The 144179-nt window shown below is 29.3% G+C and overlaps 13 protein-coding genes and 1 long non-coding RNA gene across 21 annotated transcripts; 4 read left to right on the forward strand and 10 right to left on the reverse strand.

Moving 5' to 3' along the window:
* The first annotated feature begins 949 nt into the window (after positions 1–949).
* On the forward strand, positions 950–3804 carry LOC145185262 (uncharacterized). 2 transcript variants are annotated; one of them, XM_090098184.1, is made up of 2 exons: positions 950–1062; positions 1308–3804. In XM_090098184.1, the coding sequence occupies exon 2, from the start codon at positions 1444–1446 to the stop codon at positions 2941–2943; it is 1500 nt and encodes a 499-aa protein (XP_089954310.1). In that variant the 5' UTR covers positions 950–1062; positions 1308–1443; the 3' UTR covers positions 2944–3804. The 2 variants fall into 2 exon arrangements, with proteins under 2 accessions (XP_089954310.1, XP_079917249.2); XM_080061123.2 differs by having other exon boundaries at positions 1029–1202.
* Positions 3805–16426: 12622 nt separating this feature from the next.
* Positions 16427–17633, reverse strand: LOC145186284 (zinc finger BED domain-containing protein 4-like). The gene has a single exon (XM_090098862.1). The coding sequence runs from the start codon at positions 17612–17614 to the stop codon at positions 16436–16438; it is 1179 nt and encodes a 392-aa protein (XP_089954988.1). The 5' UTR covers positions 17615–17633; the 3' UTR covers positions 16427–16435.
* An 8542-nt stretch (positions 17634–26175) lies between these two features.
* Positions 26176–32197, forward strand: LOC145186094 (uncharacterized). 2 transcript variants are annotated; one of them, XM_090098960.1, is made up of 7 exons: positions 26176–26264; positions 29156–29311; positions 29442–29549; positions 30929–31087; positions 31325–31364; positions 31532–31659; positions 31846–32197. In XM_090098960.1, the coding sequence occupies exons 2-6, from the start codon at positions 29179–29181 to the stop codon at positions 31635–31637; spliced, it is 546 nt and encodes a 181-aa protein (XP_089955086.1). In that variant the 5' UTR covers positions 26176–26264; positions 29156–29178; the 3' UTR covers positions 31638–31659; positions 31846–32197. The 2 variants fall into 2 exon arrangements, with proteins under 2 accessions (XP_089955086.1, XP_089955085.1); XM_090098959.1 differs by lacking the exon at positions 26176–26264 and adding an exon at positions 28057–28192.
* A 5490-nt stretch (positions 32198–37687) lies between these two features.
* Positions 37688–41268, reverse strand: LOC145185506 (DNA replication factor CDC6-like). The gene is made up of 10 exons (XM_090098086.1): positions 40977–41268; positions 40660–40875; positions 39555–39754; positions 39270–39436; positions 39065–39171; positions 38900–38962; positions 38605–38779; positions 38284–38509; positions 38044–38190; positions 37688–37925 (listed from the first exon to the last, which is right to left on the reverse strand). Exons 1-10 carry the CDS (start codon positions 41143–41145, stop codon positions 37833–37835), a joined length of 1563 nt encoding a protein of 520 aa, XP_089954212.1. The 5' UTR covers positions 41146–41268; the 3' UTR covers positions 37688–37832.
* Positions 41269–47844: 6576 nt separating this feature from the next.
* LOC149884245 (uncharacterized) lies at positions 47845–51019 on the reverse strand. 3 transcript variants are annotated; one of them, XR_016455860.1, is made up of 3 exons: positions 50692–51019; positions 49187–49279; positions 47845–48072 (listed from the first exon to the last, which is right to left on the reverse strand). It is a non-coding gene; the product is annotated as an uncharacterized LOC149884245 (long non-coding RNA). The 3 variants fall into 3 exon arrangements; XR_016455859.1 differs by having other exon boundaries at positions 50659–51019; XR_016455861.1 differs by lacking the exon at positions 47845–48072 and adding an exon at positions 48087–49082 and having other exon boundaries at positions 50659–51019.
* Positions 51020–51248: 229 nt separating this feature from the next.
* On the forward strand, positions 51249–73817 carry LOC145185330 (uncharacterized). 2 transcript variants are annotated; one of them, XM_090097596.1, is made up of 15 exons: positions 51249–51451; positions 56494–56615; positions 57020–57194; positions 60064–60354; positions 60849–61121; positions 61911–62198; positions 62359–62741; positions 62818–63094; positions 63496–64167; positions 64413–64742; positions 72371–72673; positions 72844–72869; positions 72977–73089; positions 73189–73225; positions 73355–73817. In XM_090097596.1, exons 1-15 carry the CDS (start codon positions 51373–51375, stop codon positions 73415–73417), a joined length of 3432 nt encoding a protein of 1143 aa, XP_089953722.1. In that variant the 5' UTR covers positions 51249–51372; the 3' UTR covers positions 73418–73817. The 2 variants fall into 2 exon arrangements, with proteins under 2 accessions (XP_089953722.1, XP_089953723.1); XM_090097597.1 differs by having other exon boundaries at positions 73189–73213; positions 73355–73590.
* On the reverse strand, positions 54324–56441 carry LOC149884246 (uncharacterized). Its single transcript, XM_090097457.1, has 2 exons — positions 56418–56441; positions 54324–55082 (listed from the first exon to the last, which is right to left on the reverse strand). The coding sequence occupies exons 1-2, from the start codon at positions 56439–56441 to the stop codon at positions 54324–54326; spliced, it is 783 nt and encodes a 260-aa protein (XP_089953583.1).
* Positions 73818–77250: 3433 nt separating the features above from the next.
* On the forward strand, positions 77251–78808 carry LOC149884247 (Golgi-associated plant pathogenesis-related protein 1-like). The gene is made up of 4 exons (XM_090099266.1): positions 77251–77394; positions 77952–77993; positions 78096–78315; positions 78548–78808. Exons 1-4 carry the CDS (start codon positions 77349–77351, stop codon positions 78753–78755), a joined length of 516 nt encoding a protein of 171 aa, XP_089955392.1. The 5' UTR covers positions 77251–77348; the 3' UTR covers positions 78756–78808.
* Positions 78809–84697: 5889 nt separating this feature from the next.
* Positions 84698–88277, reverse strand: LOC149884248 (leucine-rich repeat-containing protein 57-like). The gene is made up of 5 exons (XM_090097153.1): positions 87878–88277; positions 87621–87756; positions 86989–87446; positions 86844–86912; positions 84698–85695 (listed from the first exon to the last, which is right to left on the reverse strand). The coding sequence occupies exons 1-4, from the start codon at positions 87956–87958 to the stop codon at positions 86874–86876; spliced, it is 714 nt and encodes a 237-aa protein (XP_089953279.1). The 5' UTR covers positions 87959–88277; the 3' UTR covers positions 84698–85695; positions 86844–86873.
* A 1573-nt stretch (positions 88278–89850) lies between these two features.
* Positions 89851–92753, reverse strand: LOC145186183 (acidic skeletal organic matrix protein-like). Its single transcript, XM_090097152.1, has 3 exons — positions 92231–92753; positions 90335–90671; positions 89851–90251 (listed from the first exon to the last, which is right to left on the reverse strand). The coding sequence occupies exons 1-3, from the start codon at positions 92539–92541 to the stop codon at positions 90006–90008; spliced, it is 894 nt and encodes a 297-aa protein (XP_089953278.1). The 5' UTR covers positions 92542–92753; the 3' UTR covers positions 89851–90005.
* A 1143-nt stretch (positions 92754–93896) lies between these two features.
* On the reverse strand, positions 93897–107985 carry LOC145185681 (endosome/lysosome-associated apoptosis and autophagy regulator 1-like). The gene is made up of 12 exons (XM_090097151.1): positions 107533–107985; positions 103798–104069; positions 99522–99790; positions 99219–99305; positions 98405–98708; positions 97983–98272; positions 97478–97806; positions 96327–96564; positions 95897–96199; positions 95054–95306; positions 94732–94928; positions 93897–94383 (listed from the first exon to the last, which is right to left on the reverse strand). The coding sequence occupies exons 1-12, from the start codon at positions 107709–107711 to the stop codon at positions 94168–94170; spliced, it is 2937 nt and encodes a 978-aa protein (XP_089953277.1). The 5' UTR covers positions 107712–107985; the 3' UTR covers positions 93897–94167.
* A 5365-nt stretch (positions 107986–113350) lies between these two features.
* LOC145185680 (uncharacterized) lies at positions 113351–124946 on the reverse strand. 2 transcript variants are annotated; one of them, XM_090097445.1, is made up of 16 exons: positions 124772–124946; positions 123537–123589; positions 122949–123350; positions 122269–122472; positions 121585–121919; positions 118310–121484; positions 118044–118161; positions 117723–117874; positions 116669–116743; positions 116342–116544; positions 116042–116165; positions 115779–115885; positions 115600–115658; positions 115312–115475; positions 114168–114818; positions 113351–113992 (listed from the first exon to the last, which is right to left on the reverse strand). In XM_090097445.1, the coding sequence occupies exons 1-16, from the start codon at positions 124795–124797 to the stop codon at positions 113415–113417; spliced, it is 6426 nt and encodes a 2141-aa protein (XP_089953571.1). In that variant the 5' UTR covers positions 124798–124946; the 3' UTR covers positions 113351–113414. The 2 variants fall into 2 exon arrangements, with proteins under 2 accessions (XP_089953571.1, XP_089953573.1); XM_090097447.1 differs by lacking the exon at positions 124772–124946 and adding an exon at positions 123726–123893.
* Positions 124947–127553: 2607 nt separating this feature from the next.
* Positions 127554–134918, reverse strand: LOC145185766 (mannose-1-phosphate guanylyltransferase regulatory subunit alpha-like). 2 transcript variants are annotated; one of them, XM_080061775.2, is made up of 11 exons: positions 134801–134918; positions 134491–134588; positions 132352–132455; positions 131988–132195; positions 131668–131727; positions 131240–131367; positions 128868–129008; positions 128642–128748; positions 128340–128479; positions 128060–128231; positions 127554–127882 (listed from the first exon to the last, which is right to left on the reverse strand). In XM_080061775.2, the coding sequence occupies exons 1-11, from the start codon at positions 134856–134858 to the stop codon at positions 127782–127784; spliced, it is 1317 nt and encodes a 438-aa protein (XP_079917901.2). In that variant the 5' UTR covers positions 134859–134918; the 3' UTR covers positions 127554–127781. The 2 variants fall into 2 exon arrangements, with proteins under 2 accessions (XP_079917901.2, XP_089955311.1); XM_090099185.1 differs by lacking the exons at positions 127554–127882; positions 128060–128231; positions 128340–128479; positions 128642–128748; positions 128868–129008 and adding an exon at positions 130593–131117.
* LOC145185821 (N-glycosylase/DNA lyase-like) lies at positions 134891–139680 on the reverse strand. Its single transcript, XM_090099186.1, has 5 exons — positions 138927–139680; positions 138567–138743; positions 137214–137263; positions 136493–136546; positions 134891–135772 (listed from the first exon to the last, which is right to left on the reverse strand). Exons 1-5 carry the CDS (start codon positions 139597–139599, stop codon positions 135704–135706), a joined length of 1023 nt encoding a protein of 340 aa, XP_089955312.1. The 5' UTR covers positions 139600–139680; the 3' UTR covers positions 134891–135703.
* Between the last annotated feature and the right edge of the window lie 4499 nt (positions 139681–144179).

The raw sequence follows: 144179 nt of genomic DNA on the forward strand, positions 1-144179 counted from the left end.
TAAGTTATTTAAACAGAAGAACTTTAAAAAACGGTTAAGGAAAACGGCTTTGTCTAGAATTCTCAAATTTAATTAAATACAACTAAATACCTGTAATATTTAAAAAGAATAAGTTAGTGTGTAATTAATTTTACATAATGTAGCAAGTTATAGATATATTTTAATTTAAAAAGTCAACTGTATACTTGCATATTAAAAAGTAAAACACTGATCATTTGTTTACTTTTTTTAAGTATTACAACATCCTCAATAAAAAATCTTTAAAAGGAAAAGCTAAACTATTGTTTATTCTAATTATAACACTACACAACAATAACATTCTTTAACGTTAGTTGTGCTTTGTTTATTTATGAAATTCTCTCTCTAAAAACTGGCTACTTATTAAAGTTCATTTAAAATTGATATGAAAAAGTTACAAGTTGAAATAAAGAAGTTTTAAGTTTGTAAGTTGGGTTATAATCGGAGTGAATCTTACAGAAACTCAAAAAAACCTTATCGCTAAGACCATTATCTAAGAAATCTAAGAAAGACGTGTAAACGCCTTTTACGATTCGCTGTAAATATGCTTTTGAAAAAGTAAATCAAACTGACTTTTGCCGTAGCGTCAAATTTAAGTCGAGCTATATGTCAGGCCTTATATGTTTGCTGTAAATGGTGACCTAGTTCAATACAACTATTAGCTGTTCTATATTTAATTAACATATATATATATATATATATATATATATATATATATATATATATATATATATATATATATATATATATATATATAATATACACACACACATACATACATGTATAAATGCAATGAACGATGACTAGCTGGTACGATATATATCGTACCAGCCAGCCATCGTTCTTTAATCACATTTAAAATATTTGCATGCCGTCTAACTTAAATCAAATAAAAAAGTTACAAGAAAAAAATGTATTGGTTATTTTGTTTGTTTAACCTCGTTTAATTAGAAACGAATGTTGAAAGAATAAGAAAAACATCAGATGATTGCGATTGGTTCCTTTATAACAAAGCCTACAGGTTTGCCTCGGACAACCTTAAAGGTAGAAAGAAAATAGTTTCATGATTTACTTTTATTATTGTACGGGCTGTGTGGAATTCTTTTTTTCAAACTGCTATTTAAAAATATAGTCGAATTTTCGTGAACTCTGCAATGCATTATCACAATAAAAACAGCAACTAGGTAAAGCCAACTGCTATTCTTGTAATTTTAGTTAACAAACTTAACGATCGTCTCCGCAGATATATTCAACTTAAATAGCTCATTTTTTTCTTTCTTTTTAATCAGGAGGAGATCATTTGTGTAAACCGTTTGTTTTAAATCTTAATCTGCTGTCGAGATTAACAGTGAGAAGATTAATATATCAAGTTTTAGCTGCGATCTTAAAAACATACGCAAAGATTGTCTGAGGTTGAATACAAACATGGGCAACGAGTTAAGTGCAGATAAAAACAAACCAACTCTAACGAGAAGTTTGTCACTGAAAGCTAAACGTACAGATCAAACTGCGAATTTTAATACGAAGTCGCCGGAATTAGATCGTCCGTTACGTCGCTCTTACACTTTTTCTGCATACGATGGTAATGCTTGTATCGATGGTTTTCCGGAAAAAACAAAAATGAATAACGAATTAAAATGTATAGAGCATCCAAAAGAAGCATCGCCCTCTATCGATAATAAAATTCCGATAGAAAATCGCGAGCTTATTAATAACAACATGGTAAGCCAACCAGGGAAAATTCGAGAGTTGGAAAATATTGAAGAAGATAAAATAAAGCATTTAGTAAATGATAAAACGATTTCCAAAAAAATATTATCAGACGAAAGTTTGAAAAAAAGGAACTCTTTAAAACAAGCAAAGATGAAAGAAAAGGAACTCTTTAAAACCAGCAAAGATGAAAGTTCAAATTGTGCAGTCCTGGAATCAAAATCAAAAGAAACATCACTAACTGATGGTTTTACAGAGGTCATCGATGAAAATTCCAGAGGGAAAAAATCTGATTCACATTCCTCGCGTAGAAAAGGATTAAAATCGTCATCCAAAAAAGTAGCTCGATCACACTCTTTTCAATGTTATGTTGTTGAAGATCCTTTCGACAAGAATGACAACGTAAATGAGAATTCTTCTGCGAACCACAAGGGAACCAAAGCCACCCATGAAAGAAGAAACTCAGACACATTTTTACTAAAGATGCAACACGTGCAAAGGTCAGAACATTTCACGAAAATGTTACAAAAATATAAAGAAAAAGAAAACGTGAAAAGCCGAAAACTATCAGTATACAGCGGAAAAACCCAGAAAGATTTATCTAAGCATAATCATCGGTTAAAGCCTAAATTAGACAGAAGCGATACATATTTAGAGAACTGGATAAATAATCAAAAAGAGCGAATTAGCGCTCTTTCAAAAGCTGTTCAAGGAGACTACGAATACTATCATGCTCTTCACAACAGCGAAAAAAGGGAGTCAGAGATATTTTCGCTTCCGAAACGCCCAAATACAGAAAAAATACGAAGAAAGGTGTTGTCGAGAGAAAAAACAAACGTAAACGATTACAGTTCAGATGAAGATACGAATGAAAAGACGATGTCAGGTAAAAGAGTCCTATCAGAACTGGTAATAAATCAAGACGACGCTATAAAAAGTAAACCCAGTGAAAGAGTTGTGACGACAATACAGAAAAGCGTTCAATTCAAACCTATACGAAGCGTAAGCATAACGTTTCCGAAACCGATATACAAAAGAAGCGAACATTCACTTGACACTAAAGACTTAAATCAGAATGAAATCCGACAACCTGACCTGAATAAAACGGCGAAGACTTCCACGCAGATAGCTTTTGGAATTCACTCGGACAAGAAATTTACAAAAAAATTTTTTATAAGCGCCCAGGGATCTTATAATCAAATAGCGGATTTATAACAAAATTGTTCGCTTAATATGTAACGGCAATGGTGGCTGCGTGTAACGCTTTTTTTTTAATGCGAAAATTGTTCAGATTTATTTATTGTATATAGTGAGCTTTAAGACAAAAATTCAAATTATTTCACTTTCTAATGAGCAAATATGAAAAGCTCTTTTAAAAATCGAAAGTATTAAGATATTTAAGCTATGAAAAAAATAAACCGGCGTTTTTAGACAGTGCAGTATCCATAGTTATATAAGTGTACTTGCGTCTATAAATAAGACGTTTATTTAAAAATCCTAAATCTTAGCAGCGGTGGCTCTTAATTGACGAAATCTTTCAAAATTAGTCATTGTTATTGATATTTTTTTGCCTGAATTTAATTCTAAGTGGATTTATCAGAGCACATTCTCCATAATATTCCGAAAATATAATCCGAAAAATATTCCGTAAAATGTATTCCGAAAAATATTTGTTCCTTAAAGTAGGGAGAACTTATTATTTTGTTGTAATGTGCATGTGTTAAAATTCAGAATACCGTCCTAAAAACATGAAAATTAAAAAATTCAAGCCACCATCTCAAGCATGTTATTATACTCACATTGTTTACACTTTTTAGACGTAGGTAAATAAAAAGATAAGCCAGAATGAAGAACAAGCGGTTGATTTTATGAACGTTGTGCTTCTTTTTAAATTGGTAGTTGAAAAATATTTTGTAAAAGAGCTTTATCTTTTAATGAACATTATCGCTTAAGTAGTAAAAGAGATACATTTATAATATATTTATAATATTAATCAAAATCCCGTTTAAAATAATATAGTAAAGCACTAATATTTATTGGTGATAAGAAAAAGGTTGACACACAAAAAAGAAGAAATAATTTTATGAAGTTAACAAATATTTATCTGTAATAAAATTTTAAAAATCTCAAACCAATTTTTAAAAATGTGTTACTTTGGAAACAAATTACTTTTGAGCGATGCAACCACGATAAATCACGATACACGATGAATCACGATACACGGATGAATCACAAATTGTAGCTCCTAATCTTATTGAGAGTGACGCGATCTCCAAAAATAAACACTTAATATTGTCATAGTATAGGTTCAGAAAAACTAAACTTTGAAAGAATTTTTTTTTAAATTAATTATAGCACGTAATTACTTAGAAATATTTAAAAAATAGTATACATTCAAAATTTTCAAACCATTTGAATTTGTTTATTTTTAAAATAGTTTAAAGTATTTTTTAATATTTTCGGCGATCAAAACGAAAATAGTTTTACGTGATTTTTAGAATTTTTTCCTTGAAATTCTTTGCAACAACCCAACCCTAAGAAACAACGTCAAAGAGTGCTCTACAAACATTTGTAACCAGTTCAAATGTATTTATAAATAAATACAAAAATATATTTAACATACAACAATATACAAAACTCGTGATTAGCAACAATATTTAATTCAGAAAGAAAAGAGAGAAAATCAATAACGATGTTCAGAAACAGGGCAAAAGCTTAGCAACTCACGGTAAATTTTCACAATGCGATAAAAATTTTAAAAATTTCAAATAAAATAAGTAAAGGAAAAGAGTTTAAATTTTTTTTTAAATTTAAGGATAATACAATCATGTTAACATGTATCCGCGCTATTTTTAAGTGTTATTTTTTATAAATAGAATTGGGACCATTTTTTTTTTTTTTTTTTCATAGCATCATTAAAAACAACAACAAATAACTCAATAGAAAGCTTAGATTGATCTGAACATAATTAAACCAGATGCATGGTTTCCTTCATTAATCTATTTATAATTGTTATTAAAATTTTGGTGTTATTTTTAGTTTACGAAACAAATATAGCTGTAAAATTAATGATTATAAATAGATTAATGAACGAAAATATCTATTTTAATTTATTTGCATATCTTATGCTGTTAAGGAAGCGTTTTTGTAAAGAATGATCAATAAAAGATTAAAGACTGTTTAAGCCAACATAAAATCACAGAGTGCAATGTGTATGATCTAATGCCTCATTGTAGTCTTTAATTAATAATCTACTGCATCATTGTAGTCTTCGTCACCATTCCAATTTGCTAAAACATAAATTTGGCTGTTTTTTTCTTCTTTGTTTTTTCAAATTGTTTCCTCTGTCGTACTAAATATGTTATAGATAGTTAATATATACTATATAGTTAATATAATAGTTCATATATATTACAAATTGGTCATATATATTACAACCTTTTTTTGTTTGAAGCTTACTTAATGTAACATAAAGTAAAAAGTAATCTTATTTTTATTTTCAATAAGAATTGTTGTTTAATAAATCTTGCATAAGAGTGTCATAATAAAGCAGTTACAACAGTCATAGTAAACGGTTTTAAAAGGTTATCGAATACAATAAACTTGCTATTGTGCACAATAAGCTTGCTATCGAACACAATAAACTTGCTATCGAACACAATAAACTTGCTATTGTGCACAATAAACTTGCTATCGAACACAATAAGCTTGTAAATAAAAAAATTGTGAAAATAGAAAAACTACTAAGATATGTGTACTTCATCAAATTTTATTTAAAACTAAATAGTAATTCTAATGTATCCACATATGAAGACAAAATATTTCAAATCATTTATTCCTGCAGACATTTAATAAATATTTTCGCGCATTAATAAATATTTAAATATTATAAACACATAAATATTTTTGCTTGCACGTAGGATAACAACCATAACTAGTCGATGATTTTTTTTTTATGAAGCTTTCAAAATTTGATGTTTCTGCAAAGTGTTTTTTTTTTTTCTTTATTTTTTTCATTTTTCGTTTAATGATTATCCAATGTTCTTCAACAACTTTCAAGTATCAATAGTTTAGGAGTTTAACTGTTTTTGGCACGTTCACATCATTTTGTTTATATCATCAGGAGCGGATTGGAGCACAAAGTGGCTCGGGATCAGTTTTCTGATTTTTTTTTCTCTGACTTTTTCGATAATATAGTGAATTTTACAATCATGAGATTTTAAACACTCATGTTTTATTCATTCATTTTCAATCACAAATTTTAATAAATTCTACAAGAAAAGAATGTTCAACAATAAAACAACTATTGCATCAAACAACAATTATATATAGTTCACATTGTAAAAACTTTTTAACTATATGACAACCAATCAGTGAAATTCTCCATTTTATTTATGCAATAGATGCATCATGTAAAACTAAATATATTTTTTTAATTTTTATTGATATATTGGTATATTATTATTCTTACATTTTAGCTTTAGGATATCTAAATTTGATATCTATAGTTTTAAGACATTTTTGAGTATATTTGTGGCCTACTTTGAAATAGTAACATCTTTTACCTCTTAGGAGATATACAATTGAATTACATGTAATTGAATATATGTAATCAAATCACTGTGTCACTTATCTTAACGTTTCACTATTCAGCAATATTTTTGTATAGGTTAGCCCAAGAAAAATGTTGGAACATCGGTCCACCGGGACAAGTCCCGGTGTCCCTATAGGCCAAAACCCCCCTGTATATCATTCCATAGCCAGTTCACCATATTAGTTTTAAGCCAAACCAGGCCGGAACACAGATCCGAAATCATTTGGTTTAATGAGATAAAAGGCATTTTGCAAGCACTCGTCAACATATATTTGAGAATCAGCACCTTATATCAGTACGGGTTCACAAATATAATGTACTAATTTTTTACTCAACTGCAAATAGTTTGACAAATCAAAGCTCTTTCAGGAAATTTATCATGTTTTGTAAAAAAATAATAGACAACGCCAGGAACTTTTTCATGATCGAAATGTTGTAGTGCAACTTTCTGCAGCGGGTTTTTACACATTTTACATGATATTTAGAACGGTTGGGCATCTTGAACAACCGTTAACAAGTTTTCAAACTTTTTTATCTTGAAAACACTCCTTTCTTCCACCAGCAGATTTTTGTTTGATCGATTTTTTGTTTGAGATAAGCGTGGTGTAGGGATTTTTATTTGCAACTGTTTGCCATTGAGTATTAACTTCTATTAGGATTTTCCGAAAATAGTTGCGGATAATTTTTTCCCCAACGTCTTCTTCTTTTGCCATTTTTAAAACTTTAACGGGACTTATAACTTTGGGAAGGGCAAATTATTCGGTAGTGGCTGCATGGCTGGAAACAGTATTTCCAGCCATGCAGCCACTACCGAATAATTTGCCCTTCCCAATGTTGTAAGTCCAGATCTATTTTTAGGGAAAAAAAATTGTCAAGAGGGAGCAGATGGCAATAAAGCTCATTGATTGTTTTGTCTAACTACGAGCATAACTTCATAACAGCCAGATCTAAAATATGACAGCCCGATCTAAAATATAACAGCCCTATCTAAAATATGACAGCCCGATCTAAAATATAACAGCCCTATCTAAAATATGACAGCCCGATCTAAAATATAGTTTGTTAAATTTTCAAATATACTGCTACGACTACTACTACGACTAAAGACGCACAGCTATATGCTAAAACGTGCATACCCAATTGGGTATGAAAAAAAGTTAAAAAGGAAAAAAAGAAGTCAAGATTAAGTTACAAGCAGTAAGCATATTAGTGAGAGAAGCATGGACTATTCCAGTGATTGACGCATGCACAAAGTGAATACATTCATGACTACAGATAAGGTTTAATTTTTGGGGGAGGGTCCCATACACATTTTTTTCTTTTTTTTAAGGCGCCAAAGCCTGATGATAGTTTCATTTATCTTATCAACAATCGTTACTTTTGCTAACAATCGTTGATAAGTTACGTTAAAGCATCATGCTTAAATTAACGATTTTTGTTTTTTGGAAGAAGGTCAAGATATAAGAATAACAGCATAATCTGTTTAAATACCTGCATTTGAAGAGCTTTAAGTAGGTTCCACACATTTGCTCTACAGTCCTTTTGTTTATTGTTCCTGCAGATAATCCTTTTTTTTTGTTGTCTGGTACCTCACATTTTTAAACCATTTTGTTAAACGTTTTTAGATATAATTACAATGATTAGAACGCTGTGAAATAAATTCCTTTGAACGCATTTATATCTGATCATTAAATAATTTGTTTTGAATGGTTTTCAACGTTCCTTTATGATATTTTTAGACGCTGATTAGGTTTGATCACTGCATTTTAAAATCAAAATCTCTAAAAAAAGTTTACTCAGAAACTCCGTAAGTGTTGGACAAAAAACAGCACCTGTTTATGGGGACGCCTTTTTTTCTTTTCGGTGTTTACGAAGCAAAAGATGACGAAAATTTTTCCTTTTTACTCGTTCATTTTGAACTTGTGAGCTGAATTTTATTTTTATCATTTTGAACTTGTAAGCACAGAGAAAGAAAACAAGTTTTTAAGTAAAACTTTTGTAACGAGTTTAGTGTTTGTTTATATTCATCATAAGAAATAATTTTGATTTCAAAATCACAAATAACGGATAACAACCTTGAATAAAAAAAGTTACTAAAAAAAGTCATCTTGATAACAACTTTGAAATTGAAGATGATTTAAATTGAATTGTTAAAGCTTAAACAAATCCTTTAAGAGGAGTGGAGGGGGAGGTTTTGGCGGGTTGAAGATCTTTAGGCAGGATTTTGACCTGAGCTTCTTCCCTGGGTTTATAAGTATGTCGTTGATTACAATGCGCTTTTTGTAAATGGATAAATTTGTAAATATGTATCTTTTTTCAATAGGAAAAAGCATTAAAATGTATAATGGTTACATATTTGACGCTTTTTTCTTTTCTTTTTTTTTTTTATCTCTTTCACTTAAAGCACACTAAAAAGTCCTCCATACAAACAAAATTATCAGAAAGATTTCATGCTATTTTATTCTTAAGATTGGATTTTAGATTACTTTTTTATTTTTTAATTGTGTTTTTTTTTTGTTTTTTTTTCTTATTGAGTTTTTTGAAACCATATTTCTTTATCACTAATTTTAGTTAGGATTGTTTCCACAGTAACCGTGAATCGATACTTATCTTAGGTTTTCAAAATTTAAAAGGAAATTTTGCGACAAGTTGTTATTTGTTTTTTATAGTTATATTTTATGTATAAACAACATGGCCATACACTTCCATTTGAATACAATCAAACTAAAGTACATTCTTACTTTTATGAATACAACAGATTTATTACGTCCCACAGTGTGTCATTTTAACAATCTAGAGGGAAAAAATTCACTTTTATAACTTATTTCAAAGTTTTTGCTTGTTTTATATTTCGATAGCAGATAGTCCATAATATTTAAAAACCAAACGAGATTTTTTTTGTAATTTGATGTAGCTGCTAATTATTTCTTCTGACTAAGCGCGAATTTTTTTAGAACGTAGCTATGACAACAATAATTCAATACTTTTAGTCAATGTAAACGTTTCGCTTCTGAAACTTCATTTTAAATCATTTTATTTCGAAATAAGGATAGTTGTTATCGTCTCTTATCGTTAATGTTTTCAGCTTTTAATGAAAATTTTTCTTGACTTGCAGAATTCTTTTAAAAAGTGAGTAATTTTTTCTCAAATCATACAGATATTTTACAATTTCTGCGTTTCTTTTAACATGTAATATAACCGAATATAATTGCATGATTATATAAAAATTTAACCTCATACCTTTGAGTTGTTAAACCAAAAAAAACATTCTGCGAATATTAGCGAACTAATTTTATTTATTCTATTTCATAGAATAGCTCCTTCGATATACCGGATAGCTCTTTTTAACATATGGGTAAGAACCCCGAAAATTTCCAAGTTTGATGCATTGAAGGGAAAAGTTTGATGCATTGAAGGGATATTTTCTTGAAGAAATAGGAGATGTTGGAAAGTCTGAAGCTGCTTTAAAGTGTATAAAAAATGAAATTAGAAGTTTTTATCAAACATTTGAGATGAAATGGACAAAAATAGGAAGACATTGGATAAATAAAAATATTGTATTTACTGATCCTATATTTCAAAAGGTACCACGTACTTCCCAGCAGAATGCCATAGCAAAATCTTTTAATGCTTGTGGTTCTAAAGCTCAAAAGTACGAATTGAAACATCTCCTGGAGTTAGTAGCCAAGAACTAAGTATAGCCACGAAAATAAAGCTAAGGAAACAAAAAAAAAAAAGATTCAGCTTCCGTTGTTAAAGAACGTTTGGTTGTATTTCCGAATCAAGGTACAACTTTAAAAAAGACTTGGGAATCATCTTTAAAGCAACCAGTATCATTGTCGGCTGAATAAGTGCTCGTACTAATAGCGCATGCTAATCTCTCCACTCAACAGTACCAACGAATTCGTGAGCTAGGTGGAAGCTTAAATTGCAATCTATATTCCTTTTACCACAAAGTTAATGAAGCCAAAAGAAAACAAATAAACAAAGAATATCTTTCCTTTGGATTATAACCTCTTTATGCCTGGAAAATTTTTCAGAAATGCTGCGAAGTCGACTGAGATAATAGGAGTGCGCTTAGAATTAATAAAGCGCTTAGGAATTATTCTAGAATGCATAAACTCGGATCGTAAAATCAATTTGGATAAATTCAAAACATACGCAAGAGGGACCACATTGAACAATATGGATGTTATCCTATGCCTGTTACCTCTCATAACGTTTTATTTCATCCCAGCTAACACAAAACGTTCAAGAAACGTTCGTAGAACGCTAGAAACGGTCGGGGACGTTCTAAGAACGTTCAAAGAACGTTGCCAACGTTCTCCGAACGTACTTGAACGTTTTGTGTTAGCTAGGATGGCCATTATGGAAACGTGCATTCTTCCAATCGGACAATATTCTGAAGAAGCCCAAGAGGGTAGAAACAAACACAACAAGCAGTTTAAGGAACATTTTACGAGGAAAACATCACGAATGGACAGAAATTCTGATTTATTAAACAGACTGCTAATTACTTAAGATCCGATTATCACAAGTTTGAGAGCTCAAAAACTAAGCATTAAAATGAATCTCGAATTGTTAAATTTATTAGAAAGTGAGCAAAGTGAGAGAGCTTTAGAAAGTGAAAATTCTGTGGACTCATCTGAGGATTCACTAGATGAACATGTCATTGCCAGTGATACCAATAAACTGAGTAATCTATTTTTGTCTCTTTCAAAATGTGTTTTTGTTATTTAATTGTAAAATGTAAATTTTAATGTCTCTTTCATCAAAGTTCTTTAATTCTAAAATTAAAATCTAAAATCCTTAAATTTTTCAAATTTGCTCTATTTAATAAAGTTCGCAAAATTTTATATATGCCAATTTTATTTTTATTATTTTGCATTTTTATGATTACTATACCTATAATTGTACTTTATAGAAGCAAAGTTAAAGTCTATATTTGTGTTTGGAATTTTTTCCTTCTAGATTGATTCAATGACACACTGTTTGTCCGCACTTAATTTTTTTTTTTTAAGTAGCAGCAATTAGAGGGTTCTCAAGCAGGCTTAGCAAATTTAAAAGGATTACCGTATATACTCATGTATTAACCGCCGGTAAAAATTAACATTTTAACATAATTTAAATGGATATTATATAAAAAGTTTAAAATATTTTTACGGTAAATTTAATATTTTATGAGGATTTTAATTTTCTAGTTCGTGCATTAGCCACAACCATAGCCACCGAGAGAAATTTCGGGCCCTGAGGAAGTTTTCTTAAGGTGCCCTCATTATGATCAGTTAAATACCCAGGACCAATAGAAGCGTGCTCTAGTCATTGAAAATTAAAAAGGAAAGTAAATTAAATATTTTAAAAATTGCTTTCAAAATTATTTATACACATACGAGGCCCCAGTAATATTTCCCTTCCACCCCCCACCCCCTCTCGGCACCCATGACCACAACCATAACTTTTACCACATCTTTTAGGTAAAAAAGTGCGGTTTAAACATGAGTATATACGGTACGTAAAAATTTATTTCCAAATTGAACTTAATTAGAAAAATAAAATATGAATAATTTTTAATGTTAATAAAACTGCTCATCATCAGTATAAATGTAGCATTTTTGTTTGTACGGTTTGTTTGTAATATATAAATAAAAAAGTTGCACTTTTATTGTTATTACGGTTTGTTTTGTTTGTAACTATATGTGATTTTACACTTACTACATGTCCAAATGAATGATCCATTTTACGCCTTCCTACCGAAAAAATAAAGATGAATATTGTATCTACAATGGCACGACAAAAAAATAACATGAAAACAGGTAGCTGAAAACAACGACTTCAGTTTACAGATGGTCAATTACACGATGCTATTGCTATTGATGCTATTTAAAAAAGTATGATTGTGTACCAAGCTTCGGCGTCCCGGTTCAAAAAAATACGTTACGTGACGTTACGTGAAAGCAGCTTTTGTCCCGATTGAACCAAGACGTTACCGCACTTTTAAAAAAGTTGTCCCGATTGAAACGTTACGTTCCGGGAATAAAGTAACGTCCTGATTGAATAACCGCACTCGAAAATTTGGTGCGGTTATGAACCAAGACGAACCAAGAATAACGTGACAAACCGTGACGTTTCGAGACTTAACGTGATTCTTGGTTTTTAACTTACCAAGAATAACGTGACAAACCGTTACGTTCCGGGACAAACCGTTACTTCTTGGTTTTTTACATTTTTAAGCGCCTTTTATGACTTAAAGTCACTATTCAGAGCTTTTATAGGTTAATGGGGCTCGTCTAAAGCGACAAGCCCGGTCAAAAACTAAGAATACTCAGTTAAAATCTTATGGGCTAATGATAAACGTGATGCACCAACCTAAAGAAGGAAAAAAATTTAGGTTAGCACCTCAGTCCATTCTTAGGACCATGTAAAGGGGTGCGTTATCTACATTCGCTTTAGAGCATAATTTGCTAAATAACAATTGCCTTTAACGCGCATTTTGTGTTAAAAAATTTTTATTTTAAAAACTTACATTTTTGGAAAAGTGTGGTAACGTAACGGAACGTCACGTTGTGTCACTGTATTAAACAAAAAAAAAACTGGTGCGGTTTGATCTTGTTTGGTGCGATTTCCCAATCGGGAAATGAACCGGGACGTGCGGTTTCAACCGTTACCGCACCAACATCGTCCCGATTGAACCAAGACGTTACCGCACTTTAAAAATTTTTGTCCCAATTCATTTTTACCGTTACATTCCTACCGGAATAACGTGATTCCCGGTTCATTTCGGGAATAACGTTCCGGGACGCCGAAGCATATTGTGTACGCAGCAGTTGGACGTTTGGAAAATTTTTCATCGAACTTAGAGAGCTTTGCTCTAAAAATGAAATAATTCTTGTTGATTTGTTCCCAAATGCATGTCTTGCAGTCACTCGATGTAGCTGTTTTTGAGCCAATAAAAGCAAAATGGAAATCCTTTTGCCGACAATTTCGCATCGACCGTAAAGAACAGGAAAAATGTGCGAGTAGCTTTAAATTCATTTATAATCGATCTTTCTATGGCAAATAATATCAAAAGTGATTTTAAAAAGACCGGAACTTTTCCATTTGATTTTAACAGCGTTGACTACACAAAAATTGTTCAAAGATTAGCTGTACCAAATGTAATTAAAGCTCCGACTATTTATTTAGAGCAGAACCTTTCAAATGTGGTTTTATCAGTTTCTTCTCATATAATCTTTATTGAATCGTACGACCCTACTACAAAGTGGTGAAATCAATTTTAACGTAAGCGCAGTTTCTGCCCTCCACTTCCCCAACTCTTATTTTCTTTTTACTTTATTGCAGATTATGAAAGATCATTGTTTCAAATGAAGAAAATATCATAGGATTATATTTCAAAATTGAACGAAAAGAAGAAGTTACCGCAACGTTAATGTTCGCCATTTTCTTATTGACTTTTTGTTACTTCAAACAATATTATGCAAAACTGGGACGGTTTTTACTAGCGCAGCGTTTAAGTTTGAAATAGATTATCGAACTGGACTCTAATAAACACTTAATAACATTTTCGTGAATGCAAGAAACACTTAAATGTAAAATTAATAAAATAATTTGTAACTCAATATTTTACTTAAGAACTATAAGGCTTGGAAATTTATTAAAAGGTGTCTTTTTAGGTACAAAAAATAATTTTAGGGTTTTATTTTTGCAATAAGGTTCTTCAAATTCTAAAGTTCTTCGAATTCGAACAATTATTAAGTTTGAATTTATTTCTTTGACTGAAATTGGAGCAAATTTTAAAAAATAAAATTTATTTACAAAATAGTTGTCTTGCATATGACAAACTATACATTAAGGTCATCGCTTTGAAACCTTTTTTTTTTTTTAAAAAAAAAAAAAAAAATATGCCGTATGATTAAATGAACTTTTATAATTTTTCTAAGGAAATTTAAATAATTTTGGGAGATATTGAAATAAAACTCTCCTCCATCCCTCTTCGCCCTATTGAAAAATATTCATTTTTAATAGATAAAAACAAAAAATTCGTTCATAGGAGTTATATGAAGGTAAAACTTCCTCTTCCTGGCCACTCAATTTTAAAATATGTAGCATAATCCTGTAAATGGCCTACAATCCACATTATACGTTGGTTGGGGCTGAGAAAATTAAGGTTAAACCATGTTAATAATTAATCTTGAATAGCAACTCGCCGATTCCGCACAGTGTGCCAGTTATAGACAAAAACTCTATTATTAACTTTCTAGTATTAACTCTGGTATTAAACATGCAATATATCTGTATTAGTTAAAGATAAAGAAAAAACTGTCATATTTGCTCTAATGACATAACCTAACAATTTTTTACAGAAGTTTTGTTTACTGTATTTTTGTTTTTACTATTTAATAAAATACAATAAATAAAACTTTCGTAAAAAAATTTTAATTCTATCAATCAATTTTCTCTGCTGATTCCAAAACTGTAAGTATTTTTCTGTATCTTCAACCGTTTTAATACTATTTACATTTATCGTATACTTGTTTTTTTTTTATCATACCATTATCATACTCTTTTGATTATTATGACGAGTCATCGTATGTGGAATTGTTATATGTTAAGTTACTGCTAATTTTCTGCTACAGCTAACACCATTACATCTAATTACGCTGCATCTAATTTTCTCATTCAGATCAATTACTGAGTTTTGTTATTTACATGACGGCTACTAGAGGGTGTAAATTCTCCAGGTGCATTTTGTTACGTGTGTGTTTATTGTAATGGAAAAAAGTAGTTTTAAGTAAGGTTGTAAAAGCTAACAAAATGTGGATAGCCGATAGAATATAGAGGATGTTCGAAAAATAACGTAAAAGAAAAAATAATCAAGCTATAGTAAATTTTATTTCAAAAACACAATTAAATTAGGAATGTTTTTTTGTAAATGTTCTTTCAACTTGGCAACGTATCGTTCACTGTCGATGGAGTCGTTAAAAAAAAATGGACGGACATTAAACGTCTTGGAAACACCCTAATGATGGGCGACCTGATTTCTGCTGGTCGAGAAGACTACCTGCTTCTTCGAATTTATTAACTAACCTTTTGATGCTGTGTGTGGTGAATGGGTCTTTTATTAAACCACGTGCTTTTTTGAACTTTCGTAGTACTGCTGTTGCACTTTTACCCCTACTTCCATAATAGCATTTGATGATGAAAATTCTGTCTTCCATAGAAGTATTTTTTATGACTGTATTCTCAAAAATAACAATCTATAACATAAAATTCCTTCCTTATATATGTTTAAAAAAAGAACATTCTAGAAATATTCTCATTGACTAATAAGAAATAGAGCATGACAGTTAACTGTTAAACGGTTAATTTTTAGGTTAATCATGTTAAAGGTTAAGGTTAACCTTTAAAAATTATAAGGTTAATTTTAAGGGTTAAGGTTAACCTTTAAAAATTTAAGGTTAATTTTAAGGGTTAAGGTTAACCTTTAAAAATTTAAGGTTAATTTTAAGGGTTAAGGTTAACCTTTAAAAAGTTAAGGTTAATTTTAAAGGTTAAGGTTAACCTTTAAAATTTTAAGATTAATTTTAAAGGTTAAGGTTAACCTTTAAAATTTTAAGGTTAATTTTAAAGATTAAGGTTAACCTTTAAAATTTTAAGGTTAATTTTAAAGGTTAAGGTTAACCTTTTAAATTTTAAGGTTAATTTTTACAGTTAACCTTAACCTTTAAAATTTTAAGGTTAATTTTTACAGTTAACCTTAACCCTTAAATTTTAAGGTTAATTTTAAAGGTTAACCTTAACCTTAAAAGTTTAAGATTAATTTTAACAGTTAACCTTAACCCTTAAATTTGTTTATATTGTCACGGATTAATGCCCTTTTCTCAAAATATCTTCTTAGTTCCTAAGAATTTTAGGTTTAAAATTATATTGATATTGGTTACATAGTAATTAGAGCATAATCTTATGGATAGTGCTCTAACTGCTAGGCATAAGCCCCATCGCCAAGCTTTTGTAAAGCTATTCGTCAAGGCTACCCTTTGTGATGGAGGTTTTTTTTTTTTTGTTTTTTTTTTTTTTTGTTTTTATAACATGTTTTATTTTATTGGATATCTTATCTTATTCATTCTCATTCTCTTCAAATCCAGGCCATGTGATATTTTTCATTTCTTTCATGTTCTCTTTCATGAAAACAAGCATTTCAATGTTGTCAATGCTAAGGCAAGTTCTTCGTTCTGTCAATATATTTCCAGCTGTTGAAAACACTCTTTCTGATGTAGAAGATGATGCTGGGATGCACAACATCTTCTTGGCTAGTCTGGTTAGATATGGAAATTTATTTTGCTGGTTATTCCAATATTGAAGGATATTTGAATCTTTGTGTACACAGCCTTCTTCAACATATAACGTTACTTCATTTTGTGCCTCCTTAAAAGAGTCATCTTTAGAATTTTGTCTTTTTTGCTGTTTCCCATAAAGTTTTTTATTTGCCTGTTCCCAAACATCTTCCTGCTCATCTTCTTCAGACTCCAGTAGTGTTGGTGAAGAGATTTCATTACTAGTAGGACTTTCTGAACCATCTCGCTTTTTCATATCAATTATGGCTTGGACAGCAGTTACCTTAATCAATTCATACTTCTCAGGATCTGCAAAATTGATAACAGAGCCCTTATAACGAGGATCAAGAAAATGACACATTACATATTCTGGTGTTTCAATACCAGAATTTGGAAATCGGGCATCTAATCCTTCAACAAGCTTCTCTGAATTCTCACTGACACAAGTAAGAGTACTGTGGTTACCAAAGAATACTAACTTTCTCCTAACATTGACTAGTTGCATAAACACCAACTTCATAGTTGGTTCTTTGTCAGAACTAAGAGCTCTAGACATTTTTTCAAGAGGTTCAAGACAGTTCAAAACACCCTTCATGATAAGAATTTCATCCAGGCTTGGCAAGAAACCTTCAATGACTGTAGATGTTTCAGCCATTTTAGCAATGCAACCTTCAAGATCAATAATTGACTGCAACATCTTCAGATCTGAATTCCATCTTGTTGAAACATTCTGTACCAGTTTAGTTCGTGACTGCTTAAAATCAAGAGCTATTTTCCTCAAGATACTGGAATTTTTGGGAGAATGATTGAAGTGGCCAACCAATTTAGATAGTTTAGAAGAAAGTTCTTTCCAGGCAGGAACAGCTTTTAAAGCATCAGTGACAATCAAATGAATCTGATGATCAGCACACCACAAGTTGTCATTTATCGATGGTAATTGGCTAGCTTTGCTGAGGCGCATAGCTTTCAAAACATTAGTACCTCCATTGTTGTTGCCCATGTGTGGGTTTTCTGCTCCAATTTCAATCCTTTGATCAATGAGTCAAGTTTTTCCTAGATTATTTCACCCGTGTGTTTTTCTCCGAAATAATCAAGTTTGACAAGAAGACGTTTAAGCTCAAACCGGTTATTGATAAAATGAAGAGTTAAAGATTGGAATGAAAGATTATTATACTGAGTAGTCCAGATGTCTGTTGTAAAAGCAGCACCATCAAGATAGGGCCTTTCATCATTCACAATTTTTGAGATGTGGTCCTGAACAAGTTGATATAATTTTGGAATTCTTAAACGGGACAAGGAAGTTGATGAGATAGGGTTATATTTTCCCTTTGTTGTCAGTGACAATATTGTACGAAATCCTTCACTATCAACTATCTTAAATGACAACTGTTCCCTTATGATCCACTTAGTTATTTCTGTAACTATTTGCACATTTTCAGGATGGTCTTTGGGCCATTGACTTACAACACGAGCTGTTCTTGGTGTTTTTGGAGTTTTCTGAGTATTTGTTGATCGATGAGGTAATATTGATGATCCAGGAGTCATTACTAAACGAGCACGTTTACGACAATTAATGAAGTCTTCATCATTATCACTTTCACTATCATTGTGTCTCTTTGCTCCATTGGAATTTAACACTGCTTGAGAATCAGTTCTTTGCTCGAATTCAATTAAACTTTGAGGATGTCTCTTAAGATGATTCCCTATACCTGATGTTGAGCCATTCTTTGAAACAAGGATCGCGCCACACTCATTACACTTAGCATGAGAATCATCAGTTTTTGTAAAAAAGTCCCAAATCATTGATTTTTTTGGCATGATGATTGATGATGATGAAACTGAAAGTAATAAAAGAAATTAATAACTAGAAAGCAATTAAATAATATTTGCAAGTAAAAAAGATTATCTGTTTGACGGGAGGGGGGAGGAGTGGGGGGGGGGGGCGGACTAGGTTGTAAATTCCCTATTTGTAGTTTCTTGAAACTGTTGACACAGTTTAAAAATTTTATATTCTGTATAAAAATATTTCAGCGCTATATTTTTAAAAATTCATAAAACTGTTACATGTTAACAAATAGCTATTGCAAATAATCAAGAATATTATAAGTAACCAAAATACTTTTGGATCTCTGAAATATATGGTATATTTTCTAAATCAATCATTTCGGTTCTTTAGTTGCTGTTTTAAAAAAACATATTTATTAGTTAATGAAAAATTGTTATCGAAATGGTTCTCTTCTATATTTATTTGATGATTCTTAATTAGTAATTTTTTGCTAGGGTCACATAAAAAAATGAAAATACAAAATTTCCAAAATACCAAAAAGAAAGATTTTCGTACTCGCAAATAATATTTTAATTTATTGATAAAAAACATAGCGATCATTTGGAAAGAAATTCAGTGCTTAGTTGAAAAAGATGTTTTAGAAATTACTGTTTTAAGGTGACGCACTTAAATATGCCCTCAAACATAATGTGATTATAAATAAAAAATTAAATAAATTTCTTACTTGATCAATTTGAATTTGAAGTTTGTTGAAGTTGAATATATATATATATGTAGAACTTATCAACACAATTAGTAAACAAGCACTGATTGTAAAAGTGAAAAGAGAAAAACTCTCTCTTACAGATAATTAAATTAAATTAAATTCATTTAACTTCTCTCTTCTAGATAGATGCCAAATTAAAAAAAAAAGGGGGGGGGGGGGTTAAACACCACCTCTGCATGAGACTTTGTCGTCTTTAAACTGCAACACTGTTTCTAGTTTATACACTTTAAAAAAAATTCATATTCGGTTAACCGTACAAAAAGTTATTTTGTATGGTTAACCGAATACTTCGGTTAATTTTCTAAGGTTAATTTTAAAGGTTAAGGTTAACCTCTAAAACTTTAAGGTTAATTTTAAGGGTTAAGGTTAACCTTTAAAAATTCAAGGTTAATTTTAAGGGTTAAGGTTAACCTTTTAAATTTTAAGGTTAATTTTAAGGGTTAAGGTTAACCTTTTAAATTTTAAGGTTAATTTTAAAGTTTAAGGTTAACCAATTAACCGTTTAACGGTTAACCTTCATGCTCTAATAAGAAACAGACAAATGAAATTGTGCGTTACTTATCGAACACTCTGTATATTGGAAAAACCCTGGATGATCAGCACAAGCCATTGGTTCGTTATCTGATATGCGGATGCTGTCAATCTATTCTAGAAGTATGGTTAAGAGGTACTGGAAAAGAAATGCCTTTCGCCACTCCAAGAGTAGAACCATCACGATGAATCTAGCTTTTGTATAATTGATGTAACAAAGTACAGAAAATTGAAGTGTCCAGACATACCATCATCTAGAGCACCTGTCCCACATGATTACAGTTTACCAGCACCACCGCAACCTCCACAACCAACGCAAAACGTAAACTTTCACCATTCTCTCCAAAAGCATTACTTTTAACTGAATTTTATTAAACTTGAACATAAAGTTTGCACTGTACACTGGATATACAAAAGATGTTTTGAATAATAATGTAATGTCTTTGTTGAAGTTGTGATATGTAGTTACCTCTTTCTCTTCAGATGTAAGTAACAATCATGACATCTAAAGAGTTAGCAAGTAACAGCAGCCAAGAATTGGAGGGAGCTTTCTTTCATACCAACGACGACTTCGCAATCTCACTGTCTGAATCAGAGTGATTCTTTGATAGATGCTTTAATGATGGATATAAGTCTAACTAAGTCAAGAGCTGAGTTTTCATATAAAGACTGGTGGAATGGAATCTACCAAGGGAAGAGTACAGGATATGTGTGTAACGGAAACGACATGAAGAATTTGAAACTTACTATGATATTAGTAATAATCTGTGTTACTCTAAAGATGTGATTGATTTTTTCACTGCACTTGAACTCAAGTATGATCCTCCTTAGTAGCGACTATTTAAATATAGCTCAACACGAAGTCTCAAAACAGTGTTTCTCCACAATCGAAATAAATATCCATCTTTACCTCTAGGACACCCCGTAAAGAAGGAAGAAAACTATGATAACGTCAAAAAACCTCTTGACAATAAACTATCCTGAATTTAAGTGGGATATTTTTGGTGATTTCAAGATGATTGCCTATTTTCGGTTTGCTTGTAAGGGGTATGCATATAGTCTTTTTTTTAATGCATATAGTGTTTTCTTTACTAATGGAACAGCAGAGCTGATGATAATCATTACAAAAATATTGATTAGCCCCCGAGAGTGGAACTGCAGCAAGGAATGACATATGTTTTTAGACAGTATCTGCTAAATTCTAACAAAGTTTTGTCACCGCTTCTGCATATTAAACTAGGATTGGTAAAACAGTTTGTGAAGGCCTTAGAATTTATATGAGAAATTTTTCATTAAATTTGTCTGATGTTTCTAAAGCTTTTTAGGCAAAGATCAAAGATGGTATATTTTTAGGACCCCAAGTAAACGCAATCTTAAAAGTAGAGAAACTTGAAAGAGCAATGTAAAAAGTTGAAAAAGAAACCTGGTTCTCATTTCTTGATCTAGTTTTTGAATTCCTAGGTAATCATAAGGACACTAATTAAAAACAACTGGTCACAAAGCTTATTGAGAACTTCAAGGAACAAGCATTCTCACCTAGATTTCTTCCCTAAAATCTTGGGTGATGTCAGTAAGGATCATATCATAGATTTCATCAGGGTATCACAACAATCGAAAGAAGATATGAAGAAACATGCGATACTGCTATGATGAAAATATACAAATGGTCTCAAGTCAGAAAAGATGAAAAAACGAACTCTAAAAAATCTCGATTGTCAAACCATTTTTAATCTTACGAAAAGTGTTTTTAAAGCATTTTCAGTGCAGGATTATGTTGCTTCTACATGTTCTAACTAATATTATCTTTCCTACATATCTTTCAATATATGAAGAAGTGCTAAATAGTGTGTAACTATCCTCAATATTAGAATAGATTGAATCAACAGTCGTAGAAAGAAATTTGCGTCTTGTTAGAAAATATGAAAGCATAAAGAAATTAAAAACTATCGATGTTACTCAAAACGAATGTAATTTTGAATTAAATTCGTTTTGAGTAACATCGATAGTTGAGAAAAAGTACGTATATGAACATTAAAATATACAAATAAACAAAACTCGTCCCAGCAAACGACACTCTGGTCCCGCGCCGTATTTGTCTGGGCTAGTGTGGGTTGCCCAGCTTGGGTTCAGTAAGGTTTTTGAGTCGGTTTCAATGTGGGTCCCGTGTTGATATTGCAAACGATAATGTATTATGACGCAAATAAACAACAAATTCATTTCATTTTTCTTAAACAATGATTATAAAAGATTAAAATGTTGTGAATTTAATTTTTGTACTTGTATATAGATTTATTTATAGGAAATTTTTTGTATTTCATATATTTTCTACTTTTGTATAACTTATTTACTCACTATAATGATAATTGTATACGAATTAAATTATTTTTAGAATCTGTCAGATAATCTGATAAAACAAGTTTACAATTTGTATGAAACCCAAATGTGCGATGATAATCTTGATGTTACCGTTTACATTTACATTTTTCAGAATTTGATTATGATATCATTTCTAATAAAGAAAAATATAATCATAGTAGTTAAGACATGTCATAAATTTCTCAAGTACTGTAATTTGTCACACATTTGGAATATGTTGACACTATTGAAAGCCATTATAAAAAAAAATTCTTTAGAAGTGTTAGCTTCTGTATTTTTATATTTTAAATAGAGACTTTCATTATTTTATAGGTTTGGTTGTTTTTATTGTTTTTCAAAAGAAACTTATTTTCTTGTCTATATTTAGATATTAATTCCAATTTTTTATCTAATAAACATTCTTGGTTTTGCATGTGTCAGTATTTCAAATTTTTCTTTCAGGCATAATATAGATCTTTTTGAAATATCATTGCATGCAGGCAACAAATATGCAGTATATTTTAAGGATGGACCAGTTCAATATAAAATTGTCAATTTTTTAATCTTTCAATTCCCAAAAAATGAAATCACCTAAATATTTTGACAGCATAGTGACTTTTGAATACTTTAATTTTTAAAAAAATTGTGGGGTGTTCTTTGTTTTTTATTTATATCATATTTTTTTAAACAACAGTTGTAGTTGGAAAATATTAAGTAAAGTTAAACATTATAATGGTAACATCTAATAATGATTTCAAGTTGTGTTCAGGTAGAACAAAACGAAGAAAAAGTAATTCAAAGGTTTCATATATATATATATATATATATATATATATATATATATATATATATATATATATATATATATATATATATATATATATATATATGTATATATATATATATATATATGTATGTATGTAAATTTTCTTTTGTGCGTTTAGGTGCAGTTAGGACTTATTGTTAGTTTAGGAGCAGGGGGTCCATAATTAATGTTATAAAGTTCTTTTCTTTAAAAAATATCTTTAACTTTTACCTCTTAAAGAGCGGGTCCGGAGCAACAGTCCCAAAAAACTTTGTTTTACACAAAATTTGAAAGTAATAGTAATAATAGTAAAAAAATAATTTGCAGAGAAACGTAGCTTTAACACTTAACGCTATATTTTTATCCGCTTGACCGCAAACTTATGCTTAAATAAATGGTTTGCTGACTCATAAATCACAATACGTTTAAAAAAATACAACATCAGGGTACAATTTTTTATTTTTTCTAAATACAAAATTGGGAGATTTGAAAAACGGAATAGAATAATTTTAAACTCCATCTTTGACACTTTTACACTTCATATTTAAAGTTTTTATACTTCTTGATGTTTGCTATGCCACTTAGCAGTCTTTTCAAATGTCGCTTTGCTTCTACTGAATTCTAGAATTGAATAATTTTTAAAGCTTATTTAAAACTTATCATTTACATACTTAAATTCCAACTTATCTTGAAAAATATTATGTATTTCCCGGATTTATCAATAACAAAGATAATAATAATGTTTATTGTGACGCCTTTTGTAGGTTTTATTCTGTTTCCTTTATTTAATTTCGAAATTATAGCAAATTTTCATAAGTACCATGTTTTGCTGTAATTAAACCTCACTTCTAAAACAAAAGTGTGTATTGTTTTTAAATTGTTTTAACAACAGAAAAGATGATTGTCGTTTGAGCAACACATCTGTTCGAGATGCAGGGTTCTACACGAAATTTAAGTCGTGATGAAATGTTGCAATTGTTAGTTTGTCCAATGAAGGATTAACAAATCGCAAACTTGGTAGAAGATTTGGAGTGTCTTATACAACAATCGGTAGGGTTCTACTAAGATTTGTAGAAACCAATGATCACGCTAGACGACTTTGCCAAGGCAGACCAAGAGCTACCAATGCCATGGAGGACCGATTTTTAATGCTTCGAACACTGAGAGAACGGTTTACTACTGCACGAAGTCTCCAAATACAACTTGCTGAGGTTCATGGAACTGCTAGTAGTCAAGATACCATAAGAAGAAGACTCCGTGCTTTATATTTACGATCTCGGGTAGCAGCTACTGGTCCCAGATTGTCTGTAGACCACTGAAAAAACAGACTGGGTTTTGCAAGGACGCATATAAATTGGGAAATACATGATTAGGGACAGGTCATATTTACAGATGAGTCAAGGTTTTGTCTTGTAAGTTCTGATCGCCACCCATGAAGGTACAGAAGACCAAATGAAAGATATTTCGCTTGTAACGTTCGAGAAACCACTTTATAATGAGGCAGCTCATTGATGGTATGGGGCGGAATATCTTTAACAGCTCGCACAGAGCTTTTTATCGTTGGCGGTGGGCGTCTGACTTCTCAACGATACATTGCAGACATTTTAGAGTCTTATGTGGTACCTTTTGCACCGTACATTGGAGATGGATTCCTTCTTATGCAGGATAATAGTAGACCACATTCGGCACATATTGTTACTGAATACTTAAATAATGTTAATATTCAAGTTTTGGAGTGGCCAGCTTGCAGTCAATTATGAACCCAATAGAACATCTTTGGGACATAATGGGACGCTGTGTTAGAAGCATAGCAGCCGACAGAAATTTCGGGCCCTGGGGAAGTTTCCTTAAGGGGCCCTCATTATGATCAATTATATACCCAGGACCAAAAGAAGTGTGCTCTGGTCAGTGAAAATTAAATTAACTATATAATAAGTTAATTAAATCTTTTAAAAATCAAAACTATTTAAATCTTTTAAAAGTTATTTTAAAAAATTATTTGTACCTACACGGGACCCCGGAAATCTTCCCCGTCCACCCCCCCTTCCTCTCGGCGGCCATGGTTAGAAGCCCACATTCACCACCTAACAGCCTAGACAAGCTAGACTTAACAGCCTAGACAGCCTAGACTAGATCTTTAGTTAAAAGTATGTTGTCTGTAATAACATCAAGAGGTGGTAACACTTGGTTATTGATTAGTCAAAAATGTTTCAATTTAAGCTGTGTTAATGTGCATAAAAATAAGAATCATATTTTTTTTTTTTTTTTTTTGTTAAACAGACCATATTTTTGGTTTTAGCTTTTTTTTTCACGATCCTTAAAAGCCAATTTTATTATTATCATCGAAATAATTGTGTTCGTGTGTTCTATTCTTAACCCATTCCTGACGCGTGACCCGCATCACGGTGCATAAAATCTGTTTCTAAATGACGTGAACCCCCTGGCGGTTCATCAATAATTTTAAATTTTCCTGAACATCTATATGGGCTTGAGAAAACATTATATATATATCTGAAATAGGAATAATTTCTTAAGTTGATACTTCAAACCGTTTGTCATTTGCATTTATAGATCGATCAAAAATTAATTTTGAAAAATGGCTAAAAAGCGAACAAGTTTTACGCGCAGTCATATAGGTGTTTTTAACTCAGTCACGAAAGGGTTAGTATGTTTGTCAAAATATATGATAACTTGAAGACAATTTTAAAAATGTATGAATGGTGCGTAATGTATGAATGGTGCGTAATGTATGAATGGTGCGTAATGTATGAATGGTGCGTTAATTTTGCAGATAAGTGTACTACATTTATCAATAATTAGATATCATTTTATTCAAAAATTATGCTAAAAATTGAAAAATGATAACTGCAGTAAATGTTTTTAATGATATAAATTTCTTTGCACAATTCTAAATAAATATGAAGGGTAAGACGGTGTAAAGATTATGAAAAATCTGTCTAAAATACTGCGAGACAAAGGCAATAGAAAAGAGGACGCATTGAATCTGGCTTGACACTCGTGACCAAGAAGTTTTTATTTCTTGAGGTAATTCTTGAACAATATAAACGCACTGCAAGTATTATTGGGAAACAAAGACGCCAATTGCTTTTCAGGAGCCCTCCTTTTTTTTAGGAGTGTTAATTGAGTTCCACCTGTCTAAATCTTTATTCTATACTTGAGAACTAACATTATTTATCGTTTTTGAAACTGAATTTGAAGTAATTCTTTTTTCCTTAATTTACTTTTCGTATCAAATTGGGCGCAACATATTTTTTAAGCTCGGCTATTCAAGTACTTATAAGCCGAAGTCCGAAGCTATTGCACTGCATTGTCTTATATAACTAACGACTGCCGCTCGAAGAAAGTAGGTAAGTCGTCTTAATAAAAACTAGAACTTATCAAGAGTTTCCTTAGAGAAAATTTTAACGCTTAAATGATAAACCAATTCGATCTTCTACAATTTCTTTTGGATGATTTTATGATTTTCAAATACGTTTTATAACTTTGCTAGAACTTTCAAATAATCAACTGGCAACCTAAAAATTACAATTTATGTTGTTTGGCAAATCAATAAAATGGCTGTTTAAATGCCGAAATATGAAATAAAAAGTATTTACAAATGAATATATCGTGGGTATACTGACAAAAAAACGTTAACTCAAAAATCCCTGTTTAGAGAAATCAATCATTTAAGTTTTCTTAAAAATACGCGTTTCATAACTTAACGTTAAATGTATTTTTAAAATCAGATAAAAGATAATGTTTCATTCGACTTGTGTATTTTGCCAGTTTGTAGAGCGTTGTAAACTTTACAATACTGCATCATTAAGTCAAAACTGCCAATTTTCGACTTAACGTCTTTTGCCAGTATACCCACGATATCATGCACGCCTTATAATTTTTCAAGATTTATTCAAGTTCCTTAAGTTTTTATTCATTGACAAAAGTAACCTCGGAAAGTGATTTAATATTTTTGTGATAAAGTGAAATTTGAATATTTTACACCGAATATTTTAGTGGTTGAAAATGCTGAAAGAAATTTCGAAAATATATTTTCAATTCCTTATTGTTTCTCGAACTATATATAGTATCAAAAAATGTTTTAAACTAAATTCAAAGCCTTATTCTAAAAGATCAGACAAAACATTTGATGGCTCTCCTTTGTGGAAGTTGCCATTTTCTACACTGTTATGACAACTTAAAAATCAAAACCATCCGCGAGTGTGAAACTGATCTTCTCACGTTTTATCATCAAAGACACTTTATTACAACGGCGCCATTCTTAAGCTGTCGATTGATCTTTTTATCTACATTTCTTCTCATCTTGCTTTTTCTAAAAGTGGCTACTTAATTACTAATATTCACTTTAATATAATAATTTATGCATATTAAATTATAAATGCCAAATATTTGAATGCTATACTATTTGTGTTGAATACCTAATACGCCTATTAATTTTATGATAAGGCGTTCTGTTATTTACGTAGCGAATTATACCTTATAAATTTCTAAGTACATACAAATTTATAACGTATAAATTTCATTGTACTTACTTTGATTTGCTTTCTGCGTTTTTTAGTTTAAAAAAAGGCATAAGACTAGCTAATGAGCTTGAGAAGTACTGTAAGTATAGCTATTGACCTTTAATAATATTCTTTCTTTAATCCACTAAATTTTGAGACAAAGACTAAATTAGTAAATAAAAGTTGAACATGTGTTTATATCACAAAGTTCGTTAATCAATTGTTTAGGATAAATTCATATCACTAATCCCATCATGTGATCCTTACTATACTGGGTATTTGTTATTGCTATTTTTTCTGTCTGATAAGTAAATTCCAGCTTAATTATAATCCTCCAAAGTTAGTGTCACTTTGCATTAAAACAAACCTGTGACTAATTTTTTAGAAAAAATCAAAGTACCATTTTAGCAGAGTTTATCAGTGTAAAAGCTTTCGTATCAGAGAGAAAAACTTTCATGAATAGGAAATATCTTAAAAGTATTTATAACAAAATAATATATTTGTTTTATAATTAATATAAAAAAACAAGCAGCTCAATCTAAAATTAATATGGATTTTAATTTTTCTTCAAGGAACATTTTATTTGCTCTAAATTCTTTTTTACTATTTAAATGATTTTTTTTTAAAAAAATTAGTTTTGTATTTATGGACATCCCATAGATAAGATAAAAATAAAAAAGCACATGTAATGGATTTAAAACCATACAGAGGTCCACCTCCTCGTAAAGATCTTATTCTTTCACCAAGAAAAGAAGAAGAATGGAAAGGAAATGGTGAGTTTCAAATTTGATGCCAACCGCCATGCTGAAAATATTTATCACTCAAAAATGTGTCCAACTTCTCTTCAATGCTCATCAAATTTCCTCATTTTTGTAAATTCTCATTCTGTTCAACAACATTTGTAAAAAATATTTTCCCCTAATGTTTCTGTATTGGACCCTTATATATTGAATTAGGTCAAAAGAAAATGTGAATCAAACTACCTTTAAAAACTAACTAAAGATTTTGAGCTGAGTTTTTTAGGATTTGCTCACTATATATACACCAATTATTTATCAAAGTCTGAGATGGTGCATGATAGAACAGAAATTTTAGTATGTTTGAAATGGAATGGCGTTCTTTTTGTATTGAATAAAACTCCTTTTGATCTGCTATGAATATTCAGATCTTCATTACTAAAATATATCACTTGCAAAATGGAGTTTTGTACCATATATAATAAGTCTACCTGATCTAGAAGTTAACCTCCTTTAACTGAAGTCAAGGTGCATTTTCAACAGATAAACATTTTTGTCCTTTTAGGTTCTTAAAAAATTTATTCGACACACTCTAAATGACTTAAAGTCTTCACTTATATGCTGCTAAAAAATCTTTAAATTAGATTTGTGAAAGCATGAAAAAGTTATTTACAAAAGTTCATTGATTTCCATCATGTTCATGTGCTAAGTGTGTCTGTAAAAGATTGAAGATTCTATTATTTATTGCATTAAGTATGTTTATCACAAATGAATTTTGATAAATATACTTAATGTAAAGAAATGTCATTTAATTTGGTTTTATTTGGCTTAACAAATATAACGAAAATGATTAACTTTTAAACACAGACATATATTACTTTTATCGTCAGCAGAATTTTTTAATTTGTTATGTTTTTATCATTTACTATTTTTAAAGCCATCAGAATAATAAAGTAAATCATACAAAATAATAAATAAGAGTTGTGTGGTTTTATATAGGTTTGTTTAAAACATCAACTGACATGAACTCCAATTCAAATCGGGAAGAGAGACAAACAGTGGGATTTAGTGATGAAGGAGGTGTTCCTCCTCAAAAATTGCAGCGTGACTATGGAAATGACTACTCTAAACTTGCATTGAGTGGTGGTCGAAAAGGTATTTCCTTTTTTACAGTTTAATAAATATTATTTAGCAAGAGAATATTGTTAACAAAAAAAGTTTCTGGTATTGGCTTTTTTTTTTTTAATTGAATTTTACAGGTTTATTTTACAGGTTTATTTTACAGGTTTATTAAGAATGGATAATGATGAAGAGCTTTATGAAGAAAGGCGCCAAAAAGGTTGCGGAGAGCTTTCTGAGTACACTAAATTAGCTAGGCAAGGTGGTCATAAAGGTGTGTTTTATTCTTTTTAAGTTTGCTTTACCACTAAGTTGATTTTCAAAGATATTTTATTGATATCATGTAGTTGATTGTTTATATAATTTTTTCATTTATCAGCGTTTTGTAAATTCAATTATTTAAATCTACATACAGGGATAAGATAAAGTAATAGGAACAGCAGAAAATTTTCAATAAAATAATTTTTATAGGGAATTGGTCTGCTATTGGTAGCAATTACAATTTTAATTCTTCTCAGTAAGCTTTCATACAAAGTTTGAATTGTTTCCGAGGGAATATTTGTCCATTCTTCCAGTAAAACAGCTCCTACTTCATTTAGTGATGATGGTGATAAAATTTGATGTCTTACTTGTTTTTCTAAAATATGCCATAAATGTTTGATTTTATTAAGGTTAAGGGACTGGTGATAAGATGTTTAAGCAAAAAATAAGTTAAAGGTAATTCATCACTCCAATGACCAATTTTGAAGCTTTTTGCACCACAACAGACATTTTACTGAAAATTTTGCTGAAATGTTCCATTCCCATTTTGATATACTTTCAGCATCTGAAATTAATTGTTTGTAGAATCTTTATTATGTATTAGAATTCATCATGTCATTTACTGGATAGGTCCAGCATCTGAAAATTGTCTCCAAAACAACTTCTTCTCATGTCTTGTCAGTTCTTAACTTCAGTTAGTGTCAGTCATTAAAATAATAGTCTAAATTTTCATATATGATAGCTCCATAAGTAAGAACCATATATTGTATTTCACCTTTCTCCATTCTTTTGTCAAGCTTTTGTGTTTGTCCACAAAAGATGTTTCTTCATAACATGTGTTAGTAATTGTTTCTTAAAAGGTTTATGGGCAGGTCTTCCAGCAGCTAACAACCTCTACTTTGTATTCAAGCATAAATGTATATAATGTGTAGCTAAATCATTCATCAGTTAGTCACCCGTCTTTTATGGTTTTTTTGATGCTCTACTGTATCAGATATCAATCATCCCACTCTGTGATCTCTTTTTTTACCAAATTTTCTTTTTCTTAATTGCGATAAATTACCAGTTGCAATGTACTACTTTCTCATCTGGCTTACTATAGATAGATTTACTTTACATAGTGTGTCTATTTCTCATTCAGTTTGATCAGAAAATTTAAGTAAAGCTAGTCTTTTAGATTTTTTTTTTGTCCATTCTTGTTTTATTTAGTTTTTAGAATATATTTCTGTAATCATAGAATAGCTAAAAACAGAATAAAACAAAAATAGAAAAGAAATAGTTTGTGATTAATTTGTACAAGTCTGTACTAAGTGTGTGTGTGTGTGTGTGTGTGTGTGTGTCTGTGTGTGTGTGTGTGTGTGTGTTTATTATTTGATTTTTTTTTTACTGCAGATTTACTTGTCATTGAAGAGAACAAACGCACAGAAAGAGTGGAACATCATCCAACATCTGGAAGTTGGTTTGAATATAACAATAACACATCAGCCTCTCCCCTTGGGCATAAAAAGACTCATAATGAACACATGGATGTAAAAATTACAGCTCCTGTGGGTAATTTTGTTTGTGTTTTGATTGACAAAATAAAATATATAAACCATATTATTTAAACGTTTTTTAACTCGTTTCATCATTTGAGATTGTTTCTTATAGCATGATTCAAGCTTCTATTGCCCTTCCCCTTCCACTTCCCCCTCCCCCAAGATATAGTTAAAGCAAACATGGTGCAAGTTTTATCAGACATCGCAATATATTTTTTACTCAGTTATACTTTTTTATTGATGTGTTTAGAGATATTACAACAGCCTATTGTTAGACCAAAACAGATAAGGTAGATGCTTGGATTTTCATTACTTGTTCATTTTGCTAATTTTTTCTGTTAAATTGAATTTAAATTGCAAGGCAACGTATTTTTCATTTTGAAGCCTGTCTAATAGTTTTTTTTATTTGTGAACAAATAAAATTACAAGTTAATGATCTTAAGGAAATGTGTTTCAGGGTGAACGGCTGCTTACCTGACGGAGAAGAGCATATCAGAAAATCTGGAAAGAAAAGATTTGATAACTCTGCAAGAGCTGAAGCACCTTTTGCTACGGACTTCTAATCCAGCACTTTTCAGTTATTAGGTCAGAGATTTAATTTATTAGATATTTTTAACGATATTTACATCCAATTGAGACATGTAATAATATTACATTAGAAATTTAATTTATTAGATATTTAACGATATTACATCCAATTGAGTCATGTAATGATATTTCATTAAATTGAGTCAATATGAATTTTTCAGAATTTTCTTTTCTTACTTTTAGATTTTCCTTTGAGGTTCTTAAAGTTGTTGATATTGATTTCATTACTTTATATGTAGAAAAATTAATCTACAGAGAAATGCGCGGTTTTTTGCGCTTTGTCCTTGTTTTGTCTGATAAGTACAACCGTTTTGTTTTCACAAATTTATTGTTAGTTGTGGATTTTTTTTTTCATACCATTATTTATTGTTTTTGCTGTTATTGGCCTTTTTGTTTCGTTTATATTTCTATATTTTGTAAACGCGACCTATAGAAGTTAAACGCGGGTTCCCGCTCTTTTTAAATCAGATTTTAGTGTATATTTATCAAATATATTTATTCCATTTCTAAATATATTGATATTATAACTTTTAAACTCGGTCTTTGAAATTCTCTCGTTTTTTTTGACATGAAAATTCGTAGAAGTTTAAACTTAAAGATCACCGGGACCAATGATATATTAAAAATAACTAGATCTCTAATTTCCGCGTATTTTTTGAAGCAAAAATCGGCCATTATGGGGGGCAAATTTAACAAATCAAAAGCTTCGTACTTGTTTTGTTTTGATAAATAGCCTAAAGATTTTGCCCCCCCCCCCCCCCCCATAATGGCCGATTTTTGCTTCACTTTTTCTTATGCCGATTTACGGCAGTTAGACATCTAGTTATTCTTAATATATTATTGACCGGGACTCTGTTTTGTAAACAAAATTAAGTACGTAATTGACTCGTCTGCAAAGTTCGGTAGCTCGGACAGATAACTCGTGTCAACGATCGTACTATCTTATAAACAATCAAAATACTCGTAGCACGAACATTTATCCATGCAACATAAATGTGCTATAAAACATTCGTTAACACGGACATTTCTTTGTAAATTGCTGTAATGAACAAATCAAGGTTATCACTTTCCTGCTTAACTATTCGAAATACGGAAAAATAGCTTTGAAAGTCAACTTTTAACAAGTAAGGAGTGCAAATTTGTTTTTAAGGTATAAGACCCCTCAAAAATTTCTTAACTAAAAAATTCTTTTAACAAAAAACCAACTATATTCTGAGAAAGAACTAGGAACAACATCTTATATAAAAAATAAAAAATAATTTTATTAGTTGTCATGGTTACCAATTAAAATAGTCAACATTTAAAAATGTTTGTGCCACCCCGGCCATACATCTCAGAAACTAAAAGCATTTAGGGTATGAAATTTTAGGCAAATGGTTAATAACATGTTGATCAACAAATTGAACTAAAAATATAAAAAATATATAGGGGAAAGGTACCTATGATGGCATACTTAACTTTAACGTTTCTCTGAGTCATTACCTGAAAACTTAAAAAATAATTTTTGACATGGGTGTATTCCCTCTAGCATGCAGAATAATAATAAACCTTAGAATTTTTACCATTTTATTTTTTTATAAGTTTATACCATTAAAAAAAACAACACAAGTATGCCATCATAGGCAACTAACTACTCCAATGATGGCACACTTTAAAGAAATCAGACAAACAAGAATTTTTTTTGTTTTTTATTAATGGAAACACAACTTATCAAAAAAACAAAATTAATAATAAATGTTTGGTCTATAAGCATAGTTCACATATAAAAATTTTTCTACTTCTCTTAATGTCTGCACATAAACAATGACACCAAGATCTGCATTTTTGACAACAAATCCATGGTTCTTTAGAGCAAGACAGCGAATAAAGTTCATAACAATACAAAACTGCTGTATCAGATTCGAAATTCTTTTTATTATTACTTCTTTTAATCTCCTCACTGCAGTATTTTTCTTCAACAGTCGTCTTTCTTTTTGTTTTTCTAACAAACTTTTCCTTTTCTTTGTTATCTTTTTCATTTGCCTTATCTTTTAATTCTTGAATGTCCGGTCTGATATTCAGAGGTCCAGTTTTTCCACGTTTTCGTGCCCTTTTCAATTCGATTTTAGGGGTTGCTAAAGGCACCGGACACAACTTTTATATACTAGATCTTATCCTTTCGTTGAAACAGAAGATCCAATGCATATGGAAGCTTCTGATGGGGGAGATCTCATTTCCAAATTTGTTGGTTTCTCAAACTCTCGTATTTCATCTTTGTTCTTAGCCTGATCACCTTTTTAAGAGCATAAAAATTTATTTCAGGGATTTTTTTCAATTCATTTTGCAGGCTTTCCTATGATGGCAACTCCTCGGTATGCCATCATAGGAAAGAGTCACCATATTTATTAAAACAAGCTGTGTCTACCTTATTCTACACATAGCATCAAAATAAGTATTCTAATAAATGTACAAAGCCTGCAGATGAAATGCATGAAAATTTCACTTCTGTATGATGTATAATAAAATCGTAATCCTAAATATATGAGAGCATTAAAACTACAACTTTACATGCGAAAATTTGTGTTTGTTGATTACAAATGCATTATTTATGACAGAGGGACGAATTTTTATCAAAAGTAATGAATTGCTAATATACACATGTTGGTCTAATCACTTACGCACCAAAACTAATATTTTTGGAAATATGACCAGTATGCCATCATAGGCGCTATGCCATCATAGGCACCTTTCCCCTATATATTTGAGTTACACTGAAATTTTTTAAATGGTACATTAAAAAAACAAAATTTTTTAAGATCAAGCTAGTGTAAATAAAAAAGTTTTTGCAATATTGCAAAACTTTTAGTTCCAATTGTAAAACTTGATGCAATAAACATTTGCTGAAAGTTTCATGCAAATTGAACATACCATTAATGAAATAGGATGGTCGGGAGGTCAAAAATTTACATTAAGAAAAACGCCTTTAAATATAACATTCATAATTGTACAAAAAATTTTCAATGAAAATGTCAGTTTAAAAACAGTTACTTATAAGAACATGAACCAGGATCATATATACTACTTTCTTGGTCATTATCTGCATCTTCTTTTTTTTTTTTTTTTTTACATCCACAAATTACTTTTTGTTGCTTTTTTGATGTCAGATTTTGAGACTCAGCAAAAATTAGACGCTTTTTGTTCATGATTGAACAACCTTGAAGAGTTTATATTCCTGGAATCATATTCAACTTTTCAAATAAAAGAACACTAGCTTTTCTTCCAATATTAAAATTTCAAACAGCGTCGTAAACTCCAAACTCCAACTGTGTTAAAGAAACATACTTTGTTTTGGGTATGCGCTGCCATATCATCCCATTAAAACTTTCATTTTGGTTTTTGGTCTTTTTACCATGAAGGCATTTTTTTAAAAAGTTCTTCTTGAGATAGATCGATATAAATAGGTTTTAAATGGCTGACAACTGAGAGTGGAAGGTAGTACTTGTTAATTTTCCTTCTCTTCCAAGTCCTTTAATAGTTTTTTCAACTTTCTCAATCTCCTACACATTTTTGTACATGTCCAACACACTCCAACTTACACACTGTAATACCAGTATAAGTATCTTTAACGTAAGAATAGTTTTTACAATCACCATCCCCATAATAGTCTACATATTTTAGTCTATTTTGTGAGATCGAACGACTAAACATTCTTTGTGCACCAATCACTTCCATACAAAGAGCAGAGCCACGATACTGATACAGATAAATTTAACAAAGTGCTAGAAGAAAGACTGTCTTTTTCAGTACTAATAAAAGAAGCTGGCAAAGTTGAATCATTTAGCAAATTTCTGGTATATCTATTCCCATGAAATCTTCTTGATTTTTTACTTTTAGTACTTTGTTTTACTCTTCATGACTTACCCATTGTTTAGAAAGTTTATTAGATAAAAAAAATATAATGAAAAAGCTCGTAATTCTCATTAAAAACTCGTTGTTATGGATGTTGCTAAGCAGACCAAATTTAGCCAGTCAAACGAAACATTGGATATCTCAAAAACTAAATCAAATCTTTAAAAATGGTTTTCAAATTCGTCTTCAGTGATAAATTTCGTGCCAAAATTGCATATAAAAAAAAAAAAAAAATTTTTTTAACATTTTTTAGGGGTCTTATAACTTAAATTATATATTTAAAGTGTTAGTAGCAAATTGCAAGTCAAAAAAATACTTTAATTATCTAAAATTAGTTAACTTGAATTCAAGCGTAAATTTATAACTTTCGAATTCGTAAACTACGAACATTTTAAGTAATTTTGTTTATAAATACAGAAGCGAAAACTGGCGGAAGTTCAAAAACCTGGGGTGAGAACATGGGGAACACGCCAGTGGTCACCGATTTTGATTTTTTGGGGCTATAGCTCCTTTGTTTATTATCGGAGGTCATTCGTTTCTAAGGGCATCGTAAAGAGTAATTTTTTTTCTATATGCTCAAACTTCGAGATCGATGGTCTATTAAAAAACGAGTGAGAAAATAATTTTTATATGAGATTAGGTCGAAAAAATCGGCGAACACTGGTGTTTTACCCTAATCATAGTGATTATTTTCAAACATATTTTTAAGGAAAATTTGCATCTCTAACTCATCGTTTAAAAAATAATATGCACTTGGTTAACTGTTAAATTTATCAAACGCTTTTTTTATTTATTCTATTTTGGTTTTTCTTTGATTGATTAGCTCATGTTTTTTATTTTGAGTGATGTTGAATGTAAAATAGCGTCTCAGTTTAAAGTTATCGCTATAAGCCACATTTTTGTACATACTTTATTAGCATAATTTGCCTTCATTACGCTCGTCAGATGTTAACTCACTTTTTAAAACTTCTTTTCAAATGCTGAATCCATTTAGTTAGTTTATATTTTGACGAGAGCATTCTTTAAAGTAAAGAGAATTTCTCGACTGGAGAGAAATCGCTTTTTTCATGCATTTTTTTTTTTTGTACAGCGGCTGTCAATGTTATAAGACTTACGCTTTTTAACAACGAAATTTATGAGAAAATTATTTAATTTTAAGAAGGATTTGATAGTTTAAGTTGGAGAATGTATGCGTAAATACGTGCGCAATGTGGTACAGCATCAACCCCAGGGCTGATGTTTTTTTTTTAAAAAAAAATACATATTCTTATAGCCGTTTTTTGACTTGAATGTATTTAAAATTTATAAAAACAAAAGAATGATATTAAAAATAAAAAAAGTATGCATTTGTATGCTTTACAACTAAAAAATTTGTTTTGATCAATAATTCTATTTATAAGGTAATCCTGAATTTTAATAAACGCCATGAAAAAGAAAAAAAAAATTAGATTACAAACATGTTTTTTTGAGTGATTATCCATAAGCTTTTCTAAAATTTGTCATTAACACATTAAGGAATTTTTAGGACAGTTTTTTTTCTTTCTAAAAAACTTTAAAAGTTACGATAGTAAAGTTTTTATCAGTTATAAAGAGAACGATTTCTGAACTTTCCAGCAATTAATTCTTGCTCTAGATGTTTTTTAGTGACCAAGCGGTGAAGTCGCAGGTCCCATAGCGAACACTGGGTGTTTTACCCTATTTTCGCATTAAACAAAGAATATTAAAGGACCCTCGTATTACACAGGGATATTCTCGTTTTTCCTTTACAATATTGAATATAATATTACAGAAAAATACCTCATGACATTCACAACCAGTGGAAAGGAATTTAAAAATGGACTGTATCGACCATTTGAAACGCTGAATTTTGTTAAGAAGCATTATATAGGTAACATCGCAACGTTTTTTATTGGAAAATTTATCGTATAGTTTGATGTTTATCTTTGCGGTGTTTTTGGCTGTATTAAGAATGCCATAGTTTGAGGGAAAAAAAAAAAAAAAGTGATAATGAAAAAGCTTGAAATGTTAGGATTCTTATTAAATTAAGCCAGCGATAAATGAGAAACTTCTTTTTATTTAAATATAAATATAAATATCAATAACATTAAAATATCAAAAACTTTCATAATACTACTTAAATTGTAAATTGAGTTATATATAGATAAAATTTGATAAAATACAAGGATATTATTGTTTGGTTTTTTAGTAAAAAATGATAATAATAAAAAAAACAACTTAAAAAACTTTTAAAATCTAAAACGCAAAAAAAAAAAAAAAAAAAACTACTTTGGAATACCACCGTCCAAAATTGATGACAGCAATGTTTTATCTTGTAATGCATGTTCTAGTTCATTTTCTTGAAGACGTAAACAAACCTTTCATAAATAAATTTTAAAAGTTAATAAAATAGGAAAACTGAATAAATAGAACAACAGCAATCAGTAGAAAAGTAATTTTTAGTATGCTGAAAAATGTGGGAAAGTAAAAAAACACCTTGAGTGAACGAAAGTCTTTGCTTTTAGAAACTGAGAGTGATAGTATTCCTTGTGCTTCCAGCAAAGAACAGGCGCCATTGTATTCTTCTTCACTCAAGCAATTAATCTGTCTCAATTTACAAATTTTGCAATAGGATTCATACAGCTAAAAAAATTTGTTTTACTTTTAACTAGATATCTTGCAAAAAGAAAACAAAAAAAAAACAAAAAACTTTTTCTTCAAATTTCAAAAACCTACTTTAGTAATAGAAATTTCCTTCATTGCGCTATCTTTTAATGATGCCATAAGTGTGCATACAATTAATTTTTGTTGTAGTGGCAAGCCACCATTAAATGTACTGCTGGTTGCCAATTGTGAGCTGAACATTTGGCTGCAAACAGCAGAGACATGGGATATGGTTACTTTTTTACCAGGTAAATCTGGAAACTGCCGCTGTTCCAACTCTACAATTTCTATAGCTCGCCTGTAAATACAAACATTTAAAAAGGTTAAACTAAATTGTTGCTCAAGATTTTTATATTAATAATTTATTTACTACAACAAAAAATTTTAAAATACCTTAAAATGTCAAGAGCTTTCCTGATATCACCACTCATTGAAGAAACTTTTCGTGCACAGAATTGCACTGCCATTGTGTCAATAATATTGTTACCAACCTTATCCAGTCTTTCTTGAATTATTGATGCAATTTGTGACATAGAATATGGAGTAAACTGTAGCAAAGCAGGTAAACCTGTAATAGAAAAATTCAAACATTAAAAATAATTTCTGTAAAAAAAATTGAAGGATTTTGCATTAATTATTTAACTAACTGCCAGAGGGAAAAACTCAAAGTTGATGTAAAGGTTCCTACATGACCCCTTTGACTGTAATCTTGGGAGGAGTCGATCTGTTAGATCTAAAGCGTTTGCAATACCTAAAAACATTTTAGTCATGAGTTGAAAGAACTGTAATTCATAAAAATTTCATTTTTAAATTTATAGCTACAACAAAAAGCACAAAGAAAAACAAAGCTTACCTATTAATGTTAATCTCGAGTATGGTAAAAATGGTAGCTCAAAGAGCTTGTATAAAACATCTTGGTTATTACTTTCAAGTTGATCAATTTCATCAAGAATGAGTAATCTAAAAATTTATATTACCAATGTTTTTACTAAGAGTATTCAAATAAATCTAAGATCAGCAATCTTTATATAAAGGAAATTAGGAGAAAAAATGCTCACATTTTTGGGCCAGCAGCAACAAAAGACTTTTCAAGGTACTTAAATGCATTTTTTGAGTTATATTTGCTTGTTGTGGAAAGTTCATTAGCAAGACGTACAAATATACTTTGAGACAATTTGATAGACATGCAATTTAAAAATACAACTTGACACAAGCTGTCTGTTACCTAAAAAAAAGTTAATAGGTAAATCACACTGATTTTTTTTTATCCAACCAATTCCCAAGATATTTAATAAAATATCATAACAAAAAAGTTGTTAAAAATATATAAAAATTTTCCTCACTTTTAACTTTTCTAATACCAAAGTTAATGAAGCAGTTTTCCCAGTACCTGGGGCTCCAGACATGTATAAACTTCCAGGTTTTGTTCCCAGAACTGTGCATCTAATAAATTTTTCAATCGTAGATAACTCTTTTTCGCGACATATTAATCGGTCAGGAGTCGAAGTATGAAGCAGAAGTCGAATATTACTATAAGGACTTTCTAAATTAAAATTGTGCTAAATGTTTAGGATAGCTTTAACTGATAGCATTATTAGTTAGAATTACAATTTTTGTAAGCTTGTTTTTGGTGTATAAAAATTTCATTATAAATTATACATAGCTAAGAGAGATAAAATACTGAAATGTAAAAAATTCTAATTTATCATTTAAATTTGTGTAAATGGATACTACAGTATTTTCTGACATTTAAAGGATAATAGTGCGTTACAAATATAAGTATTTCAAAATTTTGCAACTTTATTTTGCATGAAATTTAGGCATACTAAATATACTTATGGTCAATGACACAACTCAATTTTGGTTTAATCTGAGTAATATAAAGAGTGACAACCAAAAATTTGCAATAAACTAAATGTTTTGAAAAATGCATTTTTATTGGGATTTTACTGCTATCACTTATCAAACATGAATAATTTTAAAAAAAATTGGTTTAATAGTTTTAGTTTATAATTAGTTTAGTTTAATAACAGCAATTCTAACAAAGACTTTACTGCAACAGAGTTTAAGTAGGCATAGCTCTGCAGACCTTCAGACTTTTTATGCATAAATGAACTTATTTGAATAGAATTAATATAACTTCCTTTCCTTAAGTAAATATGGTATATTATTAGCATCAAAGAGATGAAATGTTTTCTACCATAGTGTGATAATTGTTTGATGGTCTTTCATGCAACTTTCATGTGAAAAAAGAAGTGTAATTTTTGAAATTTAAATATCAACAGTTTTTGTACTGTAACATTTACAATATTTAAAATATTCAAAATTAAGTTCATTTGAATAAATGTAATATATTGCTATATTTAAAACTGAATGGTTTGATGATAAGCTAATCGTTAATTACTTTAAAAACTCAGCAAATATATACTATAACCAAATTACACATACCAGTTTGGTTAAAACTGTTGTTAGTGCTGGTGATCAAACACAACTTTCGTTTCACAGATGATGGATCCACATCATTTTTTTTATTAGTTGTGTCCAATAGAGGTGATTTGACATTAGAAAATATTGAGCTTTCTTTATTTACATTTGAGGGTTCTGATGAGCATGCATTAGAATGTTCGACAGTTGATTTTTTTGGAGTCAGAACATTTTCATCATCTTAAACGTAAAACAAAATCAGATGCTAGTTAAGAAATCCTTATAAACAAACAGAATACTTTAAGTGATTAATTTAGAAAAAATATATATCATTTTCTCACTTGTAGAAATTTTTCTTTTTATAGAAGCTAAGGTTTGCTTTTTGTTAGAAACAATAACTCCAGCCTTCGTTATTCGACTAGTTTCTCTTTTCTTTTGAGGAAAAGTAATTTTTTTCTGTTTAATATCAGCTGCCACTGTAATTTTACGAGAGCTTCTTGAATACACCATCTTATTATGACAACAGCTTATGCAACTTAAAAACTTTCAAATGTAACTTTTAAATTTTTTAAATGTGGTATGAGATCCTATATCCAAAAAATTTAATGACAAAGCTAATAGTTCCCGCGTTAACTTGGCGAACTTTTATTTCAACAAACGAGCTAACCAATGAAATTACTTTCAAAAAATTCTGTCAAATGAAAATTAAGACGAATAAAGATGCACTTTAACATCGGTTACCGGCGTAATTAGTTGGTGGAAAGAATAATCCAATAAACATATTTTTTAGCAGGATGAAAACTAGTATTTATAGCTTAAACCATACGAAAAAGTGGTTACAAACAAAGAAAGTGAATATTTTACAATGACCTCTAAATCCATAAGTTTTCAAACTACTCAATATGTTTTCAATAGGATTTTAACCCGGACTAAAATCCTATTGAAAACATATGGAGTAGTTTGGTTCATTTGGTTAAAGCAAATTAATTTGAAAGCAATTTAATTATGCTAATAAATTAAAAAGAAAAATAAAAGAATGCTGCAATCAAATAACGTTGGATGGGTAAAAAAACCTTATTCGCTTTCTCATAAAACTTTATTCGCTTTCTTATTATTCGCTTTCTTATTATCCCTATTTCATAAGAGTAAGAAACATTCTTTTCCCATGAATTGCCGCTTTTGATACAGTTTGAGATTTATCGAGTAACGTAGAAATGTACAAATGAGGTTGCACTTTGGTTTCCTTCAGAATGCAGTTTTATGCAAGCAGCTAGACAGTTCTTCTTTACTTCTTGATTCTAGCTCCTTATTTTATCTTCTGCGTCTTTGTGGATAAGTTACAAAAATTCGTTTTTCGACGTCCTACTGCTCTTGTTGATACAGACGTATAAGGAGCAGAACCAGAGTTTGTTGTGTGCTTAAACCAGAGTTTATTTTGGTTTTGAAATCTAATGACAAAATGACGTATCTCCTTTGTAATATTGAATAAATCTGTATTCTGGATTAAAGCACCATTACCTAAAACAACTTTTTTTTTGTAAGTCACTAATTTAAGTTAAAAATGAAGTTAGTAAGTTAAAATTTTTATTTCTGAATTTTTCACTTATATATTTTATTGACTAAGTAATATTTAAGTAAAAATATTTTTAAAAGAAGCAAAAATTTTCTTGTTTTAAATCACATTTACATATCTTTTAAAAAAAAAGTGTTTTAGATATTATTTTAAATTGTTAAGAGTATTTAATAGCAATTAATGTAAAAGTGTTTATGGACCTTAAAATGTTCACCCAACAAAATTTGTGTCTCCGATAATGCCGTTTGATTGATTTTTTTCAAACCTGCTCAACTTACCCCGACTAGAGTAGGTGACACAAAAGATAGATTATAAAAAAGAGCTAAAATACTTAGGGAAAAATGGCTAAATATAATCGAAAGTCAAGTAAATGGGTAAAATAGTAACACTTAAGTGACGCCAGATAAATGTTTTTTTAAGAATCTGAGAAAAAAGTAGCATAAATTTTTTTTTTTACTTTCTTGGTCCAAAATTGAAAAAGTGCCCGTGCCTCCCACTTGACCGCGGTCCAACAACCATTTGATGCGCATTGCATTACCATTTTATATACCTACCTTTCATCCATTAAATGTTTTATCATTCATTGAGTAGTTTTTGAGATATTTTAGTTGCCCAAATTGCCCCAATGCTAAATTAACCCCACCCTACCCTACAGTGATATCAAATTTATAATCTATCTATTTATACCTTTAAAGTAAGAAAGCACAAAGTTTAAAAAAAGTTGAAATCAATGCATTAATATATTTACTTTCAATATAAAGAAATCTATAAAATCATTTTTTTTGAATGAACATAAAATGCAGACCTTCTTTAACAAGCACCACGCTTTTTTAAAATAAAATCTTTACACAAATAATATTAGTTAACGTTGAACGTATATTTTATCTAATGCATGGTATCGCTTCAGTCGCGTCCTTCAACAGCTATAATGAGGGCGGTCTTTTTTATATTTTGGTCAATTTCATCATTTATTTCCTCGTAAAGTTCTGGAGTTAGTCTGGGGTTGAGGTTGAGAGTCTTAGGACTATTTCGCTAGGAAAGAACGAGGGTTAAAAAGTGTTAAGGTTGTGTTGTCCATCCTTACTAAATTCTATTATACAATATTTCTCAATATAAAGTTCTATTAATGTATAATGGTGGTTAGCACTCATTTATTAAATCAAATAATAAAATTACAAATATTTAATAAAATTAAAAATATTTTCTTGCTCTCCTTGTAGTATTTAATACCAGTTTTGTTTGTTTTGCAGTTGTATAACTATTCATCATTTATTTACATGACAGGTTAAATAAGTCTCCTTGCATGTAAGTCTTTTCCTAACCGCCGGCTTTTTTTTAATTTTCCCTTATCACGCTTTATCTTCTTATCATTTATTTACATGACAAGTTGAATAAGTCTCTTTGTGTATGGTTCTAATCGTTGTTTTTAACTTAATTCTTTCTCCTCACACTGTTAAGAAATATATATTCTGATTTACTAATTTTTTAAAATTTAATTGAATGAAAGATTTTTCAAATACTTAAATTGTTTATTTTTTAATTGTTTTTTTTTTTGGTATTAAGTAAACAACTTAACTTTAAGTTAAAATTTTAAAAACTTAAAGTTTATAACAATTTAAAATTTATTATCAAATTAAAGTTTATAACAAGTTAAAATTTTAAGAACAATTGACACATTGAATAAAATTAATTTTCGGAATCCTAAACTCTAAAAATTGATCAGTGTGCACCGATGCTTACTTATACCATCAAATTATTTAGATTAACATATTTTAACATAAAATTAACATATTTTAACATATTTTAACACATAAACTTGAGAGCTTTTTGTTAGAACCGAAGCAATATCAGCGTGCATATTTTGACATAAATTTCTGAACAAGTGATTTAGAACCAGCCATTGCCTTAAATAAGATAATGAAATAGATAATAGATAACTCTAATTTTAGTTAATGCGTGTTGAAAGTAAACTCGCTACAAAGGTTATTCTATTTTTTTTTTTTTTTACATTTAACGAAAATTGCTAGCTAAAATAATGCCACGTCATGCATAAAAGTTTTGTAAAAAAACCATTAAAAAAGAGCTCCGAAGAACTACTATTCTCGCAATAGTAGCTCCTACCACCCACGAAAAAATTAACTCTAGGAATTTATCCCCCTGGAAAAGCTAACCTCCTATTCTAAGTAGATCTTCCGATGATGATTGATGACAGTTTGACAATACAATCGAAATTAGAAGTTGCATTGACTGTCATTAAGATTAATTAAAGTGAAACCCCCTCTCCCACAAACAAACTCACAAAATGCCTAACGAACATATTTCTTAAAAAAAACTCAGGTCGCAAATTTTTGATTATATCTTATCTATCAAGCTTTTTGGCCTGGTGGATGAATTACCATGGCGTTTTTATCGTAGGAGTGTATTTACTCGGGGGTTGATATCCTATGTATATGATCCGATAGTGATTAAATAAAAAATACCGGTTTTGTATTATTTAAATATTTCTAAGATTTAAGGAAGAGATTAAAGGAGGAGGCGTAGTTAACTGAGGGATTAGTTCCTGATATGTTTTTATACTGATGTTTTTGAATGTTCGATTACTTTGTGGTAAATAAAGAATAATACGCTGTTTTACTCAGTGTCAACAACTGCAAGTGTCAACAACTGCAAGTGTCAATTTCGGGATTCATTGTTGAAAAGTTTGATTTTTATGAATTTTGTATTCTAAATGAATGAAAGACATTTGTAGACTGTTTTAATACTAGAAAGTGATTGTTTATACAAGAACGTGATAGTTAACACGAGAACGTGATAGTTTCTTAATATAGAAATATAGTATGGCAACATGAAGTATAACATAACAACATAAATAATTTATGAATTTTGCAACTAATATAATTAGCAGAAGGAATACTGGTTTAAACTGAGTTTTTGGTCAATTGATACCAGTATTTCTTTTGCTTATAATTGAAAATAGTTAATAACAACACCAATAATGAGTTAAGTTAAAAAGTTGTCACCAAAGATTATTTTAACAATTGACTTACTGGGTAACTGGTATTTGATACTATATCTGTACTTGTTGTCAAAAAACACGGTACTACAACCATTTTAAAGAGACTACCGAAGGAGTCATTTAGTAGACAACCAAATGAGACTGTAGTTTGTTAGTTGCTGTAGTAAGAATAATTACATCAAATCAATTCATTCAGTAGTTCATATAATATACATAGTACATTATGTACGTAATGTACATGATAGTTCAAATAATTTTCATGTAATGTATGCAGCAACGGCATATGCTGAGCAGAGAGGTATTTAAGTCCAGAAAAATTATTTCATTAACACTGGAAGCATAACAACAAGTAACCTAATAGAGAACTAAAAGAGTTATTGGAAGCTTTCAACAATAAGGTGTGAAAAACCATGGCGGAAATTGGCTGTTGCAAACTTTAATTATAAGTGTGAAAAGTTACAAATTTTTGAATACCAGTATTGTATTTCTACGAGACTTTGATGTAAGTTATAATTTTTGGATTCATTAAAGCTAAGCGACAATATTCAGTAGGATATGACGTAGGTTCACAAAATGTAACTGCAGTTCTTCTGATGGCAATTGATGGTCATTAAGTTAAAACGTAAATAGAAAAGCGTCCAGGTTGGCTTGTACATGCCAATACAAATCAATTAAATCACACTCAACAGGATATACAAATAGACGGAAGATACTAAATTAATTGAATGCAACCGTTATTTTTTCAATTACAAACGAAGACCAACTTGAAAATACTAAAGATATCGGAAGTTTTTACATCATTTAGATGATACTTATGCATAAATTATTAGCTTCAAATGTGTACTTCATTCATGTTGAAACAATTGCATATAATTTTTTAAGTATCATAAAAATTACAAAAATTGTTGACAACAAATACTTTTAATGTTGATGTACGAAGTGTGTTTTATCATTGAGATTTTTTCCTGTTTTTTTTTCTCATAAGTTGTTTTAAATTTAAAACCATTATAACTTTTTTAACAGTAATAGTTTAAACTGTATATTTTTTCTTCACATTCTTCGTGTGTATACCAGAATCTGAAATGTAAATCCTGTTTGAATACCAGCTATTGATTAGAACTACTAAATTTTCATTTTCACATAGTGTTTTTTATTTATTTATTACATTTGTATTATTTTTTTACTAGATTAATTTTTAGTTTATTTAAAGGTGGCCTTTAATTAATTAAATTCTAATGGATATTCTACATCTATGAGTTCCATTAGGAACTAAACATTTCTAAATTTTATTTGAACCCTTAATGGCAACCCTTTAGCTGCTATTAACTGTGTTATCAACAATATCTTGTGTCATGGCAACCATTTAGTTGCCATTAAGGACTCAAATATAGCTATCAAAGTTTATTAACAAAAGTCGGAGCCGATGGTCGCAACATTAACGGCGCTAACGAAAATTTTCGGTTGTTATAAACGCCCCATCCGGTGCGAAGTTCGTAAATTTGTGCAAAAATTTAAATCTAAATTTTCGCTGCTTGAAAAAAAAGGAATTGCAAGATATTGCAGACATTTTGCATTTTCTTCACTTTTCAAGTAGCATAATTTAGTAACTGCATCATTTGACCAATGACCAAATTAATCGGGTCCACGCCATTACAGGAATTGGGCATTCTTCAAACTATATTGATTTGAATTTTGCAAAGTGATCTCGAGCCAATTATATGATTAAAGTGACTCAAGAAGCCCCTCAAACATTTGAAGCGTAAAGCTTTCTCAAATTAATTCTGAAAAATGGTTGGAGCCAATTCGTAATTTCCTCGCATATGAATTAAGCTGAGTAGAAGAAGGAAAGGCGAGTTAAATGCGAGTCACGAAAAATGTTTTACAGCTGGTCTTTAATTTAAGCTTACTTTTAGTACAGACGGATGTAGCAAATGTATTCTACGACTAAAGCTTTTCTCACATATGAACACATTAGGCCGGGTGAATAAAAATAAGCAATTGCTTTTACTCAGTAATTGGTCAGCTTTACGTGAATAAAAACTTCAGCAGTTTTCCTCATATTTTTATTCACGTTAAGGTAAGCAATTTACTCAGTAATTGCTCAATTTTATGTGAATAAAAACTTAAGAAAAGTTGTTGATGTTTTTATTTACGTAAAGCTGACCAATTACTGAGTAAAAGCAATTGCTCATTTTTATTCACCCTGCCTATTGTAATGAGCTTACAAAAGCTTGTGTCATGGAAACGAGTTGATTTTAGTACTTCTATTAACAGATGCTGATATTTTGAAATTTTTTATTTACATGAGGGTTTTTTTTGCTGGCGATGTGTTAAATGGTGACCATACGTTATTTCATCTAATTCATTTAGCAAAAGATGATAAGTTTGAAAGAACTAAAGGTATTGAGGCCTTTGCAACCGCAGATGTTTTATTTATGCTAATGCCAACGATACTGTCAAAATCATGTTTAATGTGTCAAAATTATTTTATCTTTTTTTGTGTGTGTGTGTTTACATTTTTTTCTATTAATTAGAATTGCTAAATTTGAAGTAGACCCAGCATAAAAACATCTTTTTTTTTTTTTCAATGTTAAATTTTTTTTGCATATTTATTGTGAAAATCTTAAAATACACATCAAAAACAAAATTTTACATTAATAAATTTTTTAAACCAATTACATCTGGCATCTTTCGATTATAGCTCTCCCCCATGCATTAAGATCTTTAGAAGATCTTTAGAAGACTCTGAGACGTGTAACATCATTGGTACAAGCTGAAGAAGAGTTTAAGAGTTTCTACACAAATTGCGCAAAACTTGCCAAGAAAAATTTCAAATCCACTTGATACACTAAATAGGATAATGTGCAATTTCAAAATTTTTTTATTTCATTAATTTCAGTAAATACATCATCATTCAAAAAACTCGTCAAGAAATGTTGCCCCTTTTTTTGATGAACCTGATTCTCCGCTTTACGGGAAGTCAATAAAGGCCATTTTCTCTCAGAATACCATTTTTGTATTTTCTCTGTATCCCCTCTCGCTTTTCATTCTTGATTGACAGCTTGCATTTAAAATGATTGTAAATAATCTATATTTCAGACCATCAGTTAAACGAGGAAGTTTCATAACTTTTTCAATATTGGTCTTTTCTTTTGGTGAACATCCGTATATTTGTGACATTGAGATCAATTTGTTATGTTTAATGGCGCAGCATGGACTTTTCCATCTTTTACTGTGATTTTAATGGTATGTCTGGCTGAAAATGGATCAACACAAGTTTCTACGACATTGAAGATCTCGTTTTTTAAATGAGCTTCTTCATCAGATAAAACAGCAGCTGCTTCTTTTTTCAAGTTTTTATTTTAAAGACCGAAAATATAACATAGATGAAGGTTTTTAGTTCCTGTAAATAGTACTTTTAATTTTTTCAACTTGAGTTGCAAGCGGAAAAAGGAAATTTATGAACGATAACTTTTCTTTTTAGAACCATGCAAAGTTGTCTCTTTATATATACTTTAGCCAGTAGAGCCATAAACCCTTGTTTTGTAGCTTAAACTTGCTAGTTCACATTCTACACTTGCAAGTTCACTTTCTAGTTCACATATTACATAGTTTTGAACTTTACGAAGTCTTTATAGAGCCATATAGAATAGTCATATAGAATAACACATTTTAACACTATCTGTACTCATCATACCATATCGATATGATGAGTACAAATGGTGCTGAAATGTGTTATTTTATGTTTTAAAACTGTCGCATAACTAAACAGTTGATATGCGGTCTTGATCACATTTGAATCTAGTATTGACTACAACACCGTACTTCCAAGGAGTATGGATGACTCTATATTCTTATCTAAAAACATTCCTTGTTTGCTTTGGCATCTTTCGTTTTTTTTGTTTTTTTTAACCTCTTAAAGCAAGCACTAAATCTTTTAAAGAAAAACTTATTGAACTTACCTTAAACACTAACACTTATATCTTATGGAACTCTCTTGAGCCAATAATTGATGGTCGAACACTTTTAATCCAGTAATTGGTGGTCGAACTATGCTAGAAGAAGAAAAAGTCAGAGGAAATATGGTTTTTACAGATGGGTTAAGTTTTTGAAAAAATTAATTTTTTTTTGTTTAGAAAAAGTTCAGCGTGATTTAAGATAAAAATCTTTATAAAATTTTTAATTATTCTGATCAAACGACAACTCAAAGATTTGATTGAAGAATTCTAAATATATATAAAAATTTTTTTTATCTATACAATGTTTACAAAGATTACAACTTTTGTTTAAGAGTCAATTATGCCAAATTTTTATTATTTGAAATTGATAATGATTTTTGGAGATTTTAACCAGCAAAAAAGTCTGTAATTTCTGCATTTTCATTGACAGCTTATCGTATGGCATTATGTTTAGAAACATTGAAAATAGCTTTACCAAAAAATGGAAATTATTTCTCAAAGTGCCTTAGTATGCCTCGATTGATCATAAATTTCACCAGTAAAAAGGCAACATGAGCTTATGATTTATGTTTAACTTCTGCTACAAATCAAATCTTTTAAAAACTCATGGTGGTTGTTTAAAATAATTAATTCCAGAGCATATATTAACGAACCAATATTAACTTTCTACTTCAATTGGTATGAAACAGTTGACGGCAACCCCTCTGATTTCGACTACATTTTGCATATAACAGTCTTAACATACCGCTACCAAACTACCGGTTTAGGGAAAATCTCAAAACGGTTCGGCTTAGATAATTACCAGTATTTATACTGAAAATATTCCGGTCATTATATCGAGATGTTCGTAACATGTAATGAGGAGTAGGAGGAAGGGGTTCGTTGTATCGGGATTTTACAGCACAATTAAATATAAACCTTACTTTTGTTAAAAACAAGAAGATAAAAGAGGAAAGTTTGAAATATTTAAGCACACTTCTGGTTATTTCAATGTTTTATACGATTTATATATATATATATATATATATATATATATATATATATATATATATATATATATATATATATATATATATATATATATATATATATATATATTGGGGCCGAGTTCACGGAGGCAACAGGGGCAGTGGCCCCCTGGAAATTTATACTAACAATATATTATCACAGATTATCATGAGGGCGAGAGTATCTATTCGCCCCCGTAGTAAGCCGTGATTATATATTATTAGTATAAATTTCTGGTGGGGGGGGCCCACTGCCCTGTTGCCCCCGTGAACTCGGCGCCTATGTATATATATATATATATATATATATATATATATATATATATATATATATATATATATATATATATATATATATATATATATATATATATATATATATATATATATGTTAACAGTAATTTTGAAATATACAGATAAAAACATCAAATAATATCAAAAACATCAAATTTTTTAAAAAAAAATTACTAGTAATAAACAAGTTCTTAACAGCAACGTTACATTGTAAACCGTTTGTTGCCAAGTAAAAAGACTTCCTCCTTTATTGATCTGTATTTTAAACGTTTGATCATTCAGCAGTATGCTAATTGCAATTTAATGCTTTACGAAACGTTAATGTTTTACGTAACTTTTCTTTTGTTTAAATTTTAAAAGAACGGGAGTAAAAAAAAAAAGTTAGGGAGCACTCAACATCCTCAGTGAAGTTTTTTTTCGATGTTAAAAGAAAAACAAAATAACTTTTTGTGTTTAAAAAACAAAAAGATAATTTCAAACTACTCCTTGATATGATAAACAAATTTTTAGTTAGCCAAAAAGTTTTTTGCTTATTTTTCTTAACTACACACTTTTGTTCTATTTTTGATGCGTTTGTGTTGTTTAACATTATCGTATTCATAATATATCTATATATACATTATTAATCTGTCACTTTGTTTTAGTAAAGATGCTCAATGCTATATTCAACAATGTTAATGATTTAAAAAATACATTTTTGACGGTTTTTATGCAATTTTAATGAACTTTTTTTTCTTTCATTCAAATAAGCCGGTTGTTTTGGAAATCACACTTTGATTTCAGGACTGCCGTTAACTTTTGAAATTCAATTAAATGTCAAATTTACATCTACTTAGGTACTTTTACAAATTATTATGATGGGGGTGGAGGGAAAAAACATATTTTAGGATGGATGTTGTTCATTATTGGCTTGCGATTTTAACTACTTTTGCTCTTAAATTGAAGATTGAAGCTCAAGAAATTTTTTGTAAGTAAATTCAGTCGTTTGATTTTTATATGTTATCTTATTTGCAACAAGCTGTGTCACAAGCTAACTAAGGACATGTGGTATTGAAATACTAAACATAAACACTTTTTTACATTATATAAATGGACTGGTTGCTGAGAATAAATTGAGTAATGGATGTATATATATATATATATATATATATATATATATATATATATATATATATATATATATATATATATATATATATATATATATATATATATATATATATATATATATATATATATATACACACACACACACACACACACATATGAGTCATTCCATATCAAATCACCTAATGGTCCCCAGAGTACTACCTCAAATTTGCTTCAAATTTTGATCACCCACAGTATTTATGAAAAAAATACAAACCTTAAAGTTTCAGCTTGATTAGCCGAACCATTCCAAAGTTATGATTGATTTAATATTGACAAAAATCAGAAATATTTGAGTATCTGGAGCTTATAGTAGATTTTTTTGATTTTTGACAGAGCATAACTTTGTAAATAAAAAAGGTGATCACCCTAAATTGTGTATGTTAATAGTTTTTCACCCAAATAATCCAATTTTGCAGGTGTTTGACTGATTTTAAACAATTTTTGAGTTTTTGTACCTCAAAGTTGCTAATTAACGCAATATTAGACAAAATTTTAGAAACTTTAATGTGCTACAGTTCAATACCAACAGATAAGCTGTGCCAAATTTTTTGTTACTTTTGTGTATTTAGAGTAACCATATGTGGAAAAAATTAAAATTATGTGTTAAAAGTTATTTTAGCACTTACAGCAGCCTGTTAAAATATCACTTTTTCAAAAGTATTATAAATTACATTCACTTTGTAGGCATAGAAAGTAGCGTAGAGAGTTAAAATAAATTATGAAACTTTTTACTGGCAAGGCTCCATATATAGACAATCACCAAAAAAATTTAAATACCTATACTCTATCTTATGACATAGTTTTTGCATTTTGAGTGCAATTCTTTTTTAGTTTAAAAGGATACCTAATAGCACAAGTTACATTACGTTTCAAAAAACAAAAATTAAAATTAAAAATGCTGAAAGTAGAAGTGTATATACACATGAAACACAAGTACACTAATTTCTTTATCTCTGGTTTACACTCCCTTGATACTGTCATAATCATTATTAGCAAGTTTGTAGTTACGAGCACTTCTACCCTTAATGGCTGGAGCATTTATTTGACAAATTACTTTGTCAAATGGAACCCAACACTGACTTGATTGTGCATCATAAGTCCATTTTAAATTTAATTTGTTTCTATGCATAAATTTTACATTAACATCTTGGTTTTCATTACAAATCTCAATCACAACCCTTATGTACCATTCATCATTGTAAAAACAAGCAATGTATTTACCAGGCTGAAAGTTTGAAGGATTTTTTTTTGCCAAGTTAATATTATTCAGCAAATGGGTATCAAAGACAGTATCGCTAGAGATTCTCTGTAAAAATAACTTGTCTCCACCTGGTACAAAACTGTGGTAGCTTCTTGTGCCTGGGACTGTGCTCATCTCTTCATATTGTTTCTTTAAGTTAAAATAAGTTTCATGGTTATTGATATCATCATCAATAACCATGAAACTTATTTTAATGTAAAGTATGTTAACACCTTTAATGTTTTTTTCAGCCCATGTAAACAGTTCATTTGGTGTAAGAATCTGGTTTGCATTTGCTGTTCGTAGACTTGCTTTTGCTGCTTCTCTTTTTATAGTTCCTCCTATTCCATCACATGGACTTTTGCCATGGGTTGTGGCAAAGAAGTGATGCTCAGCATTTATATTGTGATCTTCAAAATGGTACATTAAGTTTAACAGACATTTGTAATTTTTGCACTGTGACACAGCACCATCACTGAAGTATTTTGCTTTATTGATTGTGGGTAGTTTGATTTTGATCATTGGTAGTAACTTTGTGAGATAACAATGAACTGTTGTTTGGTCATGGCGAAGATGGTCAGAAATTGTTTAATAGCATTCGCATTTGAGTTGATTTTTTTCATCTTTGTAATAAACAGCAAATGGATGTAAGGTAGCATTATCGGTTTGCCAGTAAAATCTTTGTATAGCATCTTGCACAAGAAAACTATAGTTCTCTGCAAAATCCATAAGAATAAGACAAGTGTTGATCTAATGTTTTTTTTGCCTCTGATAAGTAGGAGGGTTGTGCTCCTTTGATAAAGTGGTGATGATAAAGGTCATACAAAGTTTTGCTTAGAGTTTCAATAAACTCAATAATGCTTGTTTGGACAGTTCGATCAGTTGACACCCATTGTTTGTATGTGATCTGATCGTCAAAATCAAAATCATTATTTTCAAACACATTTTCCAAGTAAGTCTTCAAATTTACTTTACTGGGGCAGTTAAAACATAGGTGAAACATTCAGCTTTGACTATCTATATTACAAACACATACTGTCATCAAATCTTTGTAATATATTAAATGGCTCTTAGGTAAAGCACCGCACATCAACTTAACATTTTGATGATAAGAACATACGTAAACTAAGTAACTTCCTCTACTGTCAACTGTGATGCACCACTTTAGCCTTAGTTCGCAGAACTTGCTGAATCCAACTTTGTGTGTAGGGTATAGCTTTTTAAACTCAAGATAAAGTTCTTTTAATTGAACTAATACTAAGTATTTTTCTTTATGAACTTTTGCATTATTTATACGCACTGAAACAAAGTCTTTTTTTCCTGGACATTGTCTCGTAAACTCTTCAGATTCATAAATTTCAATAACTTTTTGTTTAACAATATCTCCCAATGGCTGTCCTATTTTAGCCTCAGGTTTAGCAAGTATTCCTTTTTCATTTTTCAACTTTCAAGCTTTCTTAGCAAGATGTTCTGAAACTGAAAATTTTGTGCAAGTTTTTTCAATTGACCAACTATCAGGAGTTAGTGTTATTAGTTGAACTTTTTCTTCCTTCAAACTTATTTTCATTTTGTTTTTTATTGCATCTAACAGTTTGTCTAAATCATTACAGTTTGTACATTTTAGCCTCTTTTCCGATTCTATATCTTTTGGATCTATATCCAATGCTGACGCTACTAGGTTTGTCATACTTGTTGCAATTTTTGTAATCTTTTGTCTTCCATATCCTAATATGTCATGCCTACTTACATTTTTGAGTGGAGATATTTCCAATAAAGACACACTCTTATTATGAACTGTCTTATCAAGGTCTGAAAAACTAAAATCTTCTTCAGCAGCTTCATCTTGACTAACTTCTGTAATTTTTTCAAGTTTGAATTCATTTAAACAGTTAGTACAAACTTTTTGACTAGGTTTGATCCTAAGCTGATTTGCTATTGATATGTTGACTTTACACAATCCCTTGATAATTTTTTTCTTGTGGACTTTAAATGGATCACAACAGTATTTTTGAAGTGCTTCGTATTTAGAAATATAGGCTTTTTCATGATGAAAACATATCTCCTCATTTGGTTCGAAAGTGTATCCTATCCTTTGAATTAAAGCTTCAATATCAGTACCTTTTAGTCTTATTCTTCCTACCATTCTACAGTATGACATTTTATCACAATCTTCATTTAAAACTATTCCCACACAACATTTCTCTGACTTTTTTTACTAATCTAAAAATATTAAAATCAAGGGTTAATTATGTAACATAATCTAAAATAAAACTTTTATATTTTTCCAGTAATAAAATCAGTAAAAATGAACTCTCAAGTACTAATGTGATTAAAACTGTCTAAAATGCAACCAATAAACTATTTATACATATAACTATTTCTGCATACACAAAACTTTTTAGTTTTTGGTTCTTGCAATAATAAAAACTAAAATAATAAAATCCAAAAAATACTGTGCAGATTTAGATTTTACTACAAACTCTTGAAGCGATTGAAGTATTTTACACTCAAATTATAACCATGTGTAAATTATATCATGATAATTATATTATAAGCATAAAATTAAACAAATATATATTATAAAATCATATCAAATAAATTAAGACACTGATAATGTAATTTTAGGGAAAACTGATTATATTTATTCAGGGAAAAATCAAAATTATACACCTAAGTCATAGGGCTACAATCATGTCATATAATAGAGTATAGGTCTTTAAATTTTTTTTGGTGAATGTACATATATGGAGCCTTGCCAGTAAAAAGTTTCATAATTTATTTTAACTGTCAATGCAACTCTCTATGCCTACAAAGTGAATGTAATTTATAATATTTTTTGAAAAAAGTGATATTTTAACAAGCTGCTGCAAGTGCTAAAATAAATTTCAACACATAATTTTAAATTTTTCTGCAAGTGGTTACTCTAAGTACACAAAAGTAACAAAATATTGGCACAGCTTGTCTGTTAGTATTGAATTGTAGCACATTAAAGTTTCCAAAACTTTGTCTAATATTGAGTTAATTAGAAACTTTGAGGTACAAGAACTCAAAAATTGTTTAAAACCAGTCAAAAACACCTGCAAAAATAGATAATTTGGGTGATAAACTATTACTATAAAAAATTTAGGTGATCATCTATTTTATTTAAAAAGTTATAATCTGTCAAAAATCAAAAAAATCTACTGTAAGCTCCAGATACTCAAATTTCGCCGATTTCGGTCTATATTGATTCAATTATAACTTTTGAACAGTTTGGTGAATCAAACTGAAATTTTCAGGATTGTGTTTTTTCCACAAAAGCTGTGGGTGGTCAAAGTTTGAAGTAAATTGGAGGTGGTACCCTGGGGCATTTTTGAAAAACAAGGTGATTTCATATGAAAATAACCCATATGTATGTATGTGTGTGTTTGTATATATATATATATATATATATATATATATATATATATATATATATATATATATATATTGCCAGTATGCTAATATGAAACTTTAAGTAACAACAGTTGTCCTTCTTTGAAGTACTTGCTTATGATTGCACTCTTAAAGGCAGATCATCTGTCATATAGGTAGTTTCTTATAGTTTTACATAATATGGCTAATATATTTTTTCTTAGTTACTAATCAGACATATGATAGTCCAATTCTATTTATTCATCAACCTGAATCAGTTACTTATTGTTCTCCCTTGAGCACATGTTTTTTAAGATGGGAAGTTGATTTAAGTGGAGAAGAAATAGTAAGTTTTTTTATGTTTTTTTTTGTGTGTTTTGTGTCTTGTACATAGGTCCCCTACCCTCTAATCTTGTTCTTTCATGGTAGTGGATATGTATGTAATGTATGTTTGTATGTAATGTATGTATGTATGTATGTATGTATGTATGTATGTATGTATGTATGTATGCATGTATGCATGTATGCATGTATGCATGTATGCATGTATGCATGTATGCATGTATGCATGTATGCATGTATGTATGTATGTATGTATGTATGTATGTATGTATGTATGTATGTATGTATGTATGTATGTATGTATGTATGTATGTATGTATGTATGTATGTATGTATGTATGTATTTCAAGTCTGCTTATACAGCTAAGGTAATGAAAGCTAAATAAATAGTTTCTATTAACATCTTAGTTGATACAATCATTTGAAAAAGATGATCAGCCATTTAATCACAATGAATTTATCAATGGAACTTCAATAGTGTTTAAGGAGTTTTCAATAGAGTTTGTTGGTACTTATGCTTGCATTTTTTCTTTTGGTAACAAAGTGTTAAGAAGTGCCAAAGTTATTCTCAAAGCAATAAGAGGTTTGATTTTAATATTCTATTTTTTATAAAAAAAACTTTTTAAACATTTTGCATAGACTTGTTGGAAAAAAATAAGTGTTAAATTGAAAAATGAAGTTCGCTTAAATAAGAACAAGGATTCTATTGAGGATTATTTGAGGATTCTATTATTTTAAGCCAATTAAATTATACTACATGTAAATCAATTTTTTAAAATAAAAATAGATTGCTTCAGATTTTCATAACATTTTAACAGCTGTAGTAATTATTTAACAATTAACAATAATTGTGTAATAATTAATAGTGACAAACAAATGTTTTCTCAGTCTTAATTTTTTTTTCTGTTCAAGATTAAAATCAATCTTAAAGAGTTGGTTCAAAATAAAAAGCAATTTATTCACTATCCAGTTAAATCATAGATATTAAACAGTGTGCAATAAATATAAAGCTATTTAAAATCTAACACTACTAAAAACTAGAAATATAATGGTACTAGATTTAATTTTCAATAATGTTATTATACTGTAATACTGTAAATACTGAAAGGTGTTTTGAGTTATGTAGTCTTTGCTTTCATTTAGTGAATGTTTCAATGAAGAAACGCTGATTATTTTAAAGGTCAAAGTTAGTTTTGTATTAGTTCAGCTGTGTAGTTTTTGTGAGTGAGCATCTATGTTGGTATATTGTTAAATCTATTATTTGTTTGTTTTTATTGTAGTATTAAAGTTTATTTGAATTAAAAAATAATTAACAAGGTTGAATAACAAAGTCAGACTTTTGAATGCTGACATTTTGCCAGTGCTCTTTATACTTTTTGCCGCTGTTATCATTTGTCACTATTTCTACTTACTCTGTTACTTTCTGTTGACCTGTATTTTGTCACACTAACTATTTAATGCTCATTATTTTTTGGTTGAGTTTTGTAATGGTTAAAATCATTTAAGTGCATAGCTGTCATATTCACAATTACGATTACAAGTTGTGTCTTTAATTTGTTAGTGCTAAATGATATTATAGGCAAATACTGTTTACTACTAACAAAAAGTGTTGACAACACCAGACCTAAATGACAATCATTCTTGTTCTTGCAAATCTTAAATCCTCTTGTAGTAAAAAATTTTTCTGTTGGTAACCCATTTTATTCTACAGAAAATACTATGTTTAAAGAAGGAAATAAAACCATAATCTTTTTACAGAAAATAAACCATAATCAAAAAGAGTAAATTTAATGATGAATAAAAATCTTAAGTTTTGAACTTTGATTCTGAACTTTGATTATTGATATAATTTTATTAAAAAACATGTAAAACATATAAGCATTAGTTCAAGTAAAAAAAAATAACAGTAAACTGCATTCTTGAGTAAAATGTATATCATTGTAAGACTAATTTTTTACAGTTAGTAACATAGGCACATCAAATGTTGTACATTTTTGTTAGTAAAGTAGCTTTCTTTTTGGAAATCATCTCAGAAATTATCTTGATTTCTTCACTTTAAACAGGTGGAAATGATGCTTTTAGACAACTGATTACCCTGAACAAAACAAACAGTTCAGCATTCCATCTGATTTGTGCAAACATTTTGTCCTAGTACAATGAAAACCTCACAGTTGCATTTCAGGACCATCATGCAACATTTCTGAATATGATGATGAAATGGGAAGATTTTTGAAGACTGGTGTTGTCTAAACTGGAAAATGAGGAATATGCAGATTCAATTCTATCAAGATTTGTGGCAGTGTTAAACATGAATATATGCATCATGTTTTGAGACTGTAATTTGTAAAACCACCACAATGTTTGAGGACAGAATAACTCCAAGATGATTGTTGAAGTTGAAGCACAAATGATAGCACATACTTAAAAATACCCAAGATATGTACCATCACTTCCTTTAGTACTGTTGGTTTACTAATAGTCAGTTAGAATTAAATTCTGTATAGGCATCAGTTGAACATGATGAAATTCAGCACCCTTTAATCAAAGAAATTAATGTTCAAAAAAGCAATTCATTGTTCAAAAATGCTATTTAAACTTTTAAGGCAAGAAAACTTCTGCATAACTGAAGATGATGAAACCTATTACAAAAAGAACTTTTCACAATTGCCATGTCAGCAATATTTTTATCAGTTGAAAGGTAGATATGTCACCAACAAGTTCAAGTATATTCAAATAAGAAGTTTGCTTCAAATGAAGAAAGTTTTAAGAAAATGTGGATAGTAGCTTCAAAAAAAGTAACTCAAAGCAAGATCTAGGTGAGAATGTCAAGTACTCACAAAAATGTTCATTTCTATCTAAGTATCCAATTAAAAATGTAAAAAATGATTGAAATAATCACTTTTACTTGCATAAATAGCAAAAAAGACTTTCTGCTCATTAACTTTGTATAAGTTTAACAGCTTAGGGACTTGTTCTATCACTGATTTACTACATACTACTACAGCTGTTTAAAGTTTTTAAAAGATAGTTGAAATTAATATAAGTACTATTCTACTACAAATATTCAAAGTTCAATTTTGTGTCTTAAGTAGTAAAAAAACTAATGGTATAATATGAGAATTTATAAAGTTAACCTCTACCAAATCACATAAGAACAAAATCTTTTTGAGAAGAACCATTCTAGTTGCAAAAATTAGCAACAAACTGAATTTTCCTAAATTTCAATTTATATAAGTCTACACAGTCTACACAGTCTACACAGCTCTTTTCTTCCATTTATATAACACAGTTAGTGCAGAACTAGTCTTTCATTTGTATTACACAGTCTACCCAGCTATAGTCACAACTATTTATGAAAATATTTGTCTAGTAAAGATGGAGAGAAATATTGTTTTGTATTTTTATGAAGAATAAATGCAACAAAAAAAAATAGTGTAATCTTATCTTTTTAGATATTGTTACCTTGGATATTTATCCTCATTCAGTGCGTTTAAATGAAGCAGTAATACTATCATGTTGGGAAGAAACATTGCAGTATTCATCATTTCATATTTATGCAATCAAATGGTACAAAGATAGTAAAAGACTTTTATTTGACAACAAGGTGCAAGCTATTGGCAAAAACAAGCTGCTGATACAAAAAGTACAGGTTGATGACCATGGTTATTATGAATGCAGTGTTCAAGTTACAAAGTATAATAATGAAAGAAAAAGCCATACCAAGCTTCTTAATGTCACCGATAGTAAGATAAATTTTACTATGGTCAAAAGAAATGTTTTTTTGACATTTTGCATTGCCATTAAAATTATATAAGCTGTTCTAGTTAACATTTTTAAATTTCTTAAAGAAATCTTAGTAGATCACATCAGTTATGACAATCAGCCTCTATCAAAAACTATATACTCATGTATTGTTTCCTATCTTTAAATGTATTATGAATGCTGATTGAGAACAACAGTTGTTCTTTTCATAATTCAACTATTATGCAAATACATATTAAATAAAAATTTAAAATACGGATTAACCTTTTCCAAAAAGCAAAACAAAATGTAGTAATTAGTTTCTTAATTTTGTTGTATACTTAATGACTTGTTTTATACTTAATTTATACTTTTTTAATTTTAAAATGTGACACAAATTTAAGTGTAGCAGCTTCTCGCAATGCTAATTTTAACTGCATCGTTGAATCTCCAACACAATGCTGTTACTTTTTAGTGCTGTTTTTTCATATTTTAGGTAATGAATCACTTGTAACTACTATTGTTTATAAAACCAGTGATCAAGTTGTGAAAGCAAATTCAACAATTACAATTGAATGTTTGGCCAGGCATTCAAATTTGATGCATATTGTAAAAGAGGTTAATGGAAAGTTGCAAGTGTTATATACAACTTTAGGAAATTTTGCAAATTATACAATACAAATATTTGATTCATCAAATACTGGTATTTATCTCTGTGAAGCCATTGGTCAGCACATAGCAAGAGAATACATTCGACTCGACATAGGAGGTTTAAAATTTGATTTTCAGGAAATCAAAATGTGTGACATGATATTTTTACTGTACTACTATGCTGTATTTTGCAGCATTTTTACTTCAAATGTTAAGTTTTTATGTATGCCTTTAAACCTGAAGATATTTTGGACATTTGGTTGAGTGGTTTGTTGTTAATGCAGTTCAAAAAAAACTGTTACTTCTGGCTTCTACCAAAAAATAACATTGATTGCGTAATCTTAGGTTACTTGTACTTTATTTTAACAAAAAGGCTACTCATACATTTTTTTCATCAGCTATTAAATCTCATTTTAAAAATTAGCTGATAACCTCATAAGATTTCTAATGCAATATAGATAACATACATTTAGCTCCGTTTTTAACTCTGGTTCAGTTTAGTTTTTTATTTATTTTGCATACATACATACATACATACATACATACATACATACATACATACATACATACATACATACATACATACATACATACATACATACATACATACATACATACATACATACATACATGCATACATGCATACATACACGCATACATGCATGCATACATGTATACATGCATACATGCATGTATGCATGCATACATGCATACATGCATACATATCCTTTTTAATGAAGCATTAAAATCAAATGTTCAAAATATTGAAATGGTGGGTAAAATGCTGCATCAGAAATTATTTCTTTGAATTTAATTTTATTTAGCTTAATTTTATGAATTCCAGCATTCTATTTTATTCATAAAATTAACTTTCTTTGCTTTAACCTTTTGATCATATTTATTTTAGTGCAGCCAATTTCCAATGAAAATGGTTTTGTTGAAAATGTTCCTGTGTTGATAGGGTATTCTGCAGTTATGAGTTGTAAATCCTCTGGTTTTTTTAACGCTACAGTGTCTTGGTTTAAAAATGGATCACGCCTTGATCTTGAAAATCTTCCAAAAGACTTTATTATAACCACTAGCTCATTATCAAAATACAACATAGATAACAGTGATTTAGATTTTTATCAGTGTATTGTTGAAAATGCTTTTGGGAGCTATTCAAAATACTTTCATCTATATTTAACATATTTAGGTATTACAATTCCTAAGTTCAGTTTGGTTGGATATATAATATATAATATACATATTTATTATATATTATATATATATTATATTTATATTATGTTATATATATTATATATATTTCTTATAATATATTTAAGTCTTCCTAAATTCCTTAAATATTTTTTTAGTTTCTGGTGTACAATCCTTAAAAGTTGCTGAAGTAACTTCAACACATATCAGTTTTTCATGGCTCCCACCACTAATTCCACGAACACCCTATTTCAGATATGTATACTCTTGGACAAGTGATGTCTTAAAAGGTCGTGCTATTTCTACAGAAAAAAACACAAGCGAACGATCTGTCATTGTTGAATCAGAGGTTTTTGGTGGCATTCGCTATAAAATAGGTGTTTGTCTTTTTTATCGTGATCATGACCAGCCAGAGTCTTGTGTCTACACATTTGCAATCACACCAGAAAGCTACCCTAAAAAAGGACCACAAATTACTTCATTAGGTGCAGAAACTGGTAGAACTGACACAGAAAAAGAGTTGTGTTCTGCATATTTATGTGTAAATATTTTTTCAATTTTTCTTGTTTAGTGAAATATTTTTTCAAATTTTTCTAAAGTTTTTGTGTTTTGTTAAGTTGAGAGTGACTTGGATTAATCAACAATGGTTTTCAAATGGCAGAGTAAGGTTCTTCACTCTAAATGCATTGAGTGTTGTAACACCTTTTGAAAAAACTACACTCAATATCACTTCACGGTTTACCTATGATTATCTAACTAGTGATATGAATGAAACTCTGGCTGTTGTCAATAATCAAAATCTTATCAAAATATGGATGACCTCTACAACCTCAATTGGAGTAGGGCCAATGAGTAATTCATTTCTTGTGTCTAAGAATTCATTGTGGGATAAAGGTTTGTTAATTGATGTGTTGATTTAGTTTCCTTTAGTAAAACAAAATTGTTGTTGTTTAGCGGCTGTTTCAATTTTTTGTCTACACTCCTATACTAAGTTAATTTTAAAGAAAATGTTTATTTATATAATAATATAAAAATAATAGATCAAGCCTAGAATATTTACAAGTCAATTAAATATATTTGCTATGTAATCATGAATAACCATAACTTAGACACAAGTTCAATAATTTAATACACAATAGCCTGTTACAAAAATTTATAAAACACTTGCCAAGAGCAATAAATGTTTGATTTGAATTGATGAAATAATTTTCTTTTAACCTAGTGAGTGAATATTATTATGAATGTTGTACTTGGAATCATGCTATAAAGTAATGGTCATCATTTTTGTTATATAGATGTTTACAAAAGGGAAGCATCTGTAAATTGGGATTCTCCGTATGATCAAAAAGAATCTGATGCTGTTATTGAATGGAAGCATGACTATTTCTATTCAAAAGATCAAGTCATTGTTGGTTGGTTAATTTATTATATACCGATACCTTTTTCTAATTATTGGAGGTCTGTAAACAAGAAGCGCTACAGCAAAGATATTAGTTCTGCCACTCTTTACAACTTAAACAATACTATTCCACACAGGATAACTATAGCAGCAATATTGGCAGAAAAACTTGAACTTAGAATCCAAGAAGTATTAGGGAATGTTACGCATTTAATACTTGGAAAAAATGAAAATGCAAAATCGAAAAGGTTTCATATAAGAAGCAAAAAGGAAATAATTCAGCCACCAACCTCCTTAAAGTGTGTTAGCATCAGTTCAAATGAAATTTTAGTTTCTTGGTCAAATCCTCCAGCAACCCGTAAAATTTTATCTTATAATGTCTACATCTATAATGAAACTAACATTCGCTCTAAAGTTCATTACCAAACAACAGATCATTATTTGAGGATTTCAAATCTTCAGCCTTATGTTTTCTATATGGTAAGGGTTATTCCAAAAAGTGAACCAGAAGATACAAATACATTATTTTTACCTAGTGAGTACATATCATGCCAGACACAAATTCAAGGTGGGTTTATTTTCTTCCTCAAGATTTTATTAAAACATCTTTCATGGAAATTAAATTGTTTCTAAATTTTTTTTGTTAATGTAGCTTTTCTTTTAACTGCAAACTCTCTGTTATCTACATTAGTCAAATTTAAACATCCTACCGAAATCTATATATATAAGTTGTATAAACTATTTTAAAAAACTTTGGAAGAGCGCCAGATATTGCTATCAATACAAAAATTGTTTTTGAAAAAATCTCTTTAGTGCCTTCCATGGTCGAACAAGCTGATTATTACTTTGTTCAAAAAAATACTGATGGCTCATACAGAATTTATTTAATTGTGCGTTGGCAAGAACCTAATTTTATAGGAGATGGGATCTATAATTATAAAATATATTTACAACCTTATACACAGAAGCATATTACACATTATCCTTTTGAGCGTGAAACATACCATACCATCGTTAATGGTTCTACCAATGGATGGATCTATTCTCCATCAATTATTGTGCATCCAAATACATATTTTGAAATCACAATTATTCCAGTTAATGGAGCTGGAGAAGGCAAACCATTCATTTTAAAAACAAGAGGTATTTTGTGTGTTTCATTTATATTGGCCAAAATTAATTGTGTTTTTGTTTGATGAAAAAAACAATTTTTTTTTTTTTTTTCTAATTAACTTACTAAGGTAAGCATCGGCGTTACCGCACTGGCGGTAAAAAAATTTCGGTAAAATGCGGTAAAATGCGGTAAAACGCGTAATACGCATTTTTACCGCAGTGCGGTAAAAATGCGTATTACGCACTTTTACCGTATGCGGTAAAAATGCGTATTACGCATTTTTACGCTTTCTTGTAACAGAAGACGGTAAAATTGCGTAAAAATGCGTAAAATTGGTAAAAATGCGTAAAAATGCGTAAAATGCGTAAAAATGCGTAAAAACGGTAAAATTGCGTAAATACGGTAAAACTGCGTAAAAGCGGTAAAAATCGGTAATTTCGGTAAATTGTGATAAAAGTTTGTATAAGCGGTAATTATTATGGTAAAAAATTACTTTGTTTTTATCAAGTCAGATAGTTGTTAAATAATTAATTACCCTCTAAAATTAAATTAGTCTCCTATATAAGCTTGACAAAAGTCAAGAAAGACTAACAACCTCAAAGTTCTTCAGTGATCTGATTAGTATACCAAAATCACTACCGAATCAAACCATCTTCAAGAAACAATGTCTCTTTGGAATTATTTTACCAAGCTAGACAGAGAAGAGGATAACATCTCTGGCTCTGGCAGAAAATCAGGATTTGCTGAGTGCAATAAGTGCAAAAAAGTGATTAAGCTGTCTCAAGGTAGCACCAGTGGAGTTAAAGCTCATTTAAAGTAAGTGTTTTACTCTTACTATAATTTAGTATATTTTAAACCACTGATCTCAAAATATAACTAGATAGCGTATTCTATTGTTGTTTTCGAAAAAATATTGAAGCAAAAATTGGCCTTCCAAGATGGCGGCGATCAGAGCTCTTAGCGGTGAACCGATGTACATCTAATAAGACTATTGTAATATGAAAGAAAATAATTAAACAGTTTTGAAAGAAAAACAAGACAATGAAACAAATTTTTAAAAAGTTTATAGAAATGAAATGATTTTAAAAAAATTAGACAATTAAAGAAATTGTTAATTTAAATGTTAAAGTTCAAAATATTCGATATAATTTTTTAATGTGCAATTTACGATTAAATTAATATTTATGTATAACTTATGTACCTTTTAGTTCTTAGTTACCCAATACAGTGTGCTAGAAGGTTGATAACACAACTGAATGGTAAGCGGCAGTGGTGTCTACCTACAATTTTTACAAATTTTATATTTTCAATAACGCAACATGCAGTTGTGCTACTAACCTTCTCAGGGCGTGTCTAGGGGATGTCTGCTACGTCGCTGGACATACCCAAAATATGTATCTTTATATATTTTTTCACAACTTCAATATTTTGAATAAATATGATGCGTCGGTAGATAAAAGCAAACAGAGCGAATAATTATAGCAAACTAAAGCAATAATTAAGCAAACTATACAAGGTTAATTGTTCGAACGGATGGTAAGAAGTTATTAATCCGGGATAACAGTTAGATTTACGATTTGGTATTTTATTATAGCGCTTTTCAAATCGAGAACGCTCTAAAGTTTATTAAAAAACGATTTATATATTAAACGGAGGTTGTTTTAATTTTTGACTTAAACAAATTAATAAAAAACTTGAATGGACATACCTTTTTTATTAAGTTATAAAGTACTTCATTTTTTAAATATTTTCTTTTGTTAATTTAAAAAAAATAAAAGTTATTATTTCTTAGAGAACAAATTCCGGACTTCCATTTCAATTACACCCTTAGTAAAGTTTTAGTCAAATTCTTTTGATATTTATCATCAGGAGGAGAAGACTACAGTTAACAACAAGCATATATTAAAATATATCAATGGACATCCCCAATTGTTTTATACAAAGCTGTGTATCTTTTTAATTACTTGCATTTTGAACAATATAAAAAGAAAGTAAGGGTTTTAAACACTAAAAATTAAATTCGGACTTACGTTTGTACATACACTAAGCCGTCTTACCTCATATATGCGTTTCTCAATGAGGAAGGGGGGGGATGCTAAAATTTAACATTTTTAGGAAGGGGTTAAAATTGCGACTTATCCAAAAAAATTCCTGTACAGGCCCCTGCTTCTAGCACAAGCATTGGGTAGTTAAGAACTAAAAGGTACATAAGTTATATTGCAAATGCTAATTATTTTAAATTTGAGATTTCTGCACAAGTAAACAAATACTTTTTCTTCACTACTATTAAACAAACTAAATTGAAACAAACTAAAATTAAAACTCCTACTTAGTTTTACTGAGAATCTGTATTTTATCATATGTGCCCATAATTATGAAAGTGGTCTAAGTCAAAATTAAAAAAAAAATGAATTTATCACTTATTTCACACGACATGATTTTAAACTAAATATATTCAATGTAATTTTTACGATATCGTCAAAAATGAACCTTTAAAAAGTAGTTGTAATTACAACGTTATACGGAATTTTTAATTTATTCAAATGCGAATCATTAAATATCTCGAAATAAGAAATATGACTTAGACCACTTTCATAATTATGAGCTCATATTTATTCTAAAAAACAAAAAGCAGAAAGTTAACATACAACAAGCTATTGTAAGAATATGTTTTGTTAAATAAAAAAATATTTATACTTGAAGTTTATGTAATTATGTAATATTCCGTTATTTTTATGAAAAAAATCTTATGCTAAACAAAAAAATAGATTTTTATTTGAAACTTATCAATATTTGAGCTTAAGATATAAAATTTGATTATCATTAGTTTCTTAATTTTCATATAGCCGTTCGTTGTATCTGCCGCCTTCTTGAGAGGCCAAAACTGGGTTCGAAAAATTTTGCGTTTATATGAATAAACGAGCTGGCCCGGATAGCGTTCTGGGCTAGTTTGTTTATTCATAAAAACGCAAAATAAAATTAAGTTGAAATAAGGACAACGTTGAGATCTCGGTAAACGGGCTGGCTCATTTGCCGAGCCAGCCCGCTTTCCATATAAAGAGGCCCTAACTCTAAATTTTCACCAGTCAACAAAAAAATCTATTAAAATGGCTGCCCACAGTTTAAAAACAGAACCTCTGATCATGTGGTATTAGTTTAAACTTTTATAGCATTTGTTTAATAAGACTGTACTTCAGGATAAAGTAACTACTTCACGCGTTGACAAATTACTAAACAAATTACACCAAGGTAAAGGAAATTAGTTGTCGGCACGAACAGATTTTCATCATTTTTCCAAGATAAATATTTGTAAATTTGGGAACTTTTTTCATGTAAACAAAGTCTGTCAATGATAAAATAGATCTGTATGGATAATTTTAAAATGACTAAAAAAAGTATAGCGAAGTATAAAAAAGCTTAAATTAAATTTTTTATTAAGATCTGGTTTCATTCAACTCCTTGGTCCTTCATTCACCAGCCTTAATTTTGTGTATTTTTTTAGTATTTTTTCCGACATGTCGCCATTTTTTGCCTCGGCTACTTTATAAGCTCCATAATTTATATTCCTTAATGCATTATTTTTTTAGTAGGTGTATTTTCTTATAGACTTTTTTATAATTCATTTGATAAAGCATAACCTTTTAAAAAGTTATTCAAATTTATAATTATCTTGCAAAATGCGGTCAGATATTTCATGTTTTCGCTTTTCATATTTCATATATTATTTCAATTGTCATAATAAGCTCATAATAACCCATTTGTTTTTGTCAAATAAAAATTAGTTTATATATAGCTGGTAAATCATATTATGTTAATATTAAATACTTAGTTATTCTTGCGGTTTGCCATAAATTGACTTTGCTAAATTCTTTAAAACTGTGACAAATTATTTTTTTCTTTATTGTATTTACATTCATTTTATGTATAAGTTATTTATCCTTTACTGTATATATTTCTGTTGTTAAACATAAAAATAGAAAATTCTATAATATTCATAAACTGGATGTCTACAGCAATATAATAGATGGAGTAATTCCCTAGACATGAAACCATTGTGCTCTAGGTAGCTACAAAACAATTTGATTTTTGTATTATTTATTTTATCTCAAGTTATACATGTACTAAGGTAGTCAAGCAAATGATCTCAATTTCTTTTCATTGTCCGCGTTATTTCTTAAGGTATTAAGAATGTCTATCTATATAAAATTAAGCTTTAAACTTGGTTCTTTTGCTGTTATATTTAATAAATGAGAGGAAGTTGAAATGACTGGTTAGACGAGTCCAAAAATTTTCGTTAAATCCGACAGACTTTAATATAATTTAATTTCTATTGCTTAAAACAAAAGATTTCTAACTATGCGCAACGAGCATGGTTCGCAAAAAAAACAATAGGTTGCACGTCCATTTCTTATATGTCCATGGTAAAATGCAACATGATAAAAAAAAAATTATTTAGAATTTTTAAAAAAACACTAATGTGTCTTGTGGTTCATGTATTTATTTTTTATGAACTATCTACTACTGAAACATTGTAATTCGCATCCTTTTAAACATATATAATTCCACTATTTTATTTCAGATCCTGCAATCCGCTATCTTTTTACCAGATGCAAAAAGTCGATAACGAAAATAAAGAGAAGAAATTTCAAGAAAAGAGGAATGCTCAGGCAGAGGCTGATAAGTCCAGTACCATAAGAAGATATTTTGGTCCTATTAATAAAAACAAAAGGCTTGATAACCTCCCACATGATGCATTATCAAGTCACCAAACAAAAATGGACGACTTTACTGAAACAATAAAGTGGCCTTCACAAAGTGCTCAACAGTTGGAATTTGATACCATCCTAACCCTTTCACTAGTTCTCTCTAACCTCCCGTTTCACGTTATTGAAACTGCTGGCTTCAAAATGCTGCTGAATTATCTTTGTCCACAAGCCAACCTAAAAAGTCCAACCACCTTATCCAAATTCAAGCTACCAATGATTTATCGCAATCTAAGACGTGATGTAAAAATGCAAATTGAGAGAGACATCCCGCATTGCAAAATGGCAGCTTTCACTACAGATGGATGGACTGCAAGAAATGGTGATCCCTTCGTCTCCCTTACATTGCATTATGTTACCAAAGACTTTGAACTCAAAAACTTATCTTTGGATTACCAAAACTTTATTGGGAGACATACAGGGGTTTTGCTTGCACAAGGAATAGACCACATGATTTCTCAATTTCCTGGTCTTCAGAGGGAAGACCTTTACAAAGTGGGTGTTACTGATGCTGCAGCCAACATGAAGAAAGCAATCACGGAAAGCAAAGAGATCAGTGATCATCTAACCTGTGCCGATCATCTGCTCAACACTTGTTTAACAAAGGCTGTAGAAAAATCAGAAGGAATCAATGGTATAATTAAGAAATGTAAAGGACTTGCTCAAAGGACCCACCAAAGTTCATTAGACTGGCAGGACATCAAGAAAGCGTGCGTGGAAGCAAATATAGAACCAGTCAAGATCATTCAGCCAATTGTAACAAGATGGAATTCTAACTTTATGATGCTTAAGTCAATCCTCAGATTGAAGGCTGGTTTACTGGTTGCTCTAGAAACTCTAAACAAACCAGATCTTCAAAGTTTGATTCCGGATGAGTTAGAGTTTATTAGTATTTACAACATTTTACCATTTCTGGCAGAATGTAAGCGATGCTCTGATTCCTGGTCTTCTGAAAATCTAGTGACTATGCATAAAGTTCAAAAAGACATATTAAATCTCCACTTGCTTTGCAAAAGAACCATAAATGACATTGAAGAGCGTGACCCTCAAGTTGCAGAGTGCCTACACAACTTCATGAAAGAATTTGAGAAGGGTTTACCTAATTATGGCGTTGGAGTCAAATACTATAATGTGGGTTCACTTCTGCACCCATATTATAGAGGATATACACTCAAAAATATTGCAAACAGTGAGGAAGGGAGGGAAGCCGCCATCAAGGAATTGGTTGACAATCACCCAACCACAATCCAGTTCTGCGAGTCATTGGTTGATGATCATACTTCGCTAGAAACATCAGATCTTGACGAAACTATGGATCCAGTGGACCTTGAGTTTTTGAAAGACAGGAGGCAGGTTTCAGCGCATCGCCCTGGGACTTCACAGCCTAGCCAATCAAAGCTCAAGCCACCCTTGATGCTTGAATTTGAAAAGTATCAGACTATGGCCTTACCTGAAAGGGATGTGGATGCTTTAGAATGGTGGAAGCAAAATAAAAATGAGTTACCTTTGCTAGCTGGTCTGGCTAGAAGTTACTTGGCTATACCTGTGACTTCTGCTTCATCAGAAAGAATGTTTTCAGTAGGAGGTAGGACAGTTACTGATTTTAGACATAATGTAAAACCAGAAAACACTAGCATATTAGTTTTTGTGAGTCAAAATTACACAAGGGTTCCTTCTAACCTCAACGATTGGGAAAAAACTTGCGAAGAAGAGCCGTATGAATTACCACATGTCACACCACCAACTAAGAAGACTCACCAACAGGGAAAATCACATAGTCAAACTGAAACTAAAAAAAGAGGTGCACTTGAAAAGGCTTCTCCAACTTTATCAGATACTCAAACTGGTCCTGAACCTAATAAGCAACAACAGCTACAGTTAGATACTCAAGAGAGTCAAAGGACTCTAGCTCAACAAGAAGGGTATGAAGTGACTCAAGGTAAAGACAAAACTCAAAGTGTCTCTTTGTTTATTCCAATGACACTCCAGCACAAACAAAGTAGAATCAAAAAAGCAAAATTAGGTAATATAATGAAGTCGAATTGGAAGGGGAATGAGAAAAAAAAGTACAGAGCATCTGAGCTTGCAAACATTTTATTAGAGACAGATGATGATATATCTGATGATTAATTTTTTATCAATAACTTGTTTGTTTAAAACTGTAAATGTAATATTTACTAATATAAATACAAAAAGCAATTTAAAGTATCTTTTTTTAGTTTTTCGGTAATCAGCAAAAAAAGAGGTAATTTGTGATAAAATGCGGTAAATCGTGATAAAAAGCGGTAAAAAGTGATAAAAACGGTAAAAAGTGATAAATGCGGTAAAATTGCGTATTACGCATTTTTACGCAAAATTACCGCGGTAATTACGCATTTTTACGCATTTTTACGCTTTTTACGCAGATTTACGCATCTTACGCATCTTACGCAAATTTACGCATTTTTACGCATTTTACGCAAATTTACGCATTTTTACGCAATTTTACCGACGGTGCGGTAACGCCGATGCTTATACTAAGGGTCTGCGTATCGTTTCATTTCCGTATAATTATCATTCCGATATGATAGCGGAAAAAAAAAGTCATCGGATTGACGAGAGTTGCGGTATATACCGAGATTTAAGCTAACTACAATACCGAATAGAATTTTTTTTGCGGTTTTTTGTCGTAATCATTTCGATGACACTTTTTTTTTCCGCTATGATATCGGAATGATAACAATACGGAACTGAAACGATACGCAGACCCTTATAACTTACATGTAAATACTGAAAGATTTTTTTGTTTAAGCAAACAAATATATGATAAGTAACTTACATAACAATAACGAACGTTATCAGTTTTTGTTGAAGTACTTTCAACCAGGAAAAAAATGACTTTTTTCTTTTTTAAGGTCTTGATGTACCAATCAAAATTTCGCAGACATCTTCGTTACTGACATTAACGCAAGAGAACAGTTCTCATTTAAGCACTGGTATTATAATTGGACTGTCAGTTGCAGCATTTTTTATGTTCATTTTAGTGGTTATTTTTATATTAAAAAATCCATGCAAAAGTTTACGCCATTACGAAAAACGTATCGTTAAAGCTACAACAAAACAAGCGTTATATCTTAAAAGATTTGATGAACAAAATTCAGCTTCATCTTCTACAGCTTGTCAAGGTTGCGGAGGCGCGTGTACCGCCAATATTTGTGGTAACTTTTTTTTTTTTTGTATACAAATTTGTGTACAACGATTTTTTGTTTGTTAGAAATTGAATATTAAACTTTTTGTTTACCATGCTAATTGAAATCAAGTTAGGTCTTTTGACCAATTTATGATGTCAGTATCAATTTTTAAATTTCTGAAACTTTTTTTTTTTTAGACAATCCAAAATCTACTATTTCTAAAGTAAGCTTTTATTTTTCATTGACGTTCATCTTCACAGAACGCAGTTACTTATTACTTTTTCATTGACAGAACGCAGTTACTTATTACTTTTTCATTTTCACGATTAGTTTATAATGCCGTTCTGGCGCTTACTCGAAAGACCGATGCAATCTCGAAATCATCATCGTGGTTTGACACAACCAAATCAACCACTTTTACCAGACTCCAAATATGATGTTAGGTATAAAAAAATCTTTAAAAAATTGCTATCACGTGACTATTGTTGTTTCTTTGCTGTTATAGATTTATGTTTCAGTTAATAAAGAAATTTTTACTTTAGGAGTATGCAGTTCTCAACTTCTTCAGTAAGTTTCAAAGTACGTCCTTTTTTTTTTATATATATATATATATATATTTTCTACCCTATAATAATTTTAAAATTTTTTAACTTTTTTTTTTTACATTGCATTTCTATTTTGTATTTCATTCGATATATCGACGTTTAGAAAACTGGCGATAGTCTTTCTTCAAATCAACGCCGCGATCTTATATCAACATCAAGGTCGTGAGCCTTCTTTCTTGCGACATGTCTTGTAAATACGCTTCTTCTTGTATCTTATTGTAAATAGTTGAAAATAGAAAGTTGTGGCAAAAAAAAATTCATGCATATATAACGAAGCCTCTGAAATTTCTGTTGAACATTTAAGTTTTCATCTCGTGTCACTAAAAACTGAGGAGTCAAAAGTTCTATCAACACTACCAAGAGAATTAAATTTTGATTCAGTAGCAAATTGAAATTTTCTTATTTGCTGAATCATTTTTACGGCGGGTTTTTTATGTGTTTGTGCTTGAGACAGGAAACTTTATTTTTAACTGAGGCGTTGCTACAAAAATTTATGTACTGTGTACAAAGTAATTATTTTATATATTTTTAATAAGGATTTTTTAAATACAACATTGGTATTGGAATTTGCTTTTTTTTTTTTTTTCTTGCACTAATCCAGAAATTTACCCGACCTATTAAATTATTTTTAACTATTAAAAATCATTTTTAATTGATAAAAATTATTTTTAATCATTAGAAATTGTTTTTGAAATAGATCTAAGAGCTTAATACCAAAGTTCGACAAACAGTCATTAAGATTTTTTCTGTGAATATGAAAACTTTGACATTTTAACTTGGGTTGTTTTAAGTCCCTATGAGTCAGAGAAACTGTCGTTAAGTTAAGACGTGTCACTCAACTCAAAATCTTTACTTACGCAGTTTGGTATTAGTGTGTACACTAATACTGAGCTATTAGTAAAGATTTTCATATTCACAGAATATCTTTTCAAAAAAGAGTCGCTCAAAGATTTCCATAATTTTTTTTTTTAAAAGTATCTTATTGAGTGACCACGGATCTTATTAAGGACGTTTTTTCTAAAACTGGTAGGTGAACTTGAAGTCCACTGATTCACTTTTTTATGATTGTAAAGTTTGAGTAATTGCATATAAAATCACTTGAAAACCTGATTAAACATCAATGTTAAATTGTTTATTTTCTATAAAAATGTCAATGCTGATGAGTTATGTCACATTGGAAGACTTTCGAGAAAATTTCGAGGTTAAGGTACAAGGAAATCAACAGATTCAACAGATCATCACCGAAATTGTTTTATAGAGCAATTTGCTTATTGTGAATTTAGTATTGGTTTTGCTGTTCATTTGCTAGATACACCTGACTTCATAGCAATAGTGCATTTTCTACAGTTTAAAGTGTTGTGACGTTTCATATCCATTAAACTTGATTATAGGCCAATTAAACTTACTGCGCCTTAATAATAGAAATAATATTAGTTCATGAACATCTGATCATTTTTACTTTGTTACCGTTTTGTGCTTCATCAAGAATCATTCTGATAGAGTCCTATCATGAGAACAATCTGATGCACATAAAACAGGGTTATATATTAAACTTAGTGGCAGTGATAAAGCCTAACGAACAAATGACATAACGAATATATTTACTATCACAAATTCCGTTAAGCAAATTCTATCAAAGTTGATAACAGTATGTTACCTCAAGACAGTACTTTTCAAAAGAAGTAGCGTTAGTCAGTGGTGCGGAAGTGACAGTTTCCATAGCAACATGAAATTATTTTCTAAAGTTCTTTGTTTAAAGATAAAATTTCCGATACAATTATCAGGCTAAAAATATTTAGTGTGTTTCAGGCTAAAAATATCTAGTGCGCTTCAGTCGTTTAATGTACCAGAGGCTTCTAGATCGAGGTAAATTGATAATTAGATCTAAACAGTTTTTAAACACCTTCTGTATGCCGAATGAGAAAACACATGATTTTAATTTAGGTCTGATGCAAGCCACTTCATGTCATAGGATAAACCCAACCACCACTCCACCTTTTTAATCCAAGAACGCAACGTAGACCTGTCATTGAAGACGTGCCTAAAACTTCCATTTTACTTACGATTTCTGAAAAAATATTTTTTAAAAGTATAATTAAATTAAGAAAAGATGCTTCAACTTAATGCTTACTTAAGTTTCAACAAAAGGATCTGTACTTATTAAATTTGTTAAAAGTCTTGTATATTTTTTATTAGTGTAATATTTTTTCCATCTGTATTCATTTGTCAAAAGAATAAAGCTAAAACTATTTTTTGAAAATATCTATTTACCTCGTTATTTTCTATTTTTTAAATTCCTGTTTATCTTTCACAACTCTCAAACATCTTGATTGTTTTAGACGGCCCGTCCTGTATATTTTAGACGGCCTTCATATTTTAAAATGCCAATTCTGCAAAATTTAAAATCTTTATATTAATTTGTTTCTAAAACAGTTAGTTTCATTTATGTTAGTTTTAAGACATTTTTTAACATCAAAATATATTGAACTTTTTTTATTTCTGGCTGTGGACACTGTCTACAGTCAAAAAATAAAAAATTCAACTTAGTTTGATGTTAAAAAAAAAAAGAAAAATTGTCTAAGTCCGCATAAATACGTAAAAAGTCCGCGTAAATACGGATCCGCATATTGATCATTATAAATAATTTTGAAATTAAATTTTTTTTGTTAAATATTTTTGAATTAAAATAAGTAAAAACCAACGATAAATAATTTTAAAAATTACTAAACATTGAGGAAAATAATTCATGTTATCAATAATAATTTTGAAATTTAATTTCTATTTTGAAATTGTGGGTTTAAAATAAACGGATGTTTTGCTTTAATTAGTACGATTAAATAAAAAAAAAAATTTGCGAAAAAGATTTTGCAAATCTTCAGAAAAAAATCAAAACCTGAGAATACAAAAAAAAAATTTTTTGTTTTCTCATTTTTATTAACTTTAACATAAGTTCAGTGAAAGACAAATTTTTTTAAAAAAAAATTTTTCTAAAATATAATTTTACTTGAGTAAGATTAACAAACGAATAACAAACGAATTCTAATGAAGTTCTTGCTGGCAAAAAGCAAAATGTCCTTCGCTCTAAATTTATGTTATAAAGTTCTTAAATCGTTTTTTAATGGATAAAAACCTATAAAAAGAAAAAGTAGTATTAGAAAATGATATATCAATGAAAATAATAGAAAAAAGATATGAGATGAAATCAAAAACCCAAAGTAGATAAAAAAAGTTGTTCTCTTTTTCATATTTAGATTTATTTTTCAAACAATAATAAAAATAATAGAGAACGAGAACCTTTGCATCTTCATAAATGTTAAATTTATGAAAACTACAAATGTTGGAGACAGCGGTGCCAATGATTGACCATATTACAGATAATTTCTTGTAATTAGCGAATAATTTCCTTATTTAACAATTACAAATACACGAAAGTTAAGATTACGACTAAAAGCATTAATGAGCATTTTTTGAACAGTTTTTTATGAGGCATAGTGGACGTGGTCAGATACAATAAGAATACTTTTGTTTCATTTTCAACAACCTTGGTCAGTCGAAGTAAACCAAAAAAAATATTGTCTTAACAAACAACAAATTGATTACATCAAACACGATCTAATACAAAAGAATAAAAATAACCCTCGCTGAAAATGAATTTTTTTTACAAAATAATTCAATATTTTGTTGATACATCTGTCCAAAATTATAACTTTTCTTCACCTTTTCATCTGGCCGATTCTTTCATCTGTCTTTTTCTTGACATAATTAAAACTAAATTTTATCAATTTTTTTTTATTTTCAAAAAATTGTAATGCAAAGGATAAACAATTCTCGAACAGAGTAGCAGTTTTTTTAAATGATGCTAAACACCCCGATTGTTAAGTGTCGGGTGTTTAGTGTCCCGGTTATACAGTTCTTTGACAGGTAAATTGAAGTTATACATTTACACCTGAAATAACAATTTAGTCTATCAAGTAAATATAAAATCGACTGTTTATATGTTATTAAACGATCTTTGACATTAGGTCCTAGGTTCTTTAAAAACCTATATATAAACAGTTAATCTATCTAAAGATGTTTTAAGAGTGAAAACTTTAGAAATGATTGCAACAAGCTTCGTTCTACTTTTTCTTTTCTCACGAGCGTGTAAGTTTTTCATCTTTCTGCATCAAGAAATAATTTTTTGGCTTTAATCAGACAATATAGAAAGTGGCCAGAAATGCTCGTAATTATGAGTACAGTGAAGGGTTTAAAATATGCTACAAATGGTATATAACGAGTGCATGTTATACAACGTGTGTATGCTATATTAGCTGTGTATACTTTATTACGCGAGTATGGTTTATTGTGCTCTATAGCTTTACACGCTCACCAACAAAAGGCAATCTAAGAATATTTAAAAATATTATAATATATTATAAATATTTAAAAATTTTCCTGTGAAAAATTTTTTTTTTTCATCTTGCGTAAACTTGTCTTCTTTAGAAAAAATCTACTTCTTAAAGTAGTTTTTTTTTCAAACATGATTTTTTAAAAAAAAGTTTGGAGAGAAAAATCAAGGGAAGATTATTTTTATCTTATTTTTACAGATTTATATATAGTTCTATATATTTTTAAAAAAAAGTTTGGAGAGAAAAATCAAGGGAAGATTATTTTTATCTTATTTTTACAGATTTATATATAGTTCTATATATTTTTTTCAGCCGCTCAAAGAGGAAGCGTTGAGGTTGTAAAAGATCAAGATGGTAATTTAAACCTGTTTTTTTTTTGTAGATTTTTCGGTTTTTCATTAAAATGGTAAAAAAAAAAAAACTTTCAATTTCATTCTATCTTACTTTTTACTGCAGCCGAATGTTTGAATAAACATAACGAGTTTAGAAATTTACATCAAAGCACTCTAAATCTCGAACTTGACCCAACAATCACCGCAAGCGCACAAAAACACGCAGAATATTTGGCATCTACAGGATCCTTCGACCATAGCAAAAACAGGCTTTACGGTGAAAATCTTTATTCTTCTAGCGGATTACCAATCGTCGGAGCGTGCGTTAAGGCCAGCACAAGTTGGTAAGAAGCGATAGAATATTTCTAAAGATTGCTTATAAATGTATGAACATAATATAACCGCGTTTCTATTACGTATCAATATTTTTTTTTTGCCATAAGTATAAATAATATTCTTGAAATATTCAATAATCTTTGATATTTATTAAAACTTTGTAACCTTATTTGATAATCTTCGATGAATTTTGCAGGGAACATCTTCGTTTAAGTTCTAAATGACGCTGTTTCTTTTCAGGTACAATGAAATTTCCAAATATAACTTCAACAGACCTGGTTTCTCTTCGAATACTGGCCATTTCACTCAAGTTGTATGGAAAGACAGCAAAAAGGTTGGATTCGGAATCGCCAAAAATAAAAACAGAGTTGTGATTGTTGCACAATACTCACCTCCAGGAAACAACTTGAGAACATTCGCGCTAAATGTCTTACCGCTTAAAAAGTAAACTCTAAAATGTTGTTAAAAAATAAGTATGAAAGAATTTTTTTCCAAAACTAAGTTTGTGAGTTTTATTCGTATTTGCATTGCACTGGTCAAGCAGTAAACAGTATAAACGTCCTTAGGGAAACGGTAAGCGTCAAGAATAAGAATAGTGAATGTTTTTTTGGACGTCCAGAGTAAATCAAAGACTCACATAGATGAAAGAGTTATGTTACTATGGATAAATTTTAATCATAAATAAATTTTTAACATACACTAGATCGTTACAAAGTTAATACATGCTCATCGAAGATTAATTACTTCTAAGCTTGTCTACCTAAAATATCAATTCTTTTAGAACGCTAAAGTGAGTGGTTTATAAAATTAAAAATCTAAAAACGCCCATTAATTAGAAAAAAAAGTAATTAGAAAATATAGAGGACGCAGGTATCGCGCCATACCTTGATCATTATCCGATTATCTTTTTGCCTTTCCACTACGCCGCATAGACTTATACGAATAAAAAATATTTAATTAGAAAATGTTCTTTAATCAAACTAAACATTAGCGACTAACTAACTAAATTGTACATGCGCAATCCTATACACAAAATTTTAGTTTAACATAAATTTTATGCTGATGTTAACTAATGAAAGACAAGAGGAGGTGAAAAAAGAAAAACATCGGTGTTTTGTCCCAATTGTTAGTGTAGTGCTTAAGGTGACCTTTTCGTCAGGGTCATGATTTTGTCACTGTGGTATTTCGACTATTAAGGTCCACTATAGAGGGCAAAGAAACCGTTGTAATAAAAAGTCCCTTGGGGTGGATTAATTATAAACAGAATTCAGGTTCCTTAAAAATTGAAAATGAAGCTAGTAATCAATGAACGTTTTAGCTTGATTATTTGATGCCATGAAGATCAATAAAGATAATGCGTCGTTTCTGATAAAGGCAACATCTTTTTAATAGTTCTATAGGCGTGGTATATACATTGTCTAAAGTCTGTAAGATAAAAAAAGACTGAGGTTTGCTCTTTTTTTTTTTATAGGTAGGTTGTCTTATGCTAATTGGGGAAATTCAAGCAAAATGGCTAAATTTATGATTTAACAAGGCAGGTTCGAATACCTGTCTTGTTGATGCGCCCCTTGAAAAAAACTTTTCTTTACGAACAAAGATATTTGTTACAATTTTGTTGTTTTAAAGATCAAGAATTCTTTGCAATTCTAATATATTTTAAAAGCTTTGATAAGTTAAACGCGACTGGATAGTATGAATAACATTAATAACAAAGTTTTAAACCAGGGAAAGTTTATACCTTTAACGTAGAAGTAAATCTTTCGTAAAATCTTTTAGGGTGAGGTTGCCCAAGTTGTTCCATTTAATTTTGAAGGAAATACGGACATCTGAGCAAACAATCGCAACTCAATGTAATTTACATGATAGTTTGGTCAAAACAAATTTACATAGCCGTTTGATCAAAACAAAAATTATATTAATTTTATTCAACATTAGTTCAACGTTGACTAATAAACTAACTTGTGGTTAAGTCGTACCCACGCTATTCCTCAGTCGAAGCAGTACAAACTTAAAAAAACACTTCTTATCTCAACTGACGCTGTCTTCACTTTTTTTTTTAAGGACATAACTTTACCACAGCTTTCAAAGCAAAGTTATACTATATGGAGACATGAAGATATGAAAGAGGGGTTAACAAAAATTATCGCAAGGTGTTATGGGATTTAATGAAGCTCATAGAAAATTTGACATTCCGAAACCAACGTTACGGTGTTAGTTTAAAGAATTTAATAAGAATTGTCAAACTTATAAAACCTAAGGATATCACTGAAACTAATGAGGAGTTTGGTAAAAGAAGCTCTGAATTTAGAACCAAGCTTTTTTGGACTTACTGCCACTGAGTTCAGAAGACTTGCTTGTTAATTGGCAAAAAAAACTATAAATTACAACACCATTTCAATAGAAAAAAAAACAAATTATTTGTACTGATTAAATACTTATGTTTCGTGTTAACAGAATAATAATAAAAATACGTTGTAATTATTATTGTTGCTTAATTGAATTCTTAGGTACGACTTATACTACAGGTGGTACGACTTAGAACCGATGTAAGTTTTTAAAAGATTTTTTTTTAACCAAAACAGATTTTCTAAAAACAAATAACAAAAATATTAATGCAAGTTTTGAATAACACATATAGATTTATTTTGTTTAACAAATCCAAAGTTTTAAACAGATTCCTTTCTTAAGGGGTTACGACTTAAACAACCTTGTTAATATTTTAAGAATAAGAGAGATCAGGATTCTTCGTGCATCACCATTATGAGAGGTTTTAGACATAAAAAAAAAAAATAAAAAGTTTCTTCAGCTATTTTCTTCTTTATATTTTTACTTATTTCATTTTTCAAGCTCTTTATTTTTTGAGGAGGGGAAGAAGGGGGAGGGCATATTGTTAACAAGTCAGTCATTAATTGCTTTTACAGTAATGCCGGAAGGTGCCATAATACAAGTTTATCAAGCTTTAATAATCCTGATGTTCAATGAGTTGCTAAGGTTTTTTGTTTAAAAAAAAAAACAATAAAAAAACAAAGGCCTAACATATTTATGTTATAAACTTTCTAGCAGAGAGAGAAGTAGAGGAGCGAAATAAACATGTAAACACAACCTAACATCGATGAAAACTAGAATTCAATTTTAATTTGAAGCAAAATTTTGATTTTATTTAAAAGCTGAAGTTTTATTCAACTTTTAAAAGTATAATCATGATTTCTTATCTTTCTAAATTATTTATCTCCATAAACATTTTGGAATTTACAAAATATATCTATCCTGTTTTATAAATAAAGCTGTTTAAAAGAGATCACAAAAAGTTATGTTGAGTTATACACCAACATACACCTGTCAACTTACACACCAACCTAGGAATGATATTTTTCAAAGCTTCTAAACAAATAGGGTATTAACATATACATTAAGATGATAAACATGACTTAAAGATTTGATACAAATCTTTTCAAAATATAACCCGAGAAACATTCTTTTAAAAAGAATTTGATTGTCTCAGATCGACAATTGACTTCTTCAAAGCATTCTTTGCATACAATTTCAACAGTCGGTTCGTAAAAGCTCATTTAATAAGATTTAAAATATGCTTACTAGTGATTGCTTCATATTCAGTATCAAATATATATATATATATATATTTGATACTGAATATGAAGCAATCACTAGTAAGCGTATTTTAAATCTTATTAAATGAGCTTTTACGAACCGACTGTTGAAATTGTATACAAAAAATGCTTTGAAGAAGTATATATATTTTACCTCACCATCCAGTTTGATGTTACCAAAGAGCTAAATTCAGTTATATAATTAAAAACTTTCACGTAACATAACTTTTGTAATTACATCATTTTTGGAAATGATAAAGAGTCCGTTCATAGCACAAGGTATCATTGATAATAGCCGTCTTATTATGAAGCTATAAAAATATACAGGTATAAGTACAAGAACTTAAATAACTTCTAATTTCTTCAATATCTTTCTCACGAGTAGAGCCTTGCTCCACTTGAGTAAGAAAACTTGAAAATTCTCTTTTCTGACTTCAGCTGGACATTATAAGCAAACAACTCAAATTCTTCTTTTGGAAATCTTTTTTGTAATAAACAAAATTTGAAGAGTTTTACAGAATGAAACGAAATAATAACTCAAACCCAAAACAGGATCTTTTTTTTTTTTAATGTAATGATAAAATAATTTTTTAACGATTGTGTCTAAGTTTTAATACTTATTAACTTAAAATAAGTTTTAATAGTAGCAGGTTAATAGTTTATATATATATATATATATATATATATATATATATATATATATATATATATATATATATATATATATATATATATATATATATATATATATATATATATATATATATATATGTATATATATATATATATATGTATATATATATATATAACTGTCCTCTAAAACATTAGCAACCAAATAAAATTTAAAAAATTTTCTAATTTGATTACTTATTACAGCAATTTTGTTTTTTTATTTCGCTTTAAATGAAAAAAATGGTTAATGTTACATATAAGAAAAAAGATTTTAACATAATAAGACAACTTGAAAAAAAATAAACGTGAATTTTTGTTTGTATTGGTATTTTAACGCAAAAACGTGGTCCTCCAAAACATTAGCAACTTTTTTAAAACTACCCTAAAAAATGTTAATATCAATAGTTAATGGCATATCCTTTATTTTTTAGGATCAAGGAACATGTTCTCGGCATAGACTCTACGAGTTTATTTTTTCTTGTGTTATCTCATTCCACTTGGTTTCAATAAACATGTTAACTTTATATTGCTCATCGGCGTTTTTGAAGGGTCCTTTGTGTTTTAGGGAGAGTTCAACTTGGTACCATAAATTTTCAATCGGGTTGAGATCAGGTGATTGAGCCGGCAATTTCATTACTTTAATTTGATTTGTTTCAAACCATTCTTTAACGAGTTTAGAGGTGTGTTTGGGGTCGTTGTCTTGTTGAAATGTCCATAAAAGAGGCATATTATTATCAGAATGAGGAACCACTTTTTCCTTGAGAATATCACGATAAACATACTGATCCATAATGCCATTTATTCGGTAAATAGGCCCAACTTCACTAAAACCAGAAAAAAAACCCCAAACCATTGTACTTTTTCCGCCACGATCCTTGATTGTTTCTCTTGTGTATTTAGGATCTAAGCGTTTACCTTTAGGTCTACGTACCTTTAAATTTCCATTAGGACCTTTCAAATTGTACTTTGATTCATCGCTCCAGAGTACTCTATTCCAACCATTTATAGTCCAGTCTCTATGAGAATTTGCAAACTCAATTCTAGCTTTTCTATTCTTCTGAGAAATGAAAGGTTTTTTTGCTGCTCTAAAGCTCAAAAGTCCTGAAAGTTGTAACCGTCTACAAACTGTATTTAGAGACACGGAAAGTTTCAGTTTTTTAATAGTATCATTAGCGCTGTCAAAAGGATTTTTTTTAACATGACGAATAATTTTTCGATCGGTGAAACGACATGTTTTGAGTGGTCTTCCGCCCTTATGTTCTGTTTCTAAAGGACTACCTTTATTAAACCGTTTGATTATTCGACATACAATTGACTTGTTAATGGAGTATTTCGTTGCGATTTCCTTTTGTTTGACTCCTTTCTTGTAATCTTTTACAATACGTTCTCAAAAAACTAAATTATACTTGTTTCTTGCCATTATAATCCAAAAAAGCATATATACGCGATCTTAAATTAATATTGTAATAATTGCAACACTCCATATTCATCTCTGGACAAAAATTAACAATTAATTGATTCTCATTGGTTAAGTACAAATAATTACAACACAACAATTCCCTTGGGCATTATTTCCACACTTGGGCTGCTGATTTTCCGTGAGTTTTTGTGAGTAATTATAAAAAGTTGCTTATGTTCTGGAGGACCACGTTTTTGCGTTAAAATACCAATGAAAACAAAAAAAACAAGTTTATTCAGTTTCAAGTAGTCTTATTATGTACAAATCTCTTTTGTAATGTTAAGCATTTTTTGTATTCAAAGCGTAATTAAAAAAATAAAATTGCTGTAATTAGTATTCAAAGTAGAAAAAAAACATTTTTTTATTTGGTTGCTAATGTTTTGGAGGACAGTGTATATATATATATATATATATATATATATATATATATATATATATATATATATATATATATATATATATATATATATATATATATATATATATATATATATAAAATGTAGTAATATTCTTTAAAGAAATGATTAAAGGAATACCCTTTATTGAACGGGAAAAAACTTTGAGTTGCCTTTTGATTCTAATTTTTAAACTGTAGAGCACACTACTATGGATACCGCTTCAATAATTTCGGTGACAGATAATGCTTGCCGGTAACAGATATAGTTCGGTGACTTGCTTGTCGTTTAATTACAGATATAAAAGTGCCTCGAAATTTTAAAAATGCCATTTTTTATCCTTATATTGTCACACATTTTAGTTCAAAACTTAACATGATCCAACTTATTAATATGACGCAAATTCAAAAGTCTTCAAAGTTAGTTTTCTCAAAATGGTAAAATTATGAGATTGCAGACTTGCCGCATTTTCAACCCTTTGCAACTAAATTGCCATAAAAATTATGGCTGATAACACAGTCAAAAAACCAATCAGAAACTACAAGCCACTTAGGAGTTTTTTTAAAGTAAATCACGAAAATGAACTCTGTTTTTTCAAAACAAAAAGATGTCAATTTTTCTTGCACTTTTTAAATTTCTACTTATCATAAAGTTCAAAACTTTCGTAGCTTAAACATTTTTATGAGTTTAAAAAAAAACTTAGTTTTCTTTGACTTAATATTCAGTGTAACCACTGAGTCTCACTGGGCATACTTTCAACGAAAGATTTGCATGTTTCAGTTGGTATAATTTTCCTATACATTTCGAACTTTAACCCAAACCATGAACCGCCGCCGAACTTTAATGTTGGCTAAACATCCCGAAGCTATATTTTTGTTCTACACCCATTCTCTGCCATCAGAGCCAAAATGGTTGATTTTGGACTCATCCGACCATATCACAATCGCCCAATACTCGAACAATTTCAGCTGAAATTTTCAAAATTTCATTTTCGTTCAAAAAACGTTTCATTTGAACTGCACTTTCAAATGTATGGCTGCATAGATCTCGTACAATCTTTCATTCAAGGGTTTTGAAAAGGAGCTATTTCATTCAGATCTGTTTTGGATTTGTAAATTTTGCAATGATTTTCGAAATTTGCTTTCAAACTTTCAAAGGCATTGAAACTTGGCGATAGGTCATTCCATTTTTTAAACGCTCCTCAATTTGTTTGATAAGAACTGAATCTAATGGTTTATTATTCCTGACCATCATCTAAAAGTAAAATTAAATTCAAAATATTAGAGCATTAATGATTTTTTAATCGTAGTAAAGAACGTTTACAAAATAATATATTCTTTTTACTGAACACGAATGTTCTTAAGAGGCGAAGTCACTAAAAATAGTTCAAGCAACAAGTCGAGTACTTGATGGAGTAAATAAATAACTGAAATGATGCGCAATAACATTTTTATGAAACCGTTAAGATTTATTGTAACTTTCCCAAAAAAGCTCTCTGAGAAAATTTTTCACATCTTGCTCTCACTTGTCAAAAAAGCTCTCTGAGAAGTTTTTCAAATCTTGCTCTCACTTGCCCAAAAACCGTGAACAATTTTAAGAGTCACTAATGACTAGGTATTAAGTAAAAAATTGTTGCATTTTTAGGAAAACCGTCTTGTTTTTTCTTATTTTTTGAATACTCGTTAAGTTTTTTGTGTTGAGCATCTCGCCTGTCTCTAAAAAAAGACAGCTAAATTCAGGTTCTTTTTTTAAAAATATTTCCTCCATTCTTCTTTTGAAAGTTACAGAACCGGAGATGTAGCAGAAGTTATCAGGACTGTTTTTACATTCTCCTTTTGATATTTTTAATATAATCTTAAAGAAAAAATATTAGATAGTATATTTGAAAATCAAGTGAATTTTTATATGCAACTTAAATTTTAAAATAAAAGTGCTGATTATATACATAACACTTACACCCAAATCAGAACAAAAATTTTTTTTGCTTTTATAGTAAAAAAATATTTTTAAAATATTGTTGGACTGTGAATATTGTGAATCAATTATGTTTCAAAGTAAATCGCAAAATTACAGTTTTCTTACCGAAATGATATTCTTGAAGTTAAATTAAAGAGTCGAAAAAAGAAAGAAATGAAGCTGGAAACCATTACGAGAAAATGTTAATCGTGCTTATTACTTCTTAAAAATTACAATCAATATTAATATATTGATATTTACATATTCTTTTGTTTCATTTTTATTTAGTCTACTGTGCCAACTCTAATAAATATATTATACTCCATAACCTTAGCCAGATAGTGTTTTTATAGTTTTGAGATGAAGTTTTTAAGTAACCATTTTAAGAGTTATAAAATTAAACGAGCGAAAAAAAACTTGAATTCTGTTAAAATAACGAGTTTTACCGATTCATAGGATTGAACATTAACTATTCCTTACAACTTCTTCTTCCCGGCGGAATATCTTTCAATATACTAAAAGTAATAAATAACACTTATTTTCGTTCATCAGCGGTTAAAATGACAATATCTAAAAAAGAATAATAATTACCTCATCATATCCGTCGAGTTCTTGAAATTGCTTCATAGTAAATAAATTTCCATCGAGTGAAATCACACTGATTTTTGAATTTTTCAAAATGCCATCTGTAAACGCGTCCGCGCGTAAGCAGTTTTCCTCTACTCTTAGAACTTTTAAACGTTCACATTTACTGAGTTCATTCGGAAGACGATTCAATTTGTTTTTGTTAACATTCAATTCTATGGCTTTCAACGTTTGTATACTTGCAGGCAGACTGGTCAAGGAGTTACTAGATATATCGATGACATCAACGTTTGGTAACAGACAAAAACATTCAGGGAACTCTTTCAGCTTGTTACTGCTTATATTTACTATTTTTAGATTGTTCATTTTGGTTACTGAATTTAAAGTAAACGCTGTTAAGGCGTTCATAGATAACGATAAGTTTTCAAGCTTCAATAAATTGTTAAGTTCAGTAGGTAAATTTTCTAAAAAAAAAAAGAGCTAACTTGATGGTCAAACTTTTTTAAATATGAAACACTCTAAGCAGTGGCGCAACTATGGCTGAAGTTATGCCACTGACACTAAAAATAATCGCGATGGACTTCATAAGCATTAGTTAAAAAAAGAGAACTCTTTCAAAGAAATAGTTAGCTACTCACGGAGCTGGTTGTTATTCAAGGATAATGACTTTAGCGAAGTAAACTGACCAATCAACGGGGCGAGCACTTTTAGCTGATTATTGGACAAGTCCAATGTGCGAAGACACTTAGACAAATTAGAAATTTCTGGAGGCAGCTAAAAAAGCAAGTTATAATCGTGAAAATTTTATTAATAACAACACTAACAACAAAAAGAAAAAAGTTAGAAGCAAAATATGCAATTTACATTAAAGACAAAATATATCATAAGTAGTAACCTCTTTAAGTTTCATATCTTTAAGAGAACAGATACCCGTCTTCTGAGCATTTTCTAAATGAGGACTTATTGAGTTTCCCATGAGAGAAACAAACCATAGGTTATGTTAGTTATTGAAACCAGACTATTATAATGCCTAAAAAAGCTCTTACATGTAAATATATTTAAAAAAAAATTGGTTCAGCCATTATGGCTGTTTTTTTAAAATGATTAGAAGACATTCTTTTAATTACAGAATTAACTCAAAATTCTCAATCAATTTTTGAAAGATATAAGAAAACCAAAAAAATTCTTTGGAATTCCTATGGAAGCGAAGCCTAAAAGAAGTTTAGGAAAGACTTAAGATAACTTCTAAAAGTTAGAAAAATATTCAATAAAGTTTTTTTTACTTTAAATAGAAAATGAAGTGCATTAAAACAATTAAAAGGGAATTTCCTTAAAAATTTAAAAGAAAATCTTTAAAACTAATTTTTTTTTTTTTAGTTAAACAGAAAGAAAATACTGAAAATGAAAGCATTTTTAAACTTGTTCCATATCAAAAGAAATACTATTAATTTTAATTACGGAAAGATCTTGACGATGACCTTTCCATTTTTTGTAAGTCTTTCGTCGCTTTTTTTTGAATGCAATCTTTTTTTCACCTTTGGTCTTTTCAACTACAATACCTTGAATGTTTGCTATTTCACGTTTTAGTAGAGGTTGACCAATCAGAGTGAAGTTGCGTCCTCCAACTGCTAAAACTTTCTCTAATCGTATAATGTCACCACATTCAGCTTCTATTTTCTTATGAATCATTATAACATCATTATTTGCTACTTTAAACTGTTTGCCGCCAATGTGGACAATTGCAAAAACCTTTTTATCCAGAATGTCTTGTGAAGAGCCTTCTTTAACAGTTTTTAAAATTGCATTATAATCAGTAGGTGTTTTAGTATCTTTAGCATAAACAGCAGTGGAGAAAACTCTTTGCAGATTGTCCAAATATTTATTCCGTAGGTTACATGAAATAATATTGTGTAAGTAACCAGAGTTTTTTACTGCAGTGCTAAAAATCTTGGAGAGACAATTTATTGCCATTTTTGCTTAAATAAAAAAAATAAAAATAATTGCAATTTGATTTTTCGAAATTGAGAATAAAAAAAAAAAAAGACAAACAAGTTGAGTTTTGAAACGTCATCCAGTGAAAAAAAAGTTCAACACCAGAAATTATCATAGTTTTAATATTGTACCAGAATCGCAGAAAATATTTCTTATATTACTCTCTTTACATTTTATTATTATTTAAAATAACCTTTACAAAGAATGTTGTTAATGATGTTAACTAATATTAATTAATTTGATTATGATAACATTTATTAATATTAATAAATATTATTTTGATTATGATGCCAATAGTATTAATTAATGTCAATAATTTTAATCATCGTTATGTTACAATTTGCAGTATACAGCTTTGTATCTTTTGGTACATGCAACTTAAAGGTTAAAAACAAAAAGGAAGCTTCAATATTAACAACAAAAACAACTAAAAACTTGATGATTCTTGTTGACAAAACTTGCTAATTAAATAAGCATAGCAAAATGGTTGAGTTTTCAAAATCACAAAAAATCTTTTTATTAAAATTAATGAAATTAACAAATCAAACACTAAAAAAATATAATGGTTTTGTACCATCAGTAAATCAACATATATTTATAAAAAAATAAAAATCAAGTATATTTATAAAAAAAAATAAAAATCAGATATATTTAAGAACCACAATTAAAAAACTAAAAAAATATAATGGTTTTGTACCATCAGTAAATCAACATATATTTATAAAAAAATAAAAATCAAATATATTTATAAAAAAATAAAAATCAGAGATATTTAAGAACCACAATTAAAAAACACTACCATCACAAAGATTGAAACAGAAAAAATGAAGGAATTTATTAACATATAAAGAAACAGTTGAATACAGATCAGCGAATCATTTGTTTGCTTCTGCTACATTTTTTCATCTCATATAAACCAGTTATAAATAATAGTTTTCCATATAATAGAAATTATGTTAAAATATTAACAGACAATAAATAAAAAATTATATTATCAAAAATATTCTGGGTATTAAGAAAAAAAAAAGTCATTAATAAAATATAAATATAAACAAACTAATAGCAAGCATAAACCAATACAAAATTTCTCCACCCTTGTTATTAACAGAACAACTTCTTACAACAGTAAAGTTAGCAAAGCTTGTATTCACCATGAAGCTATATGTTATCGGAACTTTGAATAATGGCAATCGCACAACAACAAGGTTTTGATTACCTTCTTTAACTAATTGGGGGTAATCCCCTGGGATATCAAACCATGTGTTGTTCAAAAAATACTAGGAAAAAAAAAAAAAAAAATCAAAATTAGACTAACAAGAAGTTAAATAACAACATGAAAATCAAAGACATCATCAGAAACCTTTCTAGAGTATGTAACATCTCCTCCTCCATAGTCATATGTAAATGGACTGAGACTGCGACTATCCAGTGAAACTCCACGGTTATATTGATATGGCTTGGGGTCATTTAATAGACCTTTCACTTCAAATGAAAATTCAAGATACTTTCCAGCAACATTACAATCCATTTCTGAAATCCCACAGAATGGCCAACGTTCAAGAGTTACTGATACTTGAACAGTTCCATTAAAAACCTGGTATTTTTCACCTTGATAGATGATTGAGTTATTTTGAAATATAAGAAACTGAACAGAGAATAATGAAGCAGGACCTTCTAGCTTCGCTGTCATATTTTTTCTGAAACAATAAAAAATAAATAACAAACAAAAAAGTTATACTTGTGTTAGTAATAGTCAATAAAAAAGGAAACAAAAAATAATTTCTTTTCTGTTGCATGAGATTTATACTGATTTTTATGTACTTTTGAAATGCTGATTTCAAATATCATCTCAGTTTTTTTTAGCATGCTCTAGCTTTTTTTGAAATATAGTTTACTGATTTTTCAAAAATTAGTTTTTTTATATTAAATATGATGGCTTCTACAAATAAACATAAATGCAAACATAACTCTAACTCATTCAGTTATATCTGTGGCTGCTATACACTTGTCCAACAAACATGAAACATTAAGAACATTGTGAAAATAACATATAACAATTATTTTAATCATTAACTGACTTTAAGTGGATGCATTTGAGTCTTCACTTTGATTTATAAAGAAACATTAATGAAGAATGCTTCTTTACAAATCAAAGTGAAGCTTCAAATATACCCTATTGCACAATGAGAATATTCTTGGTTTTGTCCTGTTTCAACTGGTCAGCAGCAGATTTCACTAAATTTCCATGTTATCTCTGCATGTTGAACAAGTAAGCAACAAATCAACCCTTAACACAAAAAGAATGGTCCATTTATGACACTCTTGCAGCAGGCATGTCATATAAAGTGATCCGATTGTTAGCAGAAAAGTTTTTTCACTAATCCATTTTAAACTTTATGAAATAATTTGTTAAGAACTGACAGCTCTTACTTTCAGTACATAGTTTTCAGTATTGCCAGGTCATTAGAGAGAAAAAAAAAGCAAGAATTTTTGAAAGTAAAAAAGCAGACAATTATGCAGATTTAGTTGTTAAAAAGCTGGAAGCATTTTGTGATCTTAGATATAACATGAGTTTAAAACTGTTTTTTAAAAATAGTCACTTTGACCAGTTTCCTGATCAATCTTGGAGTATGGAAACAAATAGCAAGGAGAACAGAGAACAGAACACCAAAGGCATAGGGGCAAACATATTATAGTAGACTATTACTGGAGTAGCAATCAAGATGATTTAGGAAAAGGAACTATTTACAAATGAAAGAGCTACTAGCAAAAGTCTCTTCCCAATTGAATATTTATGAGAAAATGATGTTATCTTTAGTTCCTTTTAGTTAATATCTTACATTTTTTTTTTTTTATAAATCTACAAAAAGCTTTAGAATTTGACAGGGTGATATTTACCCTCTAAAGTATTGCCTTTTTAATTTCTTTTTTTAATTTTGTAAAAAATAAAACATTTTAACACATTTCAGTAATTCTATACTTATTTTTGAATTTTCTTTTCAGAAATACTTTGGTATGTATTGGTCAACTACCTAAATGTTGCAAAAACTAAAAAAAGTTAATTGCAAAAATCCTGTAGCTTGCATAATATAAACCTGACTTCAAACTTGAATTCAGCATATCAAATTATGTAAGAACAAATGTCAAAGTTAATAAAGTAAATTTTTCTGTAGGCCTGTGTTATCAAATTTAAATTTAAAAATAAAACCTTATCAAAAACACATTCAAAACTTTTTTGAAAAAATATATTTCTTACCGAACAGCAGATATGTTTTGAGGCGAATCATTTGCATATACTTCTTGCAAGCTGCTAATATCGCTTATTTTGAAAACTGTGTTTTCAAAATTATTGAAGCTATGAACAATAGACCCTTTTGGCATGTCTCCATTTTCCCCTATTTCAACAACTTTTTTGAACGCTACTGTCAACTCATTAACTCTTGAAAATGTGATCTTCCCTGAGGTTTCTTGGACCTGAATCTTAGTGCCAAAAATAGTTTCAGCCCAATCGCTACTCACTGCTGGCAATGTGGCAACTAACACAACCATAAACTGCAATAAAGTCATTACTCTATGTTTACTTAAAATACAAAAAAGATACAAAAAAAGATGAGAAGACTACACTTTAAATCGAATCCAGATCATTTTGTGACTTGAAGACAATATGATAATAAAATAAAAGATTTGAAGCACCATGTTAATACAACTGCAATCATTTGAAACATTCAAACTTATTGAGCTTTAGAGTAGATTGGAGCAATTTTGCCACTTTTGCTGTTCTAACTATATTTTTTTAATATTATTAGCTTTTATAATATGCCCATATCTGAACATATAGAACATATAACATATCTGAATAATCTGTTATTAGTTAAATATAAAGTTTGAAAATTCAAATGAAGAAGTTTTAATATCCATCAATTAAAAATTTATTATGTAATTTATTATAATTTATGTATATTGGCATGGGGTAATTTTGGTTGCATTTGATTGGAAAATACTTTCAATCTGAAATAGGACATTATTTTCTTCTGCTTTTATATATTTTTTATTTGCATTTCTTTAACCTTTGTAATACTACAATTGTAATGAGGTGTGTAAAATGTTAAGATCGTAATGGGGTTAACATGGATTGTGTAGGGTTCAATCTTTTTAAATGTTCTTAACAATGAAACATTTTCGTCTTTTTGTTGAAACCTATTACCACCTATGAATGAATCCCCCTTTTTTATACTTGTGTTCCTTCAGTGAGATGGAAGGGGTAGATTTCACAGTAAGCAAATTCATCTACAATAAATCTTCTTTTCAATGACATGAAACAGCAAACCATAGTTAAAAAATTAAACAACCAATTGAAGTAAACATCAGTATAATCCATTAATAGTAAGTACTCTTACAATTAAACAGTTGGTAATACCAAGTTATCTATTTAAAGTACTAACTCTAAATAATACTTTTTAATATAAAAAAAAAGTAAAATCCTCCTGAGGAAAAATTACCCCCCTGTCTACTCCTAGTTGCAAATACTCGGTGTTCATTGAGAAGATTAAAATAGTAATAAAAATTCTGATTTAAAAAATCAACTTTTTAAAAATCCTAAAGATTTTAGTGAACATTTTTCAGGAGAGGATAGAAAAAACAATATACATTTATTTATTGATCAATATCAATAATTTCCAGTATGCACAGCTAAAAGCTTTATTTACAAAAAATGTTAAATAGACACCCTTAATATAATATGCTGAAATCTTTTTGACTTATGAATGTAAATAAACAAAAAAAAAATTAGTTAAAAAAATCTGACTTTTTAGGCAAAGTAAAATAATTATTTTGTGATTGAACTGATGATGAACTCTTTAAACTTATTTTGCATTTCTAACACAAGATAAAGAAGGCTAAAAAAAACGAAAACTTCATAAGTATCAAAACTAATGTATCAATGGAACAAATAATCACAAAATTACATAGCATAAATACTACTTAAATATATTTACCCTAAAATGACTGTATCAAAAAACAGCCAGAATAGTGAAAAAAAAAAAAATAATAAAAATTTGGCAAGCATGATATCTGTCAACTATAAGTACATTTTAAAACTGTAAAACAAATAAAAAGTTTTGTAGGAAAAATAAATGATCCTAATTTATTGACTTTAATGGTTACTGGTAACTGTAAAGGTGTAGATTTTTGAATTTAACTTTGCATGTTGTCTACCAGCTCATCTTCATCTTCCCTTTGAACTTTTGAAAATGTTTGACCAGGTGCAAACAAATTAGAACGAAGGTAACGATTGCGTCGAATATTGTAAATCAAAATGATAATAAGAGCAATTATCAAAACAATGGCAATTAATATTGTTATTACCAGTGTTGTATCTTTTGAGCCTTTTAAAGAAACCCTTGAATCCTGCTAAAAAACATAATAAAAAAAATGTTTGAATTAAGAAAAAATTAAAGGCAAATCATAATATTAATGATTCGAAGCTGGATTTAGAAATTTAAAAAAATAGCACAAAAATTTACATAAATATATCTATTTATATAAGCTTCTTTTTAAGAAAGGCTGACAATAAGCTTTAACTCAAGATGGATATTTTAAACAAGAAAGTGCATTTAATAAAGAAAATCTTTTGTTATAAAAAAAGGAGCAAGACTTTTGACAATATTTGGAGTTGAGTTTTTTCATTTTAACAAATCTTTTAGGTAAAGTAAAAATTTGGTGTACAAATTTACAGGAAAATCAACAAATTAAACTAACTGTGCATGGAAAAGATTTGAAAACAATATCATTTTCTCCAACAGATAAGCGACATTTGGTTTTTCTAGTCTTTGTTTTATATTGGGTGCCATTTTTGCACTCTGAAAAAACTTCAGAATAGTCATCAGGTGTACATATTGGACAAGCATATGTTGTTTTCCACAAAAACTCATTAATGCATGGTCTGTCATCTATTGCTAAAATGTAAAATATTGATTACTTGCATAATCATCTTAAGTTATAAATTGCAGACAATTTATTTATCCTTAGATAATTAAAAATTCCATACTCTAAATTTTATCGCTAGATAGTCCATTTTTACCTGTGAAATTATTAAGTTGTTCAGGGCGGTTAACACCAGCTTCAAGATCACACATCATTAAAATAGTGGTTTGAGGAGAGGTGTATGACCTAGTCATTTTGTTCCAACACTTACTGCCACCAGAAAGAATTATTTTGAGACCATCACGTTTTTTATCACCTTCTAATGCTTTAAAACTAAGTACTTCACCAATAGATAGGCTGTTGAATCTATCAAAATAATATCTCTTGCATGCCATTGTCTTCAAAAATATCTGAAAGAAAGGTAGATGAGAAGATAAGAATACGCAATTTATGGGTAAAAAATAATAATTTTTTTTTGTTTCCTCTAACAGAAAGTTTAGAAAATTAATTTATAACATGACAATTTATCAAAAAATAAAAATATAAAATCATTTTTATTTGAAGCAACTGATTCAATTTATACAATGTAAATCTAAACAATATAAAGTTATAAATATAAAATTGTAAAATATAAAGTTAAAAATCGTAAAAGTCATAAAATGCAAAATTATAAAAAATAAAACTATAAATTTTATAATTATGAAACAAAATATTATAAAAAAAAAACTATAAAACATAAAATTATAAGACAAAATATTATACAATAAAAAACTATAAAGTATAAAATTATAAAAGGTAAAATTATGAAAATGTAAAACTATAAAATGATTAAATGATAAAATGTAAAATACTCAAAAGATTCTATAGATTAAAAGATTCAATAGATTAAACAACAATTGCTTTTTTTATACAAATTTAAAACTAAAATATTTAAATCTTTCAAACTTTTTTTTCTCTTTCTGAATCCATCAGCATGCGTTTTAAAAACAAAAATAGTTACCTGTTTAACTACTTTTGTCGTTTTATCAACTGGATCCATTTCTCGCACACTTGTGACACATGAGGTATTATCATGATTTTTAGAGCATATGTTGATGTAAAATACTTGTGGAGGGAAGTAGAAATTTATAAAAGGACGGTATATTTTTACTTCATACATTGGTCCACCATCTACACTTAGGGGTGAAAGATCAAAGTTCAGTCCTTGTTCAGGAGAAAATCGACAGCCATTGTATTCACAGTCATCACGTCTTTCATTAGATGTTGTGCCATCCCCACACTTAACACATGATTCACTACCTTCCTTTTTTAAGTAAATAGTTCTTAAATTAACATAAAATCAATAGGATAACTAATTCAGTCAATCAGACCAAGTTAAAATAATAGTGATGATAATTGGTGATGATAATATCCTAATATCTGTAAATTACCTCTGAAGCAAATGTTCCCTTTGGACAGGGAATACAAGTTGAAGCACCTCTCCCACTATAAGTTCCATTGGGACATTTTATACAAGTTGATTTGTCTTTAGAAAGAATCATACCAGCTGGACATTCAACACATTGCTTAGACGAGCCATCTATTGCACCAAGTAAGTCAATAAAATAAATACGCCCTTCAAAGCTTATCAGAGAGAAATTACCTTCATCTTCATGATGAAAAATGACCCTTAAAAAAAAAAAAAAAAAATATTGTTGATGTTGAGATAAATGAAATTAAAATGAAAAAGAGAACTCTAACAGACAAAAACTGTTAATCAGAATAAAACTGAAAATATAAATCTTAGTATTATACTAACTGTAAAACTTTACTGTGATTTTAGCACAGAATTTTTGATAAGATATGTTTTAGAAATACTAGGAGAAAAACCTTTTTTTAAGTTAGAAAATTTAGAAACACTTTCTCAGACTAAATATTAAAACTTATTTGATTAAAAATTAACATTTAGTGCAACCTAACACAAAGAATTTTTGTTTTTTTAAATTGGCACATTAAGATTGAACATTCAAAACATTCAAATCCTGGGTATCACAACTCAAATCCACAGCATCAGAACTCAAATCTTTAAGTTTTAATCCATGCAGAATATGGCATTTGGATAGAAATTGGCATTTGGATATTTACCCCTACTCTGATGAGCATGAAAAGACAGTAAAAAACAAAGAAAAACACAAGATTTTATGTTGGCACAACTTTCATATTAAAATGCATCATTTTAATGTGATATATTTAAGACTATCAAAATTCTTTTTGAGATTAGATTATTTATTTTACTTTTAGGTTTAGATAATTTAACTTTAGAATTAAAAAATTTTGAAATCTTGGAATTAAACACTTTTTTTTGAAAAAAAAGATGATTTAAGATGAAGTTACAGTTAGAATTTTGTTAATTCATTTACATTCAATATGTAAGCAATATTTAGACCACTTTCATTAAAAAATATTAAATTCTAAATGCATTCACAATGAATGTTTTCAATAATGACTACTTCTAAAACTTACAGAGATTTTGTCATTTATAAATCATAGCTTCAAAACAAATAATTTTAACTTCTAGTTATCAAAATTTAACAGAACATACTTAAATGAATACTTCCCAGGGTCTGATAAACTGTATTGATGAGCCATAATTGTTCCATTCCTGAGATTACTCATGTATTTGCTTACACAATCTTCTTCAATGATTGACTTACCATCTTTTAAAACAACAAGCCTTAAAAAACAATCACTGAGCTTGGCTAATTTAGAATCATCTGAGCTTAAACGACAATCCAATGAACAGTTAAAGGATAACGAGGCATTAAAATAATTTACAAAAACATCATTAACTTCTAATGTAGTTTCAAATGTACCAGGTAAACGACGTGTAGCAATATAATTCCCTCTTGGTTCCCAGAATGTTTCTCCATCCTATGTTAGAATATTTTTAGTCTTACAACAGCCATGATGCACAAATTAAAGAATTTACAGATGTCAAAGATTGTCTATCTAATAGCTTATGTTAGAATATATAAGTATGTTAAGTATTTTTGTTGTATTTTAATTAAATGTTTAATCTCTGTTGTAAGTACAAAAGATTACTTTACCTTACAATACTGTCCACTACATGACTGACGCATAATTTTTGGTAATGGCCCCTCTGGGAAATGATCCATATAAAAGCCAGGCAATGCAGCATATCCTGGTTTACATGACAAACACTCATGTTGAAAGCCATTTGAATATTTCCCAACACTGCACATACTGCACTTTGGTGTAGGTCCAGAAGTGTTCAAGAAGTAACCAGGTTGACAAAAACATTGAACTTTTAGATTATCAGGTCGTTTATATTGATCTCCAGCATCTTTTATTTCGTTGCAGATAGCAGTTGAAACATCTTTAAAAAAAAAAAAAAATTTTAAATTAAAAAAAAATTATTAAACTTCAATACTTTAGTAACGTCGATTTAAAAACAAGACATCAAATAATAAAAAAGGAGAAATTAAAAAAAAAAAAAAATCAAACACACTTGACCAGTTTGGGATGAGTACTGTCTGATTTCTAAACCATGCACCAGTGCTGTCTTTTGTACACTTTGAGATGCTATCAGGCAGAAGATAAAAATCTCTTTGAGTACAATTAGGTAATTTCATACAACTACTTGCTCCAATACCAGAAAATTCACCAATAGGACAAGCAATACACTTTGTTTGACCTGGTTTATCTTGATAGTCATTTTGAGAACATTTTACACACTCTTTAGACCCATCACTAGAAGAATATGAGCCAGCAGGACATTCTAAGCATTTACTTTCTTTTGAAACTGTACCAACCTTTAGACAAAATAGTTCAAAAATAAAAATCCAAAATAAGTGTTTAAATTTAGTAAATTAAAAAAAACTTAAGTTAAATGTAGAAAAAATAAAAAAAAACAAGAAAACCTAAAAAGAAAATCTCATTAAAAATTCGCTTTACAAGTACAAGTTATTAAAGTAGGTTAAGTTCAATTCTAAATTTTTCTACATAACCAAATTCAATTATATATATTTGATAGTAAATGTTTCAAAGCTATAAATTAAATTCAAAAATTTTTATTGTGTGCAACTTCTAATGACAAGAGATTTTACACAATATCAAGGCTTTGTTGTAATTTTGAAAAGATTTTTTGTAATTTCAAGAGATTTCTCATAATATAGACCGATTTTTTTATGATATCATAGTTAACAAATTAAAAAAAAAAAAAAAAAAATTGTACACTCTATACAGAGTTTATTTATGATTTTAAGTGAGCAGTCATTTTAGGTAGGAACCTAAAATGAACCATTAATATAAATATTATTTACCAATGATATTTGTTTAATGAAAGCAACATCTAAAATATTTGTTCTTGTGCAACTTCTTTGGTATACAAACTTCAACCGCACTGTACCCTACAGGATAAAAAAAAAAAGGTTGAATTTTAAATTGTGAATTAGAATGTTTATAAAACTATTTAAAAAGTATTTATAAAGAAAGAATAGAATTTATTTGAAAAGAAAGAAAATTATAAGACAATTAAAAAGAATTTATAATAATAATGAAAGCAAATTTATAATAATTGTAATAATTAAAAATAAGTTATTTAAAATATTCATTTAAAAACTCACTGGATTAACATCGACACTGAACTCCTTCCATTGAAACTGTGACTCACTATTCATTTTTTGTTCTCCATTCACAAAAAAAAACAATCCATTAGAACAACTCGACGATGAATCATGCTCACATTCCTTCCCATCAACCCTGTATAGAAAGGAAACTCTATTGTTGCCAGGAGAACCTGAAAATTGTCGACTAAGAACCAAAATTGATTGCTCAAAGCAACGCAATTCAGTGCTGTTTTTTGTTTCTCCTGATACCAAATACTCACCACCACCTGAAAATAAAATTCTTCAACCAGAAAACCAAAACTCTTCCCTAAAGTATACTGAAAACACTTAATATTGACTTTTTTCTTACTACTTACCTTAATACAAATTGCTATAATTATCACCTGTTCCTTAAGTCATTTCACATCAAATTATCCAGATCATGATGGGCTTACATCTCAAAATTTACAGATATTGCTTTATTTGTAGTCCATAAAAAATCAAACATAACTATGATAAACTCAACTAAAAATATACAATGTTTCTTAAGTTTTTGGCAATTGAAACTTTGCTGACTCAGCATTTTTACAACAATCGGAAGATCCACCAGTGCAACTTTAATCCTAATATCTTGAAAATGGTTTAGGTAATACTCCCAAATGTAAATGCACCCCCCCCCCCCAAGAAAATTGCTCAAGGGATTAAAAAAATTTACACTTTAAAGACTCTAACATCCCAATACCTAGTTTATCCAAATTTAAAAGTATTGAAAAGGAAAAAGCTGTCGCCTGGATAAAAATTTTTACCTGGGTGAAAAATTTACTTTTTTACCATTATTTTATCTTAACTCAAAAACGCTGTGCCCTTACTTTGTCTTTTTAATATTTGATCAAAATATTCTTTCAAAGTTTTTGGAATTTTTAACATACAAATTTTAAAACGAAGCACCTTGAAATGATATGTAAGACAAGTTTTAAACTTGAATTTCTTAACATTTTCTTAGTTGGTGACTAGGAATTTTGAAATAAAAGCAAACAGAAGTACATAAAGTAAAATAAAAATTTTTGGTTAACTTTTTTTTCTGATTTGATTTAAGCTCATAAATGATAAAAATATTGATTAAAGAGACATGTAATATAGGAAAAATTCTCTGCATTCAAATACTACAAAACAGGATTTTCAAGGAAATAAGGTAGACTTAAAGATCTTCTACACTTAACATTCTAGGAGAGAGATCTCTAACTAGACTTAAAGATCTTCCTAGTGAGCAGAAAGAAGAGATATTGTGACAAGCATACTTGAAAGAAGAATATAGTTCATGAAGCATTACATATTGTTGTCATGAACAATTCTGTATATTTTATAACATTATAATAATATATATTGTATTATTATCTTATATGTAAAATTTAAAAAGAAAAATAACAAACTGTAGCAATTCTTTTCTGTGCCCAACACACAACAAAGCAAAAAAAAGTGCACTTAAAGGTCATTTAGTATTTGCATAGTTACAAAAGAACTTAGGGGAATGAAAAATAATTCATTGAGATTGATGATAGTTATAAGACTTTTTATTGTTAAAATTATTTTTAAATCAAAATTATTTTTAAATTAAAATTATTAAAATTATTTTTAAATTAAATTTATTAAAACTATTTTTAAATTAAAATTATCAAAATTATTTTTAAATTAAAAAATCAGACACTATGAGAAAATAGTTTTTTAGAGTAACTTTTAGTTAAATTTTTTTTTTTTTTTTGACTTTTTTTCAGGTAATCTAAAAATTGTACTTTAATTTTGCAAACAAAAAAAAATAATTTCACCAAAGTTAGAGATTATGCAACAAATGTAACAAGAATCCAGTAAAAATTGATGAAGAAGAAAATTCATAGTAAGAGGCAGAAAAAAGAGGTAGGAAAAAAGATATTGCAAAATGTTGAAGCAAAATTAAAGTTTGAGGAAATAATGGTAGCAAAAAAAAAAATGGTAGCAAAAAAAAAGTCTCTTCAGCATTGAAGAATTGAAGAAGCCTCTTTAATGATTGAAATGCCCAGCACCAGTTCAAAAAATAAGGTCAACTAAGATGATCTAGACAGATTAATGTATGAAACAAAAAAACTCAGTTAAAGAATGTTACTGCTAAAAGGTTTATGTTAACACCAGAATTATGAAAATGTAAAAAGATAGCAAACTTCTTTGAAGCACCTGAGTATTTTGTCAAAAGTGCAGGAAAAGTTAAATGAGCATCCTATCATTACCATGAAAATATTTGGAAACACTTTTTCACTAGAAACTATTTAATTCAAACTTTTTTCTAAAATGATACCAGTTAAAAAGAAGACTAAGTATTAGGTGGACCAAAAAGTAATGTTGTTTCTGTGCATGTTTCTGTGCAATACTTGTTTATCATTTATCAGCAAATTGTATACTTCAAAGCTGTGCCAAAGACGTTTTAAGGTTAAAGTGACTTCTTTATTTGTAAATTTAGGTAAAATGGCCAGCCAAATACCAGAAGATATACAAACTCAGTATTATATGCTTTTTGAGTTTCAAAAGGGTAGTAATACAACAGTTGCTACCAAAAACATTTGTGATGTTTACTCAAGTGCATTAGATGTTTTTAAATGCTAAAAGTGGTTTTTTAAGTTCAGATCTGGTAATTTTGACCTTTTCAACCTCTATCGATTAAGAAGACAACAATTTTAGACAATAATTTGTTAAGGACAAAAGTGGAAACAAATCCATGTCAGATAATTAAGGAGCATTTTTTGATTGGTTGATCACTGGAGATGAAAAATGGGTCCTCTATGACAATTCAAAATGCAAAAGGCAGTGGTTCTTTGCTTAGAGCAGTTCCTGGGACAAGGACGTATCATCATTTTTATAACATTTTTAAAGATAATTAGTTTAAAAGTTCATTTTAAAAAACAAAAAATTCTAAGAGATTTATCTCAATATTTAAAAATGAATTACATAGCATGGTATTATGATGGATTTTTGTAGGTCAGAAGTATTGAAGAAATGAACAGAAGTCAGAATTATGACTCACCTAAAATTCTCTTCTGGCTAAATAGTGAGGAGTTCTGGGTGCTCAAAGTTAGGAGCTATATGCTTACTTTTAACACTTACAGCAATATCAACTACCTCTTTTTCTGATTCTAAAATATCTTATTTGATTTACAAAACATCAGTAGCTTGCAGAAAAAAAAATTAATTGAATTCCTTGTGATTTAGTTATTTATATATTTTTCATAACATAGTCTTTTTTAAATTTTAATGCTTCACAATATCAAAATCAAAGGTAAACAGTTTTTTAGCATAAATTTTAAAGTACTTTTTAATAGCATCTTTATAACTTTTATTTCTCTCATTTTCTATTTTGCAAAAATTTCTGAGCTTAAATACTAAGAAAGATAAGGCTTTTTTTTAAAGCTTTATATTTTCTTTTATAAGGTCCAAGGTATTCAAGGTACTAAAGGTCAAAGTTGGAATGACATTATAATAAAAATGCTGAATCAGCAAAAAATCAGCTAATATCTTAAGAATTTGTGTGTTTTTTTTCAAATTTTATTTAAAATGCTTTATTTATCATGGGCTACAAATGATATAAAGATCAACAGTTACAAACTTTATGTTAATGATTTGACATTAATGACTTCATCCTCGAAAGATGAAACTTGAGTGAAGAAATTTACCAATAATTTATATAACAATTTTTTTAAAAAAAAAATACAGAAGATATAAATAGAGGCAAAAATAAAACCAATATATGTACAGCAAAATTGTTTATTAGTTTTATCAAGTTGCAGCTCAATTTGAAGTTTTCAACAAGAAGTTTGTAATGCCATCACATCATTAAAAAAGGTGATATTTCAAAAGGTATTTTATTTAAGAATTAACCTAACCTGATCAAAGATTTTCAGAAACATATAGACTTTTAGACAAATTGAGAAAAAATTGAAGATAGAAGTATCTTCATTAAGCAAGTGGACACAAAAATCTATCACCAACAAGCATATATACTTATACTATTCTAACAGTTTTTGCATTAGATGTTTAAAAAAAGTTGTGAAATAACACACAGACAAAAAAAAAAGAAAAGAGGTATTCATGACATTTTTACATAAGGTATTTTTTTATTACTCCTCAAAAAAAAGAAGCACTAAAATAACCTCATATAAAAATGTCTCTTTTAAAGCAAATTTTAAAGCTACATTATGTTGCAATCAAAAAAACAATTTTCTTTTTGATTGCAACATAAAATATGCAGGTTTAAAAGAATTTAAAAGAATACCTCCAACAGTCCATGACTTGCATGGCTTTCTTGATAAAAAGTCACTGCAATAGGAGTAAGCTCTGTAGAACAACCCAGCTACACCTGAACTGTCATACCAGTTTTTAAAATCTGAAAGGACTTCCCCGCCATAACTAAACTGTCCAGGTTTACACTTTACACAAGTAATATTACTGTTAGTATTGTTAACTTGACCATATCCAGCATCACAATCACAAGGCAAGTAAGTGATTAAGTTAAGAGGAGAAACACTATTGGTGTGTTTCAGATCACTAAATGGAAAATGGATAAAAACAAAAAATTATGTATAAAAACAAAAAATCTAAAATGTAACTATAATCAGTATAATGATTAATTAACATCATAAATATTAGAAACAGAAAAGATACCAGAAAGAGTAATTTCTTAGGATCTGAATGAATCTATAGATGTTTTTTTATGAATCAAAAGAGCTGAACATACAAGCCCAAAAGAAAGGATATATTTATTTCTGTAAAAAATTTTACCTATCCAAAACAGGTCCTCAATTTTAAAGAACAAAAATTGACCAATCTGCAAGGCCTCATATTTCACCAAATGTAAAAATTAAAACCTGACCCATAGCCAAAGGAGAAGAACACATTTGAAGTTTTGTAGGATTTTTTGCTACTGATCGCAGTTGGAGTTTTATTGTAAATCTGTTTGTTTTTTGTTTTGTTGTATGGAACTTTTAAAAAAGTATCAAAAAGTCTTTAGATATATGAAATAAGATATAAGAAATCTATATATACGACATGAAAATGCGATGAATCTGTGCAAATAGATTGTTGCTTATGTAAGCAGAATCATGGACAGGCTATGAAAATCACTTCAAGTCTTTCGTAGATATTTTAAAGTAAAAAAATTATCGACTAAGATAATATGTGTCAGCTATAACCTGAAAAAAATTAGCTCTTTAACACTTGGTGGTTTGTGTACAGAAACCTAAAGTATGGGGTATGGCACTAAAAACCTCTTTAAAAGGTAACAATTGAAGCATATTGCTTTTATTTTATTCCTATTAATAACTATGGAAGTTTATTTAAACTTTAATTGAATGAAACCTTGGCATGTAGCTTTCTGGCCCAAAAAAAAAACAAAAAAACAGAAGCAAGATATCTTTATCAGTGCAAAGATATAGCTTTTAAAGTAGAATCTTGTCTTTAAAAAAAATGGCCTAAACATAGGAACTTTTTGTGGTTTTTATGCTTTTTAAAGATTTAAAGTCACATCAAATAACTAAGTAACAATATCAGGTAATTAGTGGATATGGGATTCTATGATTATTAGATGTCACATTTGTGTGTACGTTGCCCAGGTTTGTTTAAAATTTGGGGTAAAAGCTCTGTAGTCAAAGGTATTTTTTCTAATTGTTCTGAAATTAAAACACATTAAAATATTTTATATTTTAGCTGTTAATGCAAAAATTTGCTTTGTTGTTTTTATTTAAAATGAATAACAAAACACACACCTAATGATAACAACACTTTTTAAATTTATAATATAAAATGAATAGGAAACAACATTTTTTATATTTATAATTCAAAAATATCTGGGAAACGATATTTATTGTATAATTCAAAAATAATTGGGAATTTTTAAAAAGACTTTGTTACATTTTCAAGTTTTTTTTTTACATAATCAAAATACTTATAAGCTTCTATTGCTTCTTTCTTTTATTGAAGAATCTCTGAAAATCTTTTATTGCTTTGACCGTGTTTATTCTCTTAATTAAAAAAAAAAGGAAATGTTTTTTATTTTCTCAGAAAAGATCTGTTTTCTCAGCATTGAAATGCCATATAAATAAAAACTTATCAAGATTGTAAGCAATCTGTTTGCTTCCTTTATTTTTCAAAACTTTTCAAAATTTTTAAGAAATTACTTTCATCAAGGAAAAAAAGTTTTTTTTCTTCTGGAAACTCCATTGATTTCAAGGATGATAGTTTCATTACGCATCCAATTCCTACAAAGCAATAGCACAATAGCATGGCAAGTAAGACAGATACTTGCTGCTTCACAAGATACATGACTATAACAAAGTGAATAATAAGACCACAGACCATAGGACTTGATTCTTTTATTCATTTAATTTGCCAGGTTGACCAACTAAAATGACATTCTACAAAGCTCATATTTTCAACAGATCAAAATTTAAAAGAATCTTCAAAGAGCTTGAATAAACTATGCTATCTCAGTGTAATCAAACAAAGGTGTAAACACATGATTGTTCATAAGCCAACAAGTTTGAAAACCTAATGAAAGTTATAGCAATTAATTCCAGAACTTCTGAACAAATTAAGTTGAGCAAGGAAAGTGTTAAAGCTTTAACTAATACTCCAAATCTCTCTAGAGCTCAGTGCATATTAAGAACTTCTTTAACTACTTTGAACATGGCTCAAGTTCAAATTATTACTGCTTTTCCAAATAAAAAGATGTAAGAACTGACTACAAAACAAAACAAGGCTACAATTTCAAAAAATTTTGAAATTAAATTTAGGGAAAATTTTACAATAGCTTCAAATTAAAAAGTTGAAAGTTTATTCAAAGTTTCCAAAATCCTACTTGCAAGCCATCAAGAAAAAGTGATTTTTTTTGGCAGAGATTGTTCATTACAAGATTTTATTAACTTCTCACAATTAGAAACATTACTTCACTGCCTCTCATTAAACTGGGTATTTATGGCAAATAGTAGCCATTTTATTCTCAAAATGAAATTACAACCTTATCATGGTGAAGGTTTTTTTGGATGATTTTGATAAACTTTTGAAGAATATGGATGTTTTGCAAAGAATTGTTAAAAGTGAAAAGGCAGATCATGTGCTTGGCTTTGGGAAAGCATTTTAATATTTTAAGAGTGTTGTTAGACTTTAAGAACTCATATCTTCTACTACTATTTTCAATCACCCCTTAAACCCATACAGTATTTTAACATAATCCTGATTTTGAAAAGTGTACAGTATTGTGTACTTGTGAACAACTAATAGAAACCTTACATTCAATCTTTAGTGCTCAATGGGTCAGGTACAAAAGAAACCCTGATCACCCTGAATATGTAAGCCATTTACATCTGGTGATTTCTGAGACCTTGTAGATTAATACACCATAAATCATTGATATTGCTGTTTTGGTTTTTAAAGTTGAAGTTAGGACCAATTTTTGATAGGTGGTATAAGTAACAAAATTCATTTTAAAAATAGCCATTTTTTCTCCTTTTTGAAGAATCTTCAACAAGATTAAAGCAAAGCACATTGCTTGAGTTTACTGAAATTCTTTGTTTTTTTAACTTTGTTTAAGATGTTGTGTAATTAAAAACTTGCAAACAAAAAACAAAAAAAACAACATCTTTGTCATCCCTAAAAACTGTCTCCTTTTTAGTTTATTTAAAAAACAATTTGAAAGTTTAAAAGCTGTGCTTCTAGACTTGCCTAGTATTATCTCCATTACTAATTTATGAGTGAAGAGGTCTCAGTGTAATTATTCTAAAAAATTATCTTTTATATCATAAGCATGACAATAAATCTACTGCTAAATCAAATTTATTTGCAATCAATTACAAAGTCATAGCAAAAGAGCCTGTGATAGATTAAGTTTATTATTGACATTATTTTAAATAAAACTTTCGTTAGAAAGCACGGTTTAGAAAAAAAAAAAAAAAAAAAAAGGTTTTATAAAATTTTTAAAAAATTTATTAAGTGATGCAAGTTTATGCATACATACCATTCTTCATTCATATAATAAACAGACTTGCGTTTCCTTTCAGTTAGAGAACAGGGTAAAACAATATTTTCAAAACTACTTAACGTACATGGTTTTAGTGAGTTTGAAAGTATTTCATTATTAAACAAGACAACATAAATAAACAATTGAACAATGTGACAGCGCATTGGCACAGCCATCTTTTTTGACAGAGTTAATTCCGGATTTAATAGCTTGTCGGATACTTAGCCTGAGATTCGAGCGATACCAGTCAATTCAATCAATTTCAAAAGACATGAACAGCATTGACAAAATTATGAAACTTCTTTATTGATTGGGTAGACTGTAATACTAATTATCTACATTTTATGGATAGCTGTGTTTTTTTTGAGTATATTATTCATATTTCAGGCACATTACTAATCAAAAAATGGCAACCAAAAGTTGGCGTGGAGAAAGCTCTTGATAAACAACAAAAAATCTTTATACAATAAGCATTCCAAAAATTAAAAAAGTGTAATTCAGCCCTAACCTTATTACCCGAAAAAATCCTTTGGGTTGTTGAGAGAGTACAATTTGTAGTTTACAAAAATGTAAACCTTAAAATCAGACATTTAAGCATGCCAAAGAAAATTGCATTTAAAAGTTCACCAAAAATAAGGTTTTTTTTATGGCCGAAATGACAACTCAGTTTTGCATTTTTACAGCATATTTATTGGTTCTTTTTTTTTTAAGCATATCAAAGACATTGTTTTATTAATTTTTTGACAAAGATATTTGTGTGCTGAGAGACTTTCAGTACGTTGAAGAAGATCATGAAATTTTTTCGAAATTTTTCGGTTATCAGTACTATTGAAATGTTCACCACGGTGAAGCAGAGGATTAATGTGATCGTTTGTCAGCCATTCATTTAGAGAATCAAATACCAAGACATTTCAGAATGTAGTTGATATCGCCAATCATCAGGTGGAGATATAGGGGAAGTAAGTTGTCAAAGTTTGTGAAAAAAAAATTGAAAGGTGAAACGTGTTTTCAAAATATTTTACTGTTTTGATAACTTTTCCAGCAGTGACATGGTTATTGTAAGCTTTTTGATTGATAGAATTTTTTTTGGGGGCCCTGCTTAATATAGATCTCTGGAACAGATATTGCACTAGCAGCACGGATCCATGCTGAAGTGAGCCTGAATGGCACAGAAAATGTTTGCAAGTTTGATGTCGCTTGATAAAACCAATTGTAGATGCATTTTGCATAGCCGTAAGTTTCAGGGAAATCCTTTTAAATTGCAAGCAGCAACTGCTGATTAACACCGGAAGCTTTGAACAGCTTTGGTAAACAAGATTTTTTGAGGATGTTGATGTTTATGATTTAGAAGTGTTTAAGATCATGATTCCCAAGCTCACTTTTAAAAATCCTACATCTCCATCAAAGCCCATTTTGGTAATAAGATTCAAAGGAATGTCTCTTTAGATCAGCATTTTTTCATATGCCTGAACAATTCTTTTTATAGACATAGTACCTTTCTCACACATCATGGATGTGATTTCAAAATCATCAAGGTATTCTACGGTTAATTTTTGTAACTTTTACTGGAATTTGTTTCAACTAGTTTTTTGCCACTAATGTTATTTAAAGTGGATGACAGCTCAAACATTTTGTACTTAGACAAACCAGTATTGACCTAAACTTGCACCATATTTTCAGCTGTACAGGGTGCGGCAGCGATTCGCAAACATTTTAGAGCATTTTTTCAAAATGTATTTCTGAAGCACTAAAAAATTATATTCATGGAATATTAATAAATGAAAAGTTGAAAATAAATGCTTTTCCCATCATAACATATAATTAGGTCTTCTTTTTTTTTTGATCACTGCCTCGAGCTTTGGACGGATGGACTGGCAGGTGCTGATTATATAGCCCCTTGATTTTGAGTTTCAAGCACGGGTAATTGATGACTTTAGTGACTTAATACTTGAGTGGATCTTTTTACTACCCTTATTCTCAACTACGCTCCACAAATAATAATAACCTAAAAGATTCAGGTCAGGGCTGGATGGTGGCCAAAAGTGTTTGGGCCAGAAATTAGCCATGTTGTCCCATATTAGCCATATTTTCATCTGAGAAAACATCAACTGTTGACAAAGCATGGCTTTTCAGGTGATTCAGAAGCTTCATTGATCGCTCCAATCTCAATTTTTTTAGCCTTTCTGTCAAAAGTTGGAATGTAGGTTGGGCTACACTAACTTTTTCAAGTGTTTTTAGAGTTCTTCTGACTCTCATCAACATTAAATAAATTTGTGGTCTTTCTGGTGGATACAGTAGAATTCTTTTCAACATACTTTTTAACACTTTATCACTTTTTTGTTCACTGGAGAGGGAATTTGGGATTTCTCAGCACTGCCACGTCTTTTCACCTTGTAAAATGTATTTTTAGACACTCCAGAAGTACGAATTACTCCACTTGCAGGCAAACCCGCGTCAATCAAATTTAAAGCTTCGATTGTAAAACTTTTAACTAAAATATTTTTCATTCACAATTTTATTCAAATCGAAGACGGTCATTGAACATTAAACAACAACAACAAAATTGCAGAAATATTTTACTTACACCACAAAACCTAGCCAAAAATTAGTTCGCGAATCACTGCCGCACCCTGTAAACCTTAAATATCAATATCAATCAATATCAATGCATTTCGTGTTAAGGATGTTACAAAAAACACAGGTCATTGCAAATAGTAATTCACTAATAAAACGCAATGATCTAAATAATATAAAGAAAAGACGAGAGAAAAACACAAGAAATAAATTAGTCACATAATAAAAGTAGGACTTTACAAAAATTTGTAAGTAACACTTATAAAACAGACTTTTAAAAGAGCTAAAATATAGGTCAAATAGTTATTATAATGTATTCACATATACATACATATATATGCATATGCACAAATAAGAAATTATAAAATGTACATAAACATAAAGAAAAAAGTTATAGAGGTAAAGAATAAAGTTAAGCGTAACTTTTTAGGTAAAATGGTGGAATGACTTTAAGAACAGATTCTTGGATCTAAGGATAAACTTACCCTGCTACTTTCAGCTATTTTTGATGATCCTTAAAAAGAAAAAAATAATCAAAGAAGCGAAAATTAAAGACAATTTAAGGTGATATAAGATGTTTGGTAATAAATTGCATTTGTAGCTGATTGCACTGGAAAACAATTTCCACTGTAAGTTTAACAGAGATAAATTGTTCCCATTGGAGAAGCTGGAGCTGTACAGAGAACATCTTTGGCACTAGCTTTAGAAGCCACCTGGTTTTTTAATGCTAACTCAAATAGATTTTGTTGAAGTGTTGATTTTTTGCAGTAATGAGGTTTTACCTTGCATACTAGTCAGACAGCTTGAGCAACGTTTCTCTACCTTCGGCAGTGCTTTAATTTGTCTGATTTGCTTGCTACAATGTGATTGGATGAACAGCTTTTCCTTTAACTTATGCAAAGTCACAAATTAAACGCTCACAAATGGTAGTTGCCAGTGTTTGTTTGGATAGTTTTATAGGTTCAAAATCAAAATGCTCTAGTAGTGGAGCAGAAAGCCCTTGACTTAGCCTTCTGATAGATGATCTGCAACGTTCACAAACACATTTTGGGACATGGGCATCTTCAAAACCAATATTCGTTTTTAAAACTTCCAATGCTTTTTGCTAAAGAAGTTCAGTTAAATCACATTGAGCCTTTTTAAAACAAAAAAGACAGACAACTTTTCGGTTTTCTTCATGGTTTTTTAATATTGCATTTTTGTTCAAAACTTATAATTATATACCTTAAAATGCAAGGTACTCTTATCAACTAGCTAATCCTCCAAAATGACTGCCAGTTTGATAAGATATTTTCCCTAATTCTTAAATACAAATTATAACACAATCAGATTGAATCTGTAGTACAATAAATTTCTTTAAAAATGAATAATTTAAACATTGCATGTTGTAAAAATGCAAAACTGAGTTGTCATTTCGGCCATAAAGAAGCCTTAATTTTGGTGAAATTTTAAATGCAATTTTCTGTGGTATACTTTAACGCTTGATTTTAAGGTTAATATTTTTGTAAACTACAAATTTTACTCTCTCAACAACGCAAAGGATTTTCTCGCGTAATGCGGTTAGGGCTAAATGGAATTTTGGGGAACAGTTTGGAGGAACATCAAATGACGGTAACGCTGTTCGACGAGCCTTTTCAAATGAACGTGCATTCACCGAAATTACAAGAATAAATAAAGAACTAAACGTAAAGTTTCACAGAACTCTGATATTTTTGTATATCAAGCGGATTTAAAATAACTATCAGTAAGTTTCGTTAACATTTTCTGGAAACCACAAAGCACTACTCCTGCTTTTACCACTGGTATTACCCACCTCAGAGTCTTCGAAAGGTCTTAATTCACTGACCATAAATATTAAAACGTACAGTTTTATTATTTTGTCAAAAAGGTCCATTTAGTGAAAAAGTTCAAGAAGCTCTTTTTAAGAAGACTTTAAGAATTTAAATACGAAATAAATATAAAATAATTATAAGGAAAATCATTATCGTAAAGTTTTAAGAATGAATACAAATGAAGATGTGATAAAAAGACTAAAGAAAAAAACGAAGATGAAAAAAACTAAAGAAAAAAATGAAGATGAAAAGACTAAAGAAAATACCTAATCCATATTTATTGTCTAATAGAAAAACTGTTTCATCAATAAAAAAAATTTCCACCTGGGTTTGTAAAACTTTTGCGTGAAAGAAAGTAAACGAAAACTGATACAATAATTAAATTGAATATTTAAAAAAATGAATAATTTTTAGATAAAAAACGCGATAATGGTCTTTTGTGTAATACTGTCATATTATTACATAATTATTACTGCCATGTTATTGCATAATTATTACATATTATTGCATAATACATGTTAATATGCAGAAGATGTATTTGAAACTATGGCAAAGAAAATTAAAGTCTAATTCTACATTAAAATGTGTAATTATCCAAAGATGCGATTTAATAATTCTAGAGTTCTAGGCCTTAATAATACAAGTTAAAAAAACTTTTCGGTAGAGCTATTTTATGTTTTCAAATTCGTTTTTTTTTTCCCACCGTTTCTACATTTAGGAGTATATGAAAGCAAAGTTGATGTGGCTCTACTGAGAAGTTTGGTTTTTGAACTTGTACTGTTTAAGCCTGGAACTCCAGAATTAAATGGAGAGTAGGGTAACTTTAAGTGATTAATAAATGCAGAAGAATATTTTAGTCTGTTGCAATAGTTATCAACAAATACTCAGTTGTTTGGGGGCATTTTTGCGCAGCCAGTTTCCTTTAGCAGTTTCGTTAAATTTTTTACTGGTATCATCTTTCCTACTTTATTTAGGATAAATTTTTAAAATTCAACGAAGTAATTTCATTAACTCTTTTCTCTGAAAATGTTATAAAGTTTTTCTCATAAAAAAATAACTCATAAAATTCCTGAGTGTATGAAATTAACAAATGAGGTCTGGGGTGGTATAAGTATTTGCTTAGAAAACGGACAAGAAAATATGTCAATTAGATGAACTACGAGGTGGCGTCTCATGTTTAATTATGAAGAAGGGTAGCTATTGAAACTTTCCCGCGCATAAAAGGCAATGAACGTTTCACTTTTCCTCTCTTTAAAGATATCACAAACGGAAATCATTATAAACTCCCACTTTTTACGAGCATCATTTCCGACTTAATGCATCTATACCAAAATTATGATTGCCTATTACATAATACCCACCGCCCCTCATTTTAATCTATTTCCCAACTTGAATAAAAAAGACGAAGATTTTCAATATTTACAGTAGGTTAGATAAAAAATTAAAAATTATGCATTACTTAGTTATTTACAATTATCTCTCGTCTTTAAACCTTTTATTTCGATGTAGTTCTTTTTCTGTTTCATTGGAGAAATTATTTGTATTCCTTTTTACAGGTTTAACGTCACTAAACAAAGCTTTTTTAACTACGTTTCTTCTTGTACGTGTTGCTTGTTTTTCTTGAAACAAAGTCGAAAAATCATCATTGTCCTCGATTTTATTAGTTGTTAGAGCTTGTAACTCTTTTCTGGGAACTACTCTCTTTGTGCGTTTCAGAAGTGAATTGTTATCATGGCGTCGCATCATTTTATCAACGTCTCGCTTATATTTTGTTGACCATTGGTCGGCTTGCGAACGGGCTTCACGAATTATTTTTATTTGAGGTTTAAGGCGAGTTTCTGGCGCGAGATTTAAGTCGTTGACGACTTTGAGGTCGGCAACTTCGACGGAGTTTGTCTGATCTTCTTCAGATCGTCGCTCTCTTACTGGTAAAGCTGAAGAAAATGTTATAGCTTTCTTAGCTTTTTCTCTATGCAGATCATCGTGATCTTCCCGCTTCTTACGTGCTAACATATCTTTCCAAAAGAACATCCGCAATACGTATGGTACTTCTAAAAGAAAAGAGGACGATGTGAGATCATCTTTCTGAACAAAATTAAGCCAGATGTTTAAAAATTAAGCCAGATGTTTAAAAATTAAGCCGGATGTTTAAAAATTAAGCCGGATGTTTAAAAATAAAAGATCCCTTTACTTAACCTTTTCTAATACATATTAAAAAAAAAATACTTTTATTTGAGGGGATGTTCTTTATGTCCATTCTAGGGGAAGCAATCGAAGTTCTTGATTGAGATTCCAAGTACTTGCTTAACTCACTCGCTCCAGATGATTTTGCTGGTATGATGCGAGTTGTAACCGCGCGATTAATAGGAAGATTCTCACGTGGCAAATAACTATTGGTCGTTTGCAAGACCTCCCTAAGGTTACTCGGAATGTTTTGCTTTATGTTCTGTAAATTGTAATTAAATAGTCGATTAATAGGAAGATTCTCACGTGGCAAATAACTATTGGTCGTTTGCAAGACCTCCCCAAGGTTACTCGGAATGTTTTGCTTTATGTTCTGTAAATTGTAATTAGATAGTCGATTAAAAATAGTATCTGGATTATAAGAACTCGGAGCTTGTCCGACTTGTAATGAACGATTAAATACTTTGCTTATTTCCTTGTTTAAAGCTTTTGTTTCTTGCATCGGATTCGGTAGAGACATCAGAGAGCCTGGCAGTGTTACTACAGGACGTACATAAGTAGTCTGAAGTAAATTTAAGTTTCTATTTACATCTAAGACGTTGTTGTTCTGCCTGTCACTTGAAGATTCTTCGGTAAAATTGCCTTCAATAATTTGAGGTATGTAAGCTTGAGCTGAAGGTTCGAACAGATATTCTATAAAAAATGAAAAATTAAAACCAACGTTACATCTGCAGTATTACCAAAAAAAATATTTTAAAATGAACACGTCAAAAAAAAATTTATTCCAGCTGTATGAAAGCTCAAAAAGATCGAATACCCCTACAAAATAAGAAACTACATAAAATAAATATGATTGCTTTTTTATGGATCGTCAAAATATTTTAGGGCTTTAGTTATTGTTCTACTACTGCACTTTAGAAGAATCGCACTTTTTTTCCTCTCACATTGTCTTTTCGCGATCTCTCTGCAGATATCAAAGGTATGATTAAAAAAACTTTAACACGGCAACCAGAGGCTTTTCATGAAGCATCGACGTTTTGTTTTCAATCAAGTGAATTTATTCGAATTTAAATTTGATTCAAATTAAAAAGAAAAATTTAAAACAAAACTAAAAAACGACAATTAAAATATTTTTATGTAAAAAAAAAAAAAAAAAACAGTAAAAATTAGTTTTTTTAACACGTACCTTTTATCTTTAATGTTGCAGGTAGTACAGGCATATCGTCTAATCTTTCTGTCCTTTGGACCGTTGTAAAAAGTACACGAGCGACATCCTCAGATTTTTTGCTTTCTTCAAACGTTAAAGTGAAATCTACTAATGTCTTTCTTGGCATGCGATGAGAGATTTCCCTGATTGATAGTTAAAAAAATTAAAAACTCTATTTCGCCTGATCGAAGAAATGACTTTCATAATAAATGCAACACCAAATCAAAAACCATTTACAAATCTTGCAAAAAAAAGTATTGCACAAACCTCAAAGATATTACTTCTGCTTTAAGAAACATGGAATCCTTAGCAAATAAATTCTTCAGCTAAGAAAAAACGAAGGACAATGGGTGGTTTATTTTTGCTATAGATAGCAACTTGATCAAAATTTTCTTCTTATTATTATTATATTAAATTAAGGAATGTTAGCAGAACACATTACTTACGGCTTGTTCAATATTTCCTGTCAGTATTAAGTACTTTGTGCTGTTTGGATTTGCAAGGTCACTGTACCATGATTGCTTTAAAATGACTTCTCCTCGGAATAAATGTGCTAAATTAGGTTAGTTTGATTAGCTTTTTTCACAGCAAAAATTGTCTCAATGGGTATTTGAGCAAAAGTTATTATTCTGCTACAATAACCCCTTCCAAAAAAAAACAATATTCGAGAAGCTTTATTTCACTCAAAAAATTGTTTTGGAAAACTTACTTCCTGGCTCAATTTTAAGTGGCAAAGGTGGAGAATTTTGAAATTCTTCTTCGGTTTCTTTTTGTTGATGAAGATAAGAAAAGTTCACAAGAGTTTCTCCTTCATGCGCGCTGGGGTTCTTATTCTATAGAAAAAAAGATTCATGCATCAACTCTTGCATTATTGCTCGGAAAAACAAGAATTAAATAGAGAGATATATTCTTAACAGACAAGTACTAAATAGATGAAACAATCAAACACTCAACACAACGAAAAATTCCACTAAAAATGTGAATATGATTAAAATATGAAAAAACCAACCACTGAAAAGTTCATATTTTGTAAATTGGCTATATCTTGTTTTTCTGCCTCTTGTGTAGTTTTGAAGACTTCCTCACTTGAAAGAAGAGCTTGAGAGCTGTTGTTTGAGTTTAATTGATTGTTAAAGGCTTCACTTGAAATAACTTTACTTTTAAAAGGAATTGGTTTCTCTGGAATATCTGATCTTATTCTTGGGTTGACCTCTAAATGGTTATACAATATTATAAGGCATCATCTTATGTCTTGATGTGAGTATATCATATTATATTGGTTACACTTTTTTTCTCAATTAAATAAAAAAAAAAAAACTTAGCTTAGAGTTTTTACCTCTTAAATGATATTTTTCCCGAGGAGTTATATAGACTGGAATAGGTCCTTCGTTAAGTTCTTCATTTACATTTTCTAACATAAAAGATGAGAAGAGCTTAAAACGGATAACATGAAAACATCCTTAATGTAAATATTACTTTCACTTTGAAGACTTTGAATTCATTAACTAGTTATCATTTATTGCAAGTGCTCATTAAAAACATTTTAAAAATTACATTTCAAATCAATTTCCATCCTCTACTCAAATCAACAGTTTTTAATAATTTTTTTATGAATTAACCTTAACTGTAAAAAGGTGTATTAAAAAATCTTGATGAGTTTGAGTGTAATTTTGAAATGATTGCAAAGACATAAACAAATGGAAAGAACAGTCAACAAATCAACTAAGTGGCAAATAAAAAGTACATAAAGTAACTTTTTTTTTAGATATATAAAAAAATCTCTAAGGCAGTAAGAAACACTTTAATTATGAAACTAATAAACTGGTGTACATGCAGCTGCCAGAAAACTGCAGAAAACTCTCAGAAAAGACTAGAAAGATTAAAGAGGTTCAAGAAAAAAATGCCTTTTCTACAGAAAATTTTAATGGAATGGGTTTATGAAACATATACATGTCAAATCAACTAACAGTTTTGCATAAGGAACTGTATTTAATTAGCAGAAATGCTGACTAATTAAAATAAATGATGGTTCCAACAACATGAGGCCTACATCAAGGATTTGAATGCTCTGGCCTGCTTGATTAACAGATTTAAAGCCATTCAAACCTATAAGCTCATAATTAACTGATACTATATGTGCTTTTCTTTCATATAACAATTTTAACAGAACTTTTTAGTGTCATTTCTATTGTACCAATCATATGAATAAAATTCTGTAATTTCACTTTTATTTCATTTAAACCTTGGCAATTTGTGTGTAAAGACTAATATCTTATCTTGATAGTGGTCTAACAAATATTTTGAGAAGTTTGTAAGCCTCTATTTGCAAAGAACTTCCTATTGTATATACAATGTTCTATTACATGTTGAAATACTATGAAATAAACTACCTGTATTATATATTTTGTTTCTCCAAAGACCTCCACAAGTATGAGTTTCATTTCCAGAACAAACAGTATCACACTCACTATCTGGTACAACATCATATTTCCCATAACTGTTACCACAAAAACATAAGTAACCATATTGGAGTCCAGCATATCTAAGCATTTATATAATAGTCAAAAGCTTGAAAATTGGCAAAAGCTCCATTTAAAATATATTAGAAGATATAAAAAAATATATATAAAAGTATAAAAAGATAAAAATATTCATCAAAGTCTTCCTACTTTTTATTTTAAAAAGAGAAATAAAAGTTTTTAATAATTTACCTGTAACCAGTCTTTTTGCATGCACTTCTGCAATTGTTTGGTGTTACAAATGGAACTCCAGCTCTAACAGGCAAGTCACGACCTTGTTCCAAATGATCCATATAACAACCAACATAACCTAAATAACAAAAAAAATTGGGTCTAAATGATATTATATGACAAACTTAAAAATCAAACAAATTTCACTGCTGAAATGGTAGAAAATATATTTTTTTCTATGAGATTTGTACTTCATTTTATGAAAAAATAAAATCAAGGAGACTTACCATCAACTCTTTGCTCAATTTCTAATGCTTTGTAAGATCTTTTTGGTTGGTAGGAAATATCAATAGGAAAAGGAAGAGGAATTGCAGTTGTGAATGGCAAACTTTTTGTATCTTTTCCAGATGGCAGAGACATGTTTGTGGAGTTTGATAAAACAAAATATAACTTTGAAGTTGGCATGTTTATTGTCTCATTTTTATGAGAACTATTGTTATACATGTTGCTAACTGTATTGTTTTTTGTTGATTCCATGAGACTCTCCAAGTACGTAACATTTGATAAATTCTTTTCAACAACTGAGGGTTTTATATTTGGTGAGTTAGTAGCCATAGTGTTTAAGATGAATGGTAAGGCAGTTGTAGTGAATGTCTTTGTCTTTTCAAACTTTTCTAGTAGTGATGTTGTTGACGAGTTATCATTAGTATTATTTAAAGACAAAATTGTTGTTTGAATTGGATTTATTTTAACAACTGATATATTACTTATGGGGGAAAAAGTAGAGTTTTTGGTGAGTGCAACAGAAGTTGAGGGTTGCACAATTGATTGTGGTGAGTGTGACTCAATGACATTTTCTGGGTTGTTTGCTTTATCTTCTTTTAAACCTGTTTTTTTTTTTTGTAACTCAAGGTCTATTGGATTGACAATGGTTTTATTTAAGTAAGCTTGCTTAACGTCTTTTGAAATGAGATTTATTAGCTCTGGTGTCTCTTGCTCTTTTTCTATGTTTCCTAGTGGTTGATTGACAGAGAGTTTAGGTTGTGGGAGTAATGAATTAATGGATTGATTTGATAGGCTTGAATTTTTAGAGCCACCTTTTTTAAAAGATAAGACATATGGGCTGTCTTTAGGGAACAGTTGATTTAGTTTATTGATATCAGGTTTACTGGCATGCATTTGGTTTAAAGGATACTCTAAGGGACTCTTAAACTTTTTATCAGTTTTCATTAAATCCCCAGTTATGAGTGGCTCATCTTGAATGTCATCTGGTTGAACTTCAGGGGAAACCTCATATGGGCCAGCATTATTGTAAATGCTATCATAATAAGCCATATTATCAAGTTTATCTTGATACTCTTTTTGTTGTTGTTGTACCAGCAGCTTGTATTGCTCTTGTTCTTGCAATATTTTTTGTTGCAACTGATTGAATCTTTTTGCTTTTTCATCCAGACTTTCAGCATTATAATGTTTTTCTTGTAATTTTCTTGCTAAATAAGCAGTGTCAGAAGTCTTTGGATTTTTATATACTAATGGTAAAGATGATGCCTTTATTTCAGCTTCTTGAAGCTTTTCTATATCTGTATCTTCAATTTGCTTACCTAATTCTTGGATCTCTTTTTCTGTTTCGATGCCATCTTTTTCTGTTTCTGGTATTTCAACTGGCTTACCGCTTTGCCAGTTAATCAGCTGTTGATATTTACTTCTTATTTCACTTTCTTTTAATTGTGCTATCTGTGCCTTTTGCAACCTTTTTCCTTTAATGTTTTCATTTAAAATTTTTGGTTCTTTATAAACATCACTTCTTTCTTGAGTTAATGGATGAGCCTTTTTATTGGAAGTTAACTCAACATTTACTGGTAGCGCACCCAAAAAATGTTTTTTATCTCCTAAAACCATAGAATCTGCAAGATCTCTATCAGGATCAAAAGTCTTTTTTGGAGATGAGAGATATTTTGAAGTTGGAATGTTTTCAACTAGTAACTCAGGTGAGGTATTCTGAAAAGCAAAATCTTTTAATTTATCTTGTTCTAAGGGGCGAGAAATATCAGACCTACTCTGTGTTCCTGAGTTTTCTATATTTAAAAGTTCTGGTGATAAATTAGATTCTTGTTTACTGAAAAACCGCCTAGTTGGCATCAACTCTTTAACTTCATCAAATGCAAACACAACTTTACCATGCACAGTGGGTCCTGTTGCATGATTGATTGATGAATCATTGAAAACACGGAAGGTCTCTCCATTTGAACGCCTTCTTTTTTTCCTTATATTTACCTCTTCATCATCATCATTGTTTAAATTATTTGACATTCCCCTTTTTTCACGCACATGCATATTTAATGATCCTAAACTCCCCATTTCCATTTGTTTAGACTCATATTGCTCTTGATTATTATCTTCCTGTGGTACAACGTCTCGCTTTTGATAACTATTACCGTTTTTTTGAGTGGATTTGTCTTTAGAAGTATTTTGGAGCGTATTCTTTTTCTTGTGATGATCAGTTTTCTTTAAGTTTAGAGCTGTATGATTTACTCTTTTTCCCTCAAGCAATTTATGATTCTTTACTTCTCGTTTTTTAGGTTGTTTATTGATGTTTAAAGGGAGAGCAGCATCTTGATTTGATGAAATCTTGCCGAATAAACTTCTTTTAAATACAGAGGGAAACTTTATTTGTTTATTTTTCTTTTGTTCAAAGTTTTTTAAGTAATCTTCACTTTTAAAACTTGCATCAATATTCTTGCTTATTTCTGCATTGTTCTGTCCGATAACATAATCTTGTTTAAAAAGGCCATGCACAAATTCAGGTTCTGTTCCTAAACCTGACCATACTCCAACTAATGAATTTGTAGGGAAAACATTAACTTCCTCACTTTTATCCGAATTTCTCTTGTTATCAACTTTAAATTCATCTTCTAATTGTTTTCCAGTATCACCCATTTCTTCAGCAATATTTGGATCAAAATCAGACAATATTTCCCGTTTTTGAACCTTTACTAGCTTTTTACTTAGTCTATCTGTAAGTGATTGAATTAGCGGATCAGCAGATATTAATGTAGAGAACAGTTCTTCTACATCCCGCTTTGTTAATATAATTTCTGATTTCTTATGCTCTGGTTTAACAAATGTTGAGTTGTTAAGTGTTTCATTTAGTAATTGTTTGGACATGAAACAGGAACTATTAGTAAGCAAATTTACTGTAGTGCAATTTACTGTACTAAAAGAAACATTTGATAAAGCAAAGTTTACAATTAAGCTATTATTTAAAACATCTGTAAGATTTTTAGTTGCATCAGTCAAGTTTACTTTAAGAGTAGGACTGCTGGTATCATTGGTTTGAATAGACTTGTCGTTATCAATTTGTGCACTGATTAAAAACTTTCGTGATCTGCTGTCATAATATATGCCATCCCTTTTTACATTATTTAAAAAATGTCCTTCATCATCATCAAATAAACTTTTGGCCTAAAAAGTATAAACGATAAGAATTCTACATATTTCAAAGAAAAACCAAACAAAAACATTTTTTATTTTAGTGTTAAAAGGACAAGAGTTTGAAGTCTACCTTTTGCTCATCAATTATGCGCAGATTCTTAAATGCATCCTCTCCCAATTCACGTTTAAAAACATCCATTGACTTAAACTCTCGGTATGGTACAAGCTTTGAAAATATTGAAGTTGCATATTTATCATTGATTTCATCTGCTGCTCCTTTATATTTATTAGTAGCTTCATTAACTTTAGTATTCTCGTCATCTGCAACTTCAACATTATTAGTTGGTTCTTCAGCATAAATTTTGTTAAAAGGCAAAGGAATGTCAGCAAAAACTTTGTCTCCTGCTTCTCTTTTCAAAATTTTTACTCTGGGATTTTCACGTGTAAGCTGGACTTCATTAACCGCTGGAAATAAATTTTCAAAATAGTTTTTTTCTTAAATGAAAACATTAAATTTTTTTACCAAGAAAAAAAAAACCTAATATAAAAAAGATTGTACAAAATGTTTATAAACACCAGCCAAAAACTTATTTAGTCAGATATCTAGTTTGAGAGATGCATAGCAGATTAGGGTTTTGGTTGGTGATACATGAAAGAATAAATTTTGGTTACTCTGACTTAAGTAATTGTAATAAGTAAAAATGTTTTAAAACATAACAAAGCTAGCATTATAAATTGAAAAAGAAACTGACTAGGGAACACAAAAGTCTTAAAAAAAACCATCCATAAAAAAATCTATTAAAAATAACAATACCTAATGATTCTGGTAATCCTTCAAAGCGTTCCATCACTTCTCTTTTACTTATTCTAATTTGAGCAAAGTCATTGGTATGATCTTCATAATTTCTTTCATTTGCGTGAGGGATTTTAATTTTCTTATCAAAGCTTAATTGCTGAATACCAATTAGTGGCACAGCACCAGATCCTGAAATCCAAGATTCACCAGACTCAGAAGTAGCTAAAAAAAAGTCAGACGTATTCATTTGCATTACTTAAAATATATGTATTTATTTAAAAAGCTTTTGTGGAATCCCTGTCCACCTTAATAAGGTCAAAACATATTTATTTAAATTGAAAACCTTATTTAAAAAAAATTTTGTCATTTAAATGTTTTTCTTTCGCTTTTTTTTTTTTTTTTGGTTTTCTGCTTTTTTTTTTTTTTTTTTTTTTTTCAATTTTATGGCAATATAGATGTGGTGGACTTTGCGTGCTTTTTAATGAGTTGCAATTATTCATGATATTTCAGTCAGAAAATTACAAAACACAAGAAATTAAATCATTAAAACATCAAACTGGGAGAAATGAATGTTAATGATCAAGTGATTTCTTAGTTCAGATATGTCAAATGCAAATTAGTTTGCATACTTTTTCATATTTTAAAAATATATGAAACAGGTCCTCTTTAATAACTGATAATAAAATTTTATAGCCTACTGTTATCTTGTCCACTTCCACTGCCACTGCCTATTTCATCAATACTTATAGCTTCTAGTGTGCTTTTTAATTGAAATGGACGCTCACCATCTGACTTGTCATTTATGAACTCATTTTGTAAGCTTGAATCAAAATCATCCACAGAACGCTTCTCAACATAGTCAAAGAAGTCTTTTAACTTTTCAAAAGGATCTTTTTCTTTATCAGCATATCGTTTGTCCACTCGCTGTTCTTTGACATTATCTAGTGAAACTTTTGGTGTTCTGAGCAGAGCTTGAAAAATATCATCATTTGTGGTCAGCTTACCTAACTGATCTTCTTGTGTTAATTGTATTGGTTTTTTCTGATTTAGATTAATGTAATCATCATCAGAGACTCGTTTTTGACGCTTTAACAGCTTATCTAAGCAAGTTTAAAATATAACCTAGCTCATAAATGATAAATAATATAATTCTTAATACAAAAAAAAAGGTCACATAAATCATTCAAAATAAAAAATAAAATCTAAAGAAATAATTTTAAAGTAGAAACCATTTATCTGGGTTTGCTTTAAAATTAGAATTTTTTTATTTGTGAAGCTTTACTTACAATCAGCAGCAATGATATGAATACATAAAAACAGCTGAATTTTGCTGAATAATCTAAAAATTAAGTTATTTCAAATTCATTTATATCTAACATATCCAAAAAAGAAGAAACTTTATTATTACAACTAAAATACGACTCTAGAGTTTACAATCGCTTTATTTAGGGCTGTATTTTTATAAGAATTTATACCTCTTTTCTTTGGCTTAATCAAACAAATATTTAATAACGGTTTAGCTTTGCAAAATGTTCTGCCATGTTTAATTTTTTTTCATTTTTGTTTAGTAAATTTAACGGACTCGGACATTACTTCTTCCTGATAAACTGGTCCGTTCCGAATCTCAAACAAAAATCTGTGAAGAACCGCCGTTTAAAATTGGGAATTTCAGACTTAAGTCAGTACTTTGTTTGGGAACTTTGATAATTTCAATAAATTTTTAAAAAAATTTTAAAATAAAACTTAGCTTACAGATCAAGATAAAGTTTAATGAAGTCTATTAAGAGAAGATATTTTGTTGAAAATTTTTAAATGAAGTTTTTTCTTTTAACTAGAAAAGGAAAAAAGAATAAACTTTTTTTCAGCCAATAACTCATTTTCCAAAAAAGAAAGAAAGCAAAAAAATAAAAATACTTATTAAACTCATAATAAGTAAATGAAATCGAGAAAAGGAAGGTCTCATTTTGAAAAAATATTTCAAACCTTTGTTTTGTTTTTTTTTACAATATTCATAGAGAGTTTACAGAGTTTTAAAAAAAACTTTTCAAAAATATTTTAAATAAAATATAAATAATAAATAAGCTACTTCGAGTCCTTATTGAATACACCAATAAAAATTTTCGAGAATCCTGCTAAACGTGACTTTAAAATCCCTACATGATCGTAAAAGAGCTGGCACTAGCACATAATTAAACACTGATCAATGTGACAGTGTACTTACATCTAAATTACTTTAAAAAACATACAGAAATCCAGGATTATTTTTTACTTGATAGGGTAGGTATGCACTTTATATTTGCAAACGAATAAAAAAGTCAGGCAAAAAAGTGCACGATAAAAAAACATTTTAAATAGGTTGCCATTTTAAAATGTTACTTTACTGATTCAACAAGAAGCATACAAGCAGTTTTATGTCTTTGTTATATAAATACTGGTAAACTTTCTTAAAAAAAGCAAGTTAAAAAATGCAATCCTATACATTTGAAAGGCAAAAAAAAAAAAAATATTTAAATTTTTTAACCTGGCATTTTTAGTCATTTTCCACATTGAGCAAAAATCAAATCATATCATTATCAACTAAAAAATGACCAACTCTTGTAAACTATTAAAAACTTGCTGAACTTTGCCTCAAAGAGCTCAACTATTTATCTTGCTGCTTTCAATGCAGATTTTTTTCAGTATGCAGCTACAAAAAGAAAAGCTAAAAATTTTCTGCAGCAACAGACCGAAGATTTTTTTGCATGCATCAGTAGCTGTGCAAGTCGCATGTATTGTTCTCAAAGTAAGACATCCAAAAGCTCTCCTAAAACAAACTCTTTTTTAAAATACTAACGAAATTTATACAAATGTTTTTTATTATTAGCAAAGCTGTGCATGCACATATGCATCCAAAATATCGTTTTGTATTAGCACATTTTAGAATTTCTTCATAAGTTTTTGTTGAAACAACCTTTTGTTAAGTGCATACACTTGCACGGCGCACTCATTGCGTCTTCTGCACAATTGTGCAAACAAGCGTGTTAGGTACTTGTTTAATTTGCCAGCCGCAAACCTGCATATAGTTAGCTGATATCAAAAAATAGAGCCAGATAGCAAATAAATCATATTATAGTTACTGATTTTAATCAACTATATCAGCTAGTGTTAAATTTAAGCATTAGGACCGGTGTAATAGATAATATTGTAAAATCTTTTAGCTAAATTCTATTTTTTAATAATTACATTTAGTTAAAACAAGCTTGCAAGCCTATGCCATAAAGACATTTAAGATTTTAGAAGGTCTCTTAAGATCAACGATTGTCTTGCCATGACAATCTATGAAACTACTCATTTAATGTGAATAGTATTGCATATAAATTCCGATCTTTATTCATATAAAAGTAGATAAATATATATGAGGGATGCAAAGGAAAAACAAAGAATGTTAGCTTTACGAATTTTTAGACATTGTTGCTTGCGTTTGGTGCACAATTTAAACTAGCTTTTATATTACCTGAGAAGTAGGGAAAATAATCGGGTCTATTTCGACTGCCATAATTTCATAAACTTTTTCGGGTCCCAAGTCCGTTCGGGTATAGCCCCGTTAAATACCCGATAGCCCGAGCACCCAAAACAATCACCGAACAGGTTAACGGGCAAAGACATTTAAGGAATTGAAACCGATAAATTACCGGGTACCCGTTCGAGTATTGAATTTTTTAATACCCGAAAACCCGTACCCATCCGGTTTTTAGCTTCATCATCGTTCGGGCCCCGAAAACTATTAAGAGATTTTTAAAAATTGCAAAAATTGCAATGTTCAAAAATGCGGCAAATGAACCTCCCCAACAGTTGATGAGCGCCTATTTTAGAATCAGTCGGTTTCCGGAAATACTACCAAATGAGGCAGCATTTCTGTCGTGCAACTGCTTTCTTACTTCATTGAGTACGGGAACGCTTCAGTTTTGGGCAGCCATTTAAGATGAGAACTTTAATAAAAACTTTACCAGAGAATTAAAATTAATTTTGAACAAAACTTTGGATGTTTCCCATTGTATTTTGATTTTTTGCAACTTTAAGCGATGCTTGAAGGCAATTAGCACCCTGTGTAAAATTTACAGGCACTAAACAAAGAAATTAAACTAATAGGCAATTTATTACCTGGTTTTTTGGCTTCATTTTCACGGAGACGAGGGTCATCTGGATCTGAAGATTTTTGTTGGAATGTCTTTTTCAGGTTCACTTCCTTCTTCGTTTTCAATACCAACATCGCCTATACTTTTTGATGACTGAGCACTATGGAATGGCTAGCAAACATTTTCCAAAAGTTTTTCTCTTTTACGTACGTCCGATTTCAATTATAAATTACATCCTTTTCACATCATTTCAAGAAACGGAAAAGGAAACAATTCTGAAAATACTCAATCACGCCTTACAATCGCTTTTGGTGGTTTTGGCTAACCTTGGGTTTTTTCGTAACAACCAATAATGAGACGAACATTTAAAAGTAGAGGGGAGGATACACTAGTTTTGCCAATCAGATTGCACAAATTGCATAATGAAATATATTAAATTTTGTTCAGTTGCCAAAATGCCAATTGAAAATGGGATTGTTGCGATTATTGCCGTTACTTTCTTCTCTTGGTAATGGTTTTAGAAAGTTATTTTTGAACAAAATGGATCTTTTTCACAGAATACCCGACAACAGAACCGTTTGGGTATTATTTAATGGGTAATCGGGTTGGGGTACCGATAGGATTGATAATTTTCGGGTACCGATAATTAAAATTATCCGAAAGATTGAGTCAGGTCGGGTAAAAAAAGTCTAAACTATCCGATCTTATTGGCGTTATCGGAAAATGCCTATTCGGGTAATCAGGGTCCGATAAAATGTTTTTTTTTGCTCTTATCGTTTTCCGATATCCTTTTAGGTTAAGTCTCGTTCGATTCTTATCGGAACCCGGACATTCCCTACTGTAAAGCGTAAAACAGAAACAGTCAAATGAAATGAGTGAGTTAAAAAAAGGTCTTGGTAATTAAAACCAGAAATCGTTATATTGCTACTACCCACAAATGTCACCATCACACTTAAAATACATTTACTGAAAAACTAAGATCAAACTGAAATTAGCATAGATTTTTTTAAAAATTTTAAGCTTTTCTCCGAGTAACGAAGATACTCGTGCACTGAGAAATGATTAAGATTTAAATGATTTTCTTACGAATTTGTTCAGAGATTTTAATACAGTTTTCTTTCTGGTTTCAATTTCTCTGCTTAACTCAGTTCTTAATTAGTTAACTTAAGGAAAGACAAAAAGACGATTCCAAACCTAAGTTTGAAAAATAATTTAACTTAAATATCATACAAAAAAATCACCATAAAAATAAATATCTTGGTAAAATCTGAAGATCTTCAAATTTAAAACTTCAAGTTTAAAAAAATCCAGTGGTTTATATACTTAAAACTTTCATTCTCAAAGTTTTTTTCTCAGAATTTTTTATTTTATTTAGTAGAAAATATTTTTCAAAAACTCATGATAAATTTAAATAGATTACAAAATGATTTGATTCTTGTGACTTGAGCACAGTTCTTTGTGGGGGAGAACAATCGAATTAAGTATGATAACCTCCCGAGGAATTGTCACGTTGCAACCTTAAAATATTTTTGAGGGGTTGATTAAAAAATAATGGAAATGTAAGAAGAATTTTTTAACGAAAAAAAATTATATCGCGTTAAATCTTTATCTCAAATGTATAATCCTTGAAAATGTTCACAATAAAAAACTCACATCATAGAAGGAATTTATAAAATCAAGTTAAATTCTCTTACCTAATATAGTAATAGAAGGTATAAGCTTTCCATCTGGATGAAACAGCGACTCGTTATTAAACAGAGTGTGAGGAAAATTTGGATTAGGTTCGCTTGATGTCCCTTCGATTCGCGACCAGGCTCCAATTAAACATCTCCACCCAATTATGCTGTACAAAACGCAACAATTTTCCTGTTAAAATAAAAATTAACAAAAAAAAAAAAACACAAAAAATATCTGTAAAACTGAGTGTAAAATACAACACAAACAAAACAAAAAAAAAATTAAAACAAAGTTTACCCTCAACTCAGCACCGTCTAATATGATGGATTCGCGTATACGAACTCCGGGCCCAATTATGCAGTGGCAACCGATAGATACATTTGGTCCAATTTTAGCAGTTGGATCTACTTGAGCAGATGGATGAATATACACGTCACCTACATTACCAAAGGGAAAAACCAATTTTTTGTTTATTTGTTAACATGGAAATATTTGCAATTTTAAAAAAATTTACTTCTACTAAATTATACGGCGCAAAATAAATTTACAAAAGCTATCTTTTCGTCATAAAAAGCGAGGACTTAGTCTAAAAAAAAAACCTAATATTTCCATAGCATAAGGTGGGTTTGCAGCCAACTCAGCTAACTTCAGACTTTTGTTCGTCTTATAAGCAGCGAGATATTGCTTGTTTGCAAAAATGGCGGAGCTGTTTTAGAAAAATTTTTTTGTAGACTATTAGTACCAACAGATTTTTCTACAGTAAATGAAATGTTCAGCAATAATAAATGAAGACATCTTTTAGACTTAAACAGAAAAAACTCTTACCCTGCTCCTTTAATTGATCCCCAAAAAGAATTAAGAAGCATATGACAAAATAACTGGTTATTACCAGCAATACGAGAAAATAAATTGCCAATAAACATGTGCTCTGGATTACGAGAAACATTACTATCCATTTCTTGCTCACTGAATTAAATATGGGTAATTAGATATTTCTTGCTCACTGAATTATGGGTAATTATATATATTGGTATTATTTAACTACAACCTCTATTAAATAAAGATCAGCTGATCAGTGTAAGGTTTAACCCATATGGTCAATTAGACTAAAAAACCTGGACTTAATATACTTATTATAGCTGTTATCGCTTGGGATTTCAATAAAATAGATCATGGTTATTTGTTATTCATCTGAGTTTTGTATTTAGCATATACTATTTACATAATCAGTACAGAATACCATTAGTTTTAACTATTCAAAAAATAATGACTCATCAGAAGTAAATATATTTACAAACAAAATAAGATTTGAGTGTTTAATTTTATAAAACTATAAAAATGTTCAAATGACATATGAAACTATGATATAAAAATGTTCAAATGACATATGAAATGGCGCCAACCTATTGAATCATTTTCAATGTTTTCAAAGTTGAAAAATTAGTTTAACAAAAACACATAAATTTTATGTTTTTATCTACAAAAATTTATTTTTAGACATTTATATTTTGTAAGTTACATATAATAAAGAAATTTCTACTTATCCATATCTGTATTATCTGTATTCATTTGATTTAATTGAGTTGATCTCTTAAATTATTTGAATACAGAGCTAAAACATCTTTAAATCAATTTTATTTATTCAAAAAAATATCTCACAGCCAAAAGTAGCATCTCATGATCAAAATAAATGTAAAGTGTATATAAAATATATATGAAGAAATGAATATATCCCATCAGAAGTTGTAGTCATCAAAGTAAATATGTACTATATTGAATACTCAAATATAAGTGCTTCTTTTCTTAGTTTAAGGACAGCAGTAGTAAAGCTCAGCAGTAGTAAAGCAGTAGTAACAGCGTAAGAATAGGTTATAATAAGCTCATCATGTAAATCACCCTTAGGCAGAGGCATTTCACAAGACTGCAATAGATGTAGCTAGAGAGTATTTGTACTCTAACAAGTAAACTAACAAAATGTAAATGTAGATTAAAAAACTCCTTTCAATTCAGATTAAAAATAGAGAGATCTAACCCTTGACTGCTTCGATCAGCTCTGCAAGTATCAACCCAGTCTTTAGCTAGTCAAAACATAGCACACTCAAACTATCTTAAGGGGAATCACACATGAAAATGGTCAAGAAGGTATTTTAATTTATGAGTAATTTTTTCAGTTGAAATCAGTTGATAAATCTAAAAACATTCCTCAAGCAACTCCTTATTTCACTTATCTTAATGTTGAGAATTTATATTTTGAAAAGACTGATAGTCTAATGCACATGTATTGTAGAATAATGATAATAGTAATAATAATAATAACAATAATAATAATAATAATAATAATAATAATAATAATAATAATAATAATAATAATAATAATAATAATAATAATAATAATAATAATAATAATAATAATAATAATAATAATAATAATAATAATAATAATAATAATAATAATAATAATAATAATAATAATAATAATAATAACAACAATCTACTTGAAAATTTACAATTGTAATCCATCCTAATCTTATTGATTGAAAAAGTTGAAACTTTATTTTTGAAGCATCCTAGATATTTAAAAATATGTGACATTTTCTTCAGATTAAAGCATTCAGAAAAGGGAACTGGGAAACAAGTATGAACACTTTGATTCATGGTGTGTTAAATAATTTGATTCATTTCTGTTCTTTCAACAGTTCTTAGTAAATTTGGCAAACTGGCCTCAGAAATTCTTCAAAGAGAATTAAATTTTATTAAGGAAACATACAGAAAAACAGACTTAGTTCACATGAAGTATGACGGAATCTATTAAAAACAATTATTTGATACATTGTAAGCCATTTTTACTTAACTAAACATGTTTAGTTAAGTAATTAAATATGCTCATTTCTGAACAATTCATTTGTAAATACAAACAATTCTCTTATAATTTTGCATAGACGGATAAAATAATGCAAAAATCCAAAAATCAGACAAATAGCTAATAAACATTGGATGGTTTGATGGGGTTGTACTTTTGTTAACTTGATGTTAGCTTTGTTGGGGTGCTGGTATAGTATTCAAACAATATAATTTCTAAAATAATATAGTAATACATATAAAAACTTGCAAAGATTTGTTAAAATTTCACTTGACATTACAAGCTACTTTCAACACTTATGTTGAATATTAAAAAAACTCAGCAAAATAATTTTTACCTTACTCGCTTAACATTAAGCTTATATATTTCAGAAAGTGATTCAAAGATTGAAGGATGAAAGACATAGACACCACAATTAATTATTGCACTCACTAAGTTCTCTGGCTTTTCAACATAATGCGTAATCTTAAAAATAAGATTCCATAATATTTAATAGAATGAAAATAAAATTAAAACTGATAAAACTTCATAAATAAATAAATACATATCTATGTAATTAGTAACTTAACAAAATTTAACAAGAATGCGGTAAACATAAGGTGACTGCAAAAAGTAGAGCTTTAGATATGGTATTTTCCTATTGGAAATTAAATAAAAATTTTGTCTTTCGTAGTAAACTAGAAAATTAAAGTAACTGAAATCTTTTCAGTTTTGGTTACTTTACATTCAGTTATGATTTTCTTAACAACTAAAACATTATCTTACTTCTAAAGACTTAGGGTCAACCACCATATTTCCATGTTCAGATTGAGCTCCAATATTTCCCTTTGGGAAAAAAAATTTAAAATGTTTGCAAATATTCATTCAAAAGAAACAAACAAAGAATTTTTTTTTTTTCTTTCAACTCTTTATCATAAATTAATCATGATCAATAATCATAACTAATAATAAGATAAAATTTATTGTTAAAAAATTATGGAATTTAAAATTCCATAATTTTGTAACAATAAAAACTTTAATAAAGAATTTTTTCATTATTGTGAAAAAAGAAAATAAATTAATGGAAAACTACAAATAAAATTTACCATATGTACTTGTGTTCCTAATACTACATGTGAACCTTCCTTCAATTTATTTTTTAAGTAAAACAACTCAAGCATTTCATTTAATGGTAAAATACAAAAAATATCAGCGTGTATTACAACCACAGCAGATGGCTGTATACCAATGATCTGGTCACGAAAATGATACAATCCACCAGCAGTACCTAAGGGCTGGTACTCTTGAAAATAGCTATAAAAGTGTTATTTTGTTTTAGAACTTAAATTTAAGAATATAAACAGTTGTGTTGTGCTTACATACTTCCTCTTTTTTTTTTTTAAGCAAACAAAAAACAAAACAAACCAAAATCAATGTTACTATGTTAAAAAGCAAAGCAGGTCTACTTACTTAACATTAAGTTTGTACTTTCTTTTCATGTCATCAATAAACCGTGATAAGATTTCATTAAGCTGGTAGTAACCTAATAGAATAACTTCTCCAATATCTTGAACCTATAAGATTAATTTGACCTCAAATTTATCTATAACATCTGGTTAGAAACAGAACCAAACTTAAATTTGAAATCAAATTTATGTAAAATATATTTCTAACAAATTCTCTAATGAAATGGTTGAAATCCTCCATATAACATTGGTATATAAAACTTAAGGAAAATGTAAATATAACTTAAAACATAAATATAACTTAAGGAAAATAATGAAATTGAAGAAAAACAGCAGAGAGCATCTCTACAGTTAATACTTGAAGCATCAAGCTGAAAACAACTTCCAGTAGCCTAATAAAGAGTAAAAAACTCTGGTTTGTCAACAAAATGAAATGTGCTGAAAATTAAAAGCCTTCAAAAAGTTGAAAGACATGAAAAATGAATAAAAAGAATAAATGCATCACAAAACTGTTTGGAAATTTGTGTGTGGTCAGTACTTTAAAATGTTGAAAAGAAAGAAAATTAGCAGAAACAGGAAGAAAGAAAAGATACCAAAATGAAATGAGATTTGATATATCGTCAGAAAACTCACAACAATATCAGTCATTTTCAAGACAATTTTTAGCCTGATTCATTTTGATTTTTAGGATTCCTAGGATTACTTTCTTTTTTTATTTCAAAACTATCATAAAAAAATCTTCTTGTTTCGTAAATCTCTTTTTTTTCATGACAAAAAAAAATTGCTCTATAAATTTTTTTGTAACTTTTCATAACTTTTTAATGAGAATTAGCTTATTGCTTAAATTTAACTAGCTATTTTCAATAAAAATTATATAAAAGTTTCAATTCTGACCAGTTTAGTTTCATAAAGGATTTTAAAAAGATTTGAAAGTTAAGAACATACTTCTTTTATTTTTCAACATAGGAAAATATGCTATAAAGTTAAGAGAACAAATAAAGTGATGTTAAGTATGAATGATGGCCCTGGTCTTTATATTAAGTATAAAGGGTGGCTCCAGTGTTAGCAATAAAATAAATAGTAAGAACTTTATCATCTTTTGTCTCTATAAAACTCTAAAAACCTCTCTAGGAGGTTTTTGGAGTATTACAGAGACAAAATTTATGATGGGGCATCCAACATCATCCTGGGTCCAGAAAGTCCAAAAACAAATGAACATGAGAACATTGTTTTCTTCTGCCAAGAAGTAAAACTGTATGAAAAATGTTCTGTAAGAGCCAAAGGGTAAAATATTATGTACAGAAAAAGAGCCATGTAAGAGCCAAAGCGTAAAATATTATGGACAAATAATAACAAGATAACAAGAACTGTGAAAAACATACTTCATAAAATATAGTAAAAAATATTTTACTTAGAAAAACAGTTGTTGAATATGAAACTGCTAGAAAACCAATAGTGATGCCTGAGAACTGCATGAGTGAATTAGCAAATATGGCAATTGCTTGAAAAAAGTGGAGGCAATTGCAACAAGATGATTACAGTTTTAAAGAATAACATCTCTAACATTTTACCAAAAGACATGTAATTTTATAATAATTAGTTTACAAATAAAAAAAAGTCTTTTTAAATACTTTAGCCAATAGTTATAGTAGACTTTATGCATTTACATGAGAGAGTCCTAACTAAGGAAATATGAGTATGAAGTTAATTCCCTTGAAGTTTTTTTAGTATCTTTTTGTCATAAAAATAAATCTTGCAAATAAATACTTAAAAATATTGTATAATTCTCTCTATTTTTTTTCTGTATTCTTCGTACAGACTTTAAAAACTTATAGTATAATTGGACACAAAGCTCAGAAAAAAAATTTATAAAACTAGTTCAATGCCAAAAGATAATTGAGATGCTTGAAATATTAAATACTGCATAGACAAGCTGCCCTGGAAACAAATGTTTGCAGCAGTGAAACATGCTTGAGGTAAATTACTAGGGGTGAATAAAGTTAATAAAAGTTGTTCTTCTTAAATGAGAAGTGTTCTTCTTCCTAGATCAGCAATAAACTTATAAAATGTAAATTTCTAAAAAAAACCTTAAAGTTTGTGGATGAGAGTAGCAACAAGCATGGTGCTAAAATAACTAACAAACCATTTTGCATGCAGCAATATGATGTTCAAGCAAAGGGAATCCTGCCACAGGAAATAGCGGTTTGGGAACTTCTAATGACAAAGGTCGAAACCTTGTACCTAAGTTAATAAAATCAAATCAGCATCAGTTAACTTATGAAAATTACAAAGGCAATAAATTCATCCAAGATAATCAAGATGCATAGTTACTGTTTCATTAACAAAGCTGATAAATATTCTTCCGGATTGAATTGAGAATGCAAAATAATACAAAAAAGCTTACAAAAACTTGCAATCAACAGCAAACATCTGTCAAGAAATTGCTACTATACCTCTCTGAGGGCCACCAACAAGAATAACCACTTTCACTGGTATTTTTGTCTCCAACATTGTATGCAATATTTTTAAATCAAAACTTTAACTAAATAAAATATTTCATAAATTTTTGTACATTTCATCAGCAACTAAATAACCTATTACTATAGTTTTACTTTCATTTGTGAAAACAAAAGAGTCTTCAAATTAGAATGATATCATTAAAAATAATATTAACAACTGAATCTGTTTTTTATATTGACTGGAAACAATAGTAAGGATAAAAACTCAATCATGCATGCAAAAATTAGTGTGCTTCGCATAGAAGTGTTTTACAAAAACTTTCAGTGTATTAAATAACAAAAAAAAAAACCAATCAAATTCAAATAAACCATATATACTGGTTTCAAGTAGACTTGGTTCATGACTTAATTTACCATATGTAACATTCTCTTTTAACTTTCACTTAAAAAAGTTTAGTTATGAAAAATAAACTCTGTAACAAATTTACAAATTGATTGTATTTAAGTTGATTTTGCTTTTTTGATGCCTTCTAAACAGTTTAAAGTTTTGACTTAAACACTTTTATATCTTTTTATTCATCTATATTCATTTATTTCCATACTCATGTAATTTTTGCTTTAATTTTAAGCTAAGATTTCAAAACCTTACATCTATGTAAATCTTTCTTAATTTTTAACCGCAAAGTAACTTTATACATGACTTAGTAAAGTTATTTGTAATATAGGTCTAATTTTAACTTAAAAATAATTTTGAGAAAAACTTTATTTAAAAGGATACAGTTCATTTTTCAGAACTACAACTTTTATTAATATTTTTTTATTACATTTAGGTTTTTTATTCTTATTTACAAAGGTATAAAGTTCTATATAACAATTTTACAAAAACATCAGAAATGTTCATTTAACAACTTTCTTCTTCTTTGAAGCTTTTCCATTTTCTGTCAACTTCCTTTTGGGTGTTTTGATCTAAAAATAAAAACAGTTTACAAATGTGTGTATATGTGTGAAATATAGCTGATTGGACAGAAAATTCAGATTCTTGATCTAGAACATTTTAGATTGTTGCCAACCAGGATTAAGATGTCTGTTATTTGACCTAAATGCTGCAAAACTAAGTCTATCAACTAGCTGTTCTAATATTGCAGCAACGCTTGTTATCAAAGACTTACAATTTAGAAAAAGACTTACAATTAAGAAAAAATTTTTAACAAAAAGAGAAAGTAAAAAAGCAACTTGAAGTGACTGTGATAACCATGTTAGAAAGAATACAAGCAAGGAATTGCATATTGTTCAAGCGAATATTGACAGAATCTTGTATCTTCATACTAATTTAACAATCTTTTTGTGAATGGGGATTTAAGAGAGGAATTCATTGGCCTATTGCTTCTGGCTTGTTTTACTTTGCAATTTTCTTTCGTTAGTTTTTGTTTGCTAAAACATTTTCAGAATTTTTGCACACAAACTTTGAGCACAAATTGAAACTTTCTGGTTTTGATTTTCAAACTTGCTTTCATTTTCATATTTTAACTCTGAATAAGACTTTTTGTAGCTGAGATTATTATTTGAGCAAACTACATTGTCATATTTAAAAAGGTTTCTTTTATTATATATAATGAAAAAAAAAAAAATTGTAAAATAAAAGAAACCTTTGATTGAAACATCACTTACAGTAGTAATATCACTTACTTTGAGTTGGCTGGCAGATTTTTTGTTTCTTTTCAAATCTGATGTAAATAAAACCTAAACAAAAAAGAATAATCTTTTATTGTTAGATTTCCTAACAATAATACATCAACAAACAATAAAAAAAAAATACTTTTTTAAAAAAAAAAGAGAAATAAAAAGTAGTAGGTTCAATACCACCAATTTATTGAGACAATTTTTAATTTTATTGAGACAATTTATAATTTTATGATATGCCATTGAATAATCTACAACTTAATCAACACTACAATTTGATACAATATTATGTCATCAAACAATCTGTAATTTTAACATATCAAAAACGTTTTATTGTTTACTAAACAACTTTTTTATTGTTTACAAACCAAAGAACAAATGTTTTTAGCAAAAGAATTCTTTTTTTCTTCTTCAAAGATTAGGGGAAGCTATAATAATTTAAAAAACAATACAAATATTTTATGAAAAGTCATCTTTGCAAGGAAAAATATCCTCAAGTTTGGTTTTGCAGATTTAGCACATTGTTTTCATGAGTACTGCACTTAATTTTTTTCTAAAAATAGATTGTATATGTTCCAACTTTTTAACAAGAAAACTTGAAGAATCCAGGTATCCAGGTTATAAAAATCCAACCTATTTAAATACTTAAATACTTAAAAATCTGATTAAGTCTTATTATTTCTTACTGCACACATGACAAAGAGTGTAACATGAATGCTATACTTACTGAATGGGCCCATCCAGCATAATCTCCATAAAGTTCTCGAAAGAAATTTCCTAAACATCAATTTTGATTGCACAAGATATTAAAGTTAAGAATAAAGTATTTAGTTCAGTGTTAGGTAAAACATAAGCTTTTCTATCAATATATAGTTATAAATATATACTTATAAATATATACTTATAAATATATATATTTTGTGTATATTGGTCAATGAATTTGCCATGTAAATTAATCTTATTACAAATTTGTGCTAAAAGACTTGCATAAAAACTTGCAGTCTGAGACATTTTACATACATACATACATACATACATACATACATACATACATACATACATACATACATACATACATACATACATACATACATACATACATACATACATACATACATACCTACATACCTACCTACATACATACATACATACATACATACATACATACATACATACATACATACATACATACATACATACATACATACATACATACATACATACATACATACATACCTACATACATACATACATACATACATACATACATACATACATACATACATACATACATACATACATACATACATACATACATAAATACATACATACATAATGATACTTACTTATGGTCCATGTTACTCAATAAATACTCTTAACTATATCTCTCATGGGTATTTTTTTAATATTTAAAAATACAAATAAAAATATGCAATCAAAAGTCACTTATAAAACATTCCTTAACCACCCATGGAACTCATGGCCAAAGTGTCTAATTAGAGTTATAAGAATCATAAGTGTAATTAGAATTATTTTCACTTTTAAAAACTTCTTGTTGTTCTATGTTGATTCTAGTAACAAAAAACACTCCCAAAAAATGAACATATAAATCCTACTAATTCCATATGAAAAGAATGCTCAAAGTCTGTATGTTTTTGTGTAGAATAACTAAAACCTATCATTTCACCTGTTGAAAACTCTTTGCAATTCTTTTCCTAAAAATGCTGAAACTTTGGTTTAAATTATCATAATAATGTAAACCAAAGAAAAAAGAGATTCCATTTTAAAATCATATGATTTTGTAAAATTGTTCAGTTCTCTAATTGGAATTCACATAATTTTGCAGTTATTCAGTTTTGAAATAACAAATCTTTTTTTTGATTTATATCCTTATGAAAATTTGTAAATCATTATTTGTTTCACAATACTATGATAATTCCTTTCAAGCGTTCAAAGAACAAAATATTTTTTTTCAATAATGATTTTTTTACATCCAAGTTTTCTTACTACTTTTGTAAAATTACATGCATATAAAGATGTTTATAATCAAGTAAAACCATTTCAAACTTATAAATTATACCTATATATTTGTATGTTTTGTTTGTAAGAGTTTTACATTTATTCATCTGTGGTATATGATATTGAGATGCAATCTGCCACATATGTGTATCTACAGGAATAGCATTTGTCTTGTTCAAAGACATCAAGCAAACACAATCAGCAACCTTGGCCCCAACTCCATGTAATGAACATAGACCTGAAACAATTTTTACAGTAAAATCTAAGTACATTATTTAGCTAAGAAAAGAGGAACAACAAATAATAGTTTGCGACGCTTTTATAAGAATGCTGAGATTTTAGAAAATCTAAACAAACTTTAAAAACAAAAAGAAAACTCAACATTTACTTCCAAGTTAACAATGGTAGTTTCATAACATACTTTGATGGGCTTCTTCATATGATTTATTTCTTAGGTCATACAACCAACTTTCACCACCATGATCATGCATAATACTTTTAGCGGCTTGATGAATAAATTTAGCTCTATAGCCAAATCCCAGTTTTCGTAAAGCTTCTTCAACTCTGTTCTCAGCTAAAGTTTGAACTGTTGGAAAACAATAAAAATCTTTGTTGCCACAATTTATTTTTTCACCAAAAGAAGTGCATAAATTTTCAACCAATTTTGATATTCTAGTAATGTTATTATTTTGGGAACATATAAAACTAAAGAGATTTTCAACAGGGTCTTGTTTGAGTACACGAATTCCATAGAACTTACAATCATATAATGTTTTCACATTTTTATCAACTATACACCATTGTTCATACAGTTTGGAAACATCTATACCAAGTTGGAAGTAATCATGTAAAAAATATTTGTCATCAACTTCATCATTTAATGTCCCTTCAGCAAGATTTGATATATTTTTTGAGCATACAGTTTTATAGTAAATTCCATCACTTTTTTGCTCTAAATACCATACTTTTTTATTAAGGACTGTAAACCAAATATTTGGATCATCAGGATTTGTTTTCCAGCGAAAAGATTGACCACCAGTTAAAATAAGTTTCAAGTTAACTTCTTTTTCAGAACAGCGCAAAACATTCCACATACTGTACTTTACTTCTTTTTAAAAAATATTTTGAGTTGTTAAATGATAAGCATATATCTTCTAAAATTTACTAAAAACAAAAAAGCTAACAGTAATGCATAAAAAACCTCACAAAAACATGATTATTATTACAACAACAACTGTCTTTATCATTATCACTCCTATTATCACTGTTGTTGCAGTCCAGTTTTAATATTATTTAAAAAACAAAATAATGATATCTTTGATATTCATTGTCTTAAGACGTAATCAAGATTCCAGTATGGTCATTTTATTTTTAATTGCGTCCTTTAAAAAAAATCTCAATTGGTTCCTGATCTTATACATACATTTCTAATATTTTACTTATCTAGATTTTATAAATTTTAATGGTAATTTGAAAATATCAAATGAACTTATTAAGATTCTTGCAGGACAATTACATTATGATTTTACATTTCCAGTTGAATTTTGATTAGTGTATTCAACACACATTTTTTTTCAAATGTTAACTCAGAATTTTGCGTCAGTAGTATAAAAGTACCGGTTAGGTACCGGTTACCTTTCATTTTAAGAATAATTTTTCGAGTTCGCCATTGGTTTTTTGGTGGTTTGAGGCCACTTTGTTTTTAATGGTCTGAATTTGTTTAGGGCCTGTTTATATGGAAAGCGGGCTGGCTCGTTTGCCGGGCCAGCCCGTTTAACGAGATATCGACGTCATCAATATTTTAACTTAATTTTATTTTGCGTTTATATGAATAAATGAGCTGGCCCGATTAGCGATCCGGGCTAGTTCGTTTATTCATATAAAGGCAAAATAAAATTAAGTTGAAATAAGGACTCCGTCGAGATCTCGGCAAACGGGCTGGCTCGTTTGCCGAACCAACCCGCTTTCCATATAAACAGGCCCTTAGAAATGCAAAATTTTACATGAGGTTTTGGGTTCAGTGATTTTTTTAAATGTTTTTTTTTTGTTTAAAGTTTGCTACATTTTTTATTAATGGTATCAACTCTACTCTTTCTTACCCTACCCCTGCCTCCTCTCCCCTTCCTCCCTCCTGCTTCCTCACCCCCCTTAACCCGAAAAGAAGGGTTGATTATGAAATACTTGTGCGGTATGGGTTAACTTCAGCGTTGTAAATCTCGAAAAGAAAATAAGTGACAACTACACCGCAAATGTCATCCAAACGTAGACATCAATATCCGAAAAAAAGTGTGAGAAGCAATTGTTACATTGAAAATGCAAATGTTACTAGTTTAAATAAAAGTTAGTTAAATGACTATTTTTTTCAAAAGTATTTCACGTAGTTTGAATTGCCGCTCTACTTTATGAGACTTGTCAAAACTTCTGTTCTTTTAAACCGTGTTTGTTACACTACTCACTTCACTTTGAAAAAAAGATGGTAGACCAGCTGGTAGACCTTTCGAAAAAAAGCTGGTAGCAAGTATCACAATTGTTGATAAGGTTTTACCAGCAACAGAAACTCCTTTTCAGAATACTTCAATATTATTTTTATTTTCAGAATTCAATGATGATTTCTTTGTTTTGCAATATGGAGCTAGGACCCGATTTGTGTTAAACGATGTAAAGTGTTCAGCCTGCAACATGTCATCCACATGGAACAAATGTAATCAAAACCAAGATGGATTGACGTGGCGATTTTATGCAGTTTTAATTACAGTCAATTATTTTTTAAAAGAACTATCATCTATCTCTGAAAACTCTAAGCAATATTTAGAAAAAATCCACAATAATTTAAAGGCTTAGATGAGAATGACGAACCATTAGATGTAAAGATTGATGAGTGGAAACATTTTTATTGGAAATATCATCGTGGTCAATGGTGGCAGAGACATTGGTTTTTTGGGGCCATAGAGCGTCATTCAGAACGCTATTGTCCTGTAGAGGTGTCTGAACAAACGATTTTACCTGGTAGTCGAATAAAATCTCTGATAGTTGAACATCTTGTGTTGAGTTACCACAAACTTCGATCGGTATTTATATATATCTATGTCATCGTTCACCAAAGAAACCTTGTCAACCCTAATGACCTAACTGTGCACACTGAGCTTATTGAAAAAACGTTTATGCGAGCTAAGAGGAAGTTGCGCCGTCAACACAGGACCAGTGGACCGCTTTTTCAACTTACATATCTGAGTTTCTATGGCAGCAAATAGTTGGCGAAAGCAAGTCTTAGCCGAAATAATAAACTTTTTTTGTTGAACGTTTATTTGTTTTGTTTTTTTTTAAACGAAAATAGTATTTAATAAACTACTATAAATAACGAGTACAGTAAATAAATAATGATTAAAAAAAATTAATTCATTAACTAAATATTCACTAGTGGCCATAGGAATGGACATCCTTTCAAAATATATGAAAACTTCACTTTGGTGTGTTTTTTAGGAGAAAATAACCATATTTATGCGGTTTTCTATATTGATTATTATTTTTTGATGTGTTTAGATTAAAAAAAACTAAAATTTTGATTAAAATTCACAATTTTAATATAAAAATATAACAATTTAATGAGAAAGTGGTAAATTATGGTAAATTTACGTTTTACAACTTACAAAACATGTCATTAAAAAAATGGCTTATAAAAAAACTTAGTATTTTGTTGGATATCCGTCATTTTTTATTACTGCAGCAATCCTACGAGGCATTAAGTCCACTAAATTACTCAAAACTTCAGTGCTGATCACGTGAAACGAGGACTTGATTATGGCCTCTATTATATGTTGCTTGTTCCCAGGTTTTTCTTTCCTTAAAAGTTTTTTCAATCGAGACCACAGGTTTTCTATGGGATTAAGGTCCGGACTGTTTCCAGGCCACTTCAAAAAGTTTATCTTTTTGGCTTTAAACCAATTTTTGACAGTTTTTGCGGTGTGGCATGTAGCACTGTCCTGCTGGAACACACAGGTCTCTGTTTTGCCCTCAAACAAATCATCAGTCGATGGAGTAATTTGGCTTCGAATATATTTTCTTGGTACTTTTTGGCGATTAAAATACCATCCACAACGTGGTTACGACCCACAGCATCTCTGGTCATGCATCCCCACACCATTACACTTTTGGGATGCTTCATTGTAACCAATGTGCACTCAGGTAAAAGATCTTCACCGGGCCTTCTTCTCACATAATTGATTCCATCACTTCCAAAAATGGAAACTTTGCTTTCATCACTCCAAATAACTCTTGTCCAGTCTTCCTTTGTTCACTCCTTGTGTTCTTTTGCCTAAATCAAACGATTCTTTCGTTGTTTTTTGTTTAAATATGGTTTTTTTCTGGGTCTTCTTGCTTTTAAACCTTTTTCAAAAAGCCTTCGGCGAATTCTTCTTGAACTAACCGAAACTCGAGCGGCCTCTAAATCATTTTTAATTTCAGCTGAAGTTGCTCTTCGGTTCATAAGTGCAAGCCTCATTATCATCCTGTCATCGTTGGCGGTTGTCTTCCTAATTTTTCCAAATTTTTGGCATATTTTAGAAGGTATTGGTTGCCTTAAACCTTTTGCACACCTTCCTCACTCTAGATTTTGTTGCTCCGTTTCCCAAATTTTTGGCGATTTCCATGTACGAATAACCTTCTCCACGTATTGTAATAGCTTTGCATCGCTTTGTAGGTGACCAATATCCTTTTCGCCATTGTAAATGAAAGTACATTTTCGACTTTTCGAGCACTGTCGACTTTTCAGCAGCAATTGTTGAAACTCAACTTAATGACTACAAAACAATGATCTTGTATTTATAGCTTAAAAGATTTTTGGATAAAAATGTTAATTAATAACGTTATTAACGTTATATCATCACAATAAAAAGACTAACTTTCAAAACAAAAACAAAAATAATGAGACATTCACCTTTTACCAGAGAAAGCTATTTGCAGAGCAATGACTCTTTTTTGACACCAAATAACAATAATAATCCATAATTATGTTTAAAATTGATATAAACGATTAAAATGTGAGATTTCCTATAAGCCAAATAATAGATGACGTGGTTTAAATATAAAAATAAATAATTAAATCCACCAAGTGCATGATATGTCAACTTTTCTATCGCAGAGCGAATATATATATATATATATATATATATATATATATATATATATATATATATATATATATATATATATATATATATATATATATATATATATATATATTAGACATGTCCAAAAAACAACTTTTTTAAAAAATGTCTGAGCACAGCTGCTAAATGTGTTCTATGTAATAAATTAATACTAAATTTAAAAAATTTTTGAATAAAAAAAATTTTTAGGGGTCGCTCAAGACCCTTAAACATCAGACGAGTCCCTAATATTTTGAAAAAAAAAGTTTTTTAAAACCATATCATGTTGGGTCTCAAAAGAAGTGAAATTTTATAAAAATTTCAAAAATAATAAAAAAAGTTTATAAAAAACACAAATTAAAAAGTTTATTAAAAAAAACTTTAAAAATATGCACTTTTTTATTTTTTGTTAAAAAACGATAGTTTTTAATTCATAAAATTTGAACTGGTAATTTTTATATAGAATAGTTAATATTTTTGAAATTTTTATAAAATTTCACTTCTTTTGAGACCCAACATGGTATGGTTTT

This window comes from Hydra viridissima, unplaced genomic scaffold (assembly GCF_058129835.1).
Source record: "Hydra viridissima isolate aposymbiotic clone 2 unplaced genomic scaffold, HvirCarnegie_v1 scaffold_9, whole genome shotgun sequence".
NCBI lineage: Eukaryota > Metazoa > Cnidaria > Hydrozoa > Anthoathecata > Hydridae > Hydra > Hydra viridissima.

Coding starts and splice junctions, on each gene's coding strand:
- LOC145185262 (XM_090098184.1), top strand. CDS start 1,444: ATGGGCAACGAGTTAAGTGCAGATAAAAACAAACCAACTCTAACGAGA.
- LOC145186284 (XM_090098862.1), bottom strand. CDS start 17,614: ATGCGCCTCAGCAAAGCTAGCCAATTACCATCGATAAATGACAACTTG.
- LOC145186094 (XM_090098959.1), top strand. CDS start 28,108: ATGGATTTAAAACCATACAGAGGTCCACCTCCTCGTAAAGATCTTATT. Junction 28,193..29,155: donor AGAAGAATGGAAAGGAAATG/GTGAGTTTCAAA, acceptor GGTTTTATATAG/GTTTGTTTAAAACATCAACT. Junction 31,365..31,531: donor GTTAGACCAAAACAGATAAG/GTAGATGCTTGG, acceptor AATGTGTTTCAG/GGTGAACGGCTGCTTACCTG.
- LOC145185506 (XM_090098086.1), bottom strand. CDS start 41,145: ATGGTGTATTCAAGAAGCTCTCGTAAAATTACAGTGGCAGCTGATATT. Junction 39,437..39,554: donor TGGTATTAGAAAAGTTAAAA/GTGAGGAAAATT, acceptor ACTTTTTTTTAG/GTAACAGACAGCTTGTGTCA. Junction 39,172..39,269: donor GTTGCTGCTGGCCCAAAAAT/GTGAGCATTTTT, acceptor ATAAATTTTTAG/ATTACTCATTCTTGATGAAA.
- LOC145185330 (XM_090097596.1), top strand. CDS start 51,373: ATGGATGTTGTTCATTATTGGCTTGCGATTTTAACTACTTTTGCTCTT. Junction 62,199..62,358: donor TCTATATTTAACATATTTAG/GTATTACAATTC, acceptor ATATTTTTTTAG/TTTCTGGTGTACAATCCTTA. Junction 62,742..62,817: donor TGTGTTCTGCATATTTATGT/GTAAATATTTTT, acceptor TGTTTTGTTAAG/TTGAGAGTGACTTGGATTAA.
- LOC149884246 (XM_090097457.1), bottom strand. CDS start 56,441: ATGACAGATGATCTGCCTTTAAGA. Junction 55,083..56,417: donor CAGATGATCTGCCTTTAAGA/GTGCAATCATAA, acceptor TAGTAAAAAAAG/TCAGAGAAATGTTGTGTGGG.
- LOC149884247 (XM_090099266.1), top strand. CDS start 77,349: ATGATTGCAACAAGCTTCGTTCTACTTTTTCTTTTCTCACGAGCGT. Junction 77,994..78,095: donor GGTTGTAAAAGATCAAGATG/GTAATTTAAACC, acceptor TTTTTACTGCAG/CCGAATGTTTGAATAAACAT. Junction 78,316..78,547: donor GTTAAGGCCAGCACAAGTTG/GTAAGAAGCGAT, acceptor GTTTCTTTTCAG/GTACAATGAAATTTCCAAAT.
- LOC149884248 (XM_090097153.1), bottom strand. CDS start 87,958: ATGGGAAACTCAATAAGTCCTCATTTAGAAAATGCTCAGAAGACGGGT. Junction 87,447..87,620: donor CTTGAATAACAACCAGCTCC/GTGAGTAGCTAA, acceptor TTTTTTTTTTAG/AAAATTTACCTACTGAACTT. Junction 86,913..86,988: donor AACTCGACGGATATGATGAG/GTAATTATTATT, acceptor TATTACTTTTAG/TATATTGAAAGATATTCCGC.
- LOC145186183 (XM_090097152.1), bottom strand. CDS start 92,541: ATGACTTTATTGCAGTTTATGGTTGTGTTAGTTGCCACATTGCCAGCA. Junction 90,672..92,230: donor CAAAACATATCTGCTGTTCG/GTAAGAAATATA, acceptor TTATTGTTTCAG/AAAAAATATGACAGCGAAGC. Junction 90,252..90,334: donor ATGTTACATACTCTAGAAAG/GTTTCTGATGAT, acceptor TTTTTTTCCTAG/TATTTTTTGAACAACACATG.
- LOC145185681 (XM_090097151.1), bottom strand. CDS start 107,711: ATGGCTGTGCCAATGCGCTGTCACATTGTTCAATTGTTTATTTATGTT. Junction 104,070..107,532: donor TATTATATGAATGAAGAATG/GTATGTATGCAT, acceptor TTTTCCATTTAG/TGATCTGAAACACACCAATA. Junction 94,384..94,731: donor TCAAATCTTTTCCATGCACA/GTTAGTTTAATT, acceptor TATGTTTTTTAG/CAGGATTCAAGGGTTTCTTT.
- LOC145185680 (XM_090097445.1), bottom strand. CDS start 124,797: ATGTGGAAAATGACTAAAAATGCCAG. Junction 123,351..123,536: donor TCATATCATTGCTGCTGATT/GTAAGTAAAGCT, acceptor AAACTTGCTTAG/ATAAGCTGTTAAAGCGTCAA. Junction 117,875..118,043: donor TGCAAAAAGACTGGTTACAG/GTAAATTATTAA, acceptor ATAAATGCTTAG/ATATGCTGGACTCCAATATG.
- LOC145185766 (XM_080061775.2), bottom strand. CDS start 134,858: ATGTTGGAGACAAAAATACCAGTGAAAGTGGTTATTCTTGTTGGTGGC. Junction 132,196..132,351: donor AAGTACAAACTTAATGTTAA/GTAAGTAGACCT, acceptor ACACTTTTATAG/CTATTTTCAAGAGTACCAGC. Junction 128,749..128,867: donor GGATCAATTAAAGGAGCAGG/GTAAGAGTTTTT, acceptor TTTCTAAAACAG/CTCCGCCATTTTTGCAAACA.
- LOC145185821 (XM_090099186.1), bottom strand. CDS start 139,599: ATGTGGAATGTTTTGCGCTGTTCTGAAAAAGAAGTTAACTTGAAACTT. Junction 138,744..138,926: donor ATATGAAGAAGCCCATCAAA/GTATGTTATGAA, acceptor AAATTGTTTCAG/GTCTATGTTCATTACATGGA. Junction 136,547..137,213: donor ATGCTGGATGGGCCCATTCA/GTAAGTATAGCA, acceptor TTTTTTGTTTAG/GTTTTATTTACATCAGATTT.